This window comes from Chenopodium album, chromosome 25 (genome assembly GCF_948465745.1).
Source record: "Chenopodium album chromosome 25, dcCheAlbu1.1, whole genome shotgun sequence".
NCBI lineage: Eukaryota > Viridiplantae > Streptophyta > Magnoliopsida > Caryophyllales > Amaranthaceae > Chenopodium > Chenopodium album.
The window spans coordinates 32,080,632-32,224,810 of NC_137858.1; the positions used below are offsets into that span (position 1 = coordinate 32,080,632).

Below are 144,179 nucleotides of genomic sequence, written 5' to 3' on the forward strand. Positions count from 1 at the left end.
GATAAGGAATAAAACTCCACTCTGTCGCTAACAAACCGACCCTGTCGCCAGAAATTCATTTTGTCGCCAGGCGACAGGGTCTGTCGCGAGGCGACAAACCTGTCGTTTGGCGACATTGACAGTTTTTGCGGATTTTGTTTTTATCATATCTTTTGATCCAAAAGTCCAAATAAGTCATATAATATGTTGTTGGAAAGCTCTTGAAGTCTACTTTCTAATTCAATTAGAATCAGATTAAAATATTTTGTATATAAAAATATATGGCCGAAATAGTAGAAGGTATCAGTTTTGGATAGAGTTTCGTATTCCTTTCATATCTTTTTCGTTATAGCTCGGAATTAATATTATAATATATCATTGGAAAGATAATTTAAAGATCTATCTAACCATATAAAATTTGGATAAAAAATATGAGGCACGAAAATAATATCTGACTGTCTTTGGACATGTTTAAATCCGAATAGAATTAGGACTTTAAAAAAGGAAAGTTTTAAAGAAGGAAAGTTTTTATTTAAATCAAATTCCTCAATCTAATCTTTTCAAAAAAGGATAATTAAGATATTTTAGAAAATTGTAGAAGATTCTAATCAATCCTAATTAGTTTAGGAATAGGATTAAACCTTTGGACCCTCCTCATGATCATTGGGTCGTTGGTAAAATCCAGTTTGGGTCCAGTTTAGTATTTTGGCAATAACTTCCTCATTATTCATCGAAATTGGGCTTATAATATATCGTTGGAAAGGACTTTTCAAGCCCCATCCAACTACACCATTATTGGACCCTTATCATGGATTAAACTAAACTGGATTTGACGTTTATATAAAATAGAGTGGGTTTTTGAAAACAAAAAGAAAGATTTTAATAAAAACTAACCGCAACACTTGACTTTTCACACTTTCACCTCATTCGATTATGGTTCGACGTGAAAGGCATTCATCACTGGGTTTGGTTTAGGGGAGACACAAATGGGTGTTTACAAATAGTAATTTAGTATGAAATACTATTTGCAATTAATTTAGTAAGCAAGCTATTACAATCAAAGGATATGCTTATTGATGTGGCTATAAAAAAATAAGAGGGTTGATTTCTTTTTTTGAGGGGTATAGAGAAACTAGTTTTTATGATGCTTTGAGTAAGGCTAAGGAAATTGCTATTGAAATGGATATTGATCCTATATTTCCCCAAAAGCGTGAAATTAAAAGAAAGAAACATTTTGATGAGAATCCAAGCACTTCATCAAATGCTCCTCTATCTCCAGAAGAATCATTTAGAGTTGATTACTTTCTTTATATTGTTGATCAAGCTATTAGTTCTCTTTATAAAAGATTTGAGCAATTTGAGGAATATGAAAATATTTTTGGTTTCTTATTTACTCCTCATTGGATGATTTAAGTTTGAAATCCTCTTGTTTGAAATTTGAAAATGCACTTATGTCTAATGAAAAATATAGATATTGATGGGAATGAATTATTTGTGGAGTTGAAGTTGCTTAAAGAAATTTTGCACAATGACATAAAAGGACCTTTTGATATTTTGATATTTTTGAATGATGTGGGTTGTTTTCCTAATGCTACTATTGCATATAGAATTTTGTTGACTATTCCTGTGACAGTTGCAACTGCAGAAAGGAGTTTTTCAAAGTTAAAGCTATTGAAGTCATATCTTCATTCTACGATGCTACAAGAAAGACTTAATGGATTGGCGATGATAGCAATTGAGAATGATATTCTAGAGAAAGTGGAATATGAAGACTTGATTGATGATTTTGCCTCAAAGAGCGTTAGACGAATATCACTTTTCAAATAAATAGAAGTTAATATAGCTTAAGTTGATCTGAGCCTTGAGTTGTATTTAGTTACTATTATCAACATGAATAAAATATCCGAATTTAATTTTGCGTAATCAATATGTCATTGTTATATGGAAGCATTTTTATTTTGCAATGTATATATAGGAAAATTGTGCATTACCAAAATTATAGATAAAAAAATGTATAATTTTAACATTATTAAGGGCCCCTTTTTCGATTTGGAATAGGGCCCCCAAAATCAATGCTACGGCCCTGATACCATACTTAACCCACTATAACCTTCATACGCTACTTCACATTCCTAATGATATAGTCATATTTTAAAGGATTTTTTGACATTTGCTACCACCTAAAATGCCTCACTTCAGATTTGCTACCATTTAAAATTTTTTTTTTACTTTGCTACCACCTAAATTAGAGTTTGTTAGAAATCACTACCACTTAACGGAATCCGTTAGGATTTCCGTTAAGTTTATTAAAAAAAGTAAAGAAAAATTAAAAAAAAAAAAGAAAAATTAAAAAAAAAAAGAAAAAAAAAACCCAGCCACCCACTGCCACCCCTCCCTCCTGCCGGCGCCAAAAGATTCGCCCGGCGCCGGCGACCTCACCCATGAAGGCCCACCACCCACGAAGCCAATCCCCTCCATATCCCTCACCCAAGAAGCCCCACCACCCACGAAGCCAACCCCCACCGAAATCAGCCCCCCTTCCCGTTACCCCACCGGAATCGAACCCCTCCCCTTCCCCCACCCAAAAACCGACACCCCTAACCCTTAGCTACCAGCCCGAAACCACCCAAACGACTTTTAGGGTTTACGAATTGGGGGTTTGTGAATTGAAGCTCTGCGAAATTGGGGGTTGTGGTGGTGTTGCGGGCTTTAGCGAATTGGTGGCTGCGAAGTAGGGGTCTGCGAAATTGGTGGCGGTGGTGGTTGTGGTGGCGAATTGGGGGTTTGTGAATTGAAGCTCTACGAAATGTGTGCGGTGAAGGTGCGAATTGGTGGTTGTAAGTGAGGGTGGTTGCGAGGGAAGGTGGCTGGAAGGAGGCGAAAAGGGAAGGCGAAGAGTTTGCCGGCGTCAGCCGCCAGAGGGGGGAGGGGCAGCATTGATGGGGGATATGAAGGTGGCAGTGAGGTGGTTGGAAGGTGGTTGGACGGTGGTTGGATCTCATAACGGAAATGGTAACGGTATAAGGCTTGGGGTAGTGATTCCTAACAAACTCTAATTTAGGTGGTAGCAAAGTAAAAAAAAAAAATTTTAAACGGTAGCAAATCTGAAGCAAGGCGTTTTAAGTGGTAGCAAATGTCAAAAAATTCTATTTTAAATATAATTATTTAGTCAAATGATATCTACAATCACTTTTTAGATTGTATATATAATTATCTTTTGGATGATGTAGTTACCTTAGCTTCCAAATAATACATTTATTTTATGAATGATATCATTACATTTCAAATAATATTGATGATATAATCACTATTACTTGTTGAATGATATAATCAGTTTTCGAATGATATGATACTCTTTAAATGATAAAATTACCTTTTGATATTGGATGATACAATTAACTTCGCGTAATATAACCACTTTTCAGGTCAAAGTAATGGAGAAAGAAAATAATTTGAAAAGATAGCTTGCAAATGAAGCTAAAAGGTTAAATTTAAATAAAGATAGTTAGGTGCACAAAAAGTAATTGTGTATCGGGTCTATTCTAGAATTAGGGGTGTTAACAAGCCGAGACTAAGCCTTGGTAGGCTCAACTCTAGCTCAAAGCTCTTTAGCTCAGGCTCGACTCGAGCTCGAAGCTCGTAAGCTTAGGCTCGACTCAAGCTTGCGCCTCAAGCTTAAGAGTCCTCAAGGCTCGACTCGACTTGGCTCAGTTTGACTCGAGGCTTAACTTGGCTCGGTTTGACTCGAGGCTCGACTTGGCTCGATTTGACTCGAAGCTCGACTTGGCTTGGTTTGACTTTAGTATATAGTCCAAGTAATAAGGGGCCAAATGTTGCCCATAGTCATTGTTTCTAAGACCTTCAAAATTTTCTTTATACCTCTCATTTTCTATTCCTTACTTCCTCCATCTTTCAATGTGGGACTATTTATTTCTTTTTTTTTTTTTTTTTTTTTTTTTTTTTTTTTTTTTGCTTAAATTCTTCTATATAAACAACAACAAAGATCATCAACGAAAGCACCAAAACTTAGCGAGAACGCTAGAGTTGTGAAGACTAACTTTAGTTCCTAATCCTTAAATATGAAGAAAAGTTATGCTAATTTAATAATTAATTTATTACAAAAAAAATATACAAAAAAACTCAAAATTGCTCACAAGCTTTCGAGCCAAGCCAAGAATAGCTTAGCCTTGGGTCGTTAAGATTTCAAGCCGAGCCCAAGCTTGAGTCGAGCCTTCACCAAGTATTGATCAAGCCAAGTCTTGATGAGTTCATGAGCAGGCTCGTATCGTTAATACTCCCAATTTAGAATTTTTAAAAGTAATAGGAATTCAATTATATGTATATAAAAAAGTAGTAGTTGGATTGGGTGGTAAACATGAAAGGAGATAAACAAGGGTGTAATACTTAAAAATATCATGGTTGCATTTTTAAGTGTAACATTTAAAAATCAAAAAGGGAGCAATAAAGATATTTAATAAAGGCTAGTTTTTTTTAGAAGGTGATTTAAAAAAGGGAAAGGTTAAATGAGGTAACATGAGACATTGTAAAAAAAATATAATAAATAAAAAAAGAGTGAAACGTAGCAAAATGGTTTAAATATATATCCCTGTGTGTCGTAATAATCGCAACACTTTTTTACGCTTTTTTCCTAATAATTGTAACACTTTTTGTAATTAATACAAGTACTTGTTAGTACATAATATTATTTTATTATTTCTTTCTCCTATTAACCCCACTTAGGCTCTGTTCGATTTACCTTACAAAAATAATATTCAGTAAAAATAATTTTAGCTTTCAAAAATAAATATAGTTCAACAAAAATCCTTGACTCTAAAAAAGAATTATAATAGAGAATCAGTAAAAAAATAATTTTAGTTCAGCAAAATTAATTTTACTTCAGAAAAATTAATTATATTTTAGTAAAAATAATTTAAGTCGGCAAAAACAATTTTAGGTCAGTAAAAATAATTTTAGTTCAGCAAAAATAAGGTGTAGTGTACATGGCCTTGGGCATGTTCGCTTTACCTTACTAAAATAATATTCAATAAAAACAATTTCATTTCTGTAAACATAAGTTCAGTTCAGCAAAAATATTTTCAATTCAGTAAAATAATGTCAGATTAGCAAAAATAAGGTGAAGTGAACGGGGTCTTACACTATTTTTTTTATTACTTATTACTGTATTATTTATCTTTCCTAATAACAATTAAATATATACCCACTAAGGCCCTGTTCACTTCACCTTATCTTTACTGAACTAAAATTATTTTTTGCCGAAATTAAATTATTTTTTACTGAGCTAAAATTAATTTTGCTAAACGTTAATTATTTCTACTGATTCTCTATTATATTTCATTTTTAAAGTTACTGATTTTTTACTAAATTAAAATTATTTTTATTGAGACCATGTTCACTTCACCTTAAATACAATAGTATTTAGTACAAATGATTTTAGTGTAGTAAAAATAAGATCAGTTTTGTACAATTAAGTTCGATTCAATAAAAATAATTTCAGTTTAGTAAAAATAATTTAAGTTCATTAAAAATGAATAACTTTAAAGAAGAAATGTAACAAAGAATCAACGTAAATAATTTTAGTAGTTTTAACAAAAATAATTTTAATTAGTAAAACTAATTTCAGCTAAGTAAAAAATAATTGAAGTTCAACAAAAATAAGGTGAAGTGAACAAAGCCTTAATTATACTTTATATTATAAAACTCTTCTTTTTTTTCCATTCAATAATTTTAAGCCAGGTATAGATTTGCTGCTAAAATCATATTATTGTAATGAATACTGTGTACGCGACATAACTAATCGATATTGTAACACCCCCAAATCTCTCTCTACGGAAATACTAGTATAATACGTATAATTATACCGTAAAGATAGACTTGGGCGTATTATCGCCGTAAAACTTACTAAATAAAACCAATATTTTGCAGCGAAAAACTTCAATACTCTTCTTTTTATTAATAATTAGCTATAAATAGTAACCATTGTCATGAGTACTCAAAATAAACATAAAGACCACCATTCCCTAATCTAGGTGATCCCGGGACTCCATATGCTCAATCATTGACTCCACCTGAAATTAGTCAACACTGCTTACCATTACGGGAAACAGGGAAAACCAAAACAGAATAAGAAATACGGATTAGCAAAATATGCGAAGTACGATAAGTGCAAGATAATTAAACTCAATTTATTAGCAAACATGCTTTTAAGACCAATTCCTTCCCTTCCAATAATTAAACCAATAATTTCAGCTCATAAATCCAAAATCAAATTTAATAAACAATATCAATAGTCAATTAAATACAACCAATGTTGCAACTCATGACTTTGATCAATTTCTTTCGACTTCTGGTATTGCTGAGCTTCAAAGTATTAGTCACTTTTTCTCTTGGAATAACAAGGGGCTGGGTGACAGTAGGGTGATGAGGAGAATTGAAGCAAGCTAGGATTGATCTTGATAATATTCAGTCTCAGTTGGTTAGTGACTGTTCAGACATTGAATTGCACTCAAGAGAGAAAGCTTGTATTGATAATTTGAAGAAATGGTTGAAAATTAATGAGGAAGCATGGAAGCAGATATCCAGAATTCAATGGCTTTCCTCTGGTGATTCTAATAGTAAGTTTTTCTTTGTTTCTATTAAACAAAGAAGGCATATTAATAGAATCACTTCTTTGTATGATGATGCTGGGATTAAGCTTACTAATCATGTTGACATCACAAAAGAGATTGTTGGCTTCTATAAAAATCTTCTTGGCTCTGCTGCTAGGTCTCTTCCTATGGCTGATCTTGTGACTCTTAGGTCTGGGGCTAGGCTCTCTAAACAGTCTGCTGATCTTCTCTATGCTCCTATTTCTTTGTATGAAATTGATACTGCTCTTTTTGCTATAATGACTCTAAAGCTCCTGGTTTGGATGGCTATAATTCAATTTTCTTCAAAAAAAACTTGGAATATAGTCAAAGATGATATTTATGCTGCTGTGCTGGATTTTTTTTTATTTTTTAATTTATTTATTTTTTTAAATTACAGGATGTGCTCCAAAGTCAATATTACTGCTGTTACTCTTGTTCCTAAGGTCGAGAATGCTTCTCGTGTGAAATCTTTTAGACCTATATCCCGTTGTTTAGTAGTGTATAAAATAATATCTAAGATTATCATTAATAGGCTTCAAGGTGTGATCTCTGAGGTGGTTAGTGAAAGTTAATCTGGGTTTATTCCTGGAAGATAGATAGTTGATAACATTTGGCTTGCTTCTGATCCAATAAAAGGGTATGGTAGAGCTCATAATTCTCCTAGATGTATGGTGAAAGTAGACTTGAAAAAGGCCTATGATTTCATCGAGTGGAGTTTTCTTAAGATTGTATTACAAGAGTTGGGTTTTCCTAGCTTTTTTGTCAAGTGGATCATGACTTGTATATCTACTGTTTCTTACTCGATTTTGATTAATGGTTTTCCTTGTAAGCCGTTTCCATCTAAGAAGGGGTTGAGGCAAGGGGATCCAATGTCTTCCTTCCTTTTTGCCATTGGCATGAAATTCTTATCAAGGTGTATGAATCAATTGCAGCAGGACCCTAATTTTAACTATCACCCGAGATGTGAGAGGTTAAATGTGACTCATTTAATGTTTGGAGTTGACCTCTTGATGTTTGCAAGAGCTGATTTATGATCAGTTTATCTAATGACGCAAGACTTTATGAAGTTTTCTAAGGCCTCAAGTCTTGAAGCTAATTTAGACAAGAGCAATATTTACCTAGCTGGAGTGTCTTCTGCTAAGAAAGACGCTATTATTAAAGCTATTAATATCTCTGAAGGAACTTTTCCTTTTAGATATTTAGGTGTTCCTTTGTCTTCTAGAAAGCTCTCTTATACTCAATGCGAGCCAATGGTGGAGAAAGTGCTTAATAGGGGTAAGTCTTGGGCTAATAAATTTTTTGAGCTATGCTGCTAGATTACAGTTGATAAAGTCTATTCTCTTAGGGATGCAAACTTTCAAGTGCCAGATTTTTGTTTTCCAAAAAAGATCATCGAAGAGGTGGAGTCTTATTGTAGGTACTTCCTTTGGACTGGTAATGTCAATGCCTCAAAGAAAGCTCTTGTTGCTTGGGAAAAGCTAATGCTTCCTAAGGTAGCTAGAGGGTGGAATATCAAGAATATAGACATGTGGAACAAAGCTGCTATTGCTAAGTGTCGACATCTACTTTTGGCCTCCTGTCCTGACAGGAAGTGCAATGACGATAAATAAAACCATCTTCGTGTTGGTCCGAAGTGAAAAATGCTTATGGATAACTGGTTAAAACTACAAAACACAAAAGACTAGCCCAAACCAAGAAACAAAGCCAAACAAGGTCTAATTAACTAAATCCGATCATAATTAGGCTTAAGCCCGTGCATAAAACCTAATAATGACGGATTTAGAAGCGCCTAGGTTAAAATAAACGTTGCCGCAGAAAATGTCGCGCGCATCTCAATGAGTCGCGCTGGGCTGGCACACGCAACTAATTCAGTTGCGCGCAAGACTCTGCGCAACTGTCTGAGACGCGCTTGTGAAAGATTCCGAATTTCGAAAAATTGGAAAATCGAATCTTACTGTAAAGCAGCGCGCAAGACAATTAGTTTCGCTGCCTATAGCAACGCAACCAAATCACTTCCGCTGGGTTGCCGCTCGCAACTCATCCAGTTGCGCGTGACACCTGCTGTGGCAGAATGTTCATAACCCTAATCCTACTCATTCCTTATAAATAGAGGCTTAATCCAAGCCTTAAACACACAGAAATTAACCTAAAATCCTTGTAGAAAGCTTGTAAACTTGTGTAACACCCAATAATTCTCTCTTAAAACCTGTAAATACCCTGAACAAAATCCAAGAGAATTACTGGCGTGCTACCGCCACGTGTTCAAACGTTAAGGCTATATAACATATTAGCAGCGGAAAAACTAAATCAGTTATAAATAGGTTTCAAAACCAACAAATAAAACCAACTTCAGTGATACAAGATGGAACCATTAAGGCCCTTATTCAAAAACCAACAAACGTAGTAAATAAATAAAACCAGAGTTTAAATAAATTCAAACTTGCGAAAACAAATAAACTGCGAACAATACCCAACTTATCCACTCAAAATCCCATAACCGTGATGTGAATGCTGCATGTGTAAGAACATGTGGTTAAATTGCTCCTCAAATATTACAAGTGTAAAAATTGGATCGTCACAGGGTCATTGAAAGGCGAAGGCCATGACCAAAGAAAAACACACACAAAAGCACGCAATCAGCTGAGCTGAGTATATACAAGCTGCAAAACATAAAAGAAATCCTTAACATGCTACTAATAATCAATCATCACGCATCATTAGTTTATAGACTCGACACATGACTCAACTATTTATATTACTAAGACTTGACTAGATAATAATAGCTAATTCATTTCAATTTACTCATTGGATTTAGCAATAGACAAGGTTGTCCAACCCATGTTCCATTTGGAACATCAATAAAGAAAAACCCCATGCCTCCTTTCGGAAACATCAATAAACATCCAACGACCACGGGCGCGACTCCGTGACCGTAGTTAGTATGAGATCTCACCTAACTCCTAGTTTTAAGAAATATAATTGAAATAAGAGACTCGTAGATCAGACAACCTCGAGAAAAGTACACGGCTAATACCCCATGTACCCCAATCCCTGATTGTCATTACTCTAGATGTGCACCAATCCAGAGTTTTATTGCTCATCCATCTTGCACTTTACGTGATTTACAGGTTTAGACTTGGTGATGACTCATATGCAAACAACAAAATCAATTCATAGTCAATTCAATCAAGTAAAACAACTTTCAAGCATTATGACCCCAAGCTTGAACCCCACTGTGATCATACACTAAAGTATGGTGGCGTTCCAAAGGGAAGAAAGCTAGAGCAAAAGAGTCGCCAACAAGTTTTAGGAACTTGTAAACCAATCATGAGGTGAAGGTTACACCCCTTAAACGATCCAGGAGATCGTCAACTCCATAAGGTCTTGAACCAAACAGGGTTCGGGGATGAGGGTACGAATCCAATCTACAAAAGAAAGGGCTCGCCCTATAAAATAGGCCTCTACTTTATTCTACTCGTATTCATGTGCGCTCCTTGACTAACATGCAAACATTAGGTTAACCCTAAACCTGTTTAATTTATGTTGGTTGAATATTAATGCACAAATAAAACTACTATTGGCGATCACTTGAATTAAAATCATATTAGCCTAAACCAAATTATTAATTATCTTATGAAGCGTGATTTCAAGTACAAATTCCCTTTAACATGCATAAAAGGCGTGATCAAGCAATAATAATAAATCAAGCAACATAATAATAATAATAATAATAATAAGCATTATAATAGCCAAAATCATGATAATAATAACAATAAATATCATGTTAATAATAAAGCTTAAATATAATAGCAAGATCCTAGGCATGATACTAAAAAGATTAATAACAAATTCTAGCATGTCACTAAACAATAAAAGATCAAAGCTTTAAACCTAACATGGTACTAACATGCTATCATAATATAAGAAATAATAAGAGGCACCCTAAACATGATACTAGAAAGCAATAATAACATCCTAACATGATACTAGGAATTAATAAAACAATATAAGCATGCTTTCTATAAGAATAAAGCAATAAGATTACATACTTTGATGCCTCGTACCTCTTGCTAATAACAAAATACACAAGTTAGTAAACTTCAATGAAAATAATAAAATTAAATAATTAAATTAAATAATTGAAAGAAAGAGTTAAAAAGTTTAGACTGGATTTGGGACCAAACCCTCAGAAAATATCAACCTTGCACGTCTAAGGCGAAGGCAACTTCGAACTGGCTAGATGTTCTAAGTCTTGTGTATGCGGTATTGTGTTTAAAAAGGGGTTGGTTTAGAAAGAGAGAGAGGAAAATCAAGTAAGCCTTGATGAGAGTTGGTGATTGAAAAAGGGGAGATATGACCTCTATTTCACTACTACAAAACCCGCTTAAACTCGACGCTTTTTTCCCTAATTTTCGACGCCAAAAAGCGTCGAAAAATTTATTCTCGACGCTTTGGTAAAGTGTCGAGAATTTGGCCGTCGAGAATTCTCGATGCTTTAAGGAGTCAATATTGTCGACACTATTTACTGTCTAAATATTTATTTGATGCTTTAAAGCGTCGAGCTTCGCGACGCTTTTAACTGCCGAAATATTTGTTTGTCGACGCTGTTTAATGTAGGCTATTTTATTTTTGTGGCTCATAACAAGTTTTGGTGGGATACTAGGAGGACGTTAAAAAGTGTCGAAAATTTGAGTTTCTCTCTTTTCTCATATTTTATTAGGACAATGGAATGTTTCAACATGTTACGTGTGTGTATATATATATATATATGTGTGTGTGTGTGTGTGTGTGTGTGTATATATATATATATATGTGTATATGTATATTATATATATTATATATATACATATATATATATACATATACACATATATATATACATATATATATACATATACACATATATATATATACATATATATATATATACATATATATATATACATATATATATATATATATATATATATGTATAAATACCAATTTAAATTTGCAGTTTGAAAAAAATAACACACATAATACCGTACCACGACAATTACCGTGTCCTAGGTCGAATACCTAGCCACGATTTAATTACCGTGTCACGACAAATTTACCGCGCCACGACAATGTATACCGTACCACGACAATTTATGCCATGGTGAGACAATTTGCTTCTTTGCGACGCCTCATTTCTAGGGTTCTGGATCTCACCCCTCTCATTTCCTCTAGAATACAAGGCTGATTTCACAGTCTCAGGGTACCGAATGATTCTCTCTTTCTCTCTTATACTTTAGACTAAATACTTGCCTTCCCATCTCTATAATTAATTTTTAGAATTTTCGCCTATGGGTTTTCACCTTTTACTAAAAAAGTTTTTCCCTATTTTAGGTTTTAAGAGTTTTAGCTAAAGATATTTATTTGTTTAATTTATTCAATAGATTTAGTAGTTGTAAAGATGGCTCTGGCCTGGGCCGTGCCGGGCTCATGTGCTTTGGGGTTAGCTAGGCTTGAACCATGGCTCGACCCACGAGTTTCGTGCCGTTCTGAGCCGAAGTTTTCATAAGGTTGGCCCATGCACGACCCAAGCCCACGTGCCATTGTGCCAGGCATGCGTACCTAAGCAAAATTGCATTGATCTTAGCATGCTATAATTTTTGTCGTGTCGTGCCTTATCGTGCTTCTCCCAAATAAAGACGGCCGCCCACACGAACAATAACATGTCATGCCGTACTTTTGTCTTGCTGAGCCGTGTCGGGCCTTGGGTCAGCCCGACTTAGTGCCATCTTTAATTAAGTAGTTGGTTACAAATTATTATTATTTTTTTTACAAAGGATAAAAACAGTCCACAAATCAATAGAAAAGAAAATAAAATTAACCGCTGCTTCTCCAGCAATTTCATGAGCTCGATGAACACACTGACAATCTACCTTATGAATACGGCAATACCGAAAGGTCGAGCCAAGCCGCTTGATCTTAGTGACGAGCCAGAGGTAATTAATGTTACCCTGCCGCACCCCCCCCCCCCCCAAAAAAAATAAAAAAGAGTAACCAGATTATAGGAATTAGTGAAGACCGTGAGGGACTGAAACCCACGATCTGAAGCCCATTGTAACCCATACAAGCACACCATTGCCTCCGCGTGTAAGGCGAAAGTACAATTGTCGAAGTTGCTTCCACCAATGATCCGATCATCCAACGGGTCAACATTGTCCAAGAACCACCCCATCCCAACATGGTGAGAATCTTTGAACCAAGAACCATAAATTTGTAGTGAAAGTAAATCATTCCCTTGGTCGAGCAATCCAAGTTGAGCTGCTTAAAACCCAGGCGGGGGCGAGGTACAAGAGGTATCAGCTTAACCCCAAGAAATAGAAGGGGGGATACCAGAAGCATTGTGGTTGAGGAAGATTGTATGAGAATCCATTATCTCTGCAAACAGAGAAGCGAATGAATGAATAGTAGTAGAATCGCGGAAGATTCTCGAATTCCGAAATAACCATAGACTCCAAAGGGTACCAACAAAGGTACCCAAGTGAGTACTAAAAGGCCCATCCTGAATAACAAAAAGTCGGATATAATCTTGGATCCAATCTGAGAGAGAAAGGTCTCCATTAAATTCTGAGTGAATACCGAGGTATCCACCCCTCCAAATTGTTCGTGAATTACAACACATCCTAAAGAGTTGTTGTAAATCCTCTGGTTTCGCAGTGGTCTGGAACCATGACTGAATATTCGGGGATGATGGTACGAATTCAACCTAAAAGAGATTGAACCCGCCCTAAATAGGCCTCTACTTTATTTTTCTCATATTCATGTTAGCTTTTCGATCAACATACAATAAATAGGTTAGCCCTAAACCTGTTTAAACTATGATAACTTTCGATCCGTAACTTGGAATAAGGCATATAATATATCGTTGGAAAGATTATCAAGTCTACTTTCAAACCCAATTAGAATCAGGTTAAAATCATTTTTATATATTACGATATGACCGTTTTAGTTAAAGAGTGTCGATTTTGGGCCGAGTTTAGCGTTTTACTCATATCTTCTTCGTTTTAAATCGGAATGGGGCTTATGATATACCGTTAGAAAGATTATTTCAAGGCCTATCCAACCAAATAATATTTGGATAAAAAATATAGGGCGACAAAATCAGTTCAGCTCGGCTTTGTGATGTAGACACGAAAAGAGGAAAATAAGTTACGGTTTGGGGAAATGGGCTAAGAACTGGGTTGATTCATGAAATGTATTGGGATTGAAATATGGATTAAGCACTCCTAATATTAGATTCTCAACCTGACCAATAATGGCGGTGAAAGGTTGTTCATCGTCGGGCTTGGTTTTGGGGAGACATTTTTAGGTGTCTACAGAAGCCCCCACTTTGACTGAGTTTGTAGAAACGTCAGTTTTGAAAACGATAGTCAAAGTAGTCGATAGGGACGGAGAATAATTTAAGATGTTCTGCAATCCTAAATCACTCTGTATACGCCGATACCTGCAAAAAAAATGTTAGTTACACAGATAAAAGAGTAAAGGGATACAATGCATATCTGACACCAGTGTATCGCGGCGCGTTGGTTGCATTGTGATTAGGGATGTCAGTGGGGCGGGTCAAGTAGGAAACCTGCCCCATCCCCACCCCAGTGGGGCGGGGATGGGTTTCGGTTTGGCGGGTGGTGGGGCGGGGATGGGGATAAAAACCATGCTCGCCATGGGTGATGGGGCGGGGGTGGATTTTTAATTGTACCCGCCCCGCCCCACCCGCCTTATCCCCACCTCATACCCACATCTATATATCTTTTAAAGCAAAATTACATACTTTTATATTATTTATAAAATAATTACGTGAAATATACTATTAATTATAATACTTTGTACGACACTTATATTATAACACAAAAATGTGTTTAGAATGTTTTATTTTATAATTCGTATTAATTATGTAGGATTGTATATTTGAGATACGGAGATTAGGTGGATCTTGGGTGGGGACTAGGCGGGTCTTTGGTGGGGATCAAGTGGGGATGGATATCCAAGTGGGGGGTGGGGCGAGGATGGTTTTGGAGTTGTACCCGGTGGGGCGGGGATAAGGATGAAAATTGGACCCGCCGCGGGGATGGGGATGGGGATGGGGATGGGGATGAAAATATTAGGTGGGGATGGGGATGGGAAGTCCAACATCCGCCCCGCCCCGCCTCGCCCCAATGACATCCCTAATTGTGATGCGATGCGATAGAGATTTCGTACGGAATCCAACTTCCAATTAAATTGGGTTCGCCAAAGTCCGTACTTATCTTTATTAAATCACTTTTAATCCTTTAAAAACACTTATTTTATTCGACCTAGAAATCTTTAATCCTTATCTTTTCAAAAAATAAGATAATTATCAATCTTAATGCCATTAAAACTTGAAATAACCTTGTAGATATTTCTAGAATATTAAGATAAGTCCTAATGATTTTAGGAATATAATTAAAAGATAACGGACCCTCCTGAAGATCATGGGGACGCAGGTAAGGCTCAAATAAGGCCCAATTTAGTATTTTGGTCATAACTTCGTCGTCATAACTCGAAATTGGGCTTATAATATATCATTGGAAATCTTTTCTCAATCCCCATCCAACTACACAATCATTGGACCCATATTATGGACCAAACTAAACTGGATTGGACGTTTTTATAAATAGGTCACGAAATGGATAATTTTAAAAAAGGGAATTCACGAGACTCTTCCACATTTTACCTTGCTTGATAATCAACGACGTGAAAAGTAATCATCACTGAGTTTGGTTTTTGGGGAGACATAATTAGGTGTCTGCAACAGCACAAGTATTTCAAAGGGGTATTTGATTTTGTCATTTTGATCGAGTACGTAAGTGGGGTTTATATTGTAAATTGATCTTAATCTAGCCTTCTCTTCCTCCGTTTGTTCTTCTTCTTAATCCATTCTCTCACCTCCATTAACAGAAATTAAAAACCTTTAATGGAGAAATTGAAAAGCATGAACAACTTCAATGGAGAAGGAAGACAAACCTTGCCCTTAAGGGTTAACCATGCCCTAATTTCTCTAATTTTCCTCGGGCTTTCGTTTGATTCGAGGACAAAGCCACCGGAAAGGCGGAGGAGGGTAAAGAAGATAGGGGACAACGAGTTACCAAGTAATGTCAAGCATTGAACCATGGAGTATTGGAGTCAACCCAATAATAGAGTAATAAGGAGGACAAACACTTAAAAGCTAGAAAGTACAAACAAAAAAAATATTATAAAGGTTGGTTTTATTTACAAATGTGCTAATTTGAGATACAATTTTGTTTCTCAATATGAGAAATTGGGGTTTGCACCTAAAAAATTTACACCAAAGAATGAGATTATTACTCATGAAAGAGGAAGAATATCACAATTATTCAAAGTTCAAATCCCTGTAAATCTTGTGATAGCATAGAATTTATCACCAATATTATCAATTATCAGAAAATGACGTACAACATTTAACATAATTGAATCGAATGAAGAAGAATAATTGCATGAAAATTAGACCACATTACAGACATGTCTTATCAGTTTTACAAAAAAAAAACTGCACAATGTACGACGTGACTGAATTAAAGGAAGAATAAATTAAATAAACATCCAATCACATCAACAATTTTATTAATTTTTACAAGAAATAATGGTGCAAAATATTAGATTAACACTAACTGAATCGAAGAAGGAACAATTACATGTCCCATCGCAGTACAAACATTATCAATTTTTACAAGAAAGCTGGTACAATATTTAGAAGTGTAATTAAAACGAAGAATTTGGACGTTAAATCAACTTGATATAAAACAGATTGATTCATAATCTTTTGGGAAATTCTCAATGGTACTCTTGAAGTTTCTATTTTTCTCAATGGTAAACACTAAAAAAACAAATCATCCATGGTAATCTTTAATTAGTAAAACTATTCAATGGTAACATTTTAAGGAAATATTAACCATGGTTAATGTTTTAAAAGAAAAATGCCTAAAATACCCTTATTGAAAAAATACAACACCCACTTCTTCCCCCACCACCCCCTGCCCGCCCAGCCCCAACCCGTTATCCCGGCGGCCGGCGCCAGTCGTGACCACCAAAATCCCCTCCTCGGCGCCGGGCTGAACTCCATCCCCCTTACCGTTGCAACCCCTGAACCACCCAATCCCTCGTCTTCACCAGCGCCATTTTCAAAACCCTCCTTCCACCTCCTCATCCCAACCTGCATTTCACCGAAACCCCCAAAAACACTAAGCCAAAACCCTCTTATTCGAGCAAATTCGAGGCCAACCCCATTTTGGAGCAAAAATCGATGAAAACCCCGCCTAAAATACCCTGAATCGGGCAAATAACGACTAAAAATTCAAATCAAAAGCTAAAAATTTCCCCCCCAAAACCCTAGAAATTTCAACCAAAAATCGAGGTAGGAGATCGAGCAAAACGTGGAAGAGGGGAGGTGGGTTGCCATGTCGGGATTTTCGTTAGGGGTTGATGGGATTTGCTTCTAGATCTTCGTCGGAGGTTTTGTCACATGTTTGATTTGCGTGAGTTGGAAATCGAGGGAAGAAGAGGGAATCGGGGGAAGGAGATGGTGGTTGGGCTGGGAATCGAGGGAAGGAGAGGGAATCGAGGAAGGAGAGGCTCGCCGCGCCGGCGCCAGGAGAAGGGCGGGAGAGGGATCGCCGCCCGTGGCCGCCGCTGACAGGGGAGAGGGGCTGGCAGTGGGTTGTGGCTGGGGTGGCAAGGGTTTTTTTTTAATTTTTTATCTAATTAATAGGGTTATATTAGTCATTTTGCCTTTAGTTAACTAGGGTTAAGCTAATAATTATGAATTAATGTCATTAATGATACCACTGAATTAGTTTTACTAATTGAAGATTACCATTGATAATTTGTTTCTTTAGTGTTTACCGTTGAGAAAAAAAGGAACCTTAAGAGTACCATTGAGAAGTTCCCTAATCTTTTTAATATTGAAATGAGAATACGCTCCTATCGCTTGATCTAAGTTCTTCCCATAGCAATTCAATTTCGAAGATCAACATCCACTTAAACATCTTGCAACTAATGACATATAAAACAACAAACACTATCGCAATGACCCCTAAATTCCAATAATCTAATATAAAAGCCAATAGCACAAATCTCTGGAGGGTGCTCTTTTATAATTTATAAAAGACCCTTCGAACCTTCTAGATTTAAAAAATTTTGATTGCTCTTTAAAAAAAAAACTCATGAGAATAATCATAAATGTCTTTGTACAAATCGATCCAAATGCGTGGTAGATCATTAAATCTGATATGTTATGGATTTTCATGATCATGTCACAAAGATATGTAAAATCAGTAATCGAATACCGTGGTCTTAAACCGTCATTCAATACCTGATGTACAAATTCTACATCTATAGGGCATGAAACAATACTAGGTTGGCATTGCTTTTATATTAACAAAAGATAGTTATCTGGAGAGTTAAGACCGCCATTAAAAAATCCCATACTGTCACTATATTCCACTATACTAATCACAACCCTATTATAACAGCACAACAAAGACCAATGGGTCTTAGCTTAGCTTGTAGTGTTCCAACCATTATTCCACTCATCTTGTTCCTACATTTAGAATCTATTGAATTCCATTAATTATGTTTCTCTGACTACCTTTCAACATTTCTGCTCAACCAGGTTACTAATAAAAACTAGTGTAGGTAGTGAACTCACTTACTCCTAATACTTCTCAATTAAATGAAACATGTTGATGACTAGTAAATTTCAAACTAACTCATTAACTAATAACATGTTCATATACTAAACTACAAGAACTAGTTTGAATCATTCCAACAGACTCATGATTTTCCTTGCAGATAAATCAGTCACAATCTACATAAAAAACATGTATGATATAGTGAGTAATCAACATGAAATAAATTATATTAAAATTATTTATATTAACAAATTACGTGAAACTATGTACATAAATTGTGGGGGTGTTCGGCTGTAATATGTTTATTCTAATTAATTAATTAATTAGTATTTTCTTAAAATGGTATTTTAGTAATTTATTTTACTCTTTTAATTTTGGAGCCAAAATAATTTTAAATTTTGGCGCCAAAAGTATTTTAAAACTCAATTTATTATTTTTGGATTTTGGATAAGATTTATTCCATTCATTTTTATTTAAAAACATGATTATTTATATATTTTGGATATTTTAATTAAACAAAATTATATTTTATTATTTATTTAAAAGAGCCGAAATTTCCTATGATGTTTCAAATTTTCTATGTGTAAAAAATATGATTTTCTTAGTTATTATATTTAGTGAATAATTGATATTTTCTTAATTAATTATTTTATACAATAAATATTATTTACAAATTATTTTTAATCCTTAAATCTAGGAAAATAATTTTCCTAAATACTACTAAAGTGGTCCGAAAATTTTAGCTATGGAAGCTCAAAATTTTCGGCCATATTGGTTGATTTTTGGGTAGCTTATTTTGGTAAATTGTATTTTTAATTATCTCCCTTAAATCTATTATTTTCCTTAACTTTTATTTTCCATCTACGCATATTTGATCATCATATTTTCCTACCTTATTTCATCTTTGATTATTCCCCAAGTAATCTCTTTTGCCATATTATTTTCATGACAAACACACTTTCCTAAATTCTATTATTCTTAATCACCTTAATATCAAAAATTTCCTTAATTTAAATTATTCTAATGACCATTCTAGTTATCCAGGAATTCAGGTTCTAAACAACATTGTCTTCCAGTCTATCTTTGAAGACAAGACCAAAAGGTAATTTTGGCTCATATTTATAGTCGTATTTTATATAAAGGTGCATACGTGGGGGAACTAGTGCCTAGAGTCGGGATTCGCTTCTACACAGAGGCAGGTAAAAAGATCAATATTCTATCCTTTTCTTCTGATGACAGAACTAAACAACTAGAGGAGGCCCTTTGTAATCAAGTAGAGGTCGGTTCTTTGCCAACGATTACACCTAAAAAGATAAGAAATCGTAAGAAAACATATTACAGCAGTATAACTCCTGTTAAATGCAATTCTAAGGAGTTAAACCCGTCCTTGGTTGCCGACACTGAGACTCTTTTACTTGATGAAATTCACCAACCGTATGCTGCCGTTGTTATGATGGTTCATCCTAGTGATAACATCAAAAACAATAGTCGAATCGATTCATACTTCAGCGAGGATTACACTTCAGAAGTCTTGAAAAGCTTTCAAGCAAGGAGCTCTAAGTTACTTAGCGACTTTATACATAGGATTATTTCAATTATTAAACAAAACCTAGCAATACAAACCGTATACTTCCACAAACTTCTCACGATTCGATGGGATTTTTATCCTGAAGCACCTAGCGTTACATCATTCTAATTTTAGGATAAAACCTCTTATGAGGAATAATATAATTTATGAATTAGCAATATACGTGGGTAATAAAAGAATCTTTAGCTTTTGTGACTCTCCGCATCTCCTTCCGGGAAGGCTAGATAGCCTTGCTAAGAGTCTATACCCTGGTCTTGGTAGAAAGGGTTCTTTTGGTCGTAAAAAAGTGACAGTCGAAATTGTGGGTAAGATGAGAGCTAGTGTGTTAATGTATATGGAGCAAGACATACGTCTTCTTGGGGGTGTAATGCGAAATGCCCAAAGGTTGTATTGGACACACTACAAGGTGGACATTATGAGTGTGCTCACTTGTTCCGCTATGGCTCTTAAAATCTTTCGCCAGAAGTTTTACGATGATAATAAATTCCCAATCCACATCCCTAATCGGAATGAAGATACCTTCATTCGTCGTGGATACTATGGAGGTCATACAGACGCTTACAAGCAATTTGGTAGAAATGTCCCATGATGTGAACTCACTCTATCCGTTCATTATGAAAAAATGTGGATACCATTGAGGATACCTATGATGTGAACTCACTCTATCCGTTCATTATGAAAAAATGTCCCATGCCAGGAGGTAAAGCGTCTGTTAAAGCAATATCGGGCAAATGCGTGTATACTAGCTTGTGTACTAGCCTATTTAAGGAGGGGTACTTTATTTGGGCTGCTAAGTAGAAGTAGAAGCTATAGGCAAAGACTTTCGCGCTTTGCTCTTAAGTAAGGTGGAAGTTAGCTACTTGCTTGTTAAAGGTGCTTGCCCGCGGCTATTCGTAGATCTTGAGTTCTGCCCTATAGCTGGCTACTTTTAATCCGTAGAAGCGGGTATTAGGTTCCCGGGTGCCTATCTATCTCATAGTTGTTACTGTGCTTTCTGGATACCTTTCCATGCTTTAACAAGGTGTGTAGCTGGCTTGTTAAAGGGGGCTTTCTCTTCCTCCGGTGTGGGATAGGTTTTCCCTAGTCCGGTCCTATAAGAATAGTTCTCTAGACATCAACTCATGGTACTCCCCGAGCCCCTAATAAGATAACTCCTAGGTCAGCTTCAGATCTCATCAGGCAGTGCGATAGGGAAAAGGCTATAAAGTAAGGTCAAGATCGAGTCTATTGAGTTCCGATTAGTTCACTCTAGCTTTAATATCGGTGCAACAAAATCAAATCTTTAATTCTTCTTTCTAGGTTGTTCATTCCAGCACAGGGAATGCTCATTTACTGTTCAGTAAAAAAAAGCTACAAAGGCCTAGTTGGAACAAAGGTAGGACTGTGGGCATTCCTCTACGATCAATAGACCCACCAATGAATAACATTGAAAAAGAAGATACATTTCAGTAGTCCACCCCCTTTTCTCTTAGAAAAACGAGACTCTATCTTAGGCAGACGAAGAAGGAAAGGTGATTCCATCCCGATCTCTGTTCCCTCATCAATTTGCGTAGTCTAACAATAGATCATATTCGATTGTTGCGTAGGATAGCCTTGGGAAGATCATGAGGGTATTAGTAAGAATAGAAGCCATATCGTATATATCTACCCCTGGTTATGAGAGGAAACATCGTTGAAGCTTTAATTTCGTAAAACCAGAGTATGGCTTCGCTGGTTATGCTGTAACCTATCCCACTAATATTGTCCTATTTGTTATAGTAGCGAGTTTGAAGGGGCACTATCGGAAACCCGCTTCTTCCTCTAAAGGATTGCAAACAGGGTATATATACTTAGAGAAAAGAATCTATAAAATTGAGGGCAGTAATGGCTATTGCTGCATAGCTATCTATGTCCCTTTCCTCTTATTTTTGTCTTCTTTGCTTTCATATAGAACCATACAATAATGGGAAGGATGAGGGAGGGAATGAATCTAGAGAAAGAAGATCCCATTTCCCTCTTTCCATTCCTCTTCCGTACCATTCCGTACATCGAAGAACTAACGAGGGCCTTCTCTCTCTCCTCACCACCGTCATAGACTGCATTTATAACGACTGAAAGCGTAGTTATGAAAGCTATAACTGACGTTTGAGGTTCAATTAAGCTGTCATAACCTACGAGAAAAGAATGCCCACATAACAGAATGAAGAATAAGCCTGAGGTTGAATGTAGGGGTGAAAAAAATTCGGTTTAAAACCAAACCAAAGCGAAAACGAACCAATTAAGGAATATGGGTCGGTTTTTTTCTAAAGTGGTTCAGTTTAGGTTTGTAAAAACCAGAAACCGAAATTAAATGGTTCGGTTTCGGAAAATAAGAAACCGAAAAATCGAAACAGAACCGAAATATCGGCCCAATCCCAACGAAACCCTAGCCCATTTCTACACTGTATATAAAGAAAAAAAACCCTAATCATTTCTCACTCTCTCAGCCCCTCTCTCTCTGCCTCTCACTCTCCCTCACTCTCAATTCCAAATCAGTCATACACTCATACTCCATTCCACCGGCGACCGTCCACCGACCATCGACCACCTATCACCTTCCACCGTCCAAAGGTCAATTGCAATTTCGCCTATTTGCGAAGCTCAATTGTTCAATTGCTTCTTCTCCTTACTGCTATAGTGATGCCCCTTCTTCTCCTAACTCATGCTGATGTTGTGTTTATGAAAGCTTACTGTTGCTGGCCTACAGTTCTGCCATTCTGCTGCTGTTATTTTTTTTTATTATTTTTATTATTTTATTTTTTTTTTGGAAAAAATCTGCTGTTGTTATGTTAAAAGTTGTTAAATTATATTAAAACTTGTTTTGTATGGAATAGTTTGGTTTGGTTTTGATTTGTAACTTTGATGTTAAAACTTGTTTAATTATGTTTGTATGGTCTGCTTTGGTTTGGTTTTGTTTGGATCGGTTTTGATTGGTGTGGTTTAGTTCGATTTTTTGCAATATTTGATGTTTACGATGAAAATTCAGTGTGGTTCGATTTTTTTAAGGAAAACCGAAATTTAAGTGGTTTTCTTTCTTTTCTTAAGTGGTGCGGTGTGGTTTGCAAAATCATAAAACCGAAATAGGGTGGTTTGTTTTCGGTTTGGCCTATAAACCAAACCAAAATCCGAACTTTCACCCCTAGTTGAATGAACTGGCCTTTGGGAAAGGCTAGTTCGATAAACCGTCTTTCTCGATCTCCATCATGTTACTGAGCATTAAGGAATGAAAGCTAAGGAAGCAAAGCAATCTTAGCTTAGCAAGTAAGAAACAAGGCAACTGCCTGCCTTTCTGTAACCAGACAGACAGCCTGCCAGCTAGAAGGAAGCACAGTTGCTAAAGCAAGTTGTGTAGCTAATGCTTTCCTTTAAGTGAGTTATACCAACAAGCAACGGATGAGCTACCGCTTTCTTAGTTGCGCTCACGTCACGTGCAGTCGTTTTCTTGGTTGGTGGGTAGGGTATTCTAAAGGCATGAATTTCATCTCGCCTGGCTCAGGGGAAATGGCTATCAGTTCTTACTCCTTTCCCATCTCTAAAGTAAAGGTAGTTGATCCGAGTGGAGGTTGCCTCCGCTGTTCTTCCTCGCCCAGTCAGTCATGTCGGGACCAGGAAGCTTAATTTGTTCCGGGGTAAGGTTATCAAGATTCAAAGGAAAGACAATAGTAGAAGAGATCGATCCCACTAGCTTGGCAGTAGAACTTGTTTCAGAAGCTGGTAAAGAGTAGAGAATAGAATAGGTTGTGATGCCAGAAGAAGGGGAGAGATATTTTTACTCTTGAGAGATCCTTTGAAGACGACCAGGGGATAGAAGCCCACGGAGCGGTAGGCTAGGCCAGAAAGAGAGGATCGGAACTAACAGACAGCTCTAACCGAAGGGAAAGTGGCTTCCTGAAGGTCGTTGTTTCTTCTCTGATAACCAATTAAGGTTATACAAACAACCAGCAACAAGAGGCACAAAATAGGCCAAAACCCAGAAGACATCATCTAGGGTACTGTACAAGCTAATTTCCTAACTTGAAAACACCTTGAGTAAATAACATTTTTTATCTTTCTCACAATCTCATCAAGCTTCATTTTAACTTGCTGGAACTTCCTAGCATTCCTCTCCCTCAAAATGAAGTAAACTGCAATTGAAATGCACATTCTGAAAATACAGCTTGCTGATGAGTTGGATTGACAGTGAGTAGATTGCAGAACACCCTGCTGTAGACACCCATTTGTGTCTCCCCAAAACCGAACCCAGCGATGAATGCCTTTCACATCGAACCATAATCGAATGAGGTTAAGTGTGGAAAAGTCAAGTGTTGCGGTTTAGTTTTTATTAAAATTCTCTTCTCTCTGTTTTTGAAAACAACTCTATTTATTAAAAATAGCCAAACCAGTTTATTTTGGTTTATAATAAGGGTCCAATAATAGTGTAGTTGGATGGGGTTCGAAAAGACCTTTCCAACGATATATTATAAGCCCAATTCCGATGAATATTGAGGAAGTTATGGCCAAAATACTAAACTGAGCCCGGTTCATTATTTACATACGGCCCAGTGATCTACAGGAGGGCCCAATGTTAATTATTATTCCTAAAATAATTAGGATTAATTATAACTTTTTAGAAGTTTCTAGAAGGTTCTTTTAAATTCTAATATTATTAGATTTAATAATTATTTTAAGATGGATTTTTATTTAGAATAAAATATTATTATTATATTATTATCTTTAATTATATGTTTTTAGCTTCTGTACGGATTCCGTAGATCAAATTTGGTTAAAGATCAGATTCCACGTGGAAAGCGCGTGAAAGCCAGGCTGTCGCCAACGACAAAGTCTGTCGCCTGGCGACAGACCCTGTGGCCTGGCGACAGCGTGTATTTCTGGCGACAACGTGTAGTTTTATTCCTTATCAAATTCTATGCTTTTCCGGACTATTTTCCTTATAAATAGGGTCTCGAACCTCCGTTTTCATTCATTCAGAATCACCCAATTCTCTCTATTCTCTCTTGAGCAATATATGCTTTCTTTCTCTCTCTTTCTAAACCAACCAACCTTTTAAACACAATTCCGCATACACAAGATTTAGAATCATCTAGCCAAGTTCGAAGTTGCCTTCACCCTAGACGTGCAAGGTTTAATATTTTCTGAGGGTTTGGTCCAAATCTAGTTTAAACTTTATTTAATTTAATTATTTGATTTATTATTTTCATTGAAGTTTACTAACTTGTGTATTTTGTTAATAGAAAGAGGTACGAGGCTTCAAAGTATGTAATCTTATTACTCTCTTTCAATGCAGAAATCATGTTTATTATTATTCAATATTCCTAGTATCATGTTAGGATGTTTTTATTGCTTTCTAGTATCATGTTTAGGGTGTTTTTATTCTTTCTAATAGCATGTTAGTACCATGTTAGGTTAAAGCTTTGATCTTTGTTGTTTAGTGACATGCTAGGATTTGTTATTAATCTTGTTAGTATCATGCCTAGGATCTTGCTATTGTTATTAAGCTTCATTATGCCTTATTATTATTAACATGATTTTGATTATTATGATTATGATTATTATGTTGTTTTATTATTATTGCTTGATCACACCTTTTATGCTTGTTAAAGGGAATTTGTACTTGAAATCACGCTTAATAAGATAATTAATAATTTTGTTAAGGCTAATATGATTTTAATTCAAGTGATCGCCAATAATAGTCTTATTTGTGCATTAATATTCAACCAACATAGATAAACAGGTTTAGGGTTAATCTAATGATTGCATGTTAGTCGAAAAGCGCACATGAATACGAGTAGAATAAAGTAGAGGCCTATTTTATAGGGCGGGTCCTCTCTTTTATAGATTGGATTCGTACCCTCATCCCCGAACCCTATTTGGTTCAAGACCTTTTGGAGTTGACGATCTCCTGGATCGTTTAAGGGGTGTAACCTTCACCTCGTGATTGGTTTACAAGTTCCTAAAACTTGTTGGCGACTCTTTTGCTCTAACTTTCTTCTCTTTGGAACGCCACCATACTTTAGTGTATGATCACAGTGGGGTTCAAGCTTAGGGTCATAATGCTTGAAATATTCCCTACACCAGCCAATCCCCTTCAGTCCTCTGAATTGCTAACCAACACAAAAGAGAGCTCCAGATTTCATATGAGAATTCACAAACAAAGAAAAGATGATATCTGGTTTCATCTACATTGCCACACAGCACACACAACTGATCACACACTATCCCAAACTTCTGCAATCTATCACAGGTTGCAAGTCTGTCCAGAATAGTGACCCAAGTAATAAAAGTGCATTTTGGAGGACTTAAATTATTGCAGAGCATTTGCCCCTTCTAGAACTTGAATTCCTAGATATTTATAATTTTCTCATTCATGATCCTATAAATACCCCTTCATACCTCTCATATTCTTCACACCAAAAACCTAATTCTCTTCTTCTCTTTTCTTCTTCTTTTCCCTAAACCTTTTCATACTTTTCTTCTCCTCTTTTTACACAAATTAAATCATTCCGTTTATCTTTGAAACCAGTTTTCGACACTTCTGGTCAGTTTTTGGGGTATTGATGCTTCACGGAAGATTGTTCCTCTCAAAAAATCCTTGAGGTTAGACTCAAAAATCACCCAATTCGGAGTTATATTGAAGCCTCTGCAAGTTTTGCCTATTCTTTCCAACGAAAATTCAATTCTCTTTAATCCTACTCCTTTATCTTCATGGTTATTTTTTTAAAATACAAATACCTATTTCAAAGCTATAACTTTATATTAAAGTATTATTTTAAAGAGCTTTATAGTCCATGCATATTAGATTTGAGCTTATGTTATGCCTTATGGTTATGTTATTTGCAAGGTGTATTCGTAATTAAACTTTACAATGTGAAGTGTTGATTAATATTCGGAATCAAGGTACTTTTAGGTTGCTAGTAAGGATGGCAACGGGTCGGACTCGGAGCGGATTATGCTAAATCCGACTCCGACCCGATAGGAAGTCGGAGGCTAAATTCAACTCCGACTCCGACATCCAACATCCAACATCCCACTCTGACTCCGACTTCAATATCCAACCTCCGACTCCGATCCGACCCAACTCCGAGTTTTTTTTCGTTAATCAACATAATTTGAGAAATTGGGCTATTTGGGCCTTTACAACCCACACCCAATGCCACCATGACCCAAAAAAAACCACTATCTATTGGAGTCGGAGTCGAATAATCTGTCAGAGTCGGACATTTGTCGGAGTCGGATTTTTTCTCGGATTTTTTGTAGGATCCGACTCCGACCCTCCTCCGACTCGGAGTCGGATTATTTTAATAGAGTCGAACTCGAATAATTTTTTTCTCAGACTCGGAGCGGATTTTTTTTACCTCGGATCGGGGCGGAGTAGGGTCGGATCCGCACTGAATTGCCATCCCTAGTGGCTAGATAACTTTAAAAGTGATTGGTTGAATAACATGTTTTATATGATTTATTGGTGATTGAATTAAATTGATTTGAATTATGATTTATGAAATAAAGTGTGTTTGGAGGTATTGATTTTAATATTTGTGTCAATAAAAGTATTTTGAATGATTGATTTTTAAATCATGTTTAGAATGGTTAGAATTACATATTATGTTTAAATAAAGGAATTGATTAGAAAAGTTTGTTGAATTAAATAAAAGGTTTTTCAAAGAAGAGTTATTGATTTTGAAAATTTATTAATATGAGATTTTATTCTCAAGTATTTATTGAGAGGTTGATTTTGAAAGCATGTTGAACTGAATAAAATGGAGTTTGAATTATATTGGAATTATTGGATTTAAAAGGATTATTGAATTGAATTATTATTATTAAAGTTTTACAAGCATGTTAGTAATCCCACTATGCGGATTTGGTTTGATAAGGCCTTGGACTTTGTATGACCGGGTCTTTCATCAAGAATAGCCTTGTAATATAAGGAGACTAGCTTGGGAGGTGTGTACACTTGGGTGAGGAATTGGATTAAAAGAAATTGGTTTTTAAAGGAATTGGTTTTATTAACTATTATTTGAATATTGAATCATTGGAATTGGTTTTATAAATCATATTTATTGAATTATTGAAATTGGTTTGAGAATATTGAGAGTTGGTTTTGAATCATGAGTGTGGAATTATTGGATTATTTATTGGAACTGGTTTTAAAAGCATGTTTGCGAACAAATTGAGTTTACATTATCTTGCACTTATCGTACTTAGCATATTTTGCTAACCCGTATTTCTTTTTTGTTTTGGTTCGCCTTGTTTATTGTTTGGTAAGAAGTGTTGACTAATTTCAAGTGGAGTCAATAATTAAGCATATGGAGTCCCGTGAATGTCTTCACCTAGATTACGAATGTTGGTCTTTGTATTTTATTTTGAGTACTCATAACTATGGTTACTATTTATGGATTGTTATTAATAAAGAAATAGTATTGAAGTTTTCCGCTGCAAAGTATTGGTTTTTATTTAGTAAGTCTTGGTAGCCTTGCGTAATCACGCGGCTGTAATACGGCCAAGTCTATCTCCACGGTATAATTAAACGTATTACACTGGTATTTCCGTAGAGGGAGATTTGGGGGTGTTACATCGGCAGTAGAGCTTACGCAGCTTTGGCGATAATATATTCTTGCAAAATATTTGTCCTCTCATCAACATTCGTGATATCTAAGTATCTTTCCTCAAGCACTTTACATATGGTTTGCATTTAGAAAACTACAAAGTACCCCAAAACCCGATTGATAGTATCGTTGACATTCCTCGTGATGAGATGAAAAACAAACTTACTATATTTCTACAAAACTTCAAGAAAACTGGTGTTTTGTTATTGTCATTAAGGGAGAAGAAAACTTCAATCTATCAACCACCTCCACACCAAAAAAGAAGAAAAGGATAAAATAAAAGCAGATAAAGAAAAAGAAAATATTCTGCAAGAAAAAGCAAGAGCTGAAAAAACTAGAGGCCTTAGAGAAACTTGTCCTTCGAGCTAGCTCGGGGACTAAGGTCTTCAATTATGAGCTTGCACTACAACCTAGTGGTAAGACTCTCCCAGAAAATTTATTGACTATGGATTTACCAACTTCAAAGGTTACAGACAATCCTAGGACTCACTTAATGAGCATAGCTTATATGCATGTACTTTTCCTTTTTCATTTGAGCCAGCTGTTTGATCATGGTTTTATAACCTTGATGCAAAACAAGCTTCCACTTCGGGTGATGACGTGGTGTCATAAGCGTTTTTAGCCCAATATGGAGATAACATCGAGCCTAAAACTACCTTGCGCGATCTTGAATTACTCAAGTAAGGGGAAGAAGAAGGCTTCATTGGCTTCTTTTCCCAGGTTGCGATTAAAGGTTGATCTTCTTTCACAAAGACCTCTGGATCATGAACTCGTCCCAAATAAAGTTCATAGACAATATGTTTCCACCATACAAGTGTCATTTACAATACCTTGGTTTAGACACATTTCGTAAAGTCTATACTATGGGGAGTCTGAGAACATTAATTGAAAGGGACTTGATAAATGAAACCATGAATCATATAGACGGACTAGATTTTTAGAGAGCATTTCACCTACGTTGGAAACGGACAAAGCTCAAAGACGCAATCTCAAGAAGTTGTCGACAATTCAAGATGTAGCACCCTAGGTCTTGTTTTGTTTTTTTCCTTTTATATGATAGACTAAGATATTTATGTTGTTGAATCTACTTATTTTGTACTCTCATTAATTAGCGAATAAAAAATTATATTTTCAAGTACGTCTATCTTATTCTCTTTTCAATCACTTTGTTGTTATCAACTTGAATTAAATGAAATACACATACAAACAGGCAATATCAAACAAGGCATACATACTCAACACTTTAAGAATCTTGATTTGTTTGGCTTAAAAAATTTATCGAGTGAAAAGAGGCCCATCTTTGGCCCACAAATAACGGATATGATGATTTCACCAACATAGGAGGCAACTTGAAACTTCACGAAGATAATCCCATGTTTTCAATTTTAGAACAAGTCCATTTTTTTTGGCGGCCCTTTTGAGCCTTGTTAATTGAGCCTTACTTATTCAACCTACATTAATCCAAACCTTGGGATGGGAATGGTGCAAAGAGATACAAATGAAAAATTGGGGGAATGAAACATAAGAGGGAGACACAAAGTTAATCTAAACCCAAAAAGGAGAGATACAATGCAAAAGAAAAATCATTCTAAACCCAAAATCAAATTGTGAAAAAATGGAACAGAAGAAAAAAGAAAAACAGAGAGAGAAGACAAGGAAAAAAGCACCTAATGTAGGAATGCTCATACAAAGTAGAAAGGTTTTAATTTAAGAAGCACCAAAAGTAAGGGATTAAAAGAGTATACTAGAGCCTGTCCAATTTTTTTTTAACCTTGAGCCTAGCCACGTTACAACCCTGGAAAGGCCCTCCTTGAGGTAGACCATAACCATGTACCAAAACCATCATTCCACAAAAATATGACCCACTTTACGCCTTTGCACATATGGACCTACTATTGAGTAGTTATGCCCATACATAAAGTGCATGAAGTGCTAAGAAATAATTACAAAATAAAAAATAAAATTGGATGATCTGATAGCCATTGGCTTGATTACATCGTTTAAATAAAGCAATCGAATTAAATTAAATTAAATTCGATGTTTTCCATATATTTTGCCAAGAAAAATAAGATGACTATCACTTTAAAAAAACCAATCATCTTATTTTCTTTTAATAATAGGGTTACTTATTACCAAGATGATTCAAGTTCTATATACATTTCCTAGAAAGAAATTAAAACGAGTTAATATAGTAAATTGATTTGATATATCGACAGCCTAGACGTCAAACTTAGATGTCTTTTACAACTCTTGAGCATTAGCTAATTCATCATGAGCAATTAATTTGGCCATTGCGTGGGACATATTCATTTTCTCTAAGAGAGGAACATTGATTAAACATGATCTCTACATGAAAAATGATAGTTATCGCTATTACAAGTATACCTCACCGCCAAAGGCATCACTGTGATTCAACTACTAACCTTGCTTTTCGAAAACATGTCTAATTTTCTTTCTTTGTTCTTCTATGGGAAAGTTGGATTCCCCCCCTCCCCCCCCCCTCTTTTTTTTTACGCAAATCCATCTTTTTTGTTCATTTCTTTTTTGGGGGGTAAGTCGGGATGATCCCTTCCATTGGCAAAAAAAAATGGTAACAAATTTTTCTCTTTGGGGCTCAAAAAGATATGACATACCTACTTCCTTCTACTTATGATTTGAACACGCTAATTATATTACAAAATCAATGTCATGCAAAGCTTATTACGAACCATTTTTGATAACTTTAAATGAGAAAGGGAAGAACATTACTTCCTACTTGATCAAACAATTCATGATAAATATATGCAAAATTGCATTATTGAAAATACAAATCCTAAGGCTTAAAACATATAAAAAAAAAAAAAAAAAAAAATCTCCTAGCATATGTATACATGAATTCCAAAAGCCACCTAAGTCTACACTTAGGGGCTACAAAAATATAGGTCTCACCTTAACTTTTCGTTTGGAAATGAGACATATTTTGGAAAGTGATTCGAATGATTTTATAAAATATTCTAACACTCCATCAAACCTAAGTTTGATAAGTATTCATTTTCAAACCATGGTGCCTGTTTAATTGGAAGAACTTCACTTTCAATTGAAAAAATATGACAATGATGACAAACACTAAAAAAAAGAGAGAGATAAAGATTAGATGTTGTTCCAATGTCTTTGATATGAATACGTCTCAAATTGCGTCTCTCATCGAGTGCTTGGTACCGTGCCTGAGAAATATGATGAATGTAATGCTAAGTGAGTGATGGACCACATGATCTGAGATTGCCCACATTGATTCAAAAGAATTAAAAAAAAAATATATTGAAAATTAAATTGCAAAATTCAAAATTTTCAAATTCACAATTACACATCTTAGGGATCCTCTCGGGTCTTAAGCCTTTTACCCTTTTCTTCTATAAACCATCAACTTAACCACATTACAACCCTTGAAAGACCTCTTTGAGGTATACATACACTTGTGCAAAGTTCGGCTAGAGCTAAGTTTGGCCTAATTCCTAACGGATACGTAGGCAACTTCACATTGAGGTACAACCATATTCACATTCATATTTATACATGATCGAGTCAAAACATTTCCAATGCTTATCCCTACCCATATAGAGCTAGACTTGGGGGATTGAACCCACGTCACTTAGCCTACCTAGCCTAAAGAGTTATCATCTAGACTCTTCTCACATCTCTTTCCATCACCATAGCCTTTGCAGCCTCACCTTAGTATCACTCACACACACATCACTCACACATAACTCACATATACATGACCATATCCTCCTTCCCTTAGGAACCCCATATCATGAAATCTTGTTTCAAGACGACATTCATTGAAAGAAACATTGTATACTTGCTTAGCTTCCTGACCTAAGCGACATTTATCAAAGATCTGTAATCATACAAAGCATATTGTGCTAAGCTCAGCTCCTTGACCTAAGCAACGTTCATTATGCAATACTCAACAATCACTTCATCTATATACGTGATTAGCTTCTAGACCTAAGCAACTTTCATAAAGATTATTCTTCATACACTATGTGATGCTTATCTTCGTGACCTAAGCAACATACATTACTGTGCTTAGCTTCATGACCTAAGTACATTCATTGATCGTGTCACATGATGTAATTGTCCTAAGCCTCCTGGCTTATGAACATTCATTATGCATGCATACATTATTTTCAAGACGAGAATTCAATTTGACGAACAGAATATCCATGTGATTTACCTCGCTTTTCTCTATTTGCTCGACAAGGAAGTTTAAAACTTTTTTCCTTTTTTCATATTTTTTTGGGGAATCTCAAACGCTTTTTCAAAATTGTTCTCATCGAGGGAAGTTCAAAAGCTCTCACTTTATTTTTCACATCTTTCTTTTCCGGGAGAAAGTCGGTACCCTCCACTCATGACAAAAAATGACGGAATTTTTTTTGCTTTTGCATTTTTAGTTGCTTATGTTTGCACACACACTCAAACTTTACATATACACACACAACCACAAGTCATACACGTGTCATGTCATATCAAGTCAAACTTGGTCAAGTCAGTTGGTCAAGTCTGTAATACTCTGTATTTTTAAACCCATTTACTAATTATAAACTATGGATTTTTCCGAAATATTTCTAATATTATTTTATTATTATACAAAATCATTTATTTATGTCATTACATACAAAAGATAATTTTATAATTACGTTTTATAATGAGTTAGATTATACTAGTCAAGTTAAAGTTGTCGTACTTAAAATCGGATTTTTAACTCTAAGCTCTTTGTTCCCAAGTCATACTACAAAGTGTCAAATACATTTAATCTCCACCTTGCTTAAAGTCAACTCTAAGCTTCCACAAAATTGCTCAACGTAGCTCCCTTATACACCATTCATCTTTGAAATCGTTCCTAACTTGCGCAGTCTCGGAAATCACCTCTGATGAAGGTCCATCCATGGTCCGATTTGGCTGAAATTTTGACATATTGTTTGAAACATCCAAAGCTTCAATTTTAACAGTGCGATTGTTGTTTTATGCTAAAGAGACTTCGATGAAATGGGCCATAACGACTCCTTTTCTGAGCCCAAGTCTCATTATGTTTATTTATATGCTGCATATGGGAAGGTGCGCATTAGATTAGTCTTCTGCAAACCGTGTTGAGTGCGGGTTGTGATACGACTCTGGCGTCATTGGGTCAGTTTCAGAAGAAGAAAATTCGTCATGCCCCTACTCAGATTCAGAACCGTAAACAGAGTTATTCGTTGGAGTGGAAGAAACAACATTAATGGGGTGAGACATGTAACCATTTTGGTAAACTCCATTAGGGGGGATAAATTCAGGTTTAAGGTTATCATTATTATCCTCATTAGGATCAGCAAAATTAGCGTGACCATATGGTTGGTTATTATCCCCAACCCCTCTGACGAATCCGAATCAAAATTGTCAGGTTCAACTCCGGATCAGAATCTAGATTACCATCGCCATTTTGATTTTTATCCGGAGGTTCCTATTCGTCGTCATTATCCTCAAGTTTCGCATCATTATCTTCCTAATTATCATCATCGTTATCCATGTCATCATTATCACCATCTAAGTTATCGTCATCATTACCAAAACTCTCTTCAATCAAGGTACTCGAAATCATGAGCCACGATAAGAAGATTAACCCTTGTATTACGAGTAATGAAATTTTCTTGTGTACCCTCAACCATATTCGTATATCAGGGTTGATTATTTGGACCATAAAGCACCGTCCGCCTTTGAGATTCCAAAGTCTCTATTCGAGAATGAATTTGCCGCCACATAATCCGAGCATACACAAATTTCCTTATAATGACCCACACACCACACTTCATGCAATATTTAAACACATCTTCATACCTAAAATAAATCCTGATTGGTGCAAATTCACCGAGAATGTAACACCCTAGAATTAAAGGAAGGCCATCCCCATCATATTCGACTATCTCAACTAGCCCTACAAGTTCTAGGGTTTTGACAGCCTATTCGGGATCAAGAAAGGAAGGCCATAAACTCGAACTCATAACTTGGTTACAAATATGTTTGGGAGATATATTAAGATTAAAATTCTTAATATTCTTTCTTAATTTAGGATAGGAAGTGATTATCCTATCTTATCTTTGTACGATTTTTCACCCTATAAATATGGTTGCATATCAATTATGGTTAATGATGAGAGGTTTATTTTGGGAATTAATCCTTTAAATGTTGCTCGTTTGAATGCAAATCAAAAGCATCACTTATTGCGACCTGTGATCCCCTCTATTCTTGCGACAATTAGAGTACTATCTTTTTAATTTACATGTAATTTTCTTTAGTTCTTGTTAAAATCTGAATATCCAATGTTATTATAGTTTGCAAGCCTTGTGAGTTCTTGAGAGTTCCACATCATAGGTAGTATGTATAATTAGAACATGCACATATTTATTTGGAAAATTTGACTTTTACCACCTTCAAATAACCACTTAATTGAATTTACCACTTCAAAAAAAAAAAAAAAAAAAAGATTTACTTTACCACCACATAAAAAAATAAAAATTTAGTTTTACCACCTAATCCTAACTCCGGTGACGGAAATTGACTGTGGGGCCCACAATCTGTCACTTCCCTCCAAATTTATTGTTCTAAACCCGATTTCCCTCTCTTTCCTCTTTTTCTCACCTTCCCTATTCAATTTCTATTCAATTTCTCACCTTCATCCTTTGAAATTTCTTCTCTCCTTTGAATTTTCATCTTTCCCTAATCCAAGCAGTAAGCCTTGCCATTGGAACTCCACATTGGAGTCTTTTCTCCTTTGAAGGTGATATGCTACTAGAAGACATTCCCTTCTGAAATTCATTAACAAAAGCTTTGAAATTAATTTCATTTGAACACAATTACCATAATCTAACCCTAATTTTACTATCAAAATAAAATTTCAAAAACCCCAAAATTAATTTTGACTAACATGAACCCTAATTTTTTACAGTGAAATTGGGGTTCAATTAATAATATATATGTGCAATTTCAATTACACTTAACAATTGGATCATAATCACGAAAGAATTGCAAAAAATTACATCACAAATCAAGAAAATTGCGTACCTTCTTCCCTCCTTTGTTATAGAACTGACTTGATTCAAGGACGGCCACAAATCTGGAATAATTTGATGATGTAGGATTGTTAGGGATCACCAAATTTAAGGATTTGGCAAGAAAATCGCGAAAAAAAAAACCTTCAATCTTCAAGAATTTGATGAAGAAAAGAAGAATGTGGGTTTAAATAGAAAAAGAAATCGAGAGAATTTGGGAAAAAGTTCAAAAAGTAGCCGTTATTGTGGGCCCCACAATCAGTTTCTGTCACCGGATTAGGATTAGGTGGTAAAACTAAAATTTTATTTTTTTATATGGTGGTAAAGTAAATCTTTTTTTTTTTTTTTTTTTTTTTTTGAGGTGGTAAATTCAATTAACTGGTTATTTGAAAGTGGTAAAAGTCAAAATTTCCTATTTATTTTGTACATCTTTTTTCTTCCCAAAACCAGGCCCATTTCTGAGACTTTGGTGGCCTAGGGCGAACATATAAATTGGGGCCCTAATTAATCAACACGTATTATATTATATAAGTAGTACTCCAAAAAAAAAAAAAAAAAATGAAAGACTAACCTCCTTAATTTTAACTCCAAATTCACATAAAAACTACTCTAAAAGACAATGAAAGCTTACTAACTACATGCTGTTATATGTTAATTAGTACGGAGTAACAAAATTTCCAAACAAAAATGATTTTCTTCACTACGGAGTACTATTTGGTAAAATAGTCAAATTGCTTGTCTAATTAGTTTAAGCCATTGTATTTGTTTCCATTCATCTTCCCAATAGGAAAAAAAAAAAAAAAAAAAAAAAAAAACACTAAACTAAACTACTAGTGTACTACTGCTCCTCCGTAAGTATGAATTACAACTTTACAAGCCAAATAATTTTTGCTGAACACAATTTATCAATGTTTTCATAAAAAATAAAAAAAAAAAAAGAAAAAAAAAAGAGAAAGAAATACTACGTATTAAGATATAAACATTCAAATGAAAGAAATTGAAGAAGGTTGATGAACACAAACCTTGCAAATATTAAACAACGTCGTAGCAAGAGCGATTTGGAGAAAGAGTGAAGATTGAAAAAGTTTTGTCCAAGTTCAGATTACGAACCCACTCAATAATCAAGTAATTAAGTACATTATGTAAGAAAAAATAAGAAGAAACAAATTAAAGAGAATTTTCATTCAAAACAAAATTAAAGAGTTATTTCACTGTTTAAAACTATTTTCATCTTCAATTGATTATATTAGGAAAATGGGATCTCGATCAAATTTGGAAAGGTTGAAAGAGATATTTGATTTTAGAAATAAAGGGAATTTATCTAGGCAAAACTGAATATACATTGCGAAAATCAAGGAGTTAAATGCTTAATTTGCTTAGGATATTGTCGAACTACTCAACTACATCAGAAATATATAGGGGAATTATGTAGTTTTAGATTATTTTTTTCCTAGGTTAATTTGAGGCCCTGTTTTAAACGAAAATTGGGCTTTAATCAAAACTTGTTATGCTACTCTATGTCACTAATTTTTTAAAAGCACTAACTCTATAATTTTAAATGATGACTCGAAAATTTTGAAATATAAATACAAGACCTAACTAAATTTCAATATTCATGGGGCAACATTTGGGCCACACATTAATTTAATGATTAAAAAATACATATTGACAAATGTGCTATAAGGAAATGAGTAGAACTAAATTAAAGGAGAAATTTCAAATTTAAATCTCTCAAATGACAAAGTTGTTCATCAATATAACCACCACTGGTTTACAAGTAAAGTATAAAAGTAAAGTAGCGGTTTTTCGTGTAATATTACTATTTTAATTTTTGAGAGCACGACTGTAACACCCCAATAATTCTCTCTTTAAATCTGTGAGGACCCTGAACAATATTCAAGAGAATTACTGGCGTGCTACCGCCACGTGTTCAAACGTTAAGGCTTTATCAGAAAATAGCAGCGGAAAAACTAAATCAGTTATAAATAAGTTTCAAAACCAACGAATGAAACCAAATTAAGTCATACAACTTGGAACCATTATGGCCCTTATTCAAAACCCAATAAAAGTAGTAAGTGATTAAATTCAATGTTCAAATAAATTCAAACCCAAAAGAAATAGTGTCGAATAAAATCGAATTAATATAAATTCAAACTTGCAAAAGAAATAAAATGCAAACAACCAACTCTCTACTCAAGATCCCACAACCCTGATGAATGCTGCATGTGTAAGAACCTGTGGTAATTCTGCTCCCCAATATTACAAGTGTAAAAATTGGATCGTCACAGGGTCATTGAAAGGCGAAGGCCATGACCAAAGAAAGACACACAAAGCACGCAATCAGCAAAGCTGAGTACATACAAGCTGCAAAATAAATTAAGAAATCCATAACATGCTACTAATAATCAATCATCATGCATCATTAAATTATAGACTCAACACACGACTCAACTATTTATATTACTAAGACTCCATTAATTAATAATAGGTAAATCATTATTTTTATTCATTGGATTACGCAATAGACAAGGTTGTCCAACCCATGCTCCATTTGGAACATCAATAAAAGAAAAACCCCATGCCTCCTTTCGGAAACATCAATAAACATCCAACGACCACGGGCACGACTCCGTGACCGTAGTTAGTATGAGATCTCACCTAACTCCTAGTTTTGAAAAATATTTGAAATAAGAGACTCGTACATCAGACGGCCTCGAGAAAAGTACATGGCTAATACCCCATGTACCCCAACCCCTGATTGTCATTACTCCAGAAGTGCACCAATCCAGAGTTTTATTGCTCATCCATCTTGCACTTTACGTGATTTACAGGTTTAGACTTGGTGATGACTCATATGCATAACAATACAATCAATCCAATATCAATTCAATCAAGTAAAACAACTTTTCAATTTCAATTCTTGATTTATTAGTGGCAAGCAACATTTATTATTTATTCCTTTACTACCTCGGTGTATAAACACCTTGAGTGCATAAGGCACCCCAAAACCTCAACCTCGTCTTAGAAGACTTAAATTTTTCCTTTACTCATCCTGCTTGCATAATCATGAGTGAGTAATAAATTAATCATTACACCAATCATATACATTTGCCTCTAAGCGCACCTTGCATAATCAGAGCACAAATAATACTTGCAATATAAAATAGTGCACGTCATACGAAATTCACAATGTATAACCAAACAATTTAACTTAGTCATCCCTATACATGATACTAAGTTCTCGATCCGTCGTCCTTAAACATGCACCAAAAAGAAAGGTTTCGTAACTTGTACGTACCTTGAGCAAACGAATTAGTATGCCACTTTACTAACTAGAAATCACCTTCAATAAACTCCTCTCCTAAGCCAAATAATAACATCTCAATCAATACCCAATCAATCAAATTTACAGCAATACTAACTTACTTTAAAACCTTCAAAATCCAAATCAAACAACACTTTAAAACCTTCCCTTTAGTTAAAATTAAAGGCTTATATATAGTTCTTTAAATTTTTCTTCATAAAAACCTTAAAATACACTCTTATACATGAAATTACAGCAAGTTCAAAATCTAATAAAAATCTGAAAATTATATAAAAACCCCTAAAAATCTCCCTTTTTAATGGGTGATTAAACCCTCTTTATAAAACATCAAAAGTAGTACTTAGAAACTATTTCCAACACTTAAAACTTCAGTAAAAACATATATTTATGCTTAATTAACTTTAAACATAATTAATTTTATTAATCAAACTCAAGGATAATATTTTAAGTATAAAAAAACTTCGTTAAAATAAAAAACTGCCCGAAAATCATATTTAGAGGCTGAATTTGGCCACGAGAGGGTGGTGCTCACTACCAAAGGTAGTGAGCCTTTCTTAAAACGTTGTTTCCACATGGAAAACACTACTTTTTCATCAAAATCGGATGAGTTCAGAATCTGATCGGGATTAAAACGGGATTAATATTAACGAACGAAAATCTAAAAATTAAAACACGAATCTATGTGTTCAAAATAATCTGGAATTAAGTTAAACTAATCAGTAGTTATAATCACCAAAATTTCAAAACATCATTACTATAAAAGCCCTAAATCAATTGTTCATAAAAACCCTAAAATCATGATTTTCAATAAATTGAAACCCCAGGTTTATAATTCATAAAATATGAAATTTATAACATAAATATCATCTGAAATTTATAATCTTTATACCATTAAAATATAATTTGATACTAAAAATATAATCTTTATACTAAAATCAAAACCCAAAACAATTAAATTAACATTAAGCAAAATAATGAAACAAAAGAGGATGAAAATAAGACTAACCTTTTTGTGTGGGAAATTTTTGGAGATTCATGGGGTATTTATAGGAGAGAATTATTGTAGGGTAAAAAGAAAGATTGGGCCTCATAAAAATAATGGGTCGATTAAGTAAACAAATGGGTTAGGCTTGTGTGATTGGACATAAATTGTAGAATAAAGGTGCATAAAATAATTTGTTCAAATAATTTTCGACCCACATTAATAATTTGAAACTTTTGAAATTAAATTATGAAAAATAACAAATAAATATTATAAATAAAATAAATTTTTATTTATAAAATATTTAAAAATACGGGGGATTACAACGACCTAGTTTCTCAATTGAGATACTGGGTTTGCTTCTCAAATGACATTTTTGTAATTATTTAGACATTGTAGCGGGCCCCTTTGCTGATTGTGTGAGAAAATCGCATGTGATAAGATGACAGAAATTTTTCCTTCGTTATCTCCGTCATCTTCATCCTTCCATCTTTCCTTATTCCTTTCTCATCAACAATAGTGGATTCATCCCCAACCCCCCCCCCCCCCCCCCCCCACCAACAAACAAACACCATCCTCAACACCCGTACAAACACCACAACAAATCCCGACCCCAACACACCGATTTCGGCGCCGAATTTAACGAAAAATCCTAAGAAAAATATGTAAATTAAGGGCATGGTTAACCCTAAATGGTAGATATTTGTCATTATTTGTGAGTGATTTCTTCATTGTTGTAGAAAATTTCGACCTCCATTAGTGAAGGATTCTCAAACTTCATTGTTGAGGAGAGATGGGTATGTTATTGGTGGAATCTCAAGCTTCCGTTAGACCAAAAAGACGGAAATACCCAATTGAGAAACATACAAGAAACTTGTATTTTCTCATCTTTTGAGAAACAAAAAACAAGCTTTGTTTCTCATCTTGAGAAACTATGGCGGCCTCAAACTGAAGAGAACAAAGGGAATATACAGATAGATCTATTATTATGTTCTAGTAAACACAGTCATACACCAACAGGAAAGAGTAATTCAAAATTCCTGCATGAAAGTAAACTAACAAAACGTGAATTTACAACTCTTAAGAACCAAAGTTTTATAGACAACAAATAAGTAGAATCCCTGTATTGCTACCTGCCTACCTCTCAAGAAGTCAGATGATCAGTTGTTCAACTCCAAATTGGTCATTCAAGATACTATCAGATCAGGTCCATATCTGAGAGTTGGCGGCGGATCCACTCTGAGCAAGAGAGCAGAATTAGGAGCAACATTGAGATGAATAACATCAAACAGCTCAGGAAATCAAATATCATGCTGGTATCAGGGCAAACGACTAAAGATGGCTTCAAAATGTCTCTAATTAACAAAAGAAGAAAACTACTTGCCATTTATATGCTTATTTACATTGAACACATGGTTGCCGGGTGATTAAGGATGTGCAAAGTGAGAAATTGCAGCCCCCCACCCCACCCCAGATAGAATCATAGAAGAGCCTCAAATTACTTTGATCTTATTTTTTTGCAATAATAGTAATAGTAAGTAAAATATGTTGGCTCAGTGGTGAGAAGTGTTAGGCTAAAAGCCCTTTGAATTTTTAGCCATTTATTGTAAAATATGTTGGCTCAATGTAATATTTTTTTAACCACTTGCATGAAACAAAGACCCAATTTCGAGGCCTCGTTTGGTTGATGTGGGAAATAAATTCCTATGGGAAATTCTTATGCATGGGAAATTATTTTCCCTATAAAATTCATAGGAATTACACAAATGTGTTTGGTTGTCAAGTGGGAATAAGTAAATTCTAGGAATTGTGATTGATCAAGGGTGGGGTTGGTAAATAATTCACATGTTTTGTGGGATATCGTAATTTCCATGAATTGTGACTTCCTCCATTTTTGTTGTTTAATGTCAACCAATCAAAATGGCCAAGAGGAAATTCTTGGAAATTTTATGTGCCTATGGAAATTAAGGGTAACCAAACAAGGCCTCAGAATGTCAAATGAGTCCTCGAATGTTTTAACCCCACCCTTGCATGGTTGTCTAATGAACCATTATCCTCAACAACAAAATTAATAACTTCGTATATAAGACTATAAACCAAAACTTTTGTAAGTCAAACTCTCAAATGAGTAAATGGAGGAAATGAAGGAACTCATCACCAATCCAGGGTAAAGAGAGAGGAAATGAAGGCACTTATTACCAATCCAATTATTATATGAAGAATGTTAGGGTAGAAAAGCAAGGATTTAGGAGATGCAGTGTCGATATTATGTCCATGAAGAGTCAAGGGATGTTTAATCACTCCATACAAATATAAATTTTAAAGAATTAAGAATAAGATTATTTTTATCAACTTTGTATTTTTATTTTATTACTTTACAAGTGGGACTCATGCACGTATTGGCTTCGATACCAACAGATGTGTAATCCATTTGTAAATTTCATTAGATCCCATGCACCAAAAATAAAGGAACAGAGCCACCATAATGAGAGCTTGCAAACATACCTTTGTCTAATTTTTATAATTCCAGTGCCAATCTGTGCTGGTATGCCCATGATGATACGTTCACCTACTCCTTTGATCTCATCCTTCCTCCCATGTACAGAACCGTTAAAAAGATGGAAGTCTGTCTTCTCAAATGATGACAACGTCAATACACTTTCTCTCATTTCTGCAATACCATATCTTGTAACTCCCAAAACCTTCCCCTGTACCAAGAAAGTGAAAATGTTATAATAATCCCTTTTCAACATTTGCACAGCATTTGAGATTCTGGCATTGACAATGGAGTACTGAAATTAATGAAAGCAAGAATTACCTTAAATGTCATCACATCAGCAAGAAGCATCATATGCCGTGTGTCTACATCCATTGCATTACTTTTCAAAACTTTATGTATCTCTTTGATGATACAGCTCCTAGCAGCTTCTATTCCAAGTGTTTGTTGCACTTCCATTACATGATTGCTTTCTGTCTCACATCCTTTGATTCCACGAATTCCCATCACCTCCCTGAGACCAATTCTGTCATATCAAAGTACACGGAGGCGGGAAGGTTCAGTGACATTTTCTGGGTTGGATAGAACCAAATTTCATGACTTTTATTTAAAGACTTGTTTTTGGATTCTCCCAATTGGGGGGTGATCTTTTTTCTCTTATTGATTTTAGGTCTCACAAAGGGGTGGATCCCCTCCCATGAGTTTTTTGCACTAAAGTAACCATATGAATTTTTTTTTTATTTTTTATTCCTTTCAGATGAGTCATCTGAACTTCTTGATTAAATAATTACCATATCCGAATGAAAAGCTACTGCAGTTTAAATTTTCTTGCATGCACTTTAATTCTAGATGATATTGAGAATTTGAGCTATTCAGTGGAGTATATCCTAGACATGCAAATGTTCTTAGTTGTCGAAGTAGGCAGAGTATTAATAATAAGAAGGGCACTGCTTTATACTGTTAAAGCAAGATCTTTAAGTAACCCAAAAGCAATTACTAAACTGTAATACAAAAGAAGTATAGGCTCTATATCATTCTAGATTTCCAGATTTAAACATACAGAAAATTAAACTCCTCTTCTCTTTACTTCCCGACTAGCTAGAATTCTAGACATTCTTCCACTAAGGTTACTAACCTCACCCCCCCCTTGAGCTTGATGCTAATGAAATTGTCATTGGACCAACTCATTGATGTGTTATTTCTCTTTTTGCTCCCTCTCTCTAGTTTACTATATATTTTGTTTTCCATTTCTGTTAATTCTTAGAGAAAGTTGGGGAGAGGGAGCTGAACAAATAGTTCGGTAGATAATGAAAAAACCAACCCTTCAACAATCAAATTGAGCTTCCCAATTTTGCCTTCATCGTCAGCAATAATTGCACGCTCAACTGTAGATATGCCCTGGAGCCAAAAGGCATTAGTAAATTCAAACAATTAATCCAGTAAGCGTAAAATGAAAAACAAAAAGCCGGGAGAATAGAAAAAGAAATTGCAATAGCTAACCGTAATCCTTCTTATTCTCACCTTAACAATAACCATGGGCAGCTTATTCTGCAACTGGTGGAGAGGAAAATATGCACCTTTAATATCTTTACCCCTAAGCTTGACAGCCAGCTTATAATCATTAATAACGTTTACTTCCTGCACATAGTTATACATTAGATGCCAACAATTAACAATATATCATATTGATGAAAAAGTAAATTGTTTCACCATCTCGTGATCCTTTGGTGCTATCAGAGATTTTAAAATCTTGTCCCTAACAATACGAGCATCAATAAACAGCTGTGAAGAATTGATTTGCTCCGCATCGAGTTTAATAACTATAGATGCTCCATCAGACTTCATTACCAACATTATACTCTTGGAAACCTGCAAAATTTCAAGTGTGATCAAAAAACAAAAAATAGAATACAGATTTAAAGGTCAACAACACATGATCTTTCCATACAAGAATACTTTTGCAGCAACATTTGACAAGAGCAAAGCATGGAGACGTAGGACTTTTGGGAAGAGGAATAAGGTTCTATGCTTTTGAAAAAAAAAAAAAAAAAAAAAATTAAACTAACAATCTAACATCCTTCAGCAATTTTCTGCTGTGTATCAGCAACATGTATATTTGAAGTGGTAACAAAGGCATCAGAATAGTGAAGGAAACAGTTTCATAGAAATAAGATATAATCACAAGAGTAATGGTCAAGGCCTGGTACTAGATCTCTTTCTGCCTTTCTTTTGAGCTTATCACTTGTCACCAAAGGAAACACGTTCCAGGCTTCCAGCCCAGCACCATAGTAGATCTGCTATCTTTTGGTAAAGTTAAGAAATATTGCTTAGATTTCCAGTTTTGGTAAGCATTAAGAAATTATCCTATAGAAATCATCAGTCTAACCAAATCCTTCATGTTTAAAATAAATTTTCTGTTTAAAAGTTCCATTATATTTTTTAACAATTAGTCATTTAGTTGATTTATTTTAGGAAATTGTCAGAAAGGCAGCAGTTTAGCTACAGCCCTATAGATGCTATAGAAAAGTGGAGATATTGTAATGTAAGGCTCAGACATATTGATAAACAATTGAATGTTTAAATGCTTGTACGTGGGTGAAGAACTTCCAAAGAGTAGGTCACTTAAACAGTAAGACTCAAGCACAAGAACAGATTACAACGGGCAAAATCCATATCAAAATTTAAAATAAACAGTACCTGACCCAACATTGTCTTCTCGATTTTTCCTATTACAGTCTTTGCGATCTCCATGCTTTTCTCATCGTCAAGTTTTGCCATAATTATTGGAGTACTTATCTTTTTGTTTGCGTTTATAATTTCATTGATACGTGGAACTCCAAGGGTGATATCTACATGTAACTAAGGATTTGAACAAGCACGTATAGATGACAACCTATATAGGGAAAAAAAAAAAGCACAAATTAACAAGGGATACTCATCATGCTGGCAACTCCGGCAAAATGAAAGGTTTTTAATGTCATTTGTGTCCCTGGCTCCCCAATACTTTGAGCTCCGATTGCTCCTACTCCAGTTCCAGCTTCAATCCCTTTTGATTGAAGGCGAGAAATACAGTCGTCTAAGAAAACCTTTAGTATTGATCACAACCATATATATGATCAGTGTTTCTAATCACAAATGTACTAAGATCAGTAGAAGTATTTTGTATAATATGCAAGAAAAACAAGGAACTGCCAACTCAAAATTTATAGAAATGACACATAAAAACAAAAACAAGAAAGGCAGCAACACTATTTTCTTTTCCAAATTCCCTAGACTATAACAGAGACATGGCACTATTGCATTTGAAGGCCAATATGCATTACTATAAAGATTCCTACATAAAATCATATTCCGGAATGCTAGAGATCAGCCCAGCCCCAAGATCCGTTTTACATATGCAAGGAGGAAGCCCAAGCAAGGAGCTGTTTGAAGAGAGTGTGCTGGGTCTGGGTGAGATGGAAGTTAGTTACAGGGAGGGGTAAATCAGTAATTAAGAAATAAGTTTGTTAGTCCTTGTTTTGTGTGCTGAGTTTGTTATGGCAGCTTGTTAGTTATCTATGGTTATTTAAGGGAATAATTGTAGAGGGAATGTATCTAGAAATTAATTGTGGAATTCATTCCTTGGGAGAGCATCCTTTCCTCTCAAAAGAAAGGAGTTGTATTGAAGTTACTCTGACTTGCAATACAATCTATCTGGTTCTAGCTAATTTTCTCTCTAATTTGCTTACTTGCTCTGTTTTTCTCACCCAATTCCTAGCATGGAAATAGAAGAGTAAGAAACTGGATAATACATATTTTTTTAGGGGAATTGGATAATACATATTTGTCGTATACTTGTAAGGGAAAATTTTACAATCCTAGATCTAATTATATTATAACGCAGGCCTAATGTTTCATGTGATGATTTATCTAAACAATCAAATGCTAGGAGCTGCTCAAAATTAACACTTTACTACAACTGTACAGTAGCCTAGAAAAAAGGGGGGGGGGGGGGGGGGGGGGGGGGGGGACCATTTTCTACACTTCAAGTCAGTCTCTCTTGATCCTTCTTTTCCAAGCCCCAAGAACATAAGGGTCTAAGTTGATTAATGGATTCCTCTTCCTTGTGAATCAAAGTACAACAGCTTACACAAAAAGCATTATTCCTGATTCTAGTTTGGATGGTGTTCTCTGTGTGAAGGTAATGTATAAAGTTGTATGCAATCTACACACTAGCTAATACTCGTTCAAACACCAACATTGGTCCTTGCACCTTTGTACACAAAATAATAAAACTTATATATTCCATTGAAAGGAACAATCACACATGTCATGTCTCATAAAATCTGACACTGAAATTCTTATTATACAAAACAAAAGCCCGATGGTGCAATAATGGTTCCCTCTGGCCTCTGCCCAAAACTCCTCAAACAAGTCCAAATAGCAAAATCCTATCTAAGCTCAGACATGAGATAGAAAGAGACCAATGGCAATAGTACTAAGAATGTCACCATTAGATGCTTTCCATAGAGGCCCATGCACTAATGCACCTAGCAGCACACTTTTATATAACCTGTTCTTTCCAAGATCATAATATTCATTGATCCTACACAGATGGCTAACTAACCTAAAAGGTTTTCAAATGGTGTTTTTACAATCCCCAAATTCATTAAAAATAATAGCTACAAGTTGACTCTGTAAAAGGCAAGCGTAATTCCATTTGAAAAATCAATCAATCAATCAATCAAAGCCTTAGTCCCATAAGTGGGTCGGCTAACATGAACCAAATTTGATTATTCTTTGTAGACATAAATTTACCTCCTCCATCTCTTACGGTCCAATGCTTCATCCTCATGCAAATACATATACCTCATATCCTTCCTAACTCCTTCCAACCAAGTCATTTTCGGTCTCCCTCTTCCTTGTTTAAGCCCTCCATGGTCCCACTCTTCCACTCTTCGAACCGGTGCACCCTCAAGTCTTCGTCTTACATGTCCAAACCAACGTAGGCGATTTTCTCTTAGTTTATTTGCAATGTCTGCCACACCTACTTTCTTGCGAATAACCTCATTTCTAATTATATCTCTACTCCTCTTAGAGTGTTCCCACACATCCACCTTAACATGCGCATTCTCGTAACCTCCATCTTTTTAATGTGCTCCTTCTTAGAAGCCCGATATTTTGTACCATAGAGCACCACTGGTCTTATGGCAGTCCTATAGAATTTTCCCTTCAACTGTAAGGGAATGCTTTGGTCACATAACACTCCTGTGGCCGCTCTCCATTTAAGCCACCCCGACTTAATCCTATGGGGCACGTCTTCATCAATGTCACCATTCTTTTGGATGCTCGACCCAAGATACTTATAGAGGATTTGGTATGAGGGATAGGGATTAGGAGGATAAAAGGGTGGGACAAGGATAGAGGATTAGTAAGTGGGATAAGGATAAAAATGATGTTGTCCTTTGTTTGGTACGAATTGAGAATTATATGAGGATAAGCAAGAAATTTACTTAACTACCCTTACTCATATTTCTCCTCTTTCTTCCTCCTTTTCTTCATTAAGGGTAAAAATGTAATTTGCCTCATTAATTTTATCCTCATCCCTTATACCACCTCCCCCTAGTTATTATTTTGGAGGGATAACTTGCATTTTTATCCTTATCCTCACCTCTTAAGTTATCCCTATCCCCCTAAACAAACAAAAGATTATGTAAATCCCCTTCCTCTTATCCCTATCCTCCTCTTTTTATCCCTCCAAACAAACACCTTCTTAAAACATTCACTCATGGTCAAATCCTTTCCATCCAAACTCACCACTTCATTGCTTGTTCCCCTTTGAGTACCAAATCGACATACCAAATATTCAGTCTTACTCCGACTTAGCTTAAATCCTCTAGATTCCAACCTTTGCCTCCATTGCTCCAACTTGGCATTAATCCCATCCTTAGTTTCATCCTTTAACACGATATCATCCGCGAACAACATACACCATGGAACCTCATCTTGAATTGGTCTAGTTACTTCATCTAGAACCGTTGCAAAAAGAAAAGGGCTTAATGCAGACCCTTGATGCAATTCGATTGTAATAGGAAAATCTTTTGTCAACCCTCCACATGTCCTCACATTTGTTGACACATCCCGATACATATCCTTCACCAGGTTCACATACTTTCGTGGGATGCCTTTCTTTAACATTGCCCACCAAAGTACCTTGTCATATGCCTTCTCTAAATCAATAAAGACCATATGAAGATCCTTCTTCTTTACTCTATAAAACTCCATCATTTGTTTTATCAAATGGATTGCTTCCATAGTAGATCTCCAAGGCATAAAACCAAATTGGTTATCTAAAATGCTTGTACATGCCCTCAACCTATGTTCAAGTACTTTTTCCCACAACTTCATAGTGTGGCTCATAAGCTTGATCCCTCAATAGTTAGAACAATCTTGAGCATCTCCTTAGTTTTTATAGACCGGGACTAAGGTGCTCTTCCTCAAATCTTGCGGGATCCTTTTAGCCCTCCATATCTTGTTGAATAAATGCAATGCAGTTTCTGACAAATTATATGAGTCAAAGGAGCTGCAAATCCAAAATTTACGATTATAGTTGACGGAGTTATGAGAAAGCTTGATTATATTGATGAGTATACAAGATTATTTATAATACAAGATTAGAGTAAAAAACATCACAAAACTATGACTAGGTAGTTGCAGTAGTTTTAGACTAGGTAGTTGCAAATCCAAAATTTATGATCATAGTTGCAGTAGTTTTAGACTAGTGAATTGCTAATTCAGTATAAGATACCATGGATAATCCTATTGGCGGAGGTTATTATGCTTGGAGTTAATGCTAGTTGTATCAATATAGGAAAAAGTTACAAGTAAAGCTAGGTTGCAATGAACCCACTCCCACCACCTCCCGTGACACTCACCTACAGCAGGCAGCAGGGTCAGACCAACAGCAACAACATAGACCACCAACAACAACAACAACAGACCGTGGCCACAGCAAGGAAAGATAGAGGACAGATGAGCAGCAGGCAGACACGCCACCTTAGGCCATTTGTTTGTATTGTGCTAAAGTGGAAAGAAGACAAGAGTAGTACTTGTAGTAATTAAGGCCTTGTTGCCAACTTATGCAATGTAGTAATAGTATAAATAGGAGTAGTCTAGAGTAGAGAAGGGAGGCATAATATGATAGTAGTAAGTTCTTGGAGAGTGATGGCCTAAAGCCATTAACGAGTGTACGCAAGCTTTAAGCTTAATCTATCCCAAAACAATCTTCCGTCCAATTTATTTAATTGCACCACGCTAGTTCGTTGCAGTTGGTATCAGAGCAGCCATGGCTCCGACACCACTGACCGTGACACCGGAGCGAGTTGCCGCCCTCGAAGAACGGGTGGAGGAGATTATCGAGAAGTTAGGAGAAGGAGAAAATTCTCTTCAACAAACCTTGTTGAGGAGCCAACAAACGGCCATTAACGAGGTGAGGCAAGTGCTTAAAGGAAGAATTGACCGATTTCGCAACGACCAAAATGTTCTAATGTCGATCAAGCAAGAAAAATTCATGGAAAAAATCCAAGGCGCCATCAAAGCCTTGGGTAAACAACCAATACAACCAGTCGTGGTGGAAGACGAGGTGGAGCAGCCACGCCACACTGGTGGCTTCAACGACTCCCCGCACGACGCTAAAGGGTTCCATGAACCGCTACAGAGGGTTTCAACGAGCCGCCGCCGGGTGCAGGTGGATTCAACGAGCCGCCGTTCAGTGCGAGTGGGTTCAACGGACTCAGATTTGGCAATTGGGACCCCGGAGCTGGTGGGGGATTCCATAATCACGGCGACCACCACATCAACTACTAAGAAAATCGCGGCAACTGGAGGTTTCGTAAGCTAGACATGCCGGTTTTCGACGGCTCCGATCCCGACGGTTGGATCTTAAGGGGAGAACAATACTTCCAGTTTTACCGGCTCACCGAAATCGAGAAGCTGCAAGCGGCGACGGCGGCCATGGAGGGCGACACCTTAAGGTGGTACTAGTGGGAGCATCGTCGCTGACCGATCATTAATTGGGGGGATATGAGGACGCGCGTCCTTACCTAGTTTCGGCCAGTTAATGCCAAAACTTTACACGAGCAATGGCTCGTGGTGGAACAGACGTCCACGGTGGTGGAGTACCGACGAGCCTTCATCGAGGAGGCCTCTCCGCTGCGAGACATACCAGAGAGTCTCCTAAAAGGGCATTTTATTAACGGGGTAAAGGATGAGGTAAAAACGTTGGTCCGAATGATGAATCCGTCAACCCCTCGAAGACGCCATGGATGGCAGTCCGGGTTGAAGAACGCAATCGGGTTGCGGGTCTGAGAAAAACGGGTGAAGTAATTTCAAGATCTGAACCCTACTCTTCTTATAACAAGAATCCATCTTCTATTCTTCCTGGGGTGCCCAAAACTTAAAATCCTCTAACCTAGTTTTTAAACCTACAACATCTAACCCACTAACTACCCAAACCTTAACTACAAACACACAACCCTTCACCTCAAACATGAACACATTTCACTACCAGCACAACCGATCCTACACACCCATGAACTCCATCCAAACTCCACAAACCTTTGTAGCTTCAATCAACCACCCAACCCACTCCTACCAAAATCGAAACAACCTAAGCTCAACCAGATTTAGCGGGGAGGTGCGACGCCTTACCGAGAAGGAACTTCAAGACAAAAGGGCGAGAGGTCTCTGTTTTAGGTGTTTTAGGTGTAACGGCAGGTGGACGGGGCCCACTCACATATGCACACTGAGTGTCGTACGTGTAGAGGAGGAGGATGAGGGCGTTGAGGGAGATTTTATGGCGATGGAGGTTCCAGCGAGTATGGCAGAACAAACTCCGACCACCACCTCCTTCAATTCGATGGTCTGTTTGACCAAACCGAATGTGATAAAATTGACTAGAGAAAATAAAGGGAGGTTGGTGGTGGTGATGATCGATTCCGGAGCCACACACAACTTAATCTCTCGTTGGGCGGTAGAAGAATTGGGAATTCCGGTGATCGGAGTTGGTAGCTTCGTGATATCCTTGGGTAACGGTGAGATTATTCAAGGGCAAAGGCGCTGCGCGGGGGCTCAGCTGAAGATGAGCGATGAATTAACGATTGAAGAAGAATTTTTGTCCCTCCAATTGGGAAATTCAGACGTAGTACTCGACATACAGTGGCTCGGAAAATTAGGGTCGGTGTTGGCAAATTGGAAATCGCAGGAGATGAGCTTTTCGGTGGTAGGAAGGACAGTGACTATTAAGGGTGATACGGGCTTGCCTCACACGGGGATCACACTCAAGGCCATGATTTCTAGAAAACAGAAGGGGAAATTGCTAGTTGAGTCAAATCAGCACGAAGAGGAGAAAGGGAAGTCAATGAGTGCACCACATAAATCCTTACGAGGAGCACCAGCAGAGTACAGAGCGGTGTATGAGGAACCGTTGGATGAGCTTCTTGACTTCCACCTTGAGGACAAGGTGGCTCTTTTGGGGGGCGGTATTGCAATGAACCCACTCCCACCACTCGTGACACCCACCTACAACAGGCAGCAGGAGCAGACCAACAGCAACAACAGAGACCAACAACAAAAACAACAATAGAACGTGGCCACAGCAAGGAGAGACAGAACCTTAGGTCATTTGTTTGTATTGTGCTAAAGTGGAAAGAATACAAGAGTAGTACTTGTAGTAATTAAGGCCTTGTTGCCAACTTATGCAATGTGGTAGTTGTATAAATAGGAGTAGTCTAGAGTAGAGAAGGGAGGCAGAATATGATAGTAGTAAGTTCTTGGAGAGTGATGGCCTAAAGCCATTAACGAGTGTACGTAAGCTTTAAGCTTAATCTATCCCAAAACAATCTTTCGTCCAATTGATTTAATCGCACCACGCTAGTTCGTTGCATAAGTACACCAAAGTGTCATATTAGAATTGAGAGGGGACCAAGCAAAAATGTAGTAAATTAGATGGTAAGGAGTTACCCAAACTGAGTATGTTAAACTCTTTAGATTGATTTTACAAAGAATTGGAGACATTTTCCAACCATACCATATCACCATACCTCGCCGTTTGGTTCACCAGGGGTAAACGGAATGGAATGAACAAAGGGAATGGTAGAGAATGGAATGAAAATACCTAATATTCTTTATGTTGTTTGTTTAAAAAAGAAAGGAAAAAAATCCCATCAACCCACCACCACACAACCACCTATTCATTCACTTTCCACCTTTTCTAGCCACCATCCGACCACCAAACCACCAGCCACACCTTCACCGCCCCTTCGCCTCACTTCGACGCCCTTCGCCAGCCCCTGCGCATCTCTCCTTTCCCCGAAAATCAGCCCCGAAAACCCTAGAAACTTCCCTCCCCCGTGTAACTTCCCCCACCCCCTCGCAAAACCCTAGAACTCCCCTCCCTCCCCGCGAAACCGTCAGACAACCCACCCACCACCCTCGAAACCCTAGCGCCTAGGGTTTCGAGGGTGGTGGGTGGGTTGTTGAGGGTTTCGCGGGGAGGGAGGGGAGTTTTAGAGTTTTGCGGGGGGTGGGGGGAAGTTTTACGAGGGAGGGGAAGGGTGGTGGAGGTGCGGCGACCCGTTGGAGGGGGTGCGGCGACTTGTCGGAGGAGGTGCGGCGAACAGCTGGTAGAGCGGCGATGCGGTGGCTAGTGAGTGTAGCAACAGGGTGGTGAGATGGTGGCCTAAGGAATGGGAATGGGAAAGTCTAGAGGGGGTGGGGAATGAAGTTAGAGGGATTTAGGGGAATGAAGAGGGTAAAAAAAATGAAAGAATGTGCTTAACAAACAACAACAAAGGCAATGGGGGTAGTTGATTCTCATTCCCTTTGATGATTAACCTCAACCAAACGGCCCCTAAGGTCAAAAGGATAATTCTAAAAGATAGCCATCATACAAAATTACAAATATTATTATAGAGTCTGAATGTTGGGTGTACAGGTTGAATCATGTTAAATATGAGTATAGCAGCAATGACTAAATTGAGATGGGTGTGTGGGAACTACTTATGGGATATAATTTATGTTTTGAAACAGTATAATCCCTCCCTCTCATAAAAAACTTCACCCTTGCTTTTCCACAATCAAAATGATTAATCTTTAACCATTGTTACATAAATTTGTGTATAATAAAGTCATTCCAATAAAAAAATATAATAATAAATAAATAACTAACGAACTAAATTAGATATAAAGGAGGGGGGGGGGGATTTGCACAATGAACAAGGATTATAAAAGAGAACGTGCATGGATGAGGGCCATGGGGCCAGCTTATAAGAAAAATTTAGTTAATGATGGTGTGATTCAGGATAGTAGTAATAGCAGTAAAAGCATATGTATGTGGACTGTCGTACAGAATACTAAAGTAGTCTATCTTGTTTCATCAACTGCTACTCTGTGGAATATATCCTTTACGTGATCCCCCTTCCCCTTGTAGGGCTCTTCATCTGTTTGATTACCGAAATTTATTTGTCTTAAATTATTAGAAAAAATACCTTTAGCTGCTTTATAGATACACAGCACCTTCTTTGGCCCAATTTTTCGAAGAACTCCAACAACTTCTTCTTAAAGGCATCAGACCCAGCACCGTAAGAAGTCACATCATCTTTTGAAAGCCATTTATTTATAATTTCAGAAATTTCGGAAGGAGACAATTTTTCACTTCTTCCAGCAGGACAAGTAGCCTGTATAAAATTGGCAGATTAGGAACTGTCACCAAATATCAATAAATTAGTATGAAAATTCAGATATCTAAGCTGAAGCCAAAGAGCATACCTCCACTTTCAAGTGCAATCTCTCAAAATCCAGAGGAAACCCTTCATTTCCTTCCATTTGAGATGGATCCATTCCATCATCACCATACAAAAATTGAATGACAAATCCACTAGAATTTCGTACAGTCATGTCATATTGAACAACTAGGTCCTCTAAGCATTTAATCAGTCTACGAGACATATAACCAGTAGTAGCAGTTTTTACCTGTGAAATTTTCCAAATAACTAGGCATCAGCATAAATAAATGTCATTGATACAAAGTGATAAGTGCACTGGAAGATTTTACAATATTGAAAGAAATGAAAATGTTAATCATGCACCACAACTAATTCTTATAAATGATAAAAAAAAAAAAAAAAAAAAAAAAAAAAAAAAAAAAAAAAAAAAAAATTATCTTTCACCCAAGGAAAAAGAGTATGATACACTGAAAAATGATAAAAAAATACTACCTCCGTCCCCTTTTGATAGTCCCTTATGGGAATTTTTCACGGGAATTAATGAACACAAATAAGAATGGTTAAAGTACATTGAAAAAGTAAATTGACATTGGGTATGTAAAAAAGTAGAGAGAGAAAGTAATAAAAGTACATGGAAAAACAAAATTTACATGGGAAATTTAAATTTGCACAAGTATTGCAAATTGGAGGGAATTTTGGTAAAAAATTAATATTAATGGTTGTTGGAAAAAGCAAATGGGGTGAACATTTTGGGACTAAAATTTGTCCATAAGGGACTATCAAAAGGGGACGGAGGGAGTATCTTATGTGAGAAATATCTCTCCGTCATCAAGAATTTCTCATGTATCATAGTAAATCTGTTTTCTTACAGTTTTTCAACAAGACTGATTCTGTTACAATAAACTCAGTATGCCTTATTTAATTGATGGTGGCTACTACTAAAAATGTTATATAAATTTTTCTCTAGCTCTTACTGTTTAGATGTAGTAAATTTAATTAATTTCTGGATATGGTCTCAACTGCTTAGCAATTCCATGGGTAATGGCTATAGCCAAACAAGCCGCTCTGTAAATATGTAGATCAGGCTGCATAATTTCACCCCTTCCAAAATTCACCCTAAACAGGAGTTATTTTGAGGGTTTTTTCTTTGTATTAATTTTTTAATTCCCAGGGTCTATTACTTTTAGGGTTGCTAAGATAGTGGTATATATGGCATTTGAATAGACCATGCATTAGGCTTGAGTAGAGGTGGTTATTGGGTAGGGTAGCCAATGATAATAGGGTCAGGGCCAATCTTAAAGGGCTTTTAATGGACAGAGCCCTTATTGGACAGGTCAATATAGGGCCAAAATTTTTTCCAATTTAATTGATAAAGAAAATAGATAACGCAAAAATAATTACATAGATAAATTTTATATTCATATGTACTTAATAATGGCTTTGTCCAATATTTTTTTTAATTGATATTTTGTAGGCCCGTCCACTATTGACCCGCAACCTGCATTGGCCCGACCCAATATTGACCCTATAAAATCACCGATCCTGACCCGACCCGCCCAATAACCAAGTCTAGGCTTGAGAAACTATAGCTCTCATTAGTCATCTTAGAGCTAAACCAAAAAACAGCAGTATGGTTCTTTTAGCATAGAATAAACTAATAGACCTAAATCCACAAACATCACTTCCCTTGGGAAAAACAAAATTAAAACTGAAAGCTTCAAAGATAACATCCAAAGAATATATTGGGAAAAAAGCATATAAACCAGAAAGGACATACAGCTGTATCTACAAGACCTTCTCGTCCTCCCATTGTATGGAAAAAGAATTCTGTAGCTGTCAAGCCAGTGTAAAATGAGTTTGCAACAAATCCCTTAGCCTGTATATAATTAGATGAAAAAAAGATTATCATATATGAAACAAAATGCACTATTGTTACAATAATCTAGGACATTGAGGTTTTAAAAAAATGGTAAGAAGTGCTTCATATGTAGTAGACAAGTATGAAGAAAAACAAGGAAATCTTGGCATTATAAATCCCATATTTGAGGTGTCTACACTTAAATCCTAAATTTGAGAATAACTTTCCTTAATAGGTCACAATGATTTTCTACCTCTATTAAACAGGTCAACGTAAGCGACATGGCTTTTCATATTGGTTCAGGCATCTACATTTTTTTTAAGTATTTTTTTTTTATTGTCTCCAAACCCCACACTCTTTTCCTTAGACATAAGAATGTTTAGGAACCCCAGCTTTTCACTTGTTTCATAATATCATGGACTACCTCCATGTATCCTTTTTGCATTCACTTGAAGAGAACAAAAGACTATATTGAAAGATAGAGGATAACAATATATGTACAATAATTTTTCAAACACATGTCCTCAAACCATATAACTCCGTGTATCTTCCCTACTTTTCTCTTGAAGATAACAAGAAACTACATCAAAAAAAAGTAAAAAAAAAAAAAAGAGAGAGAGAGAGAGAACAGAAGGGATGACAACATAAATGCGTACAAACTTTTTCTCATGTACATGATCCTCAAACCATGTAACATTGCAAAAACAATGCAAAAAGCAAAAGTTCAAGATGAACTGAACTACAAGCTAAACTTAAACATACCTCAGGGGCCTTGGATTTTCTATGAAAATGTGGCAGACTACAATCAACGAAGCCATCTGGAGCTCGACGGCCTCCAACTGCTTGCTGACCAACACAGGCAACCATTTGGCTAATGTTGATTGGTGAACCTTTTGAACCACATTGTGACATTATCAAGGAACTGTTCCTCCAGTGAAGCTCTTCCATACAAACCTAGATACCACAAAAATATAAATTAATCAGCTTGAAGTGCTTCCTAAATCATTAGTAAATAAGCAATCTTGATCACCTGCTTTACTCTCTCCTTCCAAAAAAGGTATAAAAAGAGATGATAGAATTAGATGTCTCGTGAAAATTATGTCTTCAGAATATCCATCCATAATGGTATCAATTGGATCCAGAAAAGGCTTTGTACATGTATTACCAGCTTTCAACATGTATGAAACCCAATTACAGACCAAAGGAGAATATTGCTAACCATTGTTCTTATTGTAGCCAATCGACAGGAAGTTACCAAGCGTAAGAATTAGATGTGAGAAACATGAGAGGGTTTAAGCACTAATATTATGAGCTAGGTGGATGCAACAGCACATGAGAGGGTTTCTCTTCTTTTTTGAAGAGGTGAGGTTATCTATGGTAACGTATATTGATTATTGACTAGTGATTACTAAATATGAATAAGTTCACATCGCTCTGCCTCTGGGTGTAATGGGGGGGGGGGGGGGGAGGGGGGGGGAGCATTACCTTTCCCGCTGATTCACGCATGCTATTTAATTCTCCTGTTATTTTAGCCTCTAGAGTTTGTGCAGCATCAAAGCCAGGCATGAGAGACAGCTTTCCCTCTCTAAAGGACTTGATTAGCTTATCACATTCTCCATTTGATATAATGCCTTCCTTCCGTTGAGTCAGATTTTTTCCAGGTTGGACATCATCAATGCCGATTGAAAACCCATGATTACCAATCCACCTAGCACTGTGGGGAAGAAAACAACAGAATATTACATTTAGGCAGAACTAGAAGATGCTTGTTGAGACCTTACACAATGAGAACAAATATCCAAGCACATGAGAGATTGAATAGGATGACAGAAATTAGAATAACAGCAAAGATGATGCTAAATAAGTAAAAATTTTAAAATCAAGCCATGCTTATTTTCACTAAACAAGAAGAGTTTGCACTATCCTTATCCAAAAATAGATTAATAAATAATGATTACGGCATTAGACCTATACCCAAATTAGTATTGTTACAACTATTTAATTTAGTTAGATCAGATCATAAAAATTTGTCAGATTAGTCTAGGATTTATGTATTAGCTTATTTGCATAATTGCATGTACTGTAATATAAGATTTAGTAAAAAACCATACCACCCAGCCCATAATACCCTTTAGACTGACCTATGCAAGATGTGGAAAAAAAAAAAAGAAAAAGGCAGCTTGAGATGACAGTGGGAATATTGCCTTGGAGCAAAAGCTGGTGGGATTCAGGGAAGAGGAATGAGAGTCATCTTTGAAATATATAGAGGGTGTGGAAAGTAATAGTAATCAGAGGATTATTTTTCCCTTTTCATATATTTTCTTATTAAGACTACCAGCCACTCATACATGATATGGCGCTTATATGTCACAACGGATGATTATATCATCTTTTATACCTTCTATCGTCTATTTAGCCTCACACTAGCATTTTTTCACTATTCTATTAATTTCCAGATTTAATCTATAATGAAGTTATATTAAAAAGTGTGATACATAATTTTCTTTCATTTTCTTCTAAGTGATACCCACTATTGGTAATGGAGGTAGAATCATTCAGTTGTCGAAATTGTGCACGTTCAAATGCATATTACTTGAAATTCTGAAATGAAGAAAATGAACACAATCCATCATCTGCTAGATAAAATGAAAGAATAGTACTAGCCTTAATTTTGCCAGCCGATTCATGCAAGCTGCAGCAGCATATGCATTATAATCCCGAACAAGAACAGAGAAAAGACCAACTTTATTACCATTCCCTGAAAATTTCAATAAACGGCTTAATTATTGCTGACAGCAAGGGTAAGAGCATAATAATAAAAAGATAAGGGGATTTAGGGACGGATCTCACATAAGAGTTCAAATAAAAACAAGAGTGGACTCTTTTAAATTAAAGAAAGGCTTCAAAGTAATGTGATCAAGACCAATGGAACATACAGTAACAAATAGCCCAATCCCTAAGCCAGGCTCCAAAAGAAGCAAAGTTACAGAAACTGCCACCATAGGCAATGGCACAAACATGAAGGAAACTCATGTCATGAGGAGAGAAATACAGAGAGAGACATAAAAAAAATAAAAAATAAATTTAAAATAAAAAATTAATAATAATAATAAAATAAAAAATAAAAAAGAAAAGGGTACATGTGATAAGGGTAGAGATTTACATAAACCACAAGCCAAAACAATATATGTGTAAGTTATTTAAAGCATCCAAAATTAGGAAGTGTAGCATTTATTTGAGAAGGTTGAGATATCATCTATCTCTAACTCTAAGGCACCATTTATCGTGACTTTGATACCTACAACATAAAAGTGGTGGGATACGGCCATACAGAGTTTAGATATACAGTGTGATTTACCCTACAACTGCATAGACATTGTTTCCAACAAGACCTTCAATCTAAAAGATAACTGACTAATGCAGAATAGGACCATTCAGCAAAACACCAAGTCATCTGACTTGGTCTATGAAGTTGATAACTTGCCTATCATAGACTTTTAACTTTGTTGCAAATGGATGACAAATACAAACACCAAATAGTGGCTAAACCATAAAAGATCATCAACCTAAAGAGACTTAAATTTAAAAACAAATCCTGATGTTTTGCAACATCAACGTTATGTTCATGCCTCCATATAGACTGCCACCTAGAGAGGTCATAAATAAACAAAATAACGAGGACTAAACACGAACTATCATAATATAATAAATAAATAATAAAAAAAAAAAAATGAAAGCGAAGGAAAACTATATACTCACCTAAGGTAGCTTTTCCTAATTGTCCAGATATCAGCTCACTATTGCGAAAATAAACAAAACCATCATTCGGACACATGGTTTCCTCTCTAATACCCATCTTTCTGTCTTCAACTCTGGAATATATCTTCTCTTTTACAGTAAGATTAACAAATACTTTCATTTGCACATGTGGGCGCAGCAAAACATCAAATAGCTGTTTACCAGTCCAGAGCTCAATTGGCTGCAACAGAAACACAAGATTTGAATCAATAAGCATGGTGAAGAATAATTATAGCATGATTAACCATTTCAATTACCACAAAAAAGATAGAAAGATTCAGAAAAATATCGGAGTCAAAATATCCCGCAACATAATCAAGTGATCAACTATAACCTTGATAGCTCTTTTGTGAAGGAAAACCCAGCAAATCTCATAATTTAATTCAGAATGGCCAGTAAATTTTAAACATTTTGCAATAATATTTGAGAGCTTGGACTTCTGGGAGAAATGATCAAAATGCCCCAAATAGCATCTCACGGGGAATCGAACACCTAAACAGAAAGCCATGAAAGTGTCTCCTTTTTGTTTGACTAAACATGCTTTTTTGGAGGCTAGTAACTACTAATTAAAGAAAAAGAAGCATGGAGACAATGAACTAAGCAAGGCTGGCATTAATATAGTTGGTAGAGAATTAAGCAGAGCCTTTTCTAAACTCCTTCCTCAGCTTACTATTAGAACACAGGCTGCTCTTTATGGGAACAAACTCAGCATTAGAATTGATTATCTCAATAGCCTTAGGCTCGCTTCCCAAGAATCCTGTTCCACAAGGGTTACGACTTACAATTGCACCTATCTTCTTTTTCTTTTTACAACTTCATCATAAGGCCCTCGGAAAATTAAGAACTTCAACCTTATTAAATAGCCATTGTTTTCAACCTACAAACAAGTATGACTGCAAATTATGTGAATAAAAAATCAAAACCAAACCAGAAGTTTGCCAAGACAAGTTCAACTTTTTTGATACCTCGAATCATATAGCAGGTAGACATTTTCATATAAAGATAGGAAGAATGGTAAAAGATAAGAAATCTTTGTCATAGTATTGAAACCTGGTCTGCTAAACTGACCAAGGTTTGTATATGGAATTCTAACAGTGTAATTTGCTCGAAAAGCAGCACAGAAAAAGGCTTGTTTTAAACACATGACAAAGCCAAAAACCTTGTCCTCTAAAGTGCAATGTAGCATAAATTCTATTAGACAAATATGACTGCAAAGTATCAAATATCCCATAATTCTTAATACTAAATGACATAAGGTGGCACAACACACCTTGATCAATGCTGGTGTTGGCAAATCAATCACATCCATTCCATCTCCCATGTAAGTGCACATAAGAGAAAACGCTGCACGATCATAAAATGTGTCCTTCCTTGTAATGAGAAATGACGACGTCAAAAAGTCTTGAGTCGAAGCAACTAAAATAGTACCATTTTTAGGGGTGCATAGATTGTTTTGCACCTGCAATAAAATTTTACAAAAATAATGCATCATTAGCAAACTGCCCATTTTCTGCCATGCGTCCATGCCCACATAATATACTAGCACCGTTCTTGAAAGTTTGGCCACTTACTATTCATGCGGTCAAAATAAAATTTTCTTGACCGCATTTAATGAATAATATAAAAGAATTAAAACAGCATGTCGGTTCTTGTTATAATCAACTTTTCATACGAAAGAGAGAGAGAAATGGGGAACCTACAACCCAAAAAAATAAATATCAAATGCTCTTCCAAATAACAATAATTTATATTTTAAAACTTCCTCCATTCTTGATAGTTCGAGTCGGTAAACTCTTGTGCCTAGGAAAGTTTTAAAAAGGTGAAATGGTGTAAGAATAAGGTGGATAAAATAAGAGAGATCGAATTAAGTAGTGGGAGGGACTAAAAGATACGTGAATAAAGTAAGAGGGAGTGATCAAAAAGATGTAAATATTGTGGAGTAAGGGGGGAGAGGGGTAAAGTCTTAATAAGAGGTTACTAAGAATAACACAAAGTGAGTTAAACTTTCTAAAACAGACCAAAACAAAAAGTGAGACAAATTATCAAGAACAGAGGAAGTGTCATTGTTCAAAAAAAAAACATTTTGAGACTACTAAAATCATGAGGAATTTGATATTTCATTCACAACTTATTTCAAGAAGAATATACTTATGGGGCATACGCCTTACAGGTTAGTGATAAACATTGTATAACATTGGAAATCAAGTTTACCGCCATCAACATTAAAGCCTCTGCTCTAGACTCTTCGTTTTGTGGGATATGAATATTCATCTCGTCACCATCAAAATCAGCATTGTAAGGATTGCAAACAGATTCATTGAATCTTAACGTTTTCCACGGCATTATTCTAGCCTACAAACATTGCATTTATGAATCAATACTGGATTATTGGCCATTCATTACATAATTTTTTTTTTTAAAAAAAAAATTTAGAAATTAGCCTTCACCCTATGGCACATCATAGACATCCGATGCAAACTTGGTTGCCTGTTAAAAAGAAGAACATCACCATCTTCCAAGAAACGGTGAACTGTGTCACCAAAATTCAGTCCATCAGCTATTCTTTTTCTATTACCAAATGACAAATCCCTGCATGGAAGCATAGACAACCTCACCAGTCACCAGGATATTCCAAAGCCAATTACAGTTTATACAATTTGCATGGTTTTCAGAAATGCTTACCTCTTATCACCATTGGATTCTACTACAAACTTTGCACCTGGATTCTTCTTTGGCCCATTTTGCACACACTGCTTCAATTTTTCTATGTTGTGATGGTTGACAAGCTCAGGATAAGTCAAGATTTTTGCCATTAGTTGTGGAACTGCAACCTGCAAGAAACAATTGTCATTTTTGTCTAGTTTGTATCACATAAAAATTAATAAAGAATCAACAACTAGCTGCAAAGTAGAAGTTATACAAAAAAAAGATCTAGACCTCTGTAATTTTCAGATTAGGATCAGGAGATATGACAGTCCTTCCAGTGAACTCAACACGCTTCCCTGACAGGTTTTCACGAAAACGTCCTTGTTTTCCCTTTAAGCGTTGAACAAACCCGGACAATGGCTTGATTGGCTTCATAGATTGTAGTGAAGCAACACGAACATCGCTGTTTATGTATTGAGCAACTTCAACTTGAAGATTATTCCAATCATCCTAAACAAAATTTAATCAGTACAAATTCAGATATGCCAACATGCTTACATGTCCAGTTCCCTATTTCCCTGGAAATGATAAATCCACTTCTTCCACCAAAATTAAAGTTTAAACTAAAATTGCAGAACACCTAGATTAATAAATCACTAAACTACCACTAAGGTAATCAATTTTTCAACATCAAAAGTAACGGAAAGTTTTCCAATTACAATTTTACTAAATAGTCCTTTATTGCGAAAAAACAATGTCTTAGCAGCTTTAAAACATCGTTCAATTGTGTCAAAAAAATTAAAAAAAAAAAAAAAAGAAAACATTGTTCAAACATTTACTGTAGAATATAACCCTCCCCCCTACCCCCTTCCCTCTTTTCTCGGTTTCTCCCAATCCAAATCTTGCTACATGCACCATATTGTCACATGGAAGCATGTCTTAGTGAGATAATTAAGCCCCCCATTTTGAGCAGAATTCATTGCATTGCTGTCCAAGCCTCAAATTTTACATCTCTTAGAAACTCTATTAAGTTGGTTTCAAAAAAAAATAACAAAAAAATAAAAAAAGAAACTCAATTAGGTTTTTAATTTTTCGGGAGATGAACAAGAATACAAGAGACAATTAAGATGGATATTTCTATCATCCAAATGTCAGTAGCTTTGTATTGAGTAGTAAAGTTTATGTTTTACATAAGCAGCTTTATAAATAAGCATAAGAAGGCTAGGATTTCTCTGGAATGAAAATTAAGAAACTATAAAGCATTCCAGCAGCTTTAAAAATAAGCATAAGAAGGCTAGGATTTCTCTGGAATGAAAATTAAGAAACTATAAAGCATTCCAGAGTATCTAAGTATCACTTACCTAAGCCAGGAAACACATTGCCATAGGAAAAAACTACAAAGAGGCAAGAGAACCCACTCCATCCCACTACGTCTTCCTGCTAGAAGTTCTGTGTCCAACCATTTGTTTCCAACCACGATACCAAAACAAACAACTTTTTTCTGAATCTAGCTTCAAAAAACATTATTGTACATAGGCTTTGATCAAAATTTTAGATAGCTGCAGCAACAAAATTGGAGTATGGCCAGGCCAAGTTCAATGCAACTCTTTTTGTTTGTTTGTTTGTAACCATTAGCTAATTAAAGTCATTGAAGCTCATAATGAAAGGCTTTATGTACCTATTTCACAGTATAAGTTACAATACATTCAGATCCTGAACATGGAGAACTGATCCTCGTCAAAATAACAGCCTAAGGCCTTGTTCTTTTGAGCTTCTGGCACATCAGAGCAGATTTCAACAGAGCATAGCAGATTGCAGTAGAGTCGAGCCGAGCAAAGCAGATCAGATTTCATTATTATTATATTTCAGCAGAGCATAGCAGATTGCAGCTGAGTCGAGTCGAGCCGAGCAGATGTTGTTGTTGTTGTTGTTATTTTTATTATTATTCTTATTTTTATTATTATTATTATTATTATTATTATTATTATCGATTATTATTATAATCATTATTATTATCGCATTATTATCATTACTATTATTATTAATTAAAATATTATTATTACTATTATTATTAATATTATTATTATTATTATTATTAATTATTACTACCTCCGTTTCATATTATTTGCAACGGTTAGACATTTTTTCTCTCTACTTTATGTCAAATCCTTGCAAATAATATGAAACGGAGGTAGTAATTATTATTATTATTATTATTATTACAACTATTAAATATTAATTATTTATTATTATTATTATTATTATTATTAGATATTAATTATTATTATAATAATTCAATGTTAATTATTATTTTTAAGCCGAGCAGAGCAGCTCTAAAGAACAGGGCCTAATTCTAAGAAGAGCAATCAATCAATCAATCAATCAGAGCCTTAATCCCAAAAGTGGGGCAATTCTAAGAAGAGCATTTTTAAAAAAATTACAATCTCACCAGAAAACAGCCATTACTTGATTCTTCCATTGTCAGACGAAGGCAAGCATTTGCTTGAATAATTCTCTTTAGCCTCTCAGTAATGGGATTTTCATTGCTGCAAGGGTTTATAAATCAGATTAACTATATAAATAAGCCTGAATTGAAATGCTACTTGAATGCAGAAGGGACCCCTTGCCCAAAAATTATGGGAGAAACAAAAATTAAAGGCAGAAAAAGGTATTGTAACAAATATATAAATCTATAGATCCAACCTTAAAGTTCCTCCATCCACAAAAACAGAAGGACGAATGGCCACTGGAGGAACTAATATATTGGTAAATATAAGCTTCTCTGGTCTATCAGCAAGACAGAGTAACTCACAGTCCTGCAAGTTTAAAATAGAAAAATAAATAAAATAAAAAATATTAAAAAAAAAAACATACATACATACATAATTTAGAACAAGTTTAAAACCTTTATTCATCAAAAAGACTCTAAGAAATTAAATTAATTTATTGCAGTCCACACCCTTTGTTTCACAGTTAGTATACTACTTTCTAATTCAATTAAATTCAGTTGATTACCCTAAAAGTCAGCTCTCAGGTGAGTGCAAGTATGTGTTCTCTTTTACTTTTCAATAAATTTCATAGAAAGTCAGAAGGTCAATCACTCCAAAGATAAATGGAAGCAGCAACATATTATCAAAACCTTCTTTCATTTCAGATAAAGCTTATATAGACTAACTCGAAAACTTGGAGCTTAATCAAAACACTAAAGAATCTGTGCACCCTAAAATAAGGCAACATAACCACTTGTAAGAAACAAATAACTAGTTTCCTAAACCAAGTAAACAACCAAAAACCAAATACCCAAGATTATATTAGCATATACATACATATACGAGACAAAATGTGTCAGGCACATAAAGACAAGATTTCACCTGATCCAACATTTGGTTGAATAAGAAGAGTGCATCATGTGGATGTATAATATTACAGATGGATGTTTCTCTGCCTTCATCAACACTATTCTGATTTTTGGAACAATGAACTATCGCCAATGGTGAAGCACCCTTCGTCACTTTTCCTGAAAAATATAAAATTAGCTGGAAACTATTAGTGAACCTTCCCCGTAGAAAAAGATATCATCTACTTAAAACAAGTAACAAATAATAATAATCACATTGCAAAAGGTGTAGAAACGAAACACCCATTTGTTAACGCAAAAAAGCAAACAGCACCCTATCTTCTAAGGGTCAAATGTGCTTTAGGGGTATGCCTTTGTGGATAATTAGTCTTTTATGAGTTAAGACCTTTGATTACCAGATTGAATCAAAATTTAATTCAAAAGCAGTTTTACAAAAATTAACATGGAACAAAGCAGGCAGCACAACAAGAAGATCAAATATTGACTTTGCCTTGAATTACAGTTGGAGATTAAACCTGATTGATACCTTCAATAAATTACTAAGTAGCTATTCATATGCTAAACTAATCTAGGCTTGCTTAGAGTGCTATGCTAGCTCTAGACTTAGAAAAACGGAACGTAATTCATTTTTTTTTAGGTGTTGTGTATTTTCTACCAAGAACCCTAAATTACAAAACTGCTCTTGATGGGCCTTTCATACCCAATGACTTTTCTTTTCCGACTGAGTGCCAACCGTTCTCATCCTTTAAATCTCCAAGCACAACTGCTTTTGGCGCTTAATCTATAAATTATCTGCTAAATTTGACTGAAATTAATGTTACCTCAGATTCTCAGTTTACTAGCTACTACGATTATCAACTAGGTAGCTTAACTTTTATGTTTTTGGTTGAATTTCATGACGTCATTTCCTTTGCTTATGACTGTAATCAACTTCAGTAGCTAATTATTTACTTCTTATGTTTTTGGTTTTGTTTCATGACATGATCCTATTTTATTGTAGGTCACCTTGACTCCCTGAATTGTCTCGGTAACAAATTGCGCCTTAAATATTTTTTATTGCCTTGTCCTAAACAATCTGCAGAAAACCTAAATCAAGAAGGCGGTGGCTATTAAGGCTTCCTTAAGCAAAGCTTTTGGACTTGACTTGGTCAAAGCACACTAACATCGCGTAACCAATTCCACCGAATTCACTATAGGCAGTGTGCCATGTCTCCATTTCCCTACCTGTTATCGAAATTTCATACCTCACTTATTCTTCAATTCGTAGAGTAACAACGCACCAAACACATTGAGATGGAAATCCACCATGTTTGTGCAAAGGTGGCCCATGGTCAATTCATGTTTTTCACGTTCCTTCATCTTTTCAGATATCTTCACTAAAGATCTGCCTTCTACTTAGCTCATAGACTTCCAGTTCAGTCTCAAATTCCAACACCCTCCGACCTCAACCTCAGCCTCAACCACAGGGATGTGATAAAGTAATAATTGATACATAAATTATATATGTATTTAGAGTTGTCTGGTATATACACTGGGATAAATCTTCCTGTCAATATTGTATTTTGTTATATATACTGGAATATAACATATCCCAATTTGGGGACAGTGTCAAAAGTCAAATGAGATGTTTCTGAGCAAAGACCTACATTTGGGAGAACTTTAAATATCTTGGTAAGTTTGTATGTGTATGTGGGGACTGGGGAGGAGGGGTTGTAACTTGTAAGGGAATGGAGGGCTTGTGTAAAATATCGAAGAAAGTTAGGAGAACTTTAAATATCTTCGTGAGTGGGAAAGGGGGGTGTATAGAGAGGAAGGAAATGAGGGCTTGTTTGAAATATCTAAGAAAATGCAATCGAAAGCCTTTAACTAGTCAAATATTACCTTGAGGAGATAACAAAATTACATAGCATATCCTAAGAAAATTTGTTTCCAAGAATCCAGGAAGCATATTATACATTTTATTCGGGTGTAAAAGAGTTTAAGGGGGGAAAAATCCCTTTCAGAAGATAATTTTCTCAGCATCTGTTTGGTCGGTCACAGTAGTTGCTACATCACAAACAATCACGACTGCAGGAGACCAATGTACAAAGAGGGAAAAGCAGGGAGAGGGAGACAAAGATACAGATATTAAACGTACACAAATATACAGAAGTCTTTCCACTCTTTTACAAGCTAGGGATGAAGGATCATACCATTCACATGTCCACATCTGGAGCAATTTATTTTTTTTAAGTTGGAAAACCTCTTCATAATCTTTTTCTTCAAATCAATTTTGTGCAATACATCAGCTTTCCTCATCTTTTTCAAATATTCTAGACGATCTTCCTCAGGCAGCAGAATACGTGAACAAGACTGACAGAAAAGGAACAAGTATATAAATTTGATATAAAATGCATGACAAGGAATCAAATAAAGATTTACGTACAGAGACTAACAAGAAAACTATGATAACATATTTCTCTGTATATCTTGCCGGACCATCATCATGACTACATTATCACATGCGCACGCGCGTGCACATGCAATTAAAAAAGAGCTGAAATAAATTTTGTTATCTTGCTAATGAGTAATTTCCATTCATACTTCTTCTTGGAAAAAAAAAAAAAAAAAAAATTAAAAAACCCTATGACTTCACTTAAGGCTAAAAAGAAGAAGCTCTAGAAAACAGTTCATAAAAATTTGATTTTAGAAGTCAGGATGTAACACAAAGATTTTAAAAAGAATAAAAAGAACAATGAATTCACTTGAAGTTTGAAGAGAAAAAGCTCTAGGAAATAGATCATAAAATTTTGAATTTAGACATCAGGAAGTAGCACAGCCAGGGAAAAAAAAATATACATTTAACCAACAATCACGAATTAACTATTTACATTTGTAATTTTACTGCTTTCTCAATTTTTCCCCTCAATACAACTTATCCCCACAAATTCTATGCCATAAAACACCCATAATCTTTCATTCTCCTCGACTACACTCCTCTGACAAAAGCATAATAATTCTCCCCATTTGTCATGTTATAGACATCATACATTAATATCTTGAAAGTTCTGCAGTTTGTAAACTTTAGCATACCGCAATAATACACCAATTCTAGGACGGAATACTACAGTATGCATGTAGGTCAACTGGCATCAATCCTAATACTCTGAGAAAAAACACCCTATTACACAAGAGGCAGCCAGCAAGCACAGCATTATTTCAACTTGCCAAAAACTAGCATGCTTTTCCAGCATGATCCAACTGAAAGTTGTTAGATATCAAAGCAGAAAGGGTGAAAAGGAGAATCAAGAGCCTGAGAGCAGAAGCCAAATCTATAACAGCGTAGAAGATACCTTACATATACACCTCAAAACATCTCGAATGGCACCGATATATCCAATATTGAAAACAGGAAGGGCAAGAGCCAGGTACCCATAATGACCTTGACAGTCTTCGAATTTTGCATGACATGTTGCACAAACACCAGCCTTTTTGTTGGTAGGCCCCTAACAAAATAGAACATGTTGAGTAATGACTGGAAAAGCATACACAGTATACAAACAAATGACAACAATAACCTCCTCTGAGGTTAACATGAAAAGTTACTCTCCTCTCACAATACTTTTATTTTTTAAAAAAATTAAAAGTGAAATAGTAAAGTGACTCGGAAACAAATGCATAAAGTTGTGAGAGGAGATTAACTTGGAATGTTAATCTCAGAGATTAACTGGGGCTCCCTCCCAAGCATATCAAGAGGCTCCTCTACTAGTCTACTCCATAGTCCTCATACCAATTCCGAGATCAGTAAGATGTTCCTCATGATCACATGGAATAAATCTTAAATGTGTAATCAGTATTTTATGTTGAAGCTTATTCATTGAACCAGAGGGAGTGTTAAATTTATAATGACAACATAACCTACCAATTACATATTTACATAAAATATAATGATGGTATATCATTATATATTTTTTATCACTCTGTTTATCAGTATCATATCAAGAAAATGTTGCTAAACACTGCTGAGTACTATTTTATACTAGTATAATTTATCCTGACTAATTGTAGATTTGTAGTGTGACACCTTGAAATATATAACACTTCAAAATATCAAGTTCTTATATCATGATTAACCTTTTTTGCATTAAGTCAATTATAATTGCACTAATATATTTTGTAATCAACTTCCAATGAATTGCCAGGTAGCAATTCATAATGAACAGGTTGGTCATTGGTTTTACTCCCACTCTCCCCTAATATATTCATAATTTTTTCAAGGGTCAATTTTTACACTTCTAGCAGCAATTTTCCCTCAACTTATATTGAGTCAAACATTTTCAAAAAAAAAATTATATTGAGTCACACATTATGAAAATAGTGTTGTGTGTTGTTACACTTGTATTGAAAAGGCATTTACTTAATTTTACTTTAAATTAACAATCATTAAAATAATTCCCTAATTGGTAAATCTATTTATAGTGAGGACAATAGCGCTAATAAACCCATAGCTTGTATAATTATATGACACGTCGGCATTAGCAGCTTTACTGTTCATGTCTATTGGTTTAAAATACAAAGTATTATAAATGGTATACATGGCCTTAGAGCTATATATAAGAAGCTAAATGTGGAATATATACATAATCATTTTATCCATTATACTCACGTGATATTATCATGCCCAAAACACATTTAATGCTTATTTATAACCCTAACGGCTATATATATCATTACCCAATAGATGTTGCCCCGCCCTAAATGCGGCGCAATAACCCGCCAATCCGCCATATAAACACGAAAAAGACGCTCAGTATAGTATCGATTGTTCCGTCTTGTATTTCCTTATAAATTTTGCCGCCCTAATGCTTATATTTTGAAAAATGAAATCTAAAACATAAAATCAACAACCTAGAAAAAATCTACTCAACATTTCAATGGTAAACATTACGGAGTACTAAAGAAAGAGCAAAATCAGCAGAAATTTATCAAAGAGTAAGAAATTTCACCATTTTTGGGTCTAATAGACCGTTAGCAATCGGCCTCTTTTGTTGATCATAATAAACACCTTGATGAACTTCAACTTCAGCAATTTTACTGATTTCTGATGCCGAAAACATCGAAAATTCGACGCTTTCTCTGCATTTCAGCCAAATGTAAACGCAAAATCAAATTCCGATTTACTGTAAAAAAATAAATAAATAAAAAATAAAAAAAATAATAATGTGAACTACAATTTCAAAATAAAAATAAAAAGAGGAGAAAAAATACCGACATTTTACGAGCATCGTCTTCCGGGATGAATGGCTGCTTTGTGAGCTGAAATGTGTTGAATAACTTCATCGTTTAGCTGAATTACTACCGGAATTCTGGATTCCGACAATTCTCCGGCGAAAGAGACGGAAATGAGAGAGGTTAAGAGGCGGAGTGAAATGAATGAAGAAAATAAAAATGAAGTGTTGGGGTTAGGGATTGAACCGACGACCTCCCGGATTAAAACTAAGTCATTTTCCACCACGTCATGTAACGCTATTTGTGATAACAATGCGAATTTTTATAGTATTTTTTTTATTTTTTGGGAAGTACCACATATGGAGCAAATTAGGAACATTTTCTTGCAAGACAGTGTGGTAATCTGTTAAAAAAATGAGAAAATTTGTTATCCATACAAGGTCAATATCTTAGTGCGTTAGAGTAGAATACCCAAGAGAGACAACAAAATCTGTTGCTCGATTTTCTTCACGGTAGATATGCTGCGATTTGAAGGTTGAGAAAAAACCCAAAATGTTCTTGACATCATGCATCCATCAGTAGCTAGAGCTTCCATGGACCATGGGCAATTATAGTGACCTTGCAAATATTAATAACTGTTAGATTATCACATTAGCTTTAATAATAAAATGGGTGGGAGGAGGCCATTGCGAAGGGCAATGGTTTCCGCAAAGAAAAGCTGGCAAGAGCCTAAATTATAAGTAGTATGACTAGTAATATGATTCCCTAAATTGTCTGTAATAATCAACAACACCAGTAGAGGCTGAATTAAGAAGGGAGGAACCATCAAAATTGAGTTTACAGTAACCGGACCACTAGGGGAGGGGACCAAGATATAATAGTAGGGGAGGACTAGGTGGTAATAGGAATAGACTTATTGGTTGGAATTGAAGGCGGATATCATCCAACATAGAACGAGCCAGCTGCCATTCTTGAAATAGAGAAAAGGCACAAATATAAAATACTATTAATATTGGTTGTAGTATTTTTTTTTTGAAAAATATAATAGCTTTACAACATTTCCAAATACTCCCAAAAAGCATGGCAGTCTTAGAGAGAGAGCGGGGAGAAGAAAGCTTAGACCCACCCAAATACGAACAAAAGTAAAAGACCAAAGTTTTTTTTTTTTTTTTTTTTTTTGACAAAAGCAAACCAAAGTTTTTTTTTTTTTTTTTTTTTTTTTTTTTTTTTTTGACAATAGCAAACCAAAGATTTAAAGGTAGAGAAGGAACAAGTGGTTGTTGGGAGCGGATTCCTAGCAACCTACAAATTGGGAAAAGATCAATCAAATGATCAATCTATCTATACTCTATACTTTAGTATTTAAAAACTATAACCAAGAAACTTATAAAGACACATGTCCACATCCATTCTATTACACTTCTCTAACCATAGTGCCACATGTGATAGGCGGTCGTACACCTATCAAAAATAATACCTAACTAAACCTCCTAATTATGTAGTAGGGTAAGTTAGGGTCGATCCCACAGAGAAGGTAGTATCAATATTGGTTCCTATGAATTAAAACTAGTCGAGTCAATCAAAATAGGGTTAAAAATATTATACTACTAAAGCAAGAAAATCAAATAATAAAAACATCTAGAATTAAGTATCACCACTAGCATAATCAATACAAGACAAATTCTTACCCCAATCAATTAATTATACTTTCACAAGGAAAGGTACGCCCTATAAAATACCAAAGATCTCTCCCGAGTTGTCAATGGCTTCCCTAATTAACAATCAAACGTACTTCCGTGGAATCATGTAAATTAAAGACATTAAATTCGGCACCCTAACTTCCTAATAATCCGTTCTACCTACTTCCGTGGAGAATTTCATACCCTTAATTGATTTATTCAAATCCGTCAAAACCCAACTCCCGTTGCAATCAAGACAATGGAATAATAACAATACCAATTATCCATAATCTAGTATTGGCATAAGCACAACCAATTAAGCATGAACAATGTAAACAATTAATTGAGAATTTAAAAGAACAAATCAAGTATCAATCATGGCTAGGGTTTAACCTAACCCTAGAAAATAAGACTAGAAATACATAATAAAAGAAAAGTGAAAATAAGCAAAGAAGAAAATCATTAAAGAACAACTAACTAGTTGCTGCTCCTAGTTTTGCATCATGCGGCTACTCCCTTATTATCCCTAATAACAAGCTATATATAAGCAATGAGCCAAAGATAATATTAGAGTAGTTGAATACAATTAAAACTCCCGAGAAATCAAGCCCATACAAGCCCAATTTCGTGTACAAAGTACCAATCACGAGCAGGCCACAACCTGGTTGTGGCGCACCTCTTCTGGCCACAGGCGGGCTGTGGAATGGGCTGCCACACCACTCTTCTTCTTCTTTTTTATAATGTGCTTCCGCGGGTAGGCTGTGGAGAAAGGCATATGCCACACCTCGGTTGTGGAGTAGTTTATCCTTGTGTAATTTCCTTTTCTTTGTCATATTAAAACATCTCCAATACATAGCTCAACTCACACAATAGCTTATTCCTACAAAACAAAGAAAAAGATCCCGAGGAGAGCAATAACGAAATATATATAAATTAAAGCTTAAATAATTAAATGTAGAAAGAATTCACGACAAAAATCATATAAATATGGCCTATAAAAGGTGTATTTTATCGTGTTATCAACATGTCATCTTACACTATTAATTATTTATTGCAATTTTTTTTTTAATTCTTTCATTAAACTTATACAAATCTTTCATACACACTTCATCTCTTAATCTTCATCTCTCCCCTTTAATTCAACCTTTTCCTATTCTCTCTTTAATTTTAGCCCTTCCACCTTCTATTTAAGCCTCTTTTTCGATTAAAGTTCCATAAATTTAATTTCTTTAATCATGTTTCCAATTACATATTATACCCTATAATGACTTGCTGATATTTCCTCACTTGTCTCTCAATACAATTTTATGTCAGGCCAGAAGGCTAGTTACACATAATAAGAAAACAATGTGAAAAAGGAACCATGCATGGTCAAAGATATCAAAGAATATTAAATAAAGTCAAACATCAATCAAGGTTTTAATTAGTCCAATCAAGAAGTCAACAATTAATTAAAGATCTTATGAAGACTATGAAATCAATCAAATAAAGCTAAATTGGGAAATGAATAACTTAATGGACGGAATATTATCCGCATAGTGGTCCTAACTGAGTACGGATAGTACGGACTCAAGTGGACCTTTTTGAGTAAGTCGACCGCCTTACTGAGCCTTTCTGAGAAAGGCAACTTTCCTTCAAAGCTTGAACCATTTGAAGACATGTAATGAATGCTTGGGCAACAAGCACAATACAATCCCATGATTGATGGAGCGAATCAAGGAAATATCAATCACCAAGTCAACATTTCCTAAGATATGAAGATGTCAACCAATATTGTCAACATTACCATAATATCGAGGATCCTTCAATATTTACTTTTATTAGACTTATAAATCATTATAAATAGGATGATCATTATAATAGAATTCATTCACACAATGATAAATACATCGTCTAATACAATTTACTACACTTTTATACTAAAATCTCTAATTTATGTCGTCCTTACTGACATCAGTTCGTCCTTACTCAGAAATGCCTCTCTTATCTTGATCTTTGTTCTTTGATTTATAATTATTATTATAGTTCTATTGTTTTATTGCTCTTAACTAATTTATTTGGAGGTTGTGTTTATTTTCTTTTGGCGAATTTGATTACTAAAACCCCATAAAACCTTTAACAAATTCCTAGAAACCCTTTTCTAAGATTTGTCCTAAACAGTGGTGTTGAGACTCATAATGCATATTATAAAACGCACAACAATGCAAGAAGGGACATTAATATTTTGGGAGACTAAGATTTGTCTGGTAGGGAGATTGTTCATAAGGATTTGCTATAAAAAGATTTTAATCTTGGGTGGAATGCATGTCTAAATTCCATATCCAGCGGAATTCCTATTTAGTAGAACACAGAATAGAATTGTGGGCCAACCAAGTGGCTAATTTAACTATAAATTAACCATTATTTCTTAAACAGGCCCTAACAGGGTTCATCAGGAACAGGGAAAGAAGGGAAGGTGTAGACACCCATTTGTGTCTCCCCAAAACCAAACCCGGTGATGAATACCTTTCACGTCAAACCATAACCGAATGAGGTGAAAGTGTGAAAATTCTAGTGATGCGGTAGTTTTTATTAAAATCCTTCTTTCTGTTTTCGAAAACCTGCTCTGTTTTATGAAAACGTCCAATCCAGTTTAGTTTGGTCCATGATAAGGGTCCAATAATGGTGTAGTTGGATGGGGCTTAAAAGACCTTTTCAACGATATATTATAAGCCCAATTCCGATGAATAATGAGAAAGTTATGGCCAAAATATTAAACTGGGCCCAAACCGGATTTTACCTACGACCCAATGATCATGAGGAGGGTCCAAAGGTTAAATCATATTCCTAAACTAATTAGGATTGATTAGAATCTTCTATGAGTTTCTAAAATATCTTAATTATCCTTTTTTGAAAAGATAAGATTAACGAATTTGATTTAAATATAAACTTTCCTTTTTTAAAACTTTCCTTTTTTAAAGTCCTAATTCTATTCGAATTTAAACATGTTCAAAGACAGTCAAATATTATTTTCATGCCTCATATTTTTTATCCAAATTTTATATGGTTGAATAGATCTTGAAATTATCTTTCCAATGATATATTATATTATTAATTCCGAGCTACAACGAAAAAGACATGAAAGAAATACGAAACTCTATCCAAAACTGACACTCTTTCACTATTTCGGACATATCTTTTTATCTACAAAAGATTTTAATCTGATTCTAATTGGGTTGGAAAGTAGACTTCAAGAGCTTTCCAACGACATATTATATGCCTTATTTGGACTCCTGGATCAAAAGATATGATAAAAACAAAATCCGTAAAAACTGTCTTTGTCGCCAAACGACAAGCTTGTCGCGTGGCGACAGCTCGCGACAAAGTCGGTTTGTTAGCGACAGCGCGGAGTTTTATTCCTTTTCAAATTCTAATTAGTTTTCTATAAATTTTCGGACTGTTTTCCTATAAATAGGGTCCTGGACCTCCGTTTTTATTCACAATCACCCAATTCTCTCTATTCTCTCTTGAGCAATTCACGCTTTCTTTGTCTCTCTTTCTAAACTATCTTTTACTAAATACAATTCCGCATACACAAGATCTTGAAACACCTAGCCAAGTTCGAAGTTGTCTTCACCCTAGACGTACAAGGTTGATATTTTCAGAGGGTTTGGTCCCAAATCTAGTCTAAACTTTTTAACTCTCTTAATTATATAATTCTTTAATTTTATTATTTTCATTGAAGTTTACTAACGCATGTATTTTGTTATTAGAAAGAGGTACGAGGCTTCAAAGTAAGTAAATTAGCTTACTCTCTATTTTAATTTCAATGTAGAAAGCATGCTTAAATTTGTTTAATTCCTAGTATCATGTTAGGATGTTTTTATTGCTTTCTAGAATCATGTTTAGGGTGCCTCTTATATGCTTTCTAATAGCATGTTAGTACCATGTTAGGTTTAAAGCTTTGATCTTTAATGTTTAGTGACATGCTATGATTTGTTATTAATCTTGTTAGTATCATGCCTAGGATCTTGCTATTGTTATTAAGCTTTATTATGCCTTATTATGATTATGATTATTATTATGATTATGCTTATTATTATTATGTTGTTTGATGTTTATTATTGTTATTGCTTGATCACGCCTTTTATGCTTGTTAAAGGGAATGTGTACTTGAAATCACGTTTAATAAGATAATTAATAATTTGGTTTAGGCTAATATGATTTTAATTCAAGTGATCGCCAATAATAGATTTATTTGTGCATTAATATTCAACCAAAATAAATAAACATGTTTAGGATTAACCTATTGATTGCATGTTAGTCAGAAAGCGCACATGAATACGAGCAGAATAAAGTAGATGCCTATTTTATAGGGCGAGTTCCTTTCTTTTGTAGATTGGATTCGTACCCACATCCCCGAACCCTATTTGGTTCAAGACCTTATGGAGTTGACGATCTCATGGATCGTTAAGGGTGTAACCTTTAACTCATGAATGGTTTACAAGTTCCTAAAACTTGTTGGCGACTCTTTTACTCTCTTTTCTTTCCCTTTGGACGCCACCATACTTAAGTGTATGATCACAGTGGGGTTCAAGCTTGAGGTTATGATGCTTGAAATATTCCCCAAAGAAGGGGATTCCTTCGGCAATTTGGACAAGGTCATGAGAAAGGACTGAAAGTAAAAGGGGACCATTTCAAGTATTAGTTTCTAGGATAAACATATCAACAGTGACATAAATATTAGAAACATGATTTGAATCCAAAATTAAAAGGGCAATGATACTAGTATTAGCACACAAAATATCAATTTGGTTAATTATTTTGTTTAAGTAGATGACTTAGTTTTAAATAATTTGATTTCAAATTTAAAATTTTGAAGTTGAAATTCCAGTTATCTCCAAATAGCAAAATAATTTTAAATAAAGGATTTAAAGATCTCAATTTTTCCTAAATAGTAATTTTGGAATTGAATGTTAATATTTGTAATTCTAGATTTGAAATCAAACATTTTATGAATAGGATCGACTAACAGTATTCAAATGAAATTATTAATTCAATTTCGAACACTTTTGAACTAATACAACCAACTAGTTGAGAGTGAGGGATAGCTCAACTGGTTAGAGCTCCTCTCCCGGTTCCTGAAGATCTTGGGATCGATTCTCATCACCTGCCCTTGTGGCTCTCTAAACAACAAAAAAAAAAAAAAATAGTTAAAACTAACATCTAATGCAACTATCAAAATGAACCAACAGATTAACGAGACGTGTGCATACTTGCATAGCAACTGAACTTGCAATTTATTTAAAAAATTTAATTAATGCGTATCAACATACTTGCATAGCAACTGAACTTGCAATTTATTTAAAAAATTTAATTAATGCGTATCAAGTATCTCTCCCCTAGCAATACATTTACCCTGGCTTGCAAGAATTATATTTCATATTATTACTAAAATCAACCTTTAATTTTTCACATCATAATTTTCTTTAAATTTTATGCACCCTCGACTATTGAATTTTACCAGAAGCATAGGGAGTTTGAGCTCAACCTCATGGTGAATCTTGGCCAAACATATAATTAGAAGGGCTAAGATTTGAATTTCTAGCCTCTCACTCAATAGCAAATTATTATCCGTACCAATTTATGAATAAAATAGGGTTTTTTTTTTTTTTTTCTTTTTTCTGTGCAAGTAGAATATGATTGTTTTTCCTTGTAAAAAAAAAAAATGATTGTTTTAGGAAAATGCTATACATTTTGCCTCAAAAAAAAAAAAAAAAAAAGGAAAATGCTATACATAGCCCTTTAGGGATACATATAAGCATTACATACACACTAGAAAATCGTATAAAAGTTAGGGAATAATAAAAATATAAACAATAATCACCAGTTACGTGTGGTTTTGTCATGAATTCAAGAGTGTATTTAATGCTTATATATAACACTTAGGGCTACATATAGCATTATCCTTAATTTTAATAAGTGTTTGCGACATGAGGCTTGATTGGTTGACCTAGAGGAAATCCTCCTATAAATTTCTCGTGAGTTGTGACAATCCAATAGACCTTAGAATAGAAATAAAATACAGGTCGTGTTTGGTGAATAGCTTAAAACTGAAAGCTGAAGCTAATTATGTTAGCTGATTTTGACTAGCTAATTGTATTAACTGATTTGACTAACTTATTTTATTAGCTGATTGTATAAAAGTGTTTGGTAAATAGCTGATAGCTTAAAGTTGATTGAGCATGTGAAATAATCAATAAGCTAATTGTGGGGAAGGTAGTTTAGGTAGGATTTTAAATTAAATGGGGGTATTAGTGTCATTTCACCATAAATTAAAATAAGCTAATTTAGAAGCTTTTTCAAAAAGAGCTTATTTAGTATTTTAGTGGAATAAGCTCTTCAAATAAATTTCCCACAAACACCTTGAATTAGCTTATTTAATAGTCAATAAGCTAATTTTGCTCAAATAAGATATTTATCAAACACAGTCTTAGACAGAGGGAATGGTTCAAAATTCCAAGGGAACAATGGAACAGAAAGAAGTACAAATTCACGAGTAGTGATGGAAATTATTGATTGCATATAATAATTAGAGTAATAGTATTAGTATAGTGTGCATTAGATGAATGAAAACCAGCTAGAGGCTAAGATGAAATAGTTTACGTACAATGTCACGAGCATATATTATAAAATTGGGTCCAACTGACGTCTTCTAACACAACACTGGTTTTGCAGAATGCCAATGCTGTGGGCTTCTTTCCTGGTTTGGGCGAATCAACAAACAAAATTATACAAAAACAGGTTTAGTTATTCTGGAGTAATAGTCTTAATTTTGTCTATTTGCCTCAATATAAAACATGCCTGTATGATTGCAAATTATAATCTGAAAAATAAAATAAAAGATAGGCCGCAGTTTCTTCCTCACGGATCTTTCTACCAACGTACGTTTCATAGGGCCAAGAGTCTTGTCAGCTATAATCCCTATCATATGCTAATTATTACCCATTTGGTCAAGGTCTAACTATTTAAGAGCGTGTAAGGATCGGCATTAGATTATAATTTATAAGTGCAATACTCCCTCCGTCCCTTTATTACATGTCTGTATTCTTTTTTTGGGTGATTAAAATTAAGTGTCTATTTCTATTTATAGGCTGTACTTTTTGCCAATATTATTTTTGTTTTGATGATTTGTCATCATTTTTCTTTTTCTTTTTTGTACTTTACATTAATTTTCAATACTTTCTCTCTTCTAATTCTCAACAACTTTTTTCTTTCTCTCTATCTCTCTCTAACCCCACATGCATATTTGTACTCCCAATTTTTAGTTTTTAGGAATCTTTAGCTTTCTTAATTCCCGTGCAAAATGAAAAATAGGCACCTAATAAAGGGACGGAGAGAGTAGCTTTTAGTTATTTGATTAAATACTCCCTATATATTTAAATAAGTGAAACGATTTTTTATACACGTATACCACAAGATGTAACTAGAAATAAAATGCATTCAAGTTGATTACTTGATTAGTCACCCGACTATTGAGAAGAACGATGTTGGTGTTGAAAACAAAGCATTTGATAACATATTAACCGATTAATGATAGAAACAAAATAAATAGAAACACAAAGGCCCACTTTTAAGAAAAACACACTCTTTAGAAATTACGTGCATGAAATTCATTATTTTAGGAAGATGTACCATAAACTACTTAATTAAATAAGCTTAGATTAAGAATTTGAATAATCACGGTCTGTGAGAAAGAACACAATAGCTAGAAATTTCCGATTCTTCTCGTCTAGGTGAAAAAAAATCACGAGCTATCACAAGTCTCTTTCAGTATTTACCTCCTCGATGATGTTTGAGAAATATTGTCTTATTTAATGCCAATTTTAACAATTAAATAGCTGCCTTTGCTCATCTTGTCAATGGTATAGGAGGTATGATACAGTTTGTATTATCATGCATGAACGTATGAAACAATAACATAACCAAGCTATTTTAATTTGATTTACCTCTTTTAATTTGTTTTGTAGATGTTCACCACCTATATCAATAAAAACTTGATCCAATACTCACAAAGGCTTATAAACTGAGAGTGAGGGATAGCTCGATAGCTTAAGTGGTTAGAGTTTTCCTCCTAGTTCTAGGATATCCTGGGATCGATTCTCACCCCTACCCTTGTGGCTCTCTAAAAAAAAGGCTTATAAACTTAATCAACTTGTGTAAGAGCTCTACAATTTTGAAAAATGGACGACAAAGTCACACACCTCGACCAAGCTAGGTAATGATTCCCTAAGCAGGTTGTGACATTCTTGCTAAGAGGTAGATCTCCGGAGCTAGACAATTGAACCCAGGGTAGGTAACTCCATTCATAGTTTAATTTCAAATGCTTATCCTAGGGGCATGGTATCTGCGAGCGAGCTGAGGCTATTAAATCCCTTGGACGGATAACATAACTTCAAATTGCTCATAAATTCGTTGTTCGTTCAAACCACAATTTTGGCCCTTCATAGAATTCTTGACTTTATCTTAACTTTGAAAAGACCACTTGATCTTTAAGATGGTTAACTCGAGAGTTTGCCAGGCACCCAAGATTAATTTGTTCATATGAGGCCCATGTAGTGCACAATGAAAGTAAATTAAAAATGTAGAAATTAAGAGGTATGACTAAGAAATAACAGAACGTTTTGCGTGAGACCGGACTCACGTGAGTCCGGGCTCATTAATTAAAAAGGCGCGGGCCTCACCAACCCGACCAAAGCCCGCGCGCCATTTTATAAATTGTCTTAATTTTGTCGTTTTCATCATTTTAATCATTTTCATAAAATTTCGAGCGCCGTCATTCACTGAAATTCAACCACTTCATTTTCCCAAAATTTCATAAAATTCAAATCTGCAAAATTCATATAATTCAAATATGCAAATTCCAGAAAAACATGGAGAAATCAAACAATAGGATGATGATTGAAGGAGATTCTGATTCACCTATAGAATCAATTTGCAGCTCAAATACTGCTGAAAAAGGTACAATCTAATTCATAATTTTCTTTGCATGTAATTTCAAATTTCATATAATATTGATTTCGATTTATAATTCGCATGATTTCAGATTGTATTATACCGATTTTGAAATATGAATTTCGACTTATAATTCGCATGCAAGCCAAATTGAATTTCAGATCGTATATATTACATTTCAATTTAATATCAGATCATATTTAAATTGGAGTTAATTTCTACTTATTATTAGCAATTAATGCCAATCGAATTTCAGATCGTAGTTAATTTCAACTTATAATTTGAAATCAGGCCTAATTTATTTTCAAATACTCAGTTTACTATAGTATTCGATCGAATTCAATTTCAACTTATGATTTGCATGCAAAACTATTTTTGATAATTTCATATTGAAATTCAAATATACTAACACTAATGATGAATGCAGCAGATAATGTTATTCTAGAAGAAAATATAAATGAAGAAAGAGATGATGCAGAAAGAGATGAAGATACTGCAAGTATAATAGATATACAGATAATTCTATTTTCTGACTAATATTATCTTAAACCTAACTAAGTTATAATACATGAGAATATTATTATCCTAAAACTGACTATCCATATCTGTTTTCTGACAATAATTATCTAATTCCTGACTAATACATGCTAATTTCTGACTAATGTTATAAATCTTAAAACATTAAATTACTCTATTTAAATATTCATATTATTATTCCTGAATATTATTATCTTTTTTCTGACTAATATTATATTAAACCTGACGAGTTGTAATGTATCAAAATATTATTATTTTTAAACTGACCATACATATCTTTTTTCTGACAAGAACTATCTAATTCCTGACTAACATGATGTAATTACTCTATTTAAATATAGATATTATTATTCCTGAATATTATTATCTATTTTCTGACTAATATTATATTAAACCTGACGAGTTATAATGTATCAAAATATTATTATTTTTAAACTGACTATACATATCTAATTCCTGACTAACATCATGTAATTCCTGACAAGAACTATTTAATTCCTGACTAACATAATGTAATTCCTTGGTATAATAAATTTTCAAACATTTAATTACTGACTATTATTATCTGTTTCCTGACTAATTTTATCTTAAACCTGACTGAGTTAATTTTATTTCTGAATTTAATTCCTGTTTAAGATATGCTAATTCCTGAGTATAAGCAACTGATATCATCAACTAAAACAAAAAAGAAAATAACATCAACCAAATTTCCAAAAATAAAATAACATCAACCAAATTTCCAAAAATAAAATACATAAACTAAATTTTAAAAAATAAAATACATAAACTAAATTTCCAAATTTTATATTACTGAAATGTTATTTAATTATGATAAAGTACAAAACATTGAAAATAAACTACAAAGATAATCTTCCTCAATTTTAATTCTTTTTGCCTCTCTGCATGGATGATTTGCCTCTTCTGTTTTTCTCTTTAATTTGCTGGCTTCTTCTTCAGCAAAAACAAAACGTAATCCATTCAGAAATTCAGCCCAGTCTTGCACCATGCCATTATGAAACCCATAACCCTTATGCCTCATAATGTCATATGCAACCCACCATTCATTTGAATTATGATTTCTTCTTACTGTTTCTGGAATCCAATATTTATAATCCATAATTCATTATAATATCTACATGTACAGTTAAGCATTGCCTGGGCTTTGAATGTGCACCTAGGGAAAATATGCATGCAAAGTATTTCTTCAACAGCCATTGCTGGATGTGCATCTTCTAAGGCGTCAATTGGGTGTGGGATTTGATTAGCCATCTAAACAAAACAAAATGAAAACATAAATCATAACAAAACTCAATAAAACAACAGTAACAAAGGTATAATCATAATACGAAAAAAAATACCTTTTGTAATAGCAGTAGCTAAATTCTTATGAGATTAATTAAAATTTCTAACTGAAGCAGTTTATACGGATTTTTGTTTTTGTTTTTCTGAATACAGTTTGTTAACAATATGGTTACTTATATATAATGTTAAGAATGTGAATAGATGCAGTGTTTTGGAAGAGGGAGAGTCATACCTTTTCAATTATGTCTTTTCATTTATAATTAACCTCTTTTCTAGTAAATTCATTTCATTTTTATTCAATTAATTTTATGTCTGGTAAATGATTTTACGTGTTTTTTGAAAAGAGAAGAGGGAAGGTCATGAGTTATTTAATTCTAATTTCCTGACTATATTTATCTTAAACCTGACCATATCATTTATGTCCTCAGTAATTATTATCTATTTTCCTGACTAATATAACTTTATTCCTGAATATTATAATCTAATTTTTGATTCGAACATTATTTTGATATTTTGACTATTTTTTGTTACTGAAATTAAATTAATATTATTCCTGATTGAAACAAGTTTATTCCTGAAGTATACAATTTAATTTCTGATATATTCAAATTAATTCCTGACGTACATATTTTATTTCCTGACCAAAGAAATCTTAAAGCTGACAAACGTAATCTTATTTCTGATTGAAACAATTTTATTCCTGAAATATATAATCTAATTCCTGATATCATAATATTTTAATACCTGACATACAAAATTTAATTCCTGACAAAACAAAACTAATAAGTGACATAAATAATCTAATTCCTGAAAAAATAATCAACAACATATTATAATCAGATACAAATATTATTATTTCTGACTTATAAACATAATCCTGACTGAGATATTTTATTTCCTGACTAAATGTAAACATAATCCTGACTGAGATATTTTATTTCCTGACTAGTATTTAGTAATTCCTGATTTAAATAATGTAATTCCTGACGACATGATAATACTTAAGTATCATAAATTTAAAGAACATTTATTTACTGTGTATAATATTTTATTTCCTGACAAAAATAAATTATGATATGTTTCATATATACTTTTCTTGCAGATTATTACAAATATGAAAAGGATGAAAACATAAGTAAATGTCTAGCAGGTTATACTGTATCAGACTACAATGAGGGATTTGTTTTATACAAAGCTCATTCAAGGACTGTTGGTTTCAGTGTCAGAAAATCAACAAAGAGAAGAGATAATAACGATCAATTGTATGAGTTTTATTTTAGGTGTTCTAAAGAAGGGCATACAAAGGGTAAAATGAAGATGGCAGCTGAACAAAATTCAGCGGAAATACCCATATTGGGTAAAACTGATGAAAAAAAGAGAAAAGATAGGGAGGTAAATGAGACAAGAACTGGTTGCAAAGCTCATATTCGTTTCAAGAAAACCAAAGAAGGAAATTTCGAAGCTGTTACACATGAGTTGGAACATAATCATGAATTGGTTATAGCAGTTCAACGTAATCATCTAAGATCAGAAAGGCAAATATCAGCACCAATGGGTGAACTAATTGAAAGCATGGTTGAAAGTGGTATCAAACCAATGGATGCTTACAATTATATCACCAATGAAGCTGGAGGAGAAGAATGTGTAGGTCATACTAAGAGAGATCACCTAAACTATGTATCAAGGGTGAAAATGAGTATGGTTGAAGGTGGAGACATGCAGAATGTATTGGATACCCTTCAAGAGAGAGCAGATAATGATCCTTCATTCTTTTATAGACTGAAATTTGGAGAAGAAAACAATGTCGTGAGCTATTTTTGGCGTGATTCTCAAATGCTTGAAGATTTCAAAGCCTATGGTGATGTTTTAATCTTTGATACAACATACAGAACAAACAAATATGGGTTGATATGTGCACCATTTGTTGGTATAAACTGTCACTGGAGAACAACAATGTTTGGATGTGCATTCATAAGTGACGAAAAGACTGACACATTTGTTTGGCTTCTTAAAATTTTCAAAAAGTCGATTTGTGGAATCGAACCAAAATCAATCTTCACTGATCAGGATCTTGCAATGAGTAACGCCATACCAGAGGTAAGAATTTTATTCTTCATAATATATTGTTCCTGGATTAGAATAACTTAATAACTGATAAAAACAGATCAATACCTGACAGAAATTATATAATTCCTGATAAATATCTGTTTAATTCTTGACTAATAATATATATTTCATGTTCATAATTTAATGTAATATAATTCCTGATTAAAAATATATTAATTCTTGACTAAAATAATATAATTCCTGACGAAAAATTATTAATACTAAAAAAAAAAATCAATATATGAATAAAAACCAACAAAACCACATCATTTTAAACCATAACTAAATAAATCTTTTGATAATAAAAACAGGAAATACAGAAACATAAACAAAATAGCATATCATATTTTCCATATATTTTAATGATATTGATTGTGACTATAAATTAACAGAAAAAAAATAAAGAAAAAAACCCTAAAATCTTAATCTTCTTTATGTTCTTCCTCAGATATTAACCTTGTTTTTTCTTTTGATCTTCTTTTTGTTCTTTCTCTTCCTTCTTGTGTTGATCTTCTTCTTTCTGCTTTTTGTTCTGGGTTTCCTGCCATATCTCTTGTGCTCTATTTCTCTTGCTTAGTTCTTCGATTTCATTCTTTTCAACCTTTTCATAGAGCTTCATCAATCCATTCTTCATTCTATCTCTTCTATCCAACAGTTCATTTAACTTTTTTTCAAAGTTATCAATTGCATTTTCTTCTGGATCGTTTGTTGAGGTAGAAGACTGAGAATTGTTTTGCATATTTGACAAATATTGAGGATCGTTTGATGAAGTAGAAGACTGAGAATTGTTTTCCATTTTTGAGGAATATTGCAAAAAAAGTTTGTTGTAGGAGAGAGAATATACCAAAGTACAAAAACATGCAAAATGTATGAGTAAATAATACTTTTATAGACAAAGAAAAAATATTAAAAAAAAAAGATAATTTTTAAATATATTCCTTTTTATTATTATTACATTGTTTTACCTATGTTATCTAATTCCTGAGGAAAAGTATGTAATTTCTGACAAAATAGTTTTAATTCCTGATTATACAAATAATCAAATTGCTAATTTCTAACTCTTATATTGTTATGCCTGAGAAAAATATACTAATATCTTACATAATTTATGTAATTTCTGACTAAATGTTTCTAATTTCTGATTATAATAGTCATATTACTGACTACAGTAATTTTAATTTTGTTGCAGGTTTATCCAAACTCAAGACATAGGCTATGTCTATGGCATTTGCAAAAGAATTTTGTCTCACACTTTGGTACTCTAAAAACAAATCCTGAATTCAAAAATATGTTTCACAAATGCTTAAGTGGATGTGATTCTTAATCTGACTTTGAAGATTGTTGGCACAAGATGGTTCAAAAACATGGGCTAGAGAAAAAAGAATGGTTTGATAGGTTATATGGTCTACGAGATAAATGGTGCACAGCATTGAGCAAGGATATTTTCTCAGCTGGAATTCTTTCATCTCAAAGGGTAGAAGTAACAAACAGAGCAATTTCATTTAAGGCCAACAAAACCACAAAGCTTTTGGAGTTCTTTCATATTTTTGAGGCTACTGTGAAAAGATGGAGAAGCACTGAAAAGAGTGACAACTTCAGATGTACTACTGAGAGACCAAGAACAACAACAAAGATATTAAAACATGCAGCTGAAGTTTATACTCTAAACTTATACAAGGATTTTAGGCTGGAATTTGAAACAAGTCTTGGAGCATATGCAAGAGAAAAAGCCACTTCAATGCAATATGTCAAATTCTTTGATGTTTCTCTTGATGAAGATTATATGCACACCTATCAAGTCATATATTACACTCAAAACAATGAGTTTATGTGTTCTTGTATGTGATTCACAGAGACTGGATTGCTGTGCTTTCACATTATCAAGATAATGCAAATGTACAGCATACATGCTATACCAGAGAGATACATTCTGAAACGTTGGACCAAGCTTGCTAAATCAAACATTTGGGATGGCAGTGAATTAGGTAAGTACATACTTTGTTATTTTAAAATTTATTTCATGTTTATTTAGTATAAAAAAAATATCTTTATTCCCGAGATAAACATTTTAACTACTGTCATAAATAATTTGTTGACATAGATTTTCTCAATGTATAATACATGAAAAAGATAATAATATTACTGATTGAAACAAGTTTATTCCTTAAACATACAATTTAATTCTTGATATATTCAGATTAATTCCTGAATAAAATTTAAAATACCTGACATACATATTTTAATTCCTGACCAAAGAAATCTTAAAACTGAAATAATATACCTTATTCCTGATCCTCTCTAATTTATAATAACTAATTTCTGATTGAAAATTTTTTATTCCTGAAACAATCTAATTCCCATGTAGTCAAAAAATTTTAATACCTGACAAACATAATTTAATTCCTGACAAAACAAATCTAATAAATGAAAAAAACAATCTATTTCCTGAACATAATGAACACTGAACAACATATTATAATATTATTATTCATGAACAAAATATTATAATAACTGATACATTTATTATTATTTCTGATATAAAATCAGATTTATTTTACACATAAAATGATATAAATATTTAAAAACTTATACATTGGTACCACTTCCTCCTTCATTAGGAAGCCTTTCAGTACCATCAGCATTAAAAATTCTAATATAAATGTTATAATGATCATGATAAACATCAAGTCTGTCTCCAACAACTATGTTGTTTGCAGCTACAAAGTTTTCCCATTCACGATCAATCAACATACCACCACAACCTGTATTTTCTGGTATGCTTAAGACTCTTACTTCCCAATGTCTATCTTCTCTGCCATTCTTCCCAGCAAAGACTCTAACAAAGTTCTTGAATTTCAGAAGAAAAAATTTCCAATCATCAGGAAGACCCTGAAAGAAAAAAAAATCAATTTTAATATCATTTAATCTTTACTAAAAACACAAAACAAATTTATAAATTTAAAAGTTAATGTAATATATTTACCATACTAATGCGATCAATTGGTTTAACAATAATTGTACACTTCTCCTTATTTGCGTAGAAATCAGCCATTATTTTGATGATAGATTAGATGAAGAAAAATATAAGTTATTTTTACAAGAATGCACCTTTTATAGAACACAATAGAGGTTGTTATAATATAACTCTTTTAATAGAAAAAACTTAATTTAGAACAGCCTTTAAATAGAAAAGAGTTATGTATGAACAGTAATAATTAATCTGTAATTTAACAGAAAAATTTATTAATTTAGGGCCTGTTCACATTTACTTAATTTCAGTTCAGTTCAGTTCAGTTCAGTTCCAATCAGTTCAGTTCAGTTCCAATCAGTTCAGTTCAGTTTAGTTCAGCTCTTAATTTCCCTCTCACATAAAATATTCATTTCAGCTCAATTCAGTTCAGTTTAGTTCAGTTCAGTTCCAATAAGTTCAGTTCAGTTCAGTTCAGTTCCAATCAGTTCAGTTCAGTTCAGTTCAGCTCAATTCAGTAAATATGAACAGGCCCTTAGTCAAATTAGAATGACTTTTTAATGATGCAATAAATGACTTTTTCTACATTATAATGAATTTTCAATGAGGCAATAAATTACTTTATTCTGTTTTGTAAGACTTTTTGCAATAATTTGACATTTCTACTGACAATTAAAATTTATCAGGAATAATATCAATTTTGTCAGAAAATTTATGGCTGAAACAGAAAATAAAAATATTATCACATAGCTCGTTGCTGACTTTTATTTTCATAATATAAATAATTATATTTCTGATATTATAATATTATTATTCTTATTACTAACAAAAATGTAGTAATCTTTTTTTTTTTTTTTTATTAGGAAATTCAACCACAGATTATTCATTAATAAACACTCCTTGGAGGCAATCAATAACAAAGAATTTTTACAACCTTGTGACAGTATGCCAAGGGAATGAAGAAGCATCAAAAATATGTGATGATGCTTTGGAACAAATGTACAAATCTGTAAGGAAAGTGTTCCAAACAATGAAGAAAAAATTCGTGAACTTGATGAAGAAGAAGAAAGAAGAAATACAGTTAAAGATCCAAAACGACCAAAAACAAAGGGAAGGCCAAAGAAGAACAAAAGAATTAGAGGACATTTTGGAAGAAGAAGAACAGCAACAAGAGATCCAAATGAGTTTGGAACAATAACTCCTAATCCACAACTCATTTAATTCATCCCTATTGCTGCCTTCTCCTATCATAAAGTCAATCTTCAAATTTTTTATTTTATTATTCAAGATAATTGTAAACAATACTATATTTTGCCATTTTGGGGTTTGATTACTCCTGATTAAACTAATTTTAATCCTGATTTACACAATTCATGCCTGATTTAATTTTTGATAACTCAATTTTATTACTGACTATTACTTTTTAATTTCTGATAACCGAGTTTTAATTCCTGAGTTAATTCTTGACTTCTAGAATCTTATTCTTAAATAAACTAATTGTATCATAGACTAACTCATTTTAATTCCTGATTATAAAAATCTTATTCCTGACTAAATCAAGTTTATTCCTGACTGACTCAACTCTATTCCTGATTAACTCAAGTTTATTCCTGACTAATTCAAGTTTATTCTTGTCTAAACAATACTATATTTTGCCATTTTGAGGTTTGATTTTACTTCTGAAAAAAATTATTTTATTTTCTGATCAGATAAATGTTATGCCTGACTAACCTTACTTTATTACTGACTTTAAAAATCTTATTGCTGAGTAACTGAAGTTTATCCCTGACTTTAAAAATCTAATTTTATTCCTGACTAAACTAATTTTAATCCTGATTTACACAATTTCATGCCTGATTTAATTTGTGATAACTCAATTTTATTACTGACTATTACATTTTAATTTCTGATAATCGAATTTTAATTCCTGACTTAATTCTTGACTTCTAGAATATTATTCTTAAGTAAACTAATTGTATTACTGGCTAACACAATATCATTCCTGACTTTAAAAATCTTATGCCTGACTAACCCAAGTTTATTTCTGACAGACTCAACTCTATTCCTGATTTAAAAAATCTATTTCCTGATTAACTCAAAATTATTCCTGAAAGACTCAACTCTATTCCTGATTTAAAAAAACTAAATTCTGATTAACTAAAGTTTATTCCTGAGTAACTCAACTTAATTCCTATCTAAATGAAGTTTATTGCTGACTGACTCAAATTTATTCCTGACCAACAAAATTTTATTGTTAACGAAAACAAATTTATTGCTAAAATAAATAAAGTAATTTCTGAGAAGAGTAATTTAATTTATGACAAACATTTTATTCATTTTAAGTTTGATATTTAAAATTTTTAAAATTAAAATTTGATATTAATTTCTGACACAAGTATTTTAATATATGACTAATATATAGATGTATGATTAACAGAAAACGGATTTAATAGAAAATATATACATATATAAAACAAATTTATAAGTACCTATACAAAAGAAAAATAATGCCTAACTACAAAAAAAAAAAAAAAAAAATATATGTACATGTATGATTAATTGTTTAAAAAAAAAAAATCTAATCTTCCTCTTCCTCTTCCTCTTCATTTTTCTGAAGTTGTTGATCAATTTCCAATTGCTGCTTCTCTTTTTCATCTTTTTCTTTTTGTTTTTGCATCAACTTCCACTGTCTCTCTTTTTCCCTTTCAATGGCTTCCTTTTCTTTCTGATATTTGGCCTCTAGCTTCTTTCTTGCAGGTTGAGCTTTCCAAATTTTAAGCTTGTTAATTGAAAACTCAATGCAATCATTCCACAATTTCTTCCGCAAAATATTCTCTTCTCTTGTAGCCATCTGATAAGAAAGTTGGCATCTATATATCTTCCGATTTTGCTTCTATAAATTTATATAAAAAACAATATAAGAACACTAAAAAACAATAGTTATAAATCCAAAAAGAAAGGAGAAAAAATACTTACATATTTCAAGTCGACAAGACCTCCAGATATACCATTGTACTTTTTCATACACATTAATGTAAAAAGGCCACAATCCTCATTTTCATGGCTTGTTTGCCATGTAAACTTAGGTTCATGCCATTCCAATTCTTCCAAGTTTGTGTCACCATGTCGATGTTCATGCTTTTTCAGAAAGATACCAACAGCTCTAATCTGTAATTATAAATATATAAATTATAAAATTTAAAAGCATCTAAAAATATAATTTTCACAAATTTAATTTAAAATTAGCTTACCAGCACTCTGTCTATTCCATTTAATCTATCTCGATCAATATCAGTCCTGTTATTTATCCAATCTATTCTTGGACCAATACCATCAATGAAATTAAAACCAGCAGAGTATGATGATTATCGAACGCAATGGGAAAGAATAGCTGCAAAATAAATAAAACATAATTTTCACAATAAGTAATGCATTTGTTAACTGAATAAAAGAACCAAATAACAGATTAAAAGATCATATTATCTGAGTAAAACATTTATATTCCTGACTTACAAAATTTTATAACTGACTAACACAATTTTTTTCCTGACTAAAACAATTTTATTACTGGCTAAAACAATATTATTCCTGACTAAAACAATTTAATTCCTAACTATATAATATTTTTTCCTTACTAACACAGTTTAATTACTAACATAAATAAATTGTTTCCTGATTATAGTAATATAATTCCTGACTTAAAATACTATAAAATCTGACTAATAAAAGCTTGAATCATACTAGGTTTAGCTTATTCCTGAATATACAATATATAAAGAAGAAATAAAGTTAAAAATTTACCAAATCGGCTTCGGCTATGTTGAATGAAGGAAAACGCCTAACCCACTTGCTAATGCAGTCATAAATGTCCTCACCTCTATGCATATTCAATGTACAATCCATCTCCATTTTTAACAATTTCTCTTTAAACTTATTATACTCCACTGGGTTTTTCAAAGTTTTCAAAATTGCCTCCTTTTCCTTTATGTTAGCAACTTCTTTTCTGTAAACTGCCCTTTTTTCTAAGTACCTCCAGGTAACATTCTACAAAACAAAAAAATATATTAAATACAGAATATTATAAATAAAATTGGTTTCTGAATGAAGTAAAGAAAGGAAAAAAAAACTTACAGCAACTTCAGTTTGAAAAACAAATCTTTTATACTGAAAAACTCCTCTGTCAGTTATTTTACACTCTTCAATGTTGAGCACAGTAGCCCAAGTATCATGAATAGCAGAATTAACCCACTCAGACGGACGAAGGGAACAAAACTCCTCCTTTACCAAAATAAGATCACTCTGTCCAGGATCTTCAGTGGGAAACTGACAGATAACAGTACCTATATCCTCTACGTAAAGACTGTCGTTACGCCTCTTAACTCCCTCATCCTCACCAGTAGGATCTAACTCAAGCTGCTCAAAATAGTGCATAAAAAACAAGTAATCACACATGTATAATTCATGTTCAGTCAATCTTTTTAGATACAATGGCTTGTTTTCTTGCAAATTCCTACACACAATCTTGTCTTTCATCTGAATTGGAATCTTGTGAATAGGTGGTAGAACCCAATCTAAACCACCAGCTGCTGCTACCAATCTCTCCTCCTGCCTTTGCTTTATTTCATGAATTCTATCAACATCAATTAAGTCAATGTATGTATCATCAATACTAGGAGGAGCAGGAGTTTTATCTATCTGAATAATGTCACCAGTAGCAACAGTAGGAGAGTCCAAAGGTATAGAAACAATGGGAATAGGAATAGATTCAACAGCAACAGTTTTATTCCTCAGCAATTCTAAAACAGCACATGCATCCCTAGGCTGAGGTTGTTCTTCCTACAAGAAAAAAATATATATATATCAAACAAAAGTCTTCTAAACCATGACAATAATAATCTATACTACATAATATAAATCACAATAAAAGTAATTAATTTCCTGACTATGACAAGTTTATTCCTGACTAACAAAAACTATTTCCTGACAATGACAAGTTAATTCCTGACCAAGGTTAGTTTATTCCTGAATAATACAATCTAATTCCTGACTTCCACAAGTTTATTCCTGACTAACACAATTTAATTCCTGACTACCACAATAATAGTGACTAGTTTATTCCTGATGAACTCAATTTAATTTCTGATTAACTCAACATAATTCCTGAATACAACAAGTTTATTCCTGACTAACTCAATCAAATTCCTAACATAAACAATGTAATTCCTGATATAAGTAATTTAATTCCTGAAAAAGACAATTTTATTCCTGACTTACTCAATCTTATTCTAATTCAATCAGTATTCCTGACTAACACAATTTAATTCCTGACTACCACAATAATAGTGACTAGTTTATTCCTGATGAACTCAATTTAATTTCTGATTAACTCAACATAATTCCTGAATACAACAAGTTTATTCCTGACTAACTCAATCAAATTCCTAACATAAACAATGTAATTCCTGATATAAGTAATTTAATTCCTGAAAAAGACAATCTTATTCCTGACTTACTCAATCTTATTCTAATTCAATCAGTAATATATAATTTTTGACATAAACCATTACCTGATGACCTTGATAAATAGCTAAAGCAAGTTCCTCTGTAGCTTTAGACTGAATAACATCATCAGATTTAGAAAAAACCTAAAAGCATATGAATAATACAAATAAAAATAAATACAATAATATAGAATAATAAACACATTTATTTATATAAAATATGTTAGTTAAATACAATAACTATTAAAATAAATTATTGAGTTAAAATACAAATATTACACCTTAGATGTGCTGTCATCTTCTTTGTTTTTATCATTTTCTTTTTCAGAAGTTTCTTGAACTTCTTCTTTTTCAGTAACTTGTGCATTTTCTTCTTGGGATACTGATGTATCTTGAGAAGTAGGAGGAGTAGGAGTAATTAAATTAAATTTAGGCAAAGAAGTATCTCCCTTGATAAAACTCCTCCCTTCTTGCACAAGCCTAGCCTGATTCTCATTCATAGCAGATGTATAAAATTCATTGAGTCCTTTGGCTTTCTTTGGTGTTCTTGGAGGTGATGTGGAACTAAATAGACCTTCATTACTAACTGAATGCACCTCTTTTTCTGATGGTGTTGTGCCTTCAGCTAATTCGGGTTCTGTGGTTGTGATTTCAACATCACTTCCTTGAACATTATTCAAACCAAGATCTTCTGCTTCTTTTTCTGGCTCCATAATTCCTTGGTTTGCATCCTCTAAATTCTGCTCTGCATCTTCAATTAGATCTTCTTGCAAACCAAGATCAGAAATAACATCATTCACCTATACAAAATAAAGAATAATATCAGATATATATCTAATATGATTTTACTAAGTATAAAAAAATGATAATAAATATAATCAAACTTACAATTGCATCAGATTTAAGTTTTGTTTTATCAAACTGATCCAAATCAGTAGCTAAAGTTTTAGTCTGCATTGCAGCTTCAACTATTGCATCAATTTTTGCTAAAAATTCAGGATTTGAATAGTAATCATCCTCTCCTTGAGATTGAGATTCTTGTGAATATGATTTTGCTTCATCCTTCAAATCAATAGCAAAGTCTATTTGATTCTCTGATACAATCTTCAAATCTCGACCGAATTTCATCATTTTCTTCTTCACAGGCTAATCAACAAATAAAATAAAAAATAAATAAGTAAAATGTATAAAAGGAACATAATTGTTATTCCTGACTAATAGTTTCTTATTAGTAAAATGTAAAAAAATAACATAATTCTTATTGCTGATAATAGTAATCTAATTTCTGAGAGGGTTTATGTTATTCCTGACTATAGTTTTTTATTTTTGACAAACAACTTAATTTCTGATGAAAGAAAATTAAATCCTGGCAAACTGATACTAATCAATATAAATCAATAAATTTAAGTATAATATTAGATAATGCTAATTTCTGATAGAAAGTATATAATTCCTGATAATATGTGGTAGAAAATCCTGGCAATAATAATGTATTGCCAAATTACAACAAAGTAAATAAATCAACAATAAACTTAATATATTAATTTCATTTCCTGACCAAATTTACAATATTCCTGACTGATAGTTTCTTATTACTGACTAATAGTTTCTTATTGCTGACAAATACAACTTAAATTCTGATGAAAAGAATTTAAATCCTAACAAACATATACTATAATCAAAATAAAATATCAGAAAATGCTAATTTCTGATACAAAGTACATAATTCCTGATAATATAATGTTAAATCCTGACAATAATTATACATTATCAAATCAACAACTTTAATATATTAATTTAATTTCCTGACAAAAGTTACCATATTCTTGACTAACAATTTATTATTCCTGATAAAAGTATTCTACTTTCTAACTGAAATTATTAATGTTGAATAGTCTGATAACAGTTTATTATTCATGATAAAAGTATTCTAATTTCTAATTAAAGAGAGCAAATAATAAAAAATCTAAAAATGTAATAAAAGATGGCATTTTAAACTTACATCGATATCCATATTATCAATTTCAGCATCAGTAGGAAACTCTTTGGGAATCTTGTACATTACATATCTAGCTTTGTCATCTATATCCTTCAATTCAAAGCTAGTTGATTGTACAACCTGATCTTCCTTCTTTTTTTCCTTATTTTGATCCAAATATTCATCTTCATCATTGTCTTCAATCTTAAACTCAATACTGTCAAGCCTTAAAGTTTTAAGAAGAGCCTGTTCAGATTTGCCAGCATATTGTTTTGGTGAAGCAGCAGGGTACAGTCTCACAGTACAATAATCCATATTTTCAGCAACAGACTTAATCCTCTGGTTCAAACTTTCACAGGTCCAGTTCGAAATAAACGGCTTGCGATGTAAAGTTGTCCCAAACTCAAACTTTTGTAAAAATGCAATTACAAAAGCAACTAGACAGCCATTTACTTGTTTAGATTTTGTCTTCAACTCCTTCCCTTCCTTTTTTTTCAAAACAAGGGCTTGAAAATCTGTTATTGACGCACATAAGAAGTTCATAACATAACCAGCCCAGTTGAAAGCCTTAATGAAACGCACATCTTCTAAAAGACTTGATGATATTAAAATTAGGAGACTTATCAGCAATTGGAGCCAAAAATGTAGACACAACAAACATAACAAATAGCTTTTTAAAATCAGCACCACCATTTCTATATCTCTCAAACATCATCTTATAAGTAATAATATTGACATATGTCTTCTTCTTCTTCCTACCCTGAACAGCTTTTTCTTCTGTTTTCCTCTTCTTTTGATTCTGTGCTTCAGATTCATTTCCCTGTTCAGAGTCATCCTCTAAATCCAAACCCAAGAACCTCCTCCACTCTATCTTCAAATATTCATCAGGATTGATTGATTTCTTCATTTTAGAAATCTCTTTCACAGGTATATCAGTAAAAGGAATACCCAACACATCAGCAATATCAGAACTATCAATATGAATTGCATGTTCCTTTTTACCAACAATAAGATTTCTAGCATGAGGATTAAAATGAGTTACTATATAGTTGTACAACTGATGACTGATATTGTCCTGCAAATTCATTTGAAGCAATCCACCAAAACCAATGTCTATAACATCCTTCTTTTGCTCATCACTAAAATCTTCCATAATTGTACAAAGATAACCAGGACCAGATTTAGCACCAATTTCAAGGTCTGAAATATCATCTTCAGTAAGAGCACTGAAAAATAAAAAACATGAATAAGACACACATATTCCTGAAAAAAATTATGTTATTTTCTTAGCATAATTATCTTTTAAAACATTTAGTTCCTGACTATTATAAAATTTAAAATATGTAATTACTGTATGTAATGCTGATATTAAAATTCCTGACACTAATTATCTATTTCCTGACTAATATTATCTTAAACCTGACTGAGTATTATTATGTGAATATTATTATCCTAAAACTGACTATCCATATCTATTTTCTGACAATAACTATCTAATTCCTGACTAATATATGTTAATTCCTGAGTGTTATAAATTTTAAAACATTTAATTACTCTATATAAATACTGATATTACAATTCCTGAGAATAATTACCTATTTTCTGACTAATATTATCTTAAACCTGACTGAGTTATAATAGATGTGAATATTATTATTTGTAAACTGACTATCCATATCTATTTGCTGACAAGAACTATCTAATTCCTGACTAATGTTATAAATTGTAAAAATTTAATTACTCTATTTAAATATTGAAATTATTATTCCTGAATATTATTATCTATATTCTGACAAATATTATCTAAAACCTGACGAGTTATAATGTATCTAAATATTATTATTTTTAAACTGACTATCCATATCTATTTTCTGACAAAAACTATCTAATTCCTGACTAACATAATGTAATTCCTGGGTATAAAAAATTGTCAAATATTTAATTACTGGAAATTTTATTGGTATAACAACTCCTGACTATTATAATCTATTTCCTGACTAATTTTATCTTAAACCTGGCAGTGTTAATTTTATTTCTGAATAATATATCATAATACCTGATCTATAAAATCTAATTCCTGATATGCTAATTCCTGAGTAAGATAAATTTGAATACAGACAACAACAACTTAATTTCTGATGAAAAACATCTAAATACTGAAAAACATATACTATTAGCAAAATAAAATAATACAATTAAAGATAATATAATAAAATGCTTATTTCTGATATAAATAATATAATTCCTGACTATATAATAGTCAATCCTCAAAATAATCAAAATTACAACTAATGTAATTACATCAAAAATAACAAAATCCTACACAAGAATATTCAAAGTAAAAACAACAATTTACATTTCATCGAACACCTGGCGTGCATCTGAATATACAAAACAATATTTTTCCGAATTTAAAAGAATTTATTTCGAATATCACACCTCACAGATCGACTTCTTTTAGAACCTTGTTTAGGACCACGCTTCTTAGAATGCTGTGAATCATCCCTACAAAACAAGAACAAGAATAAAAAAAAAATTACTGACAATTGTTTTCATAAAAAACGAATAAGCAAATAATAACTAAAAAATTTATTAACCTTTCTGGCATTTCAACTATCTTCGGAGGCTGTTTTGATGATCGTTTAGTTCGTTTCATATAAACTTTTAAAGGAGAATCATCAGTAGGAGGAAGACCAGCCATTAATGTAGGTGAGGAAGAAGGAAATTAGGGTTTATGTAAAAAAAAAATGAAAATTAAGTACATGCAAATATAAGCTAGAAAATGAAGAAGTGATGCGAAATTTTAGGGAAAATGTAGTTAAGTTGAGAGTAATGGAGTGTAACTGCAGAAAACGTGGGGAAGAAGAAGGAGGAGAAAGGCAGAACGTTGGAAGACGTTTTTTTTTTAAAAAAAAAAATCAAAAAATGATTGATAATTAATAGTCGGGCCGCGCGCGGGCCTGTAAGTAGAACGGACTCACATGAGTCCGTTCTACACAATATTTTTCGAAGAAATAATAAGTAATGGTTGGTGCGTGTTGCGGGGGGTAGTTTTGGTGGTGGCGGTGTGATGGAGCGGCGCTGGTGCGTATTGGAGGTGCTGGTGGTGTGATGGAGGAGCGCTGGTGCTACCGAATTGGAGAAGCTTGTGGTTAATTTGGCGGCTAACGGTGGTTGCAGTCATGGTGGCGAGTTAAGGTGGTTGTATCGTGCCTGATTGCTACCGCCCAGGGCCGTCCCATTCCATTACGGGGTCCTGTTCTAATCATTAAAAAGGGCCCTCAACAAAAAAATGAAATAGATAAATAAATAAAATTGGCCCCTACTACAATATATATTTAAATTGAAAATTTCACTAACAATAAATGAGAATATATACTGAAAATTATACAATGTATAGTTTAACTTTAAATCGTTTTGAGTAGTTAGATGTTGATAAAAACAATTAAATTGATTAAAATTTATAAGAGGTGAATTTGATGATAGCTGGAAATCAAGGGATGTAATTGTTAAGTATGAAATCTTGAAATTTGCCTTAAAAAAAAGAGTTTGAAATCTTGAAAGTGCTATTATATTGAAGATTATTGAAGGATTGTGAAAATATTATTTACAATGAATATTATTGACATGTCACAATATATGTTAGCTGAAAATTAAAAGAGGTAAGAGGATGGTAAATTGATAAGATAAATAGACAATTATAATTGGGTGAAACAAGAGAGTTAGGAAATGTCCCATTAAAAAGAAAAAAAAACAGAGAAGAAAGTTAGTACTGAGTAAAAGAAATAGTAAAATCCGGAAACTCTTGAATTTCCTACTTCCTAGGCATTAGTGCATTACTAAAGAACATGTGGAAATTGGAAAGTATGAATAGGATAAAATAATTACTGTAGTAGATTTTACTATACCCAAGAAGTGAGTATATGACAGTAACATCCTACACAGTATGCTACAGACAAATTGACAAAGTAAAGGACTGGGCTGCTACCAAAAATTGGGCCCTTTGAGTTTGGGGGGCCCTGTGCTGTTGGTCTCTTTGCACAGGGCCATAATTGGGCCTGCTACCGCCTTGAAGATGGCTAAGGGGTGGCAGGACCCCATTAACAGAAAGTTTAACGGAAGTTGAACGGAGGTACCTAAACCTATATTTTGCGACTTTGATGAGAACCAAAATAAAATAAAATTTTAAATGGGTACCAAAAATCAATAGGGGTCATTTTCGAGGTACCAAAATTCAAAATTTTCTTATTATAAATAGAGATTAATTCTTCAAATATCTTAATGTAATCCCTAACTTAGTATGAATGGATAAACAACATTAACAATCTACTGCTTTAATTTGATTTAAATAGAATTATTTAGGAAAAATACACTTTAATAATCTCAACTATTGTCAATTTACTTCTAATAATCCTAACTAAGGTTTATTTATTTAATAATCCTAATTATGACCTGACTTTTCTTCCAATAGACCCAAAAACCGGTTACCTGCTGAAATGGTAAATTTTTGTTTTTTGTTTTAAAACACCACATGTCAACACATGATTGGCCTAATTTTAAAAAACAGAAAAAACAAAAAAAAAAATAATTAAAAATAAATTTAAAAAATAAATTAAAAAAAAACTGAAACCTATACGAGCCAACCCCACCGCGTGAAATTTTCAGCCACCCACAGCCAACCAAAAATCGGCTGGCCACCACCATAACCCTTCGAAAATGGTCGAACCAGTATGGTGGTTGATGTGCGAATTAGTACGAAATTGAGGCCAAACTTGCTGCAAAATTGGTGGGAATTTGGGGTTTCAATCACAATTGCAACCGAAATTGGTTGCCCCATTGTAGTGGTTTTGCGATTGTGGTGGCTGCCACTGCTTTGGTGCGCCATTGAGGTGGTTGTCACTGCTTTGGTTGCGCCATTGTAGTGGTTTCCGCTGCTTTGGTTGCGCCATTGTGGTGGCTTCCGCTGCTTCGGTTGCTCCATTGCGGTGGCTGCCGCTGCTTTTTTTGGTTGCCCCATTGCAGTGGCTGCCGCTGCTTTGGTTGCCCCATTACGGTGGTTGCTGCTGTTTTCTAAGAGGATGGGTGGTTTGGGGGTGAGTGTGGGCTAGCTAGGGTGGTTTTTGGGGTTGGGATGGGACGACCGACCTTTTTCCGACGAGATGGGGGTTGGCCGTGGCATTTTGCGGTGGCTGGAGGGGAGGGGTGGTGGCTGTTAGGGTTTAAAATATTTTTATTTCTTTTTTTTTTTTAATTTTGGACCAATCACGTTCTGACATGTGTATTGGTTACATGTTACAACAAGTCATTGTCTTGGTGTTGACCGGCTGGGTCTATTAGAAGCAAACTCATGGCATAGTTAGGATTATTAAAAAAAAAAAAACCTTAATTGGAATTATCAGAAGAAAATCGGCAATAATTGAAATTATTAAAGTGTATTTTTCCAATTATTTAAACACTGCGCCCCAAACTAGTTCATATACTATATCATGTCCACTATAGTCTCTTCCTCTGCTCTTACTGAAGGTTATGAGTAGAGCTGTCAAAAGTTGACCCGACCCGAAATACCGACCCTAACCCGACCCTAACCCTAACCCGTCTGAACCCACAAAAAATGGTGACCCGAACCCGACCTAACCCGACCTGAAACCAACCCTTGACGCGAGTATTTGAGACCCGAACCCGACCATGAACCGACCTAAAGAGGACCCGACCCGAATGTGACCCGTAAATTATTGACCTGAACCGAACCCGACTCGAACACGAGAATGACCCAAACCCGATTTAACCCGTCAAAACCCGAATTCAACCCGACCTGTTACTAACCGACCCGAGTTCAACCCGACCCATTCCTAACCCGACTCGAATTTAAACCCAACCTCTTACAAACCCGACCCGAAATCAACCCGACTTGTTATTGACCCGACCCAAATTCAACCCGACTTGTTATTGACCCGACCCGAATTTAAACTCGACCTATTACTAACCCGAATTTTAGGATTTAGGAATTTTTAGGATAAAAAGAGTACTCCGTATTGACTATTGAGTTTCAGGCTTTTTTTCAATTTATTAACATGGATTCCAATTATAAAACAAAAGTGGCCTTTCTCATCTTACTTGACTTATCTCTTACATAATCCTCGTCAAAGAAAAACTGAACTGGACAGCAGCCAAAAAAAAAAAAAAAAAAACAAAAGTGGCTTTTTTTTTATTATTATTTTTTTAAGGGAATTCAAATTTTATTATTCACATGTCTATTTAATATTTTTTTTTTAGAAAATGTTTTAAATTACGTAATTTAATTTGGAGTTTTAAATAAATTAAAAAAATTAAAAAAAATTAAAAAAAATGTAACTGGACCCAATATGACCCGACCTGATATCAAAATTAAACCCTATTAATCCAATATTTGATACTCGAATACGAACATGACCCGACTTGATTATTATAACCCGAGGATAAAAAGACTTGAAAAGGACCAATCTAATTATAACTCGAAAATTTTTGACTTGAACCACACCCGAGACCGACTTGGAAATGACCCGACATGATTATAACCCGCAAATTATTGACTTGCCAATTTGAACTCGAGAATGACCGGACAGGTTTAAATGACCCAACTTGATTGTAACCCGCAAATTATTAACTAAACCCGACTTGAACCCAAGAATGACCCGACTTGGAAATGACCAGATTATATCCCGCAAGTTTTTGACTTGAACCGAACCCGACCCGAACCCGAGAATGACCCGACTTAATTATAACCCGCAAATTATTGACTTGAATAGAACCCGAATCAAACCCGATAATGACCCGACTTGATTATGACCCGCAAATTATTGACTTGAACCGAACCCGACTCAAACCCGATAATGACCCGACCTGATTATAACCCGAAAATAATTGACTTGAACCGAACCCGACTCAAACCCGAACACGACCCTAACTCATTTAAACCTGTTAAAACCCGAATTTAACCCGACTTGTTTTTCACCCGACCCGAATGTAACCCGATCTTTTATTGACCCGACCTAAACCCGACCCGAACCCGAAAAGATGTATTACCCGACGTGACCCGACTCAAGCATGACCCAACCCGAACCCTACCCACATAGGTCCTGACATTAACCCGTATTGACCCGACCCGAGATGACCTGACCCACACAAACCCGACTCAAACCCGATCCATTTACCCGAATTGACAGCTCTAGGTATGAGTCACTTGAAAAAGTGACACACATTTGATTGTCAAGTGCTATTGTCGTAATAATGAAGCTATTAAAGCTTGTATTTTTAATGAATATAATGTAGTTTATAAAGCATTATTTATTTAATCTATTATCTGAGCTTCAGATGAAGAATATTTCCTTAATCAAGCATAGATCAAGAACATGATTCATTACTTAATATAGAGAAAATCACCTGTACTTAAAAATGCAAATATGCTCCCCTATACATACAACCAATTGATGTCGACCACAAGGAGCAAAGTTGTTAAGTAGAAATATAAAATAATTATGAATATAGTATTTTAGAATACGTAGATTCGTATTCAAGTAAAAACAATACTATACATGCCAAAAAACTTGAGTTATTTTTAATTGTCATACGGCTTAATTTGACTATGTTTCGATTGTGTCTGTTATAATATTATACAGAATCCGAAGTTCTTGTATAAGGCGAGCTTAAGTTAATTTTATTGTAATGCCGTCAATTTGAATATAATTTTAACAATTTTAAAAGTAATTTTAACCAGATAAAGAGTAACTTTAATTTGTAACGAATTTGGTCATATTTTAATGTATAATATTCAAATGGATACATTCAGCAGATTGTGGCGCCACGACAGCCCAAACATCTGCGCCATTGCTGAAACATTAATCTGGGACTGTTTCCAGTATTTTTACTCTAGGAAGACATGCCTAAAGTCGTACTAAGTCAGTTTGATTGATTTATTAGCCTTTAATTAGTTAAATTAATTAATTAATTAACTTAGACAAATTCCTTTTAGTCATTAATTAATTTATTTAGACTTAAACACAAGTCAAACAAACGGTTAGCACATATAGGTTATGCACAAGAAAAGGATGCACAAATAGTCAAGTAGTCACAACATGATGCAATGAGTTTGCAACCTAACCATGGCTCTAGTTCTCTAAAAATCAAGGATATGGGTTAGTCAAAGAGGGTCCATGGTTATGAGTCCGGATGCATCGCGCTGAAGCCTTACCTTTGGAAGGGTTGGTGTGTATGGATGGGACCCCGCAAGTTAAAAACTTGCTTCCACGTTTTGGTGGATTCACAAACTCAGATGTACCCGTCGTTGCCAGGATCGTTCGATTGGGTAGATGGAGCGTGAACCCCCAGAGGGTTACGTTCATATGTAGAACAAATATGGGTTTCAGAAAAGAGAGAATAACTCAATCAAAAAGTAGAATCAAGCCAGCAGTGCAAGAACCGGTCAAAACAAGAAGGCAGAGTTCTGGCTCGGTATTAGAAAAACTTGGCGCTAGACTACAAGGACTGTCGCCGCAAAAGTACCCCTGTCGCCAAACGACAGAACTGTCGCCAGGCGACAGAAGCACTTTACAGGCGACAAGCCCTGTTTTCTGACACTAGTTCCTACATGCCTCAGTAGGTATCTGTGTTCTAAGAATTTTCCAAATTTCGTAGTATTATTTCGATTCTAGTTGTGAAAGATATTTCTCAAATTTTCTACGTGTAAAAATCCTATTTTTTTGACTCATTTCAGATGGTCTATCCAATGAGGACCTTTTTTTTGTATATGAAAATAATGTTAATCAAAATTACGCACATGAAATACTTAGAACTTTTCGAGTCTCATCCGCTCATTCTAAATCATTGCCAAAATAAATTTCAGGAATTAAAATAGAAATCCTCCCCAGCGGAGTCGCCAAAAATTTTAGGGAATATTTTAAGCATTGTCCCCAAGCTTGAACCCCACTGTGATCATACACTTAAGCATGGTGGCATCCAAAGGGAAGGAATCGAGAGCAAAAGAGTTATTAACAAGTTTTAGGAACTTGTAAACCGTTCACAGGGTGAAGGTTACACCCCTTAACGATCCATGAGATTGTCAACTCCAAAAGGTCTTGAACCAAATAGGGTTCGAGGATGAGGGTACGAATCCAATCTACAAAAGAAAGGACCCGCCCTATAAAATAGACATCTACTTTATTCTTCTCGTATTCATGTGCGCTTTCGGACTAACATTCAATCATTATATTAACCCTAAACCTGTTTATCTATGTTGGTTGAATATTATTGCACAAATAAAACTATTGTTGGCGATCACTTGAATTAAAATCATATTAGCCTAAACCAAATTATTAATTATCTTATTAGGCGTGATTTCAAGTACAAATTCCCCATAAACAAGCATAAAAGGCATGATCAAGCAATAACAACAATATATATATCAAGCAACATAATAATAACAACAATCATAACAATTATCATTATAACATTATTAATTATGATCATATTAACGCTAAAGCGTAATAATAGCAATATCCTAGGCATGATACTATCAAGATTAATAACAAACCCTAGCATGTCACTAAACAATAAAGATCAAAGCTTTAGCCCTAACATGATACTAACATGCTATTAGAAAGAATAAAAGGCACCCTAAACATGGTACTAGAAAGCAATAACAACATCCTAACATGATACTAGGAATTAATTGAATCTAAGCATGCTTTCTACATTAAAATAAAATAGGGAGTAAGCTAATTACTTACTTTGAAGCCACGTACCTCTTTCTAATAACAAAATACACCAATAAAATAATAAATCAAAGAAATAAAATAAAGAATTGAAAGAAAGAGTAAAAAAGTTTAGACTGGATTTGGGACTAAACCCTCAGAAGGTATCAACCTTTCACGTCTAGGGTGAAGGCAACTTCGAACTTGGCTAGGTGTTTCAAGTGCTTCTGAATGCGGAATTGTGTTTAGTAAAAGCTAGTTTAGAAAGAGAGAGAGTAAATATCAAGTATGCCTTGATGAAAGTTGATGGAGAGAATTGATGATTGTGGATGATTGAAAACGAAGGTTCAGGGACCCTATTTATAAGAAAATAGTCCGAAAAATAGTCAGAATTTGAAAAGGAATAAAACTCCACGCTGTCGCTAACAATCCAACTTGTCACGAGGCGACAAGCGTGTCGATCAGCGACAGCTTGGATTCTCCACAAGCTTTCAACACGGAGTCCACTTGTCATTAAAATTGAGCTGTAGAATCTGTAAGTAGGCTATAATCGTAATTTAATATAAAACGATAATTTTATTCCAAGTAAAACTCATAAAAATACAATTATCAATCCTAATTCCATTAGGATTTAAGAGAACCTTCTAGAGTTCTAGAAGACTATAATAAATCCTAATAGCTTTAGGAATGATGATTGACATTAGGCCCTTCTCTAGATCATTGGGCCGCATGTAAGGATCAAACCGGGCCCAGTTTAGTATTTTGGCCATAACTTCTTCAATATTCATCTGAATTGGGCTTATAATATGTCGTTGAAAAGCTCCTTTCGAGCCTCATCCAAATGCACTATTATTGGACCCTTATCATTGACAAAACTAAACTGGATTTGCTATTTTCATAAAATAGAGTTGGTTTTCGAAAACAGAAAGAAGGATTTTTAATAAAAACTAACCGCAACACTAGACTTTTCACACTTTCACTTCATTCGATTATGGTTCCACGCAAAAGGTATTCATCACTGGGTTTGTTTTTGAGGAGACACGAGTGGGTGTCTACACTGCTAAAGGGAAATTCAATGAGCCCAGTATAATGACCCTGCTGTGATTCATTTAGGACCTCCTGGGGCTGCTAGAAAACTTTTGTTTTCTTCACCAGGTGAGTCTGCCGCTAGCACCCCAAAACCGAGAGAAATCTCGCTGAAGGCTGTGGCTATTGAGGGTGGAGGGAAGATGGTGCTGAAACCTGTTGCGGCGCAAGAGAGAGGAAGGCCTGCTACTGATCATGTTAGCGAGGTTGATGTGGAAGCTACAAAGAAAGGTGATGGGGAAGTATCACAAACAATGGAGCCTCGTAGTGTTCTGTTGGTACATGGAGAAGGGACGAGGGTAATCTCCACTGGAAGAAGAATAACAAAAAATTAAAGGCCTGTGAAAATGATATTGCTGCTATGGATACTACTGAAAATGTGGTGGGGCTTGCCTCATCAAAAAACAGAAGTCTAGGGACCATAATTATCGAGGATCAGAATGCTTCGGCCAACAATCTTGAGAAAAAGATCAAGCTAAGTGTGAGTGGTGCTGTTGCTAATTTTCCTGTTTCCAAAGTAGAGGGTTTTGGGGATGCCCAAGCCCTCGAAAAACATTAAAAATATTAAGTTGGAACTGCCATGGGATTGACAACCCGTGGACAGTTAGGGCTCTCCAAGATCGTTGTTGGAGGGATAGGCCAAATATTGTGTTTGTTATGGAAACAATGATTGATTACAAGCGTTTAAATAAAGTTAAAAATAAATGTGGTTACATTGGTAGTGTTTGTATAAATAGTGTCGGGAAATCGGGGGATATGGGTATGTGGTGGGAAGATGTGAAGGTGAATGTTGTCTATTATTCTGTGTATCATTTCGCGATTGATATTTTAGACAATAATAATAATGTAATCTGGAGAGCTATAGGCATTTTATGGGTGGCCTGAACAATCAAATAAGCACTTGACTTGGTCTGTTATGTCATCTCTTAAAGCCGGTTGCAACCTTCTATGTATCATGTTTGGTGATTTTAATGAAATAACGAGTTTGACTGAGAAGGAAGGTGGGGTTCCAAGGTGTGATAGACTCTTGGATGCCTTCAGGGATGCTATGGACACTTGTGCTCTCCGGGACTTGGGGTATAAGGGAAGCATTTTTACATGGGAAAGGGGTAACTCCATTGAAACTTTTGTGAGGGAAAGGATTGAAAGGTTTATTACTTATGATGAGTGGTGCAATCTCTTTCCGAGTTTTGAAGTCTGCAATTTGTCAATTTTTAAATCAAATTCGGACCATGCCCAGATTATTTTGTCTACGGAGAAGAGAGGCAATAGATATAATGGCAGCTCTGCTTATAAATTCAAGTCTTTTTGGTTATCTCGAGAAGAATGTGGGGCGGTGGTGGCTAAGGGGTGGGGAGAGTGTGAGGGGTTGGATATGGCTAGACGGGTGTCCGTGTGTGGTGAAAATTTAGCGTCGTGGGCTGCCACTACTTTTGGTTCTGTGAAGAAGCGGATCAAGGAGGGGGAAGAGAAGATGCGTGAGCTTAAAGGGGGTATGATGGATGGTGCAAAACTCGAAAGGTGTAATGTATTATCAGTGGAGCTTGAAGGCTCATATAGATTGGAGGAATCTCACTTGTATGCAAGAGCAAGGGCAAATGAACTTCGAAAACACAAAATATTTTCTTCATAAGGCTTCTCAAGGAAAAGTTCAAAACAGAATTAAAAGCCTTAGGGATGAATATGGGGAGTGGTTCGAGCAACATGTTGATCTTGAGAGGTTGATTTCTGCTTACTTCTCTAATCTGTTTACCACTAGTTCGCCGACTGGTTTTCAGGATGCCTTAGATGGTGTGGAAAGGGTCATAACGGATGAAATGAACGAGATGCTGGATAGTGAGCCGTCTGCGGAAGAAATAGAAAATGCTCTCTTCCAAATGCACCCAAAAAAGGCGCCTGGTCCCGATGGTATGCATGCTCTTTTCTTTCAGAAATTTTGGCATATTGTTGGCCCTGATATTATTGCATTTGTTAAGGGTTGGTGGAGGGGTGATGTGAATTTATCAGAAGTTAATAATACTTGTATTGTCCTTATTTCGAAGTGTGAATCCCCGTCTTATTTGTCGGAATTTAGACCTATTAGCTGCTGCAATATAATATATAAAATTGTGTTGAAGACGGTAGCTAATAAATTAAAGGGTATTTTGGATAAGGTGATTACTCTTAACCAGAGTGTGTTTATTCCGGGACGCCTCATTTCGGACAATGCTCTTGTTGCTTTAGAAATTTTCCATGCCATGAAGAGAGGTGGGGAGGGGAAGGATGGTAGCACTGCATTGAAGTTGGATATGAGCAAGGCGTATGATAGGGTGGAGTGGGTTTTTTCGGAGAGAATGATGTGTCAAATGGGTTTCTCTGATGCGTGGATCGGTAGAATCATGAGTTGTTTGCAAAGTGTTTAGTTTGCTATTAAAATATATGGGAAGATTTCAGGTTCGGTTACTCCTACTAGGGGCCTCCGGCAAGGTGATCCGATTTCCCCATATTTGTTCTTGTTATGTGCTGATACTTTTCAACTCTGTTAAATAAGCCTGCTAGGGACGGGCTTATTCATGGTGCTAGGATCTGTAAGGGTGCTCCTCGAGTGTCACATTTATTCTTTGCCGACGACAGTCTTCTTTTTGCTAGAGCCAATACGCATGAGTGCTCTGTGATAGCGAATATTATTAGCAAATATGAAAGAGCTTTGGGCCAGAAAATTAATTTAAACAAAACTGAAGTGGCTTTTAGCAAAAAAGTTGGTGCCATTCGCCGAAAAGAAATTGTGGATACTTTGGAAGTGCGTGAAGTTGATAGATATGAGAAGTACCTTGGCTTGCCTACAATTATTGGTATATCTAAGAGAGCCATTTTTGCAGGTCTCAAAGAACGTCTCTGGAAAAAATTCCAGGGTTGGAAAGGAAAATTGTTGTCAACTCCCGGTAAAGAAGTTTTGATCAAGGCGGTAGCCCAAGCAATACCGACTTATATGATGAGCATTTTGAAAATCCCCGATGGCATTGTTGATGACATTCATTCCCTCTTGGCTCGTTTTTGATGGGGATCTACTGTGGAAAAAAGGAAACTCCACTGGCAAAAATGGGAGGATTTGTGTAAACCAAAGGCTCTTGGTGGTATGGGTTTTCGCAATCTTTGTTGCTTTAACCAAGCTTTGTTAGCTAAACAATGTTGGCGCCTTCACCATAATCAAGGTACTCTACTACATTCTATTTTGAAAGCTAAATATTTTAAAAATTGTGATGTTTTAGAGGCTTGTTGGGGCTATGACCCTAGTTATACATGGAGACGTTTGTGGGTGCTAAGGCATTGTTACTTGATGGGTTGAAATGGAGAGTCGGAAATGGGTGCAATATTTCTGTTTGGGACTCAGCGTGTTTGCCAAGAAACTCTTTGATATGTGTTCCCACGCCATTGAGTACAAGCAACTTGGAGTTGAGAGTGAGCGATTTAATTGACCATGAGTCGATGTCTTGGCGAGTTGATGTAACTCAGGATAATTTTAATGCTGTTGATCAAGCACAGATTATATCGATCCCTTTGTCCTATCGTACAACCAGGGATGTGATGTATTGGTGGCCGGCTAAATGTGGGGAGTACTCTGTACGGTCAGGGTATTGGATGGGGATACAAGGCCCTGTAGTGAGCCAAAATCGAGTACAAGATGAGGTGTGGAGGTTAGTGTGGGGACTTAAGGGTCCACCAAAGCTTGCACATTGTTTATGGAGGGCTTGTAAGGGGTTCCTTGTTGTGAGGGAAACACTGCATTTTTGCCATATGATTGACAGCAGGACCTGTGCGATTTGTGGGAATGATGATGAAACTGTGATCCATGCTCTGTTTGAATGTAATGCTGCAAGGAATATTTGGGCTGCTAGTACTTTCTCTACTTTCTCTTCGCTTATTGCACATTGTAAGGAATATTTCAAGCATCATAACCCCAAGCTTGAACCCCACTGTGATCATACACTTAAGTATGGTGGCGTCCAAAGGGAAATAAAAGAGAGCAAAAGAGTCGCCAACAAGTTTTAGGAACTTGTAAACCGTTCACGAGGTGAAGGTTACACCCCTTAACGATCCATGAGATCATCAACTCCAAAAGGTCTTGAACCAAATAGGGTTCGGGGATGAGGGTACGAACCCAATCTACAAAAGAAAGGACCATAAAATAGGCCTCTACTTTATTCTACTCGTATTCATGTGCCCTACTTGACTAACATGCAAACATTATTTTAATCCTAAACCTGTTTAATCTATGTTGGTTGAATATGAATGCACAAATAAAACTATTATTGGCGATCACTTGAATTAAAACCATATTAGCCTAAACCAAATTATTAATTATCTTATTAAGCGTGATTTCAAATACAAGTTCCCTTTAAACATGCATAAAAAGCGTGATCAAGCAATAACAATAAAATATGATATCAAACAACATAATATTAATTATCATAATAATAATCAAAATCATGTTAATAATAAAGCACAAAGATCCTAGGCATGATACTAACATGATTAATAACAAACCTTAGCATGTCACTAAGAAATAAAGATCAAAGCTTTAACCCTAACATGATACTATCATGCTATTAGAAAGCGCAAAAGGCACCCTAAACATGATTTTAGAAAGCAATAAATAACATCCTAACATGGTACTAGGAATCAATCAAATCTAAATATGCTTTCTACATTGAAACTAAAAAGAGATTTAATTAGCTAAATACTTAATTTGAAGCCTCGTACCTCTTTCTAATAACATAATACACGCGTTAGTAAACTTCAATGTTAAAAAGAGTTAAAAAGTTTAGACTGGATTTGGGACCAAACCCTTAGAAAAGTATAAACCTTTCACGTCTAGGGCGAAGACAACTTCGAACATGGCTAGGTGTTTCTAGATCTTGTGTATGCGGTATTGTGTTTATGAAAAACTAGAGAGATGAGAGCTTAGAGAGAGAATATATTAAATTAATTGTTAAAAACGAAGGTCCAGGACCCTATGTATAGGAAAACAGTCCGGACATTGATAGAAAATTAATAAGAATTTGAAAAGTAACAAAACTCCGCGCGACCGCGCTGTCGCCGAAAATCAACCTTGTCGCCAGACGACAAGACTGTCGCCAAGCGACAAGCTTGTCGTTTTGCGACAAAGACAGTTTTTGAGGATCTTGTTTTTATCATATCTTTTGATACAGGAGTCCAAATAAGTCATATAATATGTCGTTGGAAATCTCTTGAAGTCTAATGTCCAATGCAATTAGAATCAGATTAAAATCTTTTGTAGGTAAAAAAATATGGCCGAAATAGTGAAGGGTGTCAGTTTTGAATAGAGTTTCGTATTCCTTTCATATCTTTTTCGTTATAGCTCGGATTTAATAATTTAATATATCATTGGTAAGATAATTTCAAGATCTATCCAACCATATAAAATTTGGATAAAAAATATGAGGCACAAAAATAAAATCTGACTGTCTTTGAACATCTTTAAATCCGAATAGAATTAGGACTCTAAAAAAGGAAAGTTTTAAAAAAGAAAAGTTTTTATTTAAATCAAATTCTATGATCTTATCTTTTAAAATAGGATAATTAAGATCTTTTAGAAACTTATAAAAGATTCTAATTAATCCTAATTATTTTAGGAATTGGATTAAACCTTTGGACCCTCCACATGATCATTGGGTCGTAAGTAATATCCGGTTTAGGTCCAATTTAGTATTTTGGCCATAACTTCCTCATTATTCATCGAAATTGGGCTTATAATATATCGTTGGAAAGGTCTTTTCAATCCCCATACAACTACAACATTATTAGACCCTCGATGTGGACCAAACTAAACTGGATTGGATATTTTTTATAAAATAGAGTGGGTTTTCAAAAACAGAAAGCTAAGAAAATTTTTTAATAAAAACTACCGCAACACAAGACTTTTCACACTTTCACTTCATTCAATTATGGTTTGACGCGAAAGGTATTCATCACTGGGTTTGGTTTTGGGGAGACACAAATGGGTGTCTACGCACATGCTCCCTCTTCATGTTTCATGGAAAGATTTGTATCTAAAGTCAGCAGTGATGAATTAAGAGCTATAGCGATGCTAGCTTGGGCTTCTTGGTAGTGTAGGAATATGATTACTTTTGATAATGCAAGCATATGTCCGATTAGTTTAGCGTCAAATTTATCCAAATCTATTCTGGAATGTAGTGAGTATGCTAAGAAGGTCTTCTTGGGTCAGTGTTTACAATGTCTGCAATCAGCAAACTCATGGTCTATGCCCTGCAGGGGAATGGTAAAAATAAACTGTGATGCTCATATAGGGAATGTGACTGGCCTAGGGGTGGTGATTAGGGATGCTACAGGGAAGATCCTTGCTGCTGCAGTACGGCAGAAGAGGGCGGGGTGGACTTCAGACCTGGCAGAAGCAGTTGCATGCCGATACGGACTCTAGGTGGCTGCAAGGCTTGGCTAATCATCTGTTATCTTGGAGAGTGACGCTTCTAATGTGGTACAAGTGAAGAAGAATGGTGCTAGTTTTACTCCTTTCTCTTTACTAATAGATGATATCTGTAATCTCTCAAAGTCTTTTGTTGCTTTTTCGATGTCTCATGTAAAACGTGCAGGTAATACCTTAGCTCACCATGTCGCAAGATGGGACGCTAGTGGGTGTAATGAACGTGTTTGTTTAGGTCCTTTTCCCCAAAGGCTATTAACTGTGGCGGAAATTGACCTCCATTAATATTATTATCTGCAGGTGGTTTCAAAAAAAAAATTGGGAAGGACTGAGAATCCAAATACATAGATACAACAATTTGGCACATTCTCGATTCATTATCTCATACAACTTTTTGAGTGAATCCGTCGTTGCTTCGTTATTTTGAGAGTTGAGAAGAAAATTCTTGTAGTAATTTTGTAACATGAATCCAAGTAATCAATATTATCCATAGACTCGCATAACCTGATATTATTCCAAGCACAAAGAACACCTTATCTTTCAAAGAAGCTTGAAATTAAAAACCTTGTCTTTCGAAAGTGATAGAAAAAAAAACTTTTTTTCGAAGGTGAAAAACTCTTTCTTTTGAGAGAGACAAGTTCCTCTCAAGCGGATGAATCATTATTATAAGCTAAAAACAAACAAAATAACAAATTTTTTTAAAAAAAATAATAAATAAAAAAATAAAATAAAAAAGCCACTTGGATTGGGCTTTTCCCGGCAAGATCCAATGGATGAAGCCCCTTGAAAATCATCATGTTACTTCTACATACGTTATTTTTTTCATATCTTCTACGTGGTATATAATCTATATTATTAAGTAGATTGTACAGAATAATGAACTACTGTGTGACTCAGGTTTTGCTACGATTAATACTTTGAATAATTTTATGTTTATATTAGATGCTTTAAAAGTCTTGTTAACTTTTATATTATGGGTAAATTAGAATACAATGACGCAAATAACTTATTTTGGATTTATTTTGTTTTTATTTTACATCCTAATACTTGTATTTATTTATAAATGTGAATTAATAAAACATTATTGATTTATTTCTAACTAAGATGATAATACATGTTGTTTTCATTCAATGAAGTTTTGGGTTCAACTCTCTTTCTATGCATTTTTAATTTAGAACATTGAATGACGATGTGGCATGATGTTAAAGGTCGTTAAAGGATGATGTGGCGTAGTATTGGTGTAAAAAAGGATACACGTAGCACATACACAAATTTAGGAGCGTCTTTTAATATATAGTAGGAAAAATCTATATCTATACTTATATATTAAAAAGCGTTCCTAAAACAGAATATGTGTCACGTGTCACCTTTTTAAGCTCTATAAATGTGCCAAGTCATCAATATATGCCACATGTCATGTCTTTAAACACTATAAGTATGCCACGTCACCTTCACAACACGAATTACATTTGACATCTAAAAAATGCTTATAGCAAGACTTGAACTTGAGACCAACAAGTATTATGATGCAAGTCTTACCGCCTTAGCTATCCATATATTCGGAAAATTTATCCAACAAATTTATAATTAACTTGGATAAGATGATAAGTCCTTAATTGTACTATTTGTTACATACCATAGGATAATTTAACTACTTGTACTAAATTTTGTTACATATATTAAATAAGGTTTTCCAAATACAAATCTTTTTTCAAAGATGATTTTCAATACATTAAGCAAAAATTAATCAAACGTTAATTACAAATTAGCAACTCGAGGCATCGCCTGAGCCACACACTAGTTAACAACAATAAGCTGAACTTTGGGTGTTCTTCTAATATTAAGTTCAACTTTAAATAATTCAAAAATAAGCCAAACTTTATGGCTATTCTTCCAATATTAAGTCATGACATGTTATATGGGTTAATAATAGGTTAATGTTTCATAACTTCCATGTGTCAAAAAGTCATTGGTGAGATTTGTTTTAATTAATTTTTTAAAGTGTAATTAAATTAAATCCTAATTAAAAGCTAACTTACACAATTAACTAAAAATGAAAAATGAAAAAAAAAAAACCAGCCAACCTCCTAACTGCCGGACTACCCCACCCCAACCAGGCGCCACTAGGATCCAAATCCCATTTCCGACGGGAAAACACCATCCAGCCCCCACCCCTGCCTGCGAAACCCTCTCAGCCTCCCAACCACAGTTGGCGACTCCACCCAGCCTAGCTATTCCCGAACCCAAATATACTATTTCGACTCGCAAACCCCCCACCCAACAAACCCATGTTCATGAACCCCCACTCACTCCCAACCCCTGCCGTCGTCGGCGAAACCCCCACCTAGGCCCACCTTAGTCGATCAGACCCATAAAACCTCCAACCTAGTCGGCGCCACCTAGGACCACCTAACCCGACACCTCAATTTCTGAAAAAAATATTTTTATTAATTTTTGTACTTAAATTTAATATAAAGATTATTACTTTTGTTATTAATAAAAGTTAATTTTTATTTAATTAAGAGTTAAGAGTTAAATATGTCATAAGTCAATTGATGACCTGTTTGACCGGTCACATGTTAAAATACCCATTTTTGAAAGATTGATATAAAAGTTGGACTTAATTTTGAATTAATCAAAGTTGAACTTATTATTGCAAGACTACCTAAAGTTTAACTTATTATTTTTAGTTTTTCCTATATAGTATAGATAGATATAGATTTAATCAAGGAAATAAATTTAAGCAATATTATTATCAATTCTCTGTAACATTAACCTTTGACTTTATTGTTGTAGCTCATACTATAATCTATTTATTTACTTTCTATTAATACTACGAGTATATATCTTGTATAATGAAATTCATATATAATACGTAATAATATTTCAAAACTTGCTGCACAAATTTTTCACCATTTTTTTTCAACTTACAAAATTTCAGAATACACTATAACCATATGATATCTTATATGAATATAATATGTAATCTTAACTAATTAATCTAATAAATTTTTTACAAATTTAATAAATATTTTAATATGCATAAAATTTATTGAAAGAAATTTTAATTTATTTTTAGTGTTATAGGAATCTTTGATAAATACTCACCAAATATAATAATAATAATAATAATAATAATAATAATAATAATAATAATAATAATAATAATAATAATAATAATAATAATAATAATAATAATAATAATAATAATAATAATGGATGTTGTTGCTAAGCTTGATGATCCTCAATGCGAGTTGTTGCTTCTTCGTGCATATACTGGGGTTTCAAAACTCTACTTTGCTATGCGCACTTGTCCTCCTCGTCTTTTTGAAACAGTCCAGGTTTTTTTTGACGTGGCCCTTCGGGCTTCTTTGGAGCGCATTATAACAGCTTCGGGGCCTGGTTTTGGTGATTGGTAATGGCGTTTTGCCACCTTACCTTTTTCTTATGGTGGTTTGGGTGTCTATTCGGCAAGTGATGTTCGGCATTATGCTTTCCTTGCGTCGCGTCTACAGTCTTCTGGTCTTCAGGCTATGCTTCTTCGCAATTCTGGTATTGTTGGTCCGAGACCGGCCTTCGATGGTGCTCTTAGTCTCTTTAACAGGACTGTGGAGACTGACCTTATGACTAACCCTGGTGAGATCGCTGCCCCCAGACTCATGAAAAAGTTGGCAAATATATATTTCACGAAGGTCATTGCATCTGCGAATTCCACTTTCTCCTTAACTCCGCGACAGGTAGTCTTATGGAAGTCCCAGCAGGGGGATCAATCTTCGGCCTGGTTGCGAACGGTCCCGATATTGGGTTTGGGTCAGACTATGAATGGTAAGACTTACCGTAGTGTTCTTTGCTACCGGTTGGGTGTTCCTTTGTTCTCCGTTTCAACACCGTGTTCTGCTTGCTCAAGGGTTTTTGATGGGGATATTTATGGGGATCATGCGGTGTCTTGTGCTAGGATTGTGGGTATTAAACATCGGCACAATGTTGTTCGTGATACCCTTGTTGATATTTGTTTTCGGTCTGGGATTTCTGCTCGAAAGGAGGTTAACATTGGGTTGATTGGAGGAAACGATGGGGCACTACGACCAGCAGATGTGCTGCTTTAGTCATGGGATAGAGGCCTTGATGTATGTGTTGATTTGACGGGGTCTTCACTTTTGACACAATCGGGGTTGTCTGACTTTGTTCCTGGTCGTGTTGTGTCGGCGGCGGCTCAGCGGAAGCGGGACAAGTATGGGGCGCGTTGCAGGGCTATTGGTTATGGTTTTCTTCCTTTCTCCTTTTCTTCGTTGGGGGAATTAGATAAGGATGCTATTGCGTTATTGAAGCGGGTTCAGGCGTTCGCTAAGACTCTAGATATTGGTGCTCGTGCAGCTGCTCACATCTTCAGTAGGATTGGGTTGGCTATAGCTAGAGGGGTGGGGGCCCATATTGTATCTCGGCTCCCCACCAATTTTTTGTAAATTGATTGACTCTGTAGGTTTTTATTATTATTATTATTATTATTATTATTATTATTATTAATATTATTATTGTTATTATTATTATTATTATTATTATTATTATTATTATTATTATTATTATTAATAACAATCTGGGTTGTCTGACTTTGTTCCTGGTTGTGTTGTGTCGGTTGCGGCTCAACGGAAGCGGGACAAGTATAGGACGCGTTACAGGGCGCGCTATTGGCAATGGGTTTCTTCCTTTCTCCGATCCTTTTCTTCAACGGGGGAATTAGAGAAGGATGTTACGTTGCTAAAGCGGTTCAGCCGTTCAGGCGTTCGCTAGGACTCAGGATATTGGTGCTCGTGCGGCTGCTCACATCTTCAACAGGATCAGATTCATCATATCTAGAGGGGTGGGGGCCCAGATTGTATCTCGGCTCCCCACTAATTTCTTGTAAATTAAAAACTAACAACAACAACAACAACAACAACAACAACAACAACAATAATAATAATAATAAAATTAATAAAATTAATAATAATTTTTAAAAACAAAATCCACCCTAGTATGGAGTACTTGATCACATTATGATTTATGCTAATCACATTTTGTTTACTAAATAGGGTGGATAGGGTATTGCTCGGGTACCAACCTTGATCGATGTACTTATAGTATAGATATAATATTCAATTTATGTTATTGATATTTAAATATGTAATCATTTTTTCATGAATTATTATAGACCTAACTGAGGTTGTAATTCACAATATATTTATTTGAAGAATGTGCATTACATGAAATTTAAGCTAGTTTTTATCAAAATTTATATAGACTTGCAACAATTTTTTAATTTAACAGTTTATTACAAAAAAGTACATTTTTGTAATGAGTAAAAAAATTATTTACTCATGTAACAATTGACTTGAATTGGCATATGTTACCTTTTAAAATGTATGAAAGACTAAGAATATTGAATAGTATTAATTGTTTATTTACATGCCTTTATTGATATAATGTTAATTGTAACTAATTAAGTTTTTCTTGGTGTAATTTAATGATTTTACTCTTATAAATAGTATTTAATTTGGACCATTATACCCTATAAATTGTTTATTTGCTTATTTATACTCATTAATGTTAATTGTCTTTTTTTGGAATTCTTAAGAACGATATGCCAATCGGACAACCCTAAAAATATTTGTTTACATATTTTCCTTCACTAATGTTGCAACCAAATAAAAGGGCTCTCTTAACATGGCTAACTATGACACGCATTAGCCACTCTATTATCTATATAAATACAAAATTGACACTATAACAAAGATATTGAGGTTATTGATGGACATTGTATAAAATATGATAGAGATTTTGAGATTACAAATTTATTTTTGTTTTACAACGTGTTTTTTGTGTGGCTAGCTAACACATGAATAACCCTTGACCAAGTAACCCCTAGCTGACAGGGTAACCCCTAACCTATTAACCCCTGACTGAGTAATTCCTGACCGATCGAGTAACCCTAGACCAAGTAACACCTGACCTATCGAGTAACCTTTGAACGAGTGAGTAACCCGTGATTGAGCGAGTAATCCCTGACTAAGTAACCCCGACCATTCTTTCAAAAAAAAGAAAAAATATGTAGCTAACCACATAGTGTGGCCAGCCACATATGAAAGTTTGTGTTTGTTTTATTTTACCATAATATATTGAATTAATTTTCTGCATTCTTTAATTTTTTTTCTTTACAGTAATTTTCTGCATTATTTGAAAACAATGAAGTAGTTTTTTATGTTTAGAAGTCAATGTAAATAATCTATTATAAAATGCAGGAAAAGTTGTTCATATATTTCATTCAATTATTGGGTAATTTTTTTAATTAATAATAATATCTTCTTGATTTTATATAGGTAATTAAATTTTTTTTTACATAGTGTATTACATTAATGCAAATTCTTTTTTTGTTATATAAAAAAAATCTTATAATGCCACAAAATTGTCAAAATTTTGATTATAACACTACACAAAAAAAAAAAATCCAAAAATTGTTTTTCACAACCACTTAACGTATTCTTGAATGTCCATTATGGGGCCCACATTACCACGTGTCACAATAATATTTTTTTAAAAAAAGAAATTATGTCATTGATAAATTTTACATAAGGAGAAATGATAAATAAATTATCAAAAGATGGTCATCTCCTCCTTTTTTGCTTTATGGGTTCTTCAAAATAAGTATTTCATAGGCCGAAAATAGTCAAATTTTCCTGAAAATTGAAAATTTGACTTTTTTCAACCATTCTTTAGTTTCTTTATATTTTTGTTATTGAATTCAATAAAATTACACTCTTTGAAGGTAGTAAGTATACCCCTACACTGGGTTTAATTAATTGTTGTAAGTGCCCCTATGATGGGTTTTATTTATGATTAGTTTTTGTTTTATGGTACAAGTTGTTTCATTGATAATTAAAGATTTGTGCGAGATCGAAAAATATGTTAATCCTTCGATTACCTTAGAAGAATCAGACGATTTTTTTTCACGACTACAATAGATCGATAGACTCCCTCGTCGAAGAAAATTGTAAATCACAGCGATATAAACAAAAGAGGGTATGAAGAATGTAGGCCCTGTTCTTTTGAGCTTCTGGGCAGAGCAGAGCAGAGCAGATTTCAGCAGAGCAGAGCAAAGCAGAGCAGAGCAGAGCAGATTTCAGCAAAGCAGAGCAGAGCAGAGCAGATTGAAGCAGAGCAAAGCAGAGCCGAGCAGAGCAGAGCAGATTTCATTATTATTATTATTATTATTATTATTATTATTATTATTTTTTATTATTACTATCATTTTTATTATTATTATTACTAATATTGTTATTATTACTATTATTATTATTATTATTATTATTACTATTATTATTATTACTATTACTACTACTACTACTACTACTACTACTACTACTATTCTTACTATTATTACTATTACTATTATTACTATTATTATTACTACTACTACTACTACTACTACTATTATTATTATTATTATTACTATTATTATTTCATTATTATTACTATTATTATTTCATTATTATTACTATTATTATTATTGTTATTAAATACTAATACTAATACTATAATAATAATAATTGTAATGCTTTATTATTGTTATTAAATATTAAATATTATTATTATTAATAATAATATTAATATTATTTATATTATCATTATTAATTACATTATAGTTACATATTGATTATATTATTATTAATATTATTATTATTATTAATATTATTATTATTAAATATTAATTATATTATTATTAAATATTAATTATTATTATTATTAAATATTAATTTTTATTATTATTAAATATTAATTATATTATTAAATATTAATTATATTATTATTATTAAATATTAATTATATACTTCGTATTATTATTAATAAATATTAATTATCATTAATAAATATTATTTATTTATTATTATTAAATATTAATTATTATTATCATTAAGTATTAATTATTTATTATTATTTTTATTATTATAATAATTCAATATTAGGTATTAATTTTAAGCAGAGCAGAGCAGGGCAGGGCAGGGCAGAGCAGAGCAGATTGAAGCAGAGCAAAGCAAAGCAGAGCAAATTTCAGCAGAGCAAAGCAGAGCAGAGCAAAGCAGAGCAGATTTCAGCAGAGCAAAGCAGAGCAGAGCAGAGCAGAGCAGCTTTAAAGAACGGGGCCGTAGTATGATTTGCAACAACAATCGCAGTTTTACTAAAAGGATGTTTTTATTTGACTCAATTGTCATGTATTTATTAGACCATTTTGTTGAGCCCATGAGATAACCCACATGTGAGTGGTATGTTGTCTCACATTGAAAAGTATAGAGAGTGTTGGGAAGTGTATCCCACATTGAAAAAATAAGAAAGTTGTGTCCACTTTATAAGGCTAAGAGGCTACTACTCTTATTGCCATCAGGGCCGGTTTTGGGCCTGTGCAACCAGACCTGCTGCACATGGCCCCGAAACAAAAGGGCCCCTTTTTTTTAATATTAAAATTAGAAGCAACAATTCAACGAAACTTTCCTCTTCCCTTGATTGCAGTCAACGGTAATGTACAATACTAAAAATGAAACTCTAATAAACCTTTTTTTAAATTTTTTTTTTTGGAAGGGAAGTAATTAACTTCCTAGTTTTTAACGAAAAGATTCAATTTTCATATTCCAAATCTTTAACTTTCTTTAAATTCTCCATAAAAAAAATCCCTTTAATTACTCTGTAATTCACACAAATAATCTCAACCTTCCAAATTCATTCTATTAGTTTCTGTAATTTAATTATGTAATTGTCAATAGAACAATTAAATCCATTTTTTTCCTCATTTGATTTCAAATTCAAAGGTTAAAATTTTACATTTTGTATATACTCCTCCATCTTTTCAAAAAAATTTATTGATCGAATTTGTTGTAAAACGAAGGAAAAAATAGTAGATTGATTTTGCCTTACAAATCATCAAAGTATTATAGTTGTCCGAAGATATATTTTAATTCTTGGAGAGGATTAATGAAACCCTCCGTGTTCTAGAAATCTTGGAATGAGGTATGCATATTTTCTATTTTTTTAATTAATAAATCAGAATTTTTTTTTTCAATAATTGAGAAAAGTAATTGCTTAATCACTAATTAGTGCAATTTTTTGTATTGTAGCCTATATAATCCTCTGTATGAAGATTGGTGGATGAATTCGCTTTAAAAATGTGTTAGCCCTTTATTGACAGGGATTTTCATTTGAATTTTTAACGAGATGCAATTTACCAATCAAACAAAAGAGTATAATTTTTTATATATGCTGTTTTTGTTTTTTTTTTCTTCTTTTTGGTATTATGGTGATAAGAAAGATGTGAAATTAAACCTACATTTTATTTCATTTTTTTTTATATTAGGGCCCCATTTTTTAAGATTAGAACAGGCCACCTAAAATGGACTTGCCATATGGTTTTGAGGTGCAGTGGAAGCTCCTTGATCGTATAAAGTGGACTTTATTCAAAAACAAATATCAAAAGTTGTTTAAAACTTTTTTTATGTTGTGTGAAATTTATGTATGTATTGGGAGTTATAATTTATTGTTTGTCCGATTCATCCAAAATAAAGGTGACATATGAAAAATTATTTGTTTATCATCGATGAAAGTCCCCCCCCCCCGCCTTTTTTTTTTTTTTTTTTTTTTTTGAGGAAATCAATGATAGTTACTAAAGACTGAAGAAGAAAATTACAATGAGCTGGTTGAAATAAGAAAGTAACCTAGTAGAAAGTGGAAACTAGAAAAGACTAACAACCCTTTGGAAAAGTTGATTAGCTAAACCAAATTGTATTCGAGCATTGGAAGGATTAAAGGAAGAAAGGGCTAGCAACACAAAAATATATTACTTGTCGACTTGTATATATTGGACCCATCAAAATTATTAGTATATGCTTGTAACTTGTGACTAGGGGGATTTTCTTATCATCTCCCTCCTTTACTCTCAAATTTGCCTTGGAAAGCTGGGCTGAATTTACTTGTGAAAAGTATCAGTTCTATAGGGTCGTTCAACTTATAAAAATGTGAGAGGAAGATATATGCATGCATGCTTATTTATTTATTTGGTTAATAGAATATTTTGACTAATTATATCCCTCGTACTCCATCTACAAATAGCGTATCATTCATTGTAGTATCAGTTAAGTACTCAAAATCTATACTAATATATTAAAAGGCGTTCCTAAAAACGTTTAGGTGCCACATGGATCCCTCATTATGCCACGGCACCCTATCAATTCTTCAATATGCAACATCACTCATGCAACCAACACTACTCCATGTTGTTTCAACTTAAAAAAAAAATAAAAAAAAAAAAAAAAAAAAACCACTCATGGACTAGGAGGTTCGAACACTCAACCTTTTAGTACGTAGAAAGAGCATAGTTTAACCATCTAAGCTAATTGTCACTTGTGCTCTATTCTTGCACACTAATAAATTAATACTATACTTTATAAGTATTAATAACACATATAAATTATTAAATGCCTTTTAAAAAATTAGCAGTTGGACGTACAACTACAAAAGTAATAACCCGGGGCAATGCCTGGGCTATTCACTAATTTAACCATGAATTCTTAGCAACTTTGGACAGGATATTGTTAAATAATCCCGGTATAAATTAAAATAAAATGTTACGTAATATGAAAGTAAAAATATTGATGACTAAAAAAGTGATTTTTTTTTTTTTTTTTTTTTTTTTTTGACAATAGCAAATTAAGAACTAGAAATACAAGAGCCTATCCATAATCAGATAGGGAGAGCCTACAACGCCTAGCCATGTCATTTTCCCTCCTCACTTGATCTCGCTAAACTTTTAGTACCGTGCACCTTGTGAAGGTTTCGCCTACCTCCCTAATTTCTTTTAACATCCAAGCTATTGTTATGTCCTTACCTTACCTATCCTGTAGGTTGCTTAGAAGAGAGACCGAGTCTGAGAGAATAAGGACCCCTTGTTTGCCTTTGGCCCGAGCCCATTTGATTGCTTCGATGCACGCCCATGCTTCGTCGTGCAAAGCTAAAGAAGCTACCCCATGTTTCCCATATTCTTCGCTCGTACTTAGCACCGCCCAACCTACCCCTGCCCTTCTCGTCTTTTTATCCCACGAGCCATCCACTTCTACGATAAATTTGTCATATCCATCCCTGTCCTTCCCTAAGTGCACATGATTGAAATTAACCAGGTGGCAAAATGGGGCCTTCCCTGCTGTCCCCTTCTCCATCTTCATACCTGTCATTTTGAGTGTAAGTCCCATGATCATCCATGGGTTTACTAATGAATTCCCTTACCAGACTCGATGTCCCAGTTACCCCATTAAAACTTCTTGCATTCCTGGTTTTCCACAATCCCCAAAGAGTGGCGATAAACTGAACACCACGCGTTCCTTGTATACCATCCTTGCTATAGAAAAGCAGGATATAATATTGGATCCAACTCCTTAGAGAGTTGAACCCAGTAGAGTCAGAGCAAATTGCAGGGAGCCATTCTCCCAAACTTCCTTTGCTAGAGAGCATAACCTGAAAAGATGCTGACTGTCTTCCAACTCCAACCCACAGTGGCCACACATTGCATCTAAATGTATTCCCCTGTTAGCTAGATTAAGTTTAACTGCGATCCCATCATGAAAAAGCCTCCACAAGAACAATTTCCATTTGGGTTGGATATTCATCCTCCAGATGACCTTTACCAACTCTAGCTCTTTGTTATCAATGTGCGTTCTCCCTAGCCTGTGCCTTAGAGCAAAAGTAGTATCCTGTCTTAACTGTGTATCTGCCTGACGGGTGGAATTTCCAGTATAGGAAGTCATCTTCCTGTGAATGGGAGATTTCCATAGCCAGAATTGACTTTGCACTATTCCAATCAAAGCACTCCCTAACCTTCCCTGCTTTCCACTGCAAAGAATCTCTGTCGATAAAGTCACTGACCTTCCATCCTAAGGCGGCCCCTAAAGTTTGGTTCGAATTAACTAGAGAGGTATCACCATTAACCCAAGGCATGCTGATAGCCTTGATCTTCCTCTCGTTGCCAACTTTCCACACAAAACCTTCCCTAAAAGTTTCTTTGACCTTTTGAAGGTTGGCCTTCCCATCGAGGGGTTTCCTACCCTAACATAAGGCCTTACCATATTGCATATCCCCCCAGCCTGAAAACCATTATACACTCTAGAAAGAAGAAGTTGCCGGTTGAGATGCATCCTAGCACTACTAGAATTCGGTCAAATTGCGACCGTTTTTTTACGACCGTCAATAAAACGGTCGCAAAAATAAAAATCTGCGACCGTTTTAAATGCGGTCGCAATTTTACGACCGTTTTAAAGGCGGTCGCAATTTTGCGACCGTTTTTTACCATTTACACCGTCGCAAGTATATTTAAATAATTTTTTTTTTAATAAATACATGTGAAAATTAATTAAAAATAAAAATAAATTAGTTGCGACCGCCTAAAACAATCGCAGATTACGACCGTTTTAACTCACGGTCGCAAATAGTCGCTAGTTGCTATTTAGGGCAATTTTACCCCGCCATGTGGACCAACTAGAGGGCAACACGTGTCAGCCCCAGGATGGTCCAAAGTGGACCTATCCCTGCTTGACACGTGTCATCCCAGATATTTGGGGAAATGACGGCCTTCAGGCCCAAATCCCGAGAAAGCCGCAATGCGGCGCAGCCCACCACTGATTAGGGTTCTGTGACCTAATCAGGGGCACAATTCCCAAGGACCCTATAAATAGGGAGATTCCCCTCTTTTGGAAGGCACGTTTTTCCATTTATTACAAACTGTCCCTTTGATAAAGACAACTGAGCTAGAAATCCTAGCAGATCCCCACCTAAAATTCCGCACCTTTTTCTCTCCTTTCAAGTTACTAACTTGATCGTCGGAGGCGGAGCACCTACCAAAAGGTGTCTCCGTTTGTCTTGCAGGTACAGGCCGCTCCGGACCAGTCTTCGAGCTGTAACTCTCCCGAGGGACAAAAACACCCAAAACATTTGGCGCCGTCTGTGGGGAGAGTACCTCAAGATGGTTCAAAGTTCTGTACCAATTCTTAACTCTACTTCTCTACGTCCGGTTACTCAGGCGGGTAACCAAGAGGACTTGCAGCCGGTTATTCAACCAGAAGGTTTTGAAATCCCTCAGCCTCCGCCTCAGCCTCAGCCTCAGCCAGAGGTATTCACTGAGGAGGAGGAAGAAGAAGACAATGATGTGGAGACCTATATAACCAAGGATGGTTCCCTCATCTCTAAATCCATTCGTTCAAGAGATCAGCTCGAGCGAAATCTAGACCAGGCGGGCCCAAGCAGGCACCCCTCTGGAAGGCCAGAAGGGGAAACCCAGAAGGCTAAAGGTCAAGCCCCAGTCACCCGAGATGAGCTCATGAAATTCATGACCTCTTTCAAAGGTGAAATCAAGGCCATGATCAACAAAAACAAGGCAGGCTCTAGCAAGAGTCAGCCGGCTAAAAAGACTCCCAATAATGGGAAGAAGAAGAAGTCGGTCAAGGACAGGCAGCCAACTCCTCATCCAAAGGAGAAGGCAGCCGCAAAACTTGACTGGTCTAAGATTCTGATGCCCCGGCGACCCCAGCCGGAGGCCCAAAAGGCGTCTACCTTCGATGCTAGACATGTCATTAATCGGAGGAGATAGTAACAGTCTGAGTCAGCCTCTACCTCAAGCTTTCCAGACAGCTTCAAGGAAGCTTCTGCAAGGAACTCTATGTCCTTGCATGAGAGTCGGACAGGCGGTAAATCCGTCAACACCGAACCTCAGTTGATGATAGGGTCTATGCCATACGCACCCCAGGCGCATTATGGGCAATATGGCCTCCAGTTCATGCAGCCACCCCCATTCGGAGGTCAGGCGGCATATACCAATGTCCAGCCGCTGGACTGGCAGCTCCGGCTAATGAGGCTAGGCGAACAGCCGTCTGCCTTTGCAGCCAATATAACCGAGGCGGCTCAGCTGGCCAAGGTTAAGAATGTGTTGGTGGGCACCTATGATGGTACCACCAACCCAGAAGACCACCTGATGGCATACACCAACCTCATGTGCTTACAGGGTTGGGACGATGCCACCTAGTGTCGATGTTTCCCGGCTACACTGAAGGGCATTGCCCAACAGTGGTTTGGCAACTTGCCAGCCGGCTCAATTGATTGCTTCAAGAAGCTAGCCTTCTTGTTTGCCACCAACTTCTCAATGAACATCCCTGCTAAGAAAACGAGCCTTGATTTGAGCACCGTTAAGCAGGGTGAGAGAGAAGGGCTACGCTCATATGTCAGGCGGTTCAACCTAGTCAGAATACAGATCCAGGGACTGTCTGACGAGGTAGCTTTCACAGACTTTTTCAAGGGTCTGAAGGACAGGTCGGCTTTTAAGTTCGACCTTGTTCGAAAAGGGGCATTTACGCTACAGGCAGCCCTGAGGAAGGCAGAGAGCTACATTCAAGCTACCGACCTCTGCACGCCTGTAAGCCAGTCAGACTCCAAGAAGTCTGACAAACAAAAAGAAAGCCGGTCAGCTCAGCCGGGTAATAAAAAAGAAGAGAGCAAAAAGAGAAAAGAAGTCTGGGCGGTTAGTGATTCTGACTAGCCGTCCCAGAAGAAAAAGAGAGAGTTTAAACCGTACGTCCCCAAGTACGAGTTTAACAAAGACTGCAACTCCATCCTCATGGAGGTAAAGGACCGGCTGTCTATTGAGAAGCCGAATCCAATGAAGAGTTCCGTCCAGTCACGGAACAAAAATAAATTTTGCCAGTTCCATGAGGAGGTTGGCCATGACACCAACGACTGCTTCAGTCTACAGCGGACGTTGGACCGTCTGGCTGACAAAGGGCTTCTAAAGTCCTACATTTCTAAGTCCCCAGCTGGGGCAAAGAAGAAAAACAAGGGTCAGTCCTCCAAGACTACCCCCCAGCCTACTAGTAGTTCGGATACCGACAAGGATCCGGTCTACACTATAGCAGGCAGATTTTCATGTGGTGGCCCTACCATTCGGGGCACCAAGAGCCATCTTCGAAAGATGGACAAGGATGATGATGAGCAGGCGTCTGCTTCTTCCACCTTCCCAGACGTCCTCATAACTGAGAAGGACAAGGGCAGCGTCCGCCGTCCGCATGACGACCCGGTCGTCATTGAATGTAAGGTTGCCAACCAGTTGGTTGGACGGATCCTTATTGACACCGGCAGCTCGTCGGACATTATCAGCCTTCGGTGCCTGCAGAAGCTGAAATACAATGTCAGCAGCATGCATCCGGTAACCCACCCCTTGGTTGGTTTTGGGGGTGGGATGGTCTACCCAGCCGGCATAATTGACTTGCCCATCCGGCTGGGAGAAAAAGGCCAGGGACGACATATTGTCGTCAGATTATTGGTCGTAGAGGAGTTGACCGCCTACAATATCATCCTTAGTAGGCCAACCCTCAACGAAGCCAAGGCGGTGATCATCCCGTCTCTCATGCTCATCAAGTATGAGCGGGATGATGGCTCTGTTGGTTCCCTGAATGGGGATCAAAGACGGCTAGGGAGTGCTATCTCTCAGCCGTGAAAGATACTGTGGCCCCAGACGGCCAAGAGAAGGAACCAATAGACCTTGACGATGTCAAGGATGCCAACCCTGCCCCACCAGCCGTTGGTAAGAAAAGAAAAGCCCCTCTGGTGGTGGAGGTGAAGAAAGAGAAAAAATAGCAATCACTGACCGGGGAACGGTTGGACGAGCTCCGTCCCCAACCGGCTGGAGAAAATATTGATCTCGTTTTGGACGACAGCCGTCCAGAGCGTACGGTGAAGGTTGGGACGGTTGCTTATGCTACTCTGGGTGCAAGCTTGCACCTTCTGCTGAAAGAATTCAAAGACATCTTTGCCTTTAAAGTGGAAGAGATGCCAGGCGTCAGCCCGGATCTCGCTGTCCACAAACTCGCCGTGGATCCCAAAAAGAAGCCCATCCGGCAAAAGAAAAGAAACCATGGCGAGGAAAAAAGTCAGGCGGCAGCTGCCGAAGTCAAAAAACTGCTAGGCGCCAGGTTCATTCGGCCTTGTAATTTCCCCGACTGGGTGGCCAATGTGGTCCTTGTTAAGAAACCGAATGGGACCTGGCGCATGTGTGTTGACTACACAGACCTCAACAAGGCGTGTCCAAAGGACCGTTACCCGCTTCCAAAGATCGACAGTCTGGTCGACTCTACAGCCGGTCACGCCTTGATGAGCTTTATGGATTCCTATTCCGGCTTCCATCAGATACCCCTCTGGAAGAAAGATCAAGAAAAGACGGCATTCGTCACTGATTTGGGGTTATTCTGTTATACTGTGATGCCGTTTGGCTTGAAGAATGCGCCTGCCACCTTCCAACGGATGATTAATACGGTCTTCATTAATCAAATTGGGAGGAATGTGGAGGCGTACATCGACGACATGATAGTCAAATCCAAGCAACAGACGGATCACCTTGCTGATCTCCGAGAAACATTCACCACCCTTAGGCGACATAAGGTCATGTTAAACCCCAAGAAATGCGTCTTTGGTGTTGAGTCTGGGAAGTTTCTCGGATTCCTGATTGATCAAAGGGGGATAGAGGCTAACCCCGAAAAGATACAGGCGGTAATTGACATGAAGTCACCCCGTTCTGTCAAGGAAGTTCAGAAACTAACTGGTTGCCTGGCGGCCTTGGGGAGGTTCCTCAGCCGGTCAGGTGACAAATGCCTTTACTTCTTCCAAGCAATCAGGAAGAAGACCAGGTTTGAATGGGAAGACGATGCTGAGACGGCATTCCAGAAGCTAAAAGAGCACCTGCACTCGATGCCTAGGCTGGTCAGTCCTCTACCTAGGGAGACGTTGTACATGTATTTAGCCGTCACAGATCATGCTCTCAGTGCCGTTCTCCTTGCTGAGCGAGACGGCGTTCAGCTCCCGGTTTACTTCATTAGCCATGTCCTTAAAAATGCTGAACTCCGGTACCCCGTGGTTGAAAAATTTGGTCTTGCTTTGTACATGGCATTCAAAAAATTGAAGCCTTACTTTCTGGCTCATCCGGTGGTGATTTACACCGACCAGCCACTCAAGCGGCCAATGTCTACCTTGGAGTCATCCGGCAAAATGTTAAAATGGGCTATTGAAATGCAAAGTCTTGAAATCACTTACGAATCAAGAAAGGCAGTGAAAGGTCAGGCGTTTGCCGACTTCATTGTGGAAATGACCCGTCCGTTGGCTCCGGATAATCTTGATCAGGTTTGGAAAGTGTATGTAGACGGGAGTTATACAAAGAACGGCTGTGGTGCAGGCGTAATTTATGAGTCTCCTGAGGGGGACAGATATGAGTATGCACTACGGTTCAAGTTTCAGGCCTCAAACAATGAGGCGGAATATGAAGCCCTGCTAGCTGGAATCCGCATGTGCAAGGCGGCAGGGGCAAAAAAAATTGACGCCTACTCTGATTCACAGTTGGTCGTTAGCCAATATGAGGGAATATTTGAGGCAACTCACCCGGCTATGATCAAATATCTTCAGGCGGTCAAGGAGGAGGCTGGGTCACTTGAGGAGTTTCATTTGAATCAAGTACCCAGGTCTGATAATAACCAGGCGGATGCACTATCAAAGCTTGCATCCTCCGCCTGCCATGATACGCCTCGATCAGTCTTTTGGGAAGTACTTGAAAAAAGAAGCATCTATGAAGATCCCATTGGAGTCCTAGTGCGAAGCTCTACCTGGATGGATGGCATCCGGACATATCTCTCAGACGGTACACTTCCTGATTCGCCACAGGAGGCAGCCGTTCTGAAAAAACGAGCCGCAAGCTTCGAGTTGAGAAATGGAGAGCTCTTCAGGCGGGGTTTCTTAAGCCTCTTCTGAAGTGTGTAACCCTAGAAAAGGGGAAGGAAGTTCTCGAAGACTTGCACTCGGGATTCTGCGCCTCCCATATAGGCGGCAGATCTCTAGCCGTCAGAGCTAGACGACATTACTTTTGGCCTACTCTAGAGGCAGACGCCAAGGAATTGGTGAGAAAATGTGACAAGTGCCAGAAATTTGGAAAACTTATTCACCGTCCGGCTACTGATCTGATGGCCATCCACAGCCCAATCCCGTTTGCAAAATGGGGCATGGACATTTTGGGTCCTTACACGCCTGCTCCAGGCGGAAAGCATTACATCTTGGTGGCTGTGGATTACTTTACCCAGTGGGTAGAGGCTGAGGCGGTAAAGAACATCAAGACATCAGACGTCATTTCCTTCATCTGGAAGAATGTTATCACTCGGTATGGGGTTCCTATGTCCATGGTGTTTGATAATGGTCCTCAGTTTGAGACGCCTCAGCTTAAAACTTGGTTGGGAGATCAAGGGATCTCAAGTTATTTTGCATCAGTCGGCCGTCCCCAAGCAAACGGCCAAGTTGAAGCCTTCAACAAACTGATCTCAGACGGCATTAAGAAGAAAATTGAAAGAGCCGGTGGCTTATGGGCTGAGGAATTAATCCATGTCCTATGGGCCATCCGGACAACAGCAAAGGGGGCAACCGGGGAAACCCCATTTCTCATGGTTTACGGTGCTGAAGCCGTCTTGCCCATTGAACACTATGAGCCGACTCTCAGAGTCATGCTATATGATGAAGAGGCAAACTGGGAGGCAATGCGCCTGGCATTGGACTCACTTCCAGAACGCAGGGGCAATGCCGCCTTGCGTCATGAGATTTACCGTCTGAGAATGACAAGAGCCTACAACAAGAGAGTACACAGGCGCCCTTTAAAAGTGGACGACCTAGTGTTACGGAAAATGGAGGCAACCGGTAGGGCCAATGAGCTTGGAAAGCTAACTCCGAATTGGGAAGGCCCCTACCGGATTTATGAAGAAGTAAGAGACGGCACCTACCGCCTGGAAACTCCAGACGGCAGGCGCCTGCCTAGAACTTGGAATGTAGATAATCTGAAAAAATACTACTTCTGAGATTTTGTAATTTTTGTAAACAAGAAGTACATTAATGAGAAATTGCTTTTTGTTTTCATTTTTGTTTGTCTTATGCCCCGTCTGAATTTCAGACGGGTCACTTGTTTGTTTCTCTGAGTTTGACACTTGGAAATTGAATTAACGTCTGATTGACGAAAGGCCAATGGCCAGATAATTAAACTAAGCACAAAAACGCTTAGTGGCTATACAACCGGTCTCAAACAAGACCAGAGGCCAATGGCCGGATGGCTGCTTTCCCCATAAATTCGTCTGTCCCAACATGGACAAAGGCGTCCGGCGACACCCCTCCGGGTGCAATCGTCGCAGAGAGAAGCCAACTTGCTTACTCTACGTACCAATGCAGACGGCCACAATTGGACGGCTGAATCAGCCATTCATAGCCGTCTGACCTGAACAGTCTAAGGAATGATCAAGTTTCGGAACCCGGATGTCCAAGGACATCAGTCGGCGACCGACTGCATTTCTTACTTAGCATTTTTTCATTTTTAAATTGTACACATCCTCGTTTGGGGCAAAATAGTTGTGCAATGGCTATATGAACTTCACTTAGACGGATAACACCGTCTAGCTAGAAGCTTAAACGCCTGTTAATGTACGGCTGTGTACTTGGTTTGGGGCAATCACTACTGTGATTGATTGACTTACAAACGTATCATGCTCTTTGCAGCATCAGACGTTCCCAAGTCAATCAACCAACTCCATTTGAAACCAACCACACAACCGTCCAGGGGCAAGGACAGCCGCATACTTTTGATAAGTTAGGCTAAAATTCGCCGTATGCTTTCGATAAGTTCGGCAAAAATTGAAAATGCAAAAAATCTGAAAAGTGCAAACACAAGCGCAAAAAAGATCAAAACCGACTTAGTCGGTGTATTCATTAATTATCCACCCAACCAAACGGTTGTGGTGGGGCTAATGTTATCCGGACCCCGTCCGGGAAAAGAGAAATTGTTGTTGAACACGGTTACTCAGCCGGTAAAGATACAATTATACTCGGCACACAGGCCGGAAAAGCAAACTAATGGCATACTGCCGCAGAAAAAATAAAAAAAAAAAAAAAGGAAATTGGCACACAGCCGCTGAATTCATTGCCCTGCAGACGGTCCCTCCTGGCCCTTCTCTCCTTCTTCAGGAGCTTCAGTCTCTGGAGCTTTAGGCTCAGGCTCGGGATGCTCAGTTTCAGCCCAGGCGAGGAAGGATTCAGGCTCTGGCTCACCCTTCTCTCTCAAGTATATAACTTCATCAGCATACTTGTGAGCCAGAGCCTAGACGCCATAATCCTTTTCAGGATACAAGGCGTTCCAAGCGATCCTCATCATAGCCTCGTTGTCGGCGGCCATCTCAGCAACCAGACGGTTTTGATCAGCCTGGAGAGTCGCTCGGAAGTTATCCTGAGCCTTGGCCGCCTCCTTCTCCAACTTAGTAATTTTGCTCTTCAGATCAGCATTCTCTGAAGAGACTCCTTGGAGCTTTTGGAGGTCTTCCTGGGACTTCTTGAGGTCCTCCCTGAGTTTGGGGAGGTCTACCTCCGCCTGCTTTTGAGCCGTCTCGGCATCCTCAGCCCTTTTGTTGGCCGCCTGCAGATTCGTCTCCAGCTCTGAAATCTTGGCCGCCTGTGTCATTTGGGTTTCTTTAGTTTCAAGATCGTCAATTATGCACGAGTATAAAGCAACATTATCTGCGTCTGTGGCGGCCTGCTTGGCCCGTCTTACCTCGTCCCGTTTGCGGGTGTAAGGACGCTTGAGCCCGTCTACCCCCAGCAGAGCCTGCAAAAGCAAACAAGGTTAGTAGTGCAGGCGGAGAAAAACTTGGAGAAAGCTATTGAAAACTGTTCAAGTGACTTACCTCAGCCAGGAGGGTCAGGATACGTTCAAGGTTGAACGTCTCAATCCCCGGGAAAGTATCCTTATCCCGTTTGCTGACAGCATCCAGCATGGCCTTGGCATGCTTCTGGACGTCTGGCCAACGGGGAGATTGATCTGCACCATAATCAGCGTCAGATTGAGATACTAAAGCAGCGCCTATCTGGTTTCGACCGTCTGAGGATGACGTCTGCTGGGAGTGGGATTTCACTCGCAATGGCCATCCCAGCTCAGGCGGGGATTCAAAAAGGTTCTTACCTGCAGAGCCGGCCAGACAAGAGCCGCTGGCAGGCGTGGTGAACCCCCCGGTCGCAGATAGGGGGTTGGCCAAGTCAAGGCCAACAGAGCCGGTCACTCTCTCATTCCTCCCCCTATCCGCATTTGTCTCCCGACTGGGGCGTTGGGAGTTACAGTGGAGGCAGCCTTTTTTGAGGACTTGCTGGGGTTAGAGGCGGTGGTCTCCTCCCTAGCCCGTTTGAGTTTTTTCTCAAACGTCTTGTCCACCTCTCCTCCCTGAAAAAATAAACAACTTAATGTTAGCAGTCGAAGGAAGAAAACTTTGAAAGTAAACTCACAAAAAGGGTCAGGCGTTTACCTTGGCCTTAAGCTCTCGCGCCTGAGCCTCCGCCAAGCCACGGCGGATCTGCGCAGAGGACCGCCTGGGGGTCTTCTCGTCTGGCAACATGTTCAAGGCTTCTTCTGCAAAAACAAAAAGGGGAATCAATTAGTACATCATCAAAAACAGTTCCGACACAAAAGTACTACAGACGGAAAAGTATTCAGGCGCATACGTCTGGTGAACATGTGCCCTAGCCCACAGGCGGCTAGAAAGCATTCATCCCTGAGCCAGGCGCTCTTAGGGATCCAGTTCTTGGGGACTTTTATTGTCTCCCCGGTTGACAGTGTAGCGTCTGTGAGGCCGAAGAAGTCAGCCTCAATTATTTTGTCGAAGTCCTCATCCGGGATCCGGGGAAGACAGCATTTCCGACCCAGAAGGTCGGGCTTCTTATTGTACTGGCGGAGCTCGAAGTTCTCCCGCCTGGTGGGAGCCGTCAGCAGATAGAATCTATGCTTCCAGCCGTCGAATTTTGAGACCTTGTCCAAGGTCATCATGAATTGAGGGAACGTGGTTAGAGTATACCACACTCCGTACCCGCCTGGGTTGCGACTAAGATAATGCATCTTAGCAAAGGCTTCCCAGCCGGGGTGAATTCCTTGGAATTCACAGGCGGCAACATACCCCAGAATATTTGCCCAAGAGTTGGGGGTAAGTTGCCAGACTCCGAGGCCATAGCCTCTCAAAATTGCCTTCACCGCCTCGTGAAGGGGGAAGCGAAGTCCTGCCTTGAACGTCGCCTCATAACAGCCGAAGTAGCCGTTAGCGTTTCGTTCTTCGTCTTCCCAGGAAATGGTGCCGTCTGGGGGAGGCACCCTTATTTTCCACCCGTCTCCCATTGGGTGCATCTTCAAAAAGTTTTTAAGACCTCTTTCCATAAGGTCTCTATCTTTGAGGGAGACGTGGATCTTGAAGGGGTCGTCCTTCTCCTTTCATTTCTTCCTCTCTTCTTCCTCACTATCCTCAAGCGGAGAAAGATCGTCACTGCTCTCTGAGGAAGAGACGTCAAGTCCGCTTCCCGTCTCCTCCCCAGATTGGGAAACGGAAGCTGAGGCGGCCTCCTCACCGCCTTGGTCGCACTCGTCCAAAAATGAGTCAGGAGGAGTTGGGGGGCCACGCGGAGGGGATCTCTCCGGAGCCGTCTGGTGTTCAGAGCCAGACGTCTCTCCCTCAGGCGTTTGGCCACCTAAGCCTTCGCTTCTGTAATCAGGGTCTTGTGCCATCTGCATTGTCCGAGCCATTGTGTCCTGCACAGACGCGTAAATGGTCGGAACCCAAGCATGAGGGTGGTCCCAACACCCTGAGACGGCACTACCAGTCCTAGACAGGTGACTTCTACTCTCTCTTTCAAGATTCTCTCTAAGTTTACTCTGAAAATTTTTGAGAAACGTACATAAATATGAGGGTAAACGGCTATATAAAGAGGGTAAATGAAGGGGTATTCTCGTAATTTACCCAGAAGGTGAACAGTTAAATTTTGGAGGTAAAATTACCACCATTCAAAGAGTGACACGTGTCACAGATGCCACGTGGCGTGCCACGTCACATCTGTGAGGGGCAAATGTTTAGGGCAATTTTACTCCGCCATGTGGACCAACCAGAGGGCGCACGTGTCAGCCCCAGGATGGTCCAAAGTGGACCTATCCCTGCTTGACACGTGTCATCCCAGATATTTGGGGAAATGACGGCCTTCAGGCCCAAATCCCGAGAAAGCCGCAATGCGGCGCAGCCCACCACTAATTAGGGTTCTGTGACCTAATCAGGGGCACAATTCCCAAGGACCCTATAAATAGGGAGATTCCCCTCTTTTGGAGGGCACGTTTTTCCATTTATTACAAACTGTCCCTTTGATAGAGACAACTGAGCTAGAAATCCTAGCAGATCCCCACCTAAATTTCCGCACCTTTTTCTCTCCTTTCAAGTTACTAACTTGATCGTCGGAGGCGGAGCACCTACCAACAGGTGTCTCCGTTTGTCTTGCAGGTACAGGCCGCTCCGGACCAGTCTTCGAGCTGTAACTCTCCCGAGGGACAAAAAAACCCATAACAGTTGCGACCGTTTTCAACAGTCACAAATAAAGTAGTTTTTTTCTTTTTTTTTTCAAAAAAAAAAATGGGGTATAAAAGCCCACTAACCCTAGCCCTAATTTCTTTTCAACACTTTCAGCAGCCGCTCCTTCTCTCTTTTCTCTTTCTCTCTCCTCTCTCTCTTCTCACGTTGGTCTGTCTTCATCTTTCGTTCTCTCCATTCCTCTTCTCCTCCATCATTCCTCCTCTCCTCCTTCATTATTTGACTTTTATCGCCGGAAATCAGACACACTTCAAAGAAATAGATCGAAAACCGTCCAAACATTCAACCGACACCAACCGTCACCACCATGACTTTCACCGTCAAGCTTTAGCTCACCATCACTATCTCCACCGTCACAATCTTATGGCTAAACAAGTTGATGGTTTTTAAGGTCAAATTCGACTATGAAAAGTCTAGATCTAGACTTTTCATAGTCGAATTTGGCCTTATTAAACCAAATTTGAGGTGAAATTCGAAGTCAACTCGAGGTTTAAGGTATGTTATCGTGTTTATACTTGTTTTTCTGATTTTTTATTCAAATTTTTTTGATTTTTTGTTCGAATTTCAGTATTCGAATGTTAATTTTTGTTGATTTTCGGATTCATTTTCGTTTTCATTTTTTTGTTAATGTTTGGGTTTGATTTTTGTTATTTTTGTTAGTATTACTATGTATGTTTGATTTTCGTTTCGATTTTTGGGTTGATTTTTGTCAATTTTATTTTGGATTTGATTTTTTGGATGATTATGGTTTGATAATTGTATCATTTTCGATTTTGTGGTTTATTACTTCGAATTTTGTCTGTTTTTTTTTTTATTAATTCGAATTTCCATGTTTTAATCATTGGAATTGTCTTTTTTTCGTTTGAATTTTTGTTTGGATTTTCTGGTTTATTTGGGTTTGATTTTATCTGTGTTTTGGGTTGATTTTTGCTAGTTTTCGTGGTGTGTGGCTGGGGTTTTCGTGGTGATTGAGTGGTGTTTTAAGGTGTGCAGTGTGGTGGGTAAAGGTGATTGGCTGGGAATGGGCAGTGGGTGGAGTTGGCTTGGGTGTGAGAAGTGGGGGGCGTGGCTGTGAAGAGCAGGGGTGGTGCGTAATATTTTTTTTTGTTTTTTTTTTTCAACTTTTAGCAACGGCCAAAAGCGGTCGCCAAGTTCCATAATTGCGACCGCTTCTTTTACCGATCGCAATTATTTATATTTGCGACCGTTTCCTTTGCGGTCGTTGAAAATAACAAAAACGGTCGCAATAAATCTGCGACCGTCACACAGTCGTAATAATTTTTTTTGCGACCACGGAAATAACGACCATCCCTTTACGACCGTTGACGGTCGCAATTATGAATTGCGACCGTTTTTGCTGTTTTCTGCGACCGTTTGAGGCGGTCGCAAAAACCTTAATTTTTAGTAGTGTAGTAGCTTTCTTGAAGAGTAGGGCACTCTTTAGGTTTGAAGATCCTCTAATGCCTAAACCTCCCATGCTCTTCGGGAGTTGAATAGTAGCCCTTTTAACCCAATGCATCCCCTTATTCCCATTGTTTGACCACCAAAATCTCGTGATCAGGGAGTCGATTCTGTTTGCTATGCTTTGAGGCAACTTTAAACATTTCATAACATGAGCCGAGATGCTTACCAGGACAGTGTTGATAAGAATAAGTTTTGAAGCTTGGGAGAGGCGCAGGGTAGCCCAAGACATGATTTTCTCAGTTACCTTATCCACTAGGAATTGAAAGGAGAGGCTCCTTTTTCCTCGAATATCAATCAGAGCACCAAGGTGTGTATCCATATTGGTTGTTTTTGTCATACCCAGAATCCTTTTAAAGGATAATTTTGTGCTATCCTCCACCCCTGGGAAAAATTTCACAAAACACTTCTGAACATTAAGTTGTTGGCCCGACGCCTTACCAAACCTGTGAAGGATGTCCCCTACACATAGACAGGAGTCCTCCGTTGCTTTGAAAAAGAGCATTGCGTCATCCGTAAAGAATAGGTGAGAGATAGACGGTGCTCTCCTCGAGACTTTCAACCCTTTAAATTGTTTGATATCTTCTGCCAAGGTCAGCATCCTAGACAGGATATCCATACAGAAAATGGAGAGATTTGGGGATCGTGGGTCACCTTGCCTTAGACCACACTTGGGAGCAAAGTGTTCTGAGGTCTTCCTGTTGATAACTGTCTTATAACTTACTGTTGAGATGCATTTAGAGATCATCCCGATCTAGTGGCTCGAAAACCCATAAGCCTGTAGCACTTTTAAGATGAAGACCCAATCTACCCTGTCGTATGCCTTTGACATGTCAATCTTGACCGCAGTGGAATTGGAACCCATTCTCGAATTTATAAGGTGCAGGAGTTCATGACTCAAGAGAATGTTATCCTCCATATACCTATCTGGTATAAATACATGTTGATTCTCTGAGATAAGGTTTGGCAGCACCTTCTTTAGCCTGTTGACAAGGCACTTTGAGATGCATTTGTAGACCGTGTTGCATAAACTAATCAGCCTGAATTGATTGGCAAGTTCTGGCACCTTAACCTTCGGGATCAAAACTAATAGAGATTGGTTCCACTCCTTAAGCATATGACCTGATTTCAAGAACTGATGAACAGTATCCAACACTAGCTGTCCTACCTCCTTCCAATAGACTTGAAAGAAATCTGCTGTGAAACCATCCGGGCCCGGGGACTTGGATTTATGAATACTAAGCATTGCCTTTTTTATTTCATTATCTGTGAAATCCATGTCCAGCCAGCCTTTATCCTCTACTGTCAATCCCGGGATATCCAGCTACCTTAGCAAAAGATCAACCTCTTCCCCATGATTATCATCCATGGTCGGGCTGTAGATATCCTTGATTGACTTCAGGATCATATCTTCCACTTCTCTTTGCCCTTCAACCCAAGTATCATTCCCATTATTAAATGTTAATATTTCATTGTTTTATTGCCTTTGCTTGACTATCATGTACATCAAAAAAGTGGGGCAGTCACCATACCTAACCTAATTGGCTTTCATCCTCTGTTTCCAAAATTCGAAACTCAGTTGGCTTTCTGGAATAATCCGGTTGATGAGTTGGATGTAATCATCCCCTCCTGAACTGTGTTGATGTTCATTCCCACTCCATGGAGGTCTTTAGAAAGTTTCCTCCAGTTAATGCCCCAACTTTTCTTGTTACTCAAACACCAGTTTTGAAGCTTTGTTCTTACCAAGTTTAGCTTTTGCGATAGTTGAAACATGTGAGACCCATTAAACCTAGTCTTCCATGTTGTTTCCAATATGGTCTTCACCTCTGGGAAGTTTAGATACCAATTCTCAATTTGTTATGGCCTATTAGACACCATAGTACTAGGGTGGGAGTAGTAAGTAATTTTCGCATGATCCGACATCGTAATTGGTTCATGAACAATTCTCCCATCGGGGGAGTGGACGAACCATTCTTCCATTATGTATGCCCTATCTAGCCTCTTAAGAATGAGGCCACTTCCCACTCTCTTATTGCTCCAAGTAAACTTTGGACCCGAGAAAGGGACTTCTGTTGCATTGCTACTAAACCTCCAATTAAGAAAAGTATCAATGCTTCTAATCATAACTGAGCCCCCTAACTTGTCACTTCTGCTTTCAATTTGATTGAAATCCCCTATTACTAGCACATTTTTGTATTCTTCCAAGAGCCATTGAAGTTGCTCCCAAACTAAACCCCTATTTTCTACTTGAGGTTCACCGTAAAGCAAAGGACATACTTTAAATTACCATTCGATTCATTAAAGATCTTACAAAAGATTAAGTTCTTAGAAGAGTACAAGCATTCCACTACATCACTAGACCAACTTAAAACTAAAAAGCCTCCACTACTTCCTTTCGAGTTCCAACGAAAAATCAAAGTAGGGTGAAAAATATCTAACTTACTAGCCGCAATAACATAATCCATCTTAGTTTCCGAGATGAACATAAAGATAGGTAGCTCTGAACAATAGAGCCACACTAGTTAGGGAATTGCAAGGGAGTGTGGGTCATTCAAGCCCTTACAATTCCAAGACACAACATTCATATTCCATTCGGGGACTGATCTAGTAAAGCCACCTCACCACTTGAAGCTAGTCTCACCGAGTCAAACATTGCCACTTGAAGATCAATATCCATGTCATCCTTGCTAACCCTTAGAGCCGAAGTCACTTCTTCACTTTTTTGCCTTTTGTAAGAACCCGAAAAAGAAGAGGAGTCCGATTGGCGCCTCTTAGAACACACCCTTTTCTCAATATCCTCATCAATATCAACCCCAAACTCTCTTGCCATATCCTGATTCGAGATTGCCTTGGAAGCAAACTTGCTTCCCCCTTTTTGGTCCCTAATCCAATGCTAAACCCTCCTTTGTCGGCCCATCGATGAAGCCTTTTAAGCCTCTTACGTTCCACCCAAGAGTATTCCAGCTCACTATATCTCACCGATTCTCCATCACAAGAATGAGGCAAATGACCAATAGCCTCTCTTATCCTCTCCCTACAATTTGCACTATCATCATAGTTAAATAAATCCGTAAGATTGAATGAGCTAAAAGGAGATACCGGCGTGTTGGGTGGGTCGAACTCGGTAAGTGGCAAGTTTGGCAAGCCTGCCAAATCCGAATGAGAAAGACGCAAGAAAGGTGGAGACGTGCCCCTCATGTTTTGATGTAACACCCTGATTTCAGCACTTCTAGCACCCCTTATTCCCAAAGATAATATTGTACCTGCTTGCATAACCCGAGCATACTCCTCGTCCGACAACTGCTCTTCATCCAGCCTCATTGTCATAATAGAAGTGGAGTTAGTCACTGTGTAGTGCGACTGCAAAGCTGCTGGAATGGTAGCTCCTTGCTCGTTCCCTGTCATTGGCATCATATTTCCCATATGCACTAAATTGCTTCTGTCAAATTCAATTGGGGTAGAGGCCCACGCAGAAATACCCAATGTGTGGAACATCGTTCTTGGCCCACCACCTTGCAAATTTGTTTGCTGTGCCGAGGACGATTCCCCCCTTTCGAAAGTTGAGTTTGCGAACAAACCCCTTGGTGGAAGCCCTTCCCTACCATGACTCGAAGTAGCAGCATCCCTAACCGGGCTAGGCCCACCCATACCAGGGCCTGTATATGTCGGCCCATTACCACGAAGCCCATTCGAGTGTCTTGCCCTGTCCAAGCCCTTAGAGTTCAAGCGTGCTGGCTGAGTGAACTCGGCGTAGGGGTCACCAGTTAAGCCTAGCCTTCTGTCAGGTGAGAGTGACAGATCCAGGTTCGTCGGATCTTCCCCTCTTTCTATGACTTCTGATTCTTCACTTGAAAACTCCTCTTCCCCTGTGTAAAACCTTTCACTATCACTACTGTCCAGCGAAGAGAGGGGTTTTTCATATGGGTGTCCCTCGTCAAACACCTCATCCTCTCTTGGAATTCTTCAAAATAGAGAAGTATTTTCGTGCCCCTCATTAATCCTCAAATCTACCCCCAGTGTTGCGGAATATGTACCTGTTTGGCAAGCCACGAATATAATTTGAGTAAAACAGGTATTCGGCTGGGCCGTATAATACCCTAATTCCATCAGCTTCTACTTTGTTGACTCTGCTTCTAACCCTTCTTCTAGCTGTGACAGGGTGCGTGTAGCACCTTGATGTTGAATGCCCTATGCAACCGCAAATTTTACAGAACTTGAATATTCCCTCGTACCTCAAATAGACCCAAATTACCCTATTTCCTTCCAAGGGTATGAAACAACCTGGGATTAGGGGAATAGATAGATCTATCAATACACATGCTCTCAGCTTTGCATGCATTGGTAACACGTCCCATGAATGATCGATTTCCTCCAAATACCCCACATGTCGTAATATTTCTCTAGCCCACCCCGTGGTGAGGTAAGCAAGTGGGAGTCCATACACCTGAACCCAGATTCTCGCAAGTAAGAAACTCATCTGGTGGGGTACAAAATCCCTTTGGTATCTTCTAAGATTAATAATTCTTCTATCTATGACAGTTGTGCTGCCACGAACTAGGCTTTCTTGATCTTGTCTGATAGCACATTCGAACAAGAAATAGAACCCTAACATATACACCCTTATTTCTCCACTTCTTATCCACCTAGAATTCACTATATGTTGCACAAATTCTACTGGAGGAGGGTGAGGTCCTACGAATACTCCTATAACACACCAATTGAAGTTAATAGTAGTATTTTCTAAGTCGAAATCTGGAGGAGAGGGTATGAGGGGTCCCCCTCGCAGATCCCTGATGTTCTGCTCATTATGAGCATTTTGTGAGTTGAAATTATTACTCATGGGATGAGTAATGAATTAATGATAAAGAGACAAGAAGAAAAGGAGAAAAGAACAGAATAATCTGAAGAGAAGTGAACGAGGATAAGAATTGAATGAGAAGTTGAGTTAGATTGATGAGAACTCTTCACATTTATAATTAACCAGAGTTGAGTTCTTGGAAGATTAAACAGAACAAGCATGGAGAGCAAGGACAGACTATAATTTAATGTAGCCGACTGTAGCTAAAATCCCACTGCACCAGTAGAAAGAAAGCACATTAATTGTTGAGATGTATTGGGTGCTGATACCCATAAGAAGCGCTCAAAGAAATGAATAAGGGTAGGAGCTAGAGAAAGGTTTTTAACTTTTCCAGAAGCCGAGGAGTTTTCTCCAAGAACAAGCTAAGAAAAACATATTGAGAATTGGAAAAGAGTAGGAGGTAATCCAAAGACAGAAGCAAACAAATCTTGAAATCCTTCCCACCTAAACAAGCTTGTAGAATAAACCTAGAAAATGAACAAGAATCAGCAGCAGAACTGATCAGTTAAGCAAATTATCTTCAAAGATGAGGGTGAAACCCTAGCTGAACTAGGAGAGGCTCACTTCTAGTAAGAGATGCTCTCGATTTAAGAGAGAGAAAACTAAGTTTTATGTAGCTTAAAACGACTAAATAAGTGAATTGAATAGTGTGAAAAAAGCAAATGTGTACATCAAAATAATACGAAGAGAATATTTATTTGACCTTATTTTTTATTTACTACTTGCAATTATTTATGAAGTATAAATAACGAGTACTATTTATTTTCGTACACATTGTTAGACTAATGTAATAAGATCTCGTATGAATAGTTTTTTTTTTTTTTACATGATAAATAATTTTTTTAGTTAAAATTTTCGCTTATCAAATAATGATTCCGAACGCCAATAAAAAGAGACATATGGAGTATATATACTTATAAAGGTAAACTAATGCTATAAGAAATACTCGAAATACTTGTAATAATAAAAGTGAGCCTCACATAATTTAATACATAAAATGAGGGGTGAG

At 35.8% G+C, this 144,179-nt stretch overlaps 2 protein-coding genes and 2 pseudogenes across 5 annotated transcripts; 3 read left to right on the forward strand and 1 right to left on the reverse strand.

Annotated features, from left to right (window-relative positions):
- Window positions 1-1,890, forward strand: part of LOC145613975 (uncharacterized) — an 11,496-nt pseudogene extending 9,606 nt beyond the window's left edge.
- Window positions 1,891-2,918: 1,028 nt separating this feature from the next.
- On the forward strand, window positions 2,919-7,660 carry LOC145613976 (uncharacterized). Its single transcript, XM_081668999.1, has 3 exons — window positions 2,919-2,997; window positions 6,489-6,901; window positions 7,223-7,660. Exons 1-3 carry the CDS (start codon window positions 2,919-2,921, stop codon window positions 7,658-7,660), a joined length of 930 nt encoding a protein of 309 aa, XP_081525125.1.
- Window positions 7,661-40,777: 33,117 nt separating this feature from the next.
- Window positions 40,778-71,933, reverse strand: LOC145613353 (DNA-directed RNA polymerase III subunit 1-like). Of its 4 annotated transcripts, XM_081668445.1 has the most exons (28): window positions 71,076-71,933; window positions 70,810-70,939; window positions 69,157-69,309; window positions 68,017-68,176; window positions 65,838-65,983; window positions 65,170-65,282; window positions 64,916-65,012; window positions 62,758-62,976; window positions 62,503-62,651; window positions 62,268-62,409; window positions 62,032-62,172; window positions 61,091-61,279; window positions 59,782-60,001; window positions 58,687-58,780; window positions 57,508-57,736; window positions 56,785-56,976; window positions 55,942-56,040; window positions 54,208-54,411; window positions 53,928-54,116; window positions 45,338-45,488; window positions 45,100-45,251; window positions 44,113-44,271; window positions 43,924-44,040; window positions 43,724-43,800; window positions 42,724-42,928; window positions 42,411-42,613; window positions 41,047-41,144; window positions 40,779-40,945 (listed from the first exon to the last, which is right to left on the reverse strand). In XM_081668445.1, exons 1-27 carry the CDS (start codon window positions 71,141-71,143, stop codon window positions 41,093-41,095), a joined length of 4,050 nt encoding a protein of 1,349 aa, XP_081524571.1. In that variant the 5' UTR covers window positions 71,144-71,933; the 3' UTR covers window positions 40,779-40,945; window positions 41,047-41,092. The 4 variants fall into 4 exon arrangements, with proteins under 4 accessions (XP_081524570.1, XP_081524572.1, XP_081524573.1 ...); XM_081668444.1 differs by having other exon boundaries at window positions 40,778-41,144; XM_081668446.1 differs by lacking the exons at window positions 45,100-45,251; window positions 45,338-45,488 and having other exon boundaries at window positions 40,778-41,144.
- Window positions 71,934-82,122: 10,189 nt separating this feature from the next.
- On the forward strand, window positions 82,123-87,852 carry LOC145613977 (protein FAR1-RELATED SEQUENCE 5-like; annotated as a pseudogene).
- The last annotated feature ends 56,327 nt before the right edge of the window (window positions 87,853-144,179 follow it).

What these genes read in the sequence shown, in the direction of transcription:
- LOC145613976 (XM_081668999.1), top strand. Translation starts at nt 2,919, where the DNA reads ATGGGGGATATGAAGGTGGCAGTGAGGTGGTTGGAAGGTGGTTGGACG. An exon ending in TCATAACGGAAATGGTAACG is followed by an intron (nt 2,998 to 6,488) that starts GTATAAGGCTTG and finishes GTGACTGTTCAG; the next exon opens with ACATTGAATTGCACTCAAGA. An exon ending in TAATGACTCTAAAGCTCCTG is followed by an intron (nt 6,902 to 7,222) that starts GTTTGGATGGCT and finishes CCTGGAAGATAG; the next exon opens with ATAGTTGATAACATTTGGCT.
- LOC145613353 (XM_081668444.1), bottom strand. Translation starts at nt 71,143, where the DNA reads ATGAAGTTATTCAACACATTTCAGCTCACAAAGCAGCCATTCATCCCG. An exon ending in GTCTATTAGACCCAAAAATG is followed by an intron (nt 69,310 to 70,809) that starts GTGAAATTTCTT and finishes CTATTTTGTTAG; the next exon opens with GGGCCTACCAACAAAAAGGC. An exon ending in CACCAAAGGATCACGAGATG is followed by an intron (nt 44,041 to 44,112) that starts GTGAAACAATTT and finishes AACTATGTGCAG; the next exon opens with GAAGTAAACGTTATTAATGA.